General features: G+C 38.0%; 6 protein-coding genes and 1 long non-coding RNA gene across 14 annotated transcripts in view; 5 read left to right on the top strand and 2 right to left on the bottom strand.

The window, feature by feature from the left end:
• Positions 1–37,015: 37,015 nt before the first annotated feature.
• LOC122974719 (arg8-vasotocin receptor-like) lies at positions 37,016–43,509 on the top strand. Its single transcript, XM_044342606.1, has 2 exons — positions 37,016–38,236; positions 41,013–43,509. Exons 1-2 carry the CDS (start codon positions 37,264–37,266, stop codon positions 41,294–41,296), a joined length of 1,257 nt encoding a protein of 418 aa, XP_044198541.1. The 5' UTR covers positions 37,016–37,263; the 3' UTR covers positions 41,297–43,509.
• Positions 43,510–46,417: 2,908 nt separating this feature from the next.
• On the bottom strand, positions 46,418–67,427 carry LOC122975041. Of its 3 annotated transcripts, XR_006400551.1 has the most exons (4): positions 67,356–67,427; positions 64,033–64,107; positions 63,235–63,306; positions 46,418–46,692 (listed from the first exon to the last, which is right to left on the bottom strand). It is a non-coding gene; the product is annotated as an uncharacterized LOC122975041 (long non-coding RNA). The 3 variants fall into 3 exon arrangements; XR_006400549.1 differs by lacking the exon at positions 46,418–46,692 and having other exon boundaries at positions 59,085–63,306; XR_006400550.1 differs by lacking the exons at positions 46,418–46,692; positions 67,356–67,427 and adding an exon at positions 67,095–67,181 and having other exon boundaries at positions 59,085–63,306.
• Positions 66,934–76,556, top strand: LOC122975037 (peroxisomal succinyl-coenzyme A thioesterase-like). Of its 5 annotated transcripts, none has more exons than XM_044343193.1 (12): positions 66,959–67,048; positions 67,169–67,220; positions 68,149–68,354; positions 68,493–68,592; positions 69,634–69,824; positions 69,973–70,136; positions 71,354–71,473; positions 71,654–71,736; positions 72,951–73,044; positions 74,184–74,264; positions 75,135–75,276; positions 76,202–76,556. In XM_044343193.1, exons 3-12 carry the CDS (start codon positions 68,162–68,164, stop codon positions 76,324–76,326), a joined length of 1,293 nt encoding a protein of 430 aa, XP_044199128.1. In that variant the 5' UTR covers positions 66,959–67,048; positions 67,169–67,220; positions 68,149–68,161; the 3' UTR covers positions 76,327–76,556. The 5 variants fall into 5 exon arrangements, with proteins under 5 accessions (XP_044199131.1, XP_044199128.1, XP_044199127.1 ...); XM_044343192.1 differs by having other exon boundaries at positions 66,987–67,022; XM_044343197.1 differs by lacking the exon at positions 76,202–76,556 and adding an exon at positions 75,380–76,193 and having other exon boundaries at positions 66,987–67,022.
• LOC122975040 (peroxisomal succinyl-coenzyme A thioesterase-like) lies at positions 66,993–105,585 on the top strand. Its single transcript, XM_044343201.1, has 12 exons — positions 66,993–67,022; positions 67,169–67,220; positions 97,016–97,221; positions 97,363–97,462; positions 98,854–99,044; positions 99,193–99,356; positions 100,422–100,541; positions 101,275–101,357; positions 101,450–101,543; positions 101,878–101,958; positions 103,601–103,742; positions 104,635–105,585. The coding sequence occupies exons 3-12, from the start codon at positions 97,029–97,031 to the stop codon at positions 104,736–104,738; spliced, it is 1,272 nt and encodes a 423-aa protein (XP_044199136.1). The 5' UTR covers positions 66,993–67,022; positions 67,169–67,220; positions 97,016–97,028; the 3' UTR covers positions 104,739–105,585.
• Positions 85,574–92,761, top strand: LOC122975038 (bile acid-CoA:amino acid N-acyltransferase-like). Its single transcript, XM_044343198.1, has 11 exons — positions 85,574–85,937; positions 87,108–87,313; positions 87,454–87,553; positions 88,039–88,229; positions 88,377–88,540; positions 89,099–89,218; positions 89,399–89,481; positions 89,556–89,649; positions 90,489–90,569; positions 91,450–91,591; positions 92,376–92,761. The coding sequence occupies exons 2-11, from the start codon at positions 87,121–87,123 to the stop codon at positions 92,498–92,500; spliced, it is 1,293 nt and encodes a 430-aa protein (XP_044199133.1). The 5' UTR covers positions 85,574–85,937; positions 87,108–87,120; the 3' UTR covers positions 92,501–92,761.
• A 219-nt stretch (positions 105,586–105,804) lies between the features above and the next one.
• LOC122975039 (peroxisomal succinyl-coenzyme A thioesterase-like) lies at positions 105,805–117,772 on the top strand. 2 transcript variants are annotated; one of them, XM_044343199.1, is made up of 11 exons: positions 105,805–106,090; positions 109,720–109,925; positions 110,059–110,158; positions 111,786–111,976; positions 112,131–112,294; positions 112,627–112,746; positions 112,924–113,006; positions 113,099–113,192; positions 114,719–114,799; positions 116,508–116,649; positions 117,524–117,772. In XM_044343199.1, exons 2-11 carry the CDS (start codon positions 109,733–109,735, stop codon positions 117,646–117,648), a joined length of 1,293 nt encoding a protein of 430 aa, XP_044199134.1. In that variant the 5' UTR covers positions 105,805–106,090; positions 109,720–109,732; the 3' UTR covers positions 117,649–117,772. The 2 variants fall into 2 exon arrangements, with proteins under 2 accessions (XP_044199134.1, XP_044199135.1); XM_044343200.1 differs by lacking the exon at positions 117,524–117,772 and adding an exon at positions 116,761–117,075.
• Positions 117,773–127,970: 10,198 nt separating this feature from the next.
• The window catches only part of c23h12orf56 (chromosome 23 C12orf56 homolog), a 21,686-nt gene continuing 13,173 nt past the window's right edge, over positions 127,971–136,483 (bottom strand). The window contains exons 8-14 of the mRNA XM_044344122.1: positions 135,123–135,217; positions 133,866–133,955; positions 133,668–133,755; positions 133,261–133,335; positions 130,116–130,193; positions 129,002–129,183; positions 127,971–128,849 (exon numbers count right to left, since the gene is read on the bottom strand). Of these exons, the coding sequence (XP_044200057.1) occupies positions 128,738–128,849; positions 129,002–129,183; positions 130,116–130,193; positions 133,261–133,335; positions 133,668–133,755; positions 133,866–133,955; positions 135,123–135,217 (720 nt within the window). The 3' untranslated portion in view covers positions 127,971–128,737. The remainder of the gene's footprint in view (positions 128,850–129,001; positions 129,184–130,115; positions 130,194–133,260; positions 133,336–133,667; positions 133,756–133,865; positions 133,956–135,122; positions 135,218–136,483) is intronic.

Raw genomic sequence — 136,483 nt, forward strand, 5'->3', positions numbered from 1 at the left:
ATGCAATAATACACACATCAGGCAATAATGGAGGCATGTAACAGATCATTATGTTTATGGATGAACATGTTATGTAAATGCGAACGGAATCACGCTGACACTGATCGTATAAGATGGAGATGACTGATGGAAGGAGAGGAAAGAGAAAGAAAGAAGGAACAGAGAAATACACTGTAATGAACATGTTACTTGATTATAAGCACATTGTGACATGCATGGTAATTATTATAATGAGAAAGTTACATAACAGACACAATAAATGGACAACAGTAAGTATAGAAACAAGACACCCCTCATGTATGTTAATGAGGTGGACAAAATATTAGGAACACTTCTCAATATAATGCACTGCAGTACTACAATAATAAACATAAAGTAGAATTATCATCTTTCTGACAATGTCAACAAAAACTCAAAATGTACAAGCTTCATAAATGTAGAATTTATGGCAGAGCTGTTGTATTGAATTGCATTAAATTGCTAATAAAGTGCTCTGTGAGTGTATATCTCCAGGATATCTCCATATGAGAGAAATTGTACCTGCCTTGACTCATAAATGTTGACGAGTGTTTAGCCAGTAAAGCACTGACTGTGAAGTCATTTAGAAAAATAAGGAAATTCAGAAAAATACTACAAAAGCTAAAATACAGCTGAATGCTTTGGGAAATGGCTGGCAGACAATAAATAACAGTTATTTGACTTGAAAAAACATGTTTTTGAGTAGTAAACTTCTATATCTTAGATAGAATAACACAATACTTCTCATTTTGTGACCAGTTACAGTAAGCACATTTGTGGAGGCATAATTATTTACCTAAAAAAAAATCAACCTAAATGTGCCACTCAAACTATGAAACGAGCAGTAAATGCTTGTGTAATACAGATTGTGGTAAGATACATTAAAAAAGCTCATTACAGAAGCAGTGATAAAGGTACGACCGATGACTTTGCAAGATCATGATCGTCTCTCAATTTTACATTTTTAGACTTTTTTTTATTTTAAATTTTTCTTAAAGATAATTTCATATTATAATAACATCCTTTTCTCGTTATTAATAGATGCTAAATTATTCCATTTTAACAAGAAACCTTTCTTGTAATAACAACATATCACTTTATCTTGTTGTATCGCAAAACTTTGTTTCTTTCTTGTTTTCTTGTTCTAAACAACTTCCATTTGTCGTTAAAACAAGATCCACTCAATTCCTAAAGAGATGATATTGTATCCTATATCGGCTAGAAAAAGTGAAAATTACTTAATGAGATACGTTCATTTGTGAAATAATGTTTTCTACTCGCTTTTTGCAGTTGGATACGGGCTTGAAGATGTATGAATGTATTTTTGAAGTTTCCATTTCAAGTAAAGAAAAGAGAAATATAAGTGAAATCCTTCTATTACTGTTTGTTGTCCTGAAGCTGACCAATCAGAACAGAGTGGGCTCATCAGGAGGCGGGCCTTAAAGAGACAGGAGCTAAAACAGCCTGTTTCAGACAGAGGCTGAACTGAGGGGCTGCATAAAGGCTTACATGATTTATAGTTTTCTGAACTATAAATCATGTAAAGATGTTCCAGTAGAGCCCCTGGAGATGTGCATGATACATCCCCCTTAAGTGCTACAACTCTATAGTTACTGACATTCAGTTAAATGCGTTGCTGACTTTGCTTTATTAAGTTTTATCTCTTCTCCTCATGCAGGTAAAGTGCTGCCTGAGTATCTCAGGCTTTACTGTCTCCAGGAAGTGCCTTGTTGGCGTGCAGTACAGATAGATTACAATATCTCCCAGAGGTGCTGCTGTCGGCGCGCTGACAGTAAGCGATTGTAATAAAACAGGGATCACACACGGATCATGTCAGATCAGGGAATCTGGGAGCGCGAGTGAAGGGGTTATGAGAATTTGTGCTGATCTACCACAGAAATCCTGCAGTTCCTCCAAAGTTGACATTAAACACTTAATCACTATCATAGGCTTTGGACAGTAACCAAGACCAGGCAGCACTGTCTGTGTGTGTGTGTGTGTGTGTGTGTGTGTGTGCATATTTAGCCACTTTAGCTGCAAAAGTAAGGCTCTGTGTACAGAGACAATAGCCGCAAAGACACACAGAAAGTTCAAAGCGAGATGTAAGGAAGAAGAATAAAAGTCCTCTGATATAGTATGCAATGGAAGAAGAACTGAAAGTTGCTTTTTCATACATTGAAAAGACTGGGTAACAGTTTATTTTACAGGTTATAATCTATATCTATATCTATAATAATCTCCAGGAAATGACCATGTAATGTGATGCTAACTACAGGCTAAGTGGAGACAGTGTTCCAATAATGTCTAACAACCTGGAGAGTATTTTCATCTGACAAAAGCTAATTGTTTGATCATTTTTTAAGGAATTACTTTTATCATTTTGGAAAGACATTTCTTGGAGTCTTGTCGTCACCTTGTGGTTGCCAGGCAATCAGCAGAAACAACAGGAAGTTACCACTCCTAGCCAAGAAATATTCCGGTATATGATCCATCTGTAAAACCACAATGTGTCATTTTTACGTTTTTGGTTTTGTGTGGATGAAAGAAACGAGCTATGACGTGTGAGCTTTAAAGGTTTTGGAAAGCAGAGTTTGTTAACTTTAGACAGAGTCAGGCTAGCAGTTTCCACTTGTTTCCAAGCTTTATGCTAAGCTAAGCTAACATATCGAACAGGATCAGTGGTTTTGATTTTCTCATCTAACTCAAGGCAACAATGTGAATAAGTGTATTTCCCAAAAGGTCAAACTATTCCTGTCTCCTAGAAGTGACGTTAATATATACGACTAAATTGTTTTTCCAATTATGTTGCGTTAGCAAACATAATCACTGCCTGGATTATGTTCACAGGTCACGTTTTTCTGAATGAATGAAGCACTAAATTTAAATATTGCAGTATTAGGCAACAAAAGCCCTTCGGTTAAGGTTAGTTTTGTTTAAATGTTAATAAAAATGTTGTGCTTCAACTCACTGCAGACTTTTTTCTGTATTAAATCAAGACTATGATCTTTCCCTGCCAGTGTCTAAACATAACCATAAAAAGTTTAATATTACTGTAGCGTCTACTAGCTGATATTGTACTGCAAGATCGGATATTTTGGTGGAAAAAGACAACTAGGTATGTTGTTACTGAGCATTTCACTACTATGTTCAGTATTTACATTTTTGCAACTTGCCAAATACATTAATCAACAAATATTAAATGTTGTGGGGTAAAAAGTGCAGTATTTCTCTCTGACATGTAGTGCTCGTAGAAGATACAATATATTGGCAACTTTTCCTGTTGTAAGAGAAGTTCACATTTTATACTCTGTGCATCAGTGTATCTGAGTGCAGAGCAATCTGTTTATTATTACTCATCATGTTCAGTGTAAAAACAAACCTGGACTGTAAGAGATTATTGCAGCTCTGCTCAAACAAACACAATAGGCTGAATTGGCCCTGCAGCGAGAGCATCCTGAAACAAACATAAACGCATAAACACTGGCAGCTCAAAGGTTCAAGGCCAGCAGTGAGTGTTTTTTTGTGCGTGTGTGTGTGGGTGGTATATTGTCTTATTTGTCTGGAACCAATTTGCCGCAGGCTTGATATCTAAATGCTCAATTAGAGTCATTTATCATCAGTGCACGACCTCAAAGACGCACAACGTATAGTTTGTGTGTTCATAGCTTTTAAAAATAAGCTGCTGAAAAGCCAAAGGGTTCCCCACTTATCTGGGAAAGAACCCCATCCAACCCTCTTCAGCCGAACGACTCGATTAATACAGACTGAGTCAGGCTTTAAATCTCTGCCTGCTTTATCACTCTCTTTAGCGCTGTTAGCCTCTAAAAACACATTAAAAACACTAAAAGCAGTGGAGCAACTGCATTCTGTAAAACCATTTGAGGCCAAGTTGTCACATGTAGTTTAAGACTTAACCTTGAAATTAGACCATTTTGTTCTGTTGGTAGAAAGGTGATCAGAGATACGGGGGCTCTGACATGCAAAACAAAATGACACTAAAGAAAAATAATTAACAAGAGCAAAATAGAAAACAAACAATTCACAAAACCAATTAACAACAGTAATGAAAAAGCAAAACAGAAACACATTCCACGAACAAATTGTTAAAGGAGAAAACACTTGTTTTACAACACTTTTGAAATAAATAAGTCTAATAGAAGAAAACTAATTCACAAAACAAATTAAAAAGAAGCAAATGCAGTAATGAAAAAGCAAAACAGAAACACATTTCACGAACAAATTATTAGAGGAGAAAACACTTGTTTTACAACATTCTATGAAATAAATAAGTGCAATAGAAAACAAACAATTCACAAAACAAATTAAAGCCCTATTATGAGATAAACATCACAGAGGGAGGTGGGTGTTTAAATATCCACCTCTGTAATTTAACTTCATTGCTTGGGGAAATAACAGGACATGGTCTGTAATATACATGCCCATTCAGTAGGACAAAGCCAAAAGCCTCCCCAGGGGGGCGCTGGAGAGTTGAAGGTGAAGCAAAGATATAACATGAGGTGAAGAAAAGTCAATAATCGTCCTCCTTCTGGGCCTCATAACTCAGTCAAATCTGAGCACAAAGACATAAAACATTTTGACATAATTCAGTGTGACTTAGCTACATTTCCCAAGGATATCATTGTCTCTGATGTCTGTCGCCGATAAACCTTCATAAATCAAACGACCAGTGTTTACGATTTAGTGGCATCTAGCAGTGAGGTTGCAGATTTCATACCCCTCCCCTTCTGAGCATGTAGGAGAAACTAACATAAAACTTGCAAAAAACACGAAAAGGCCCTCTCTAGAGCCAGTGTTTGGTTTGTCTGTTCTGGGCTACTGTAGCAACATGGCGGACCCGCTTCCTATATAGATATAAAGGGCTCATTCTAAGCTAACGAAAATACAATGATTCTTATTTTCATGGGATTATAATCTAATTAAAACATACTTATGAATATCATATTCCATTTCCACTAGATGCCACTAAATCTTACACACTGGTCCTTTAACTCAGAAATCAGAGAAAAAAGATGCTTCAGAACTTGCCTGAGAATCATCACAAGTTTTCTTTAGTGTTAAAGTAATCCAGTGATAGCTGTCTGTATATCCATGGCTACACTACAAATAGGAACTGCTAATAGCTAATTTAGCATACTCTTACAGGTGTTAATTTGCCAAAATGTAAACAAATATCAGCTAAAAATGGGGCTCAAATGAGAATACGTAGCCTGTAGTCTTGCTCTCCTGATGGTTTTATTTTTTCTGTCGTCATATTGGTTCCCAAATAGGTTGATATGTTGGTGTTAGCATGTTTCCATCTATCAGAATCCTCTTTCACACATAGTACCTTACTGGGATAACCTTTCATCATCACCACTTGTGATTTTCACTATTCACACATGCAGCTACATTCAGGAACATTTCTGTCTTGTGCCTTTTCACACATGCCATGGCGATGTTGGAATAGATGCGGCAAAGGACAGTCCAGCAGATGGCGGTAATGCAACACTTACTGATGCCAACTGCCATAAAATTCAACAGAAGAAGAAGGCGAAACTCACAAAACTATAAATAAATATATAATATAAATATGAATCAAAATTCTGTTACCGCATTACCTATTTCTCACTTCAAATATTTTCAGAAACATATTTTAGTTTACTGTTTAGCCATAATATAAGAAAGTTTGTGACGCAAAACAGACGAACCAAAACCAAGCGGCGCCCAACTCGCAGTACGTCACCCACACGTCAAGTCTTGTGATTGGTTCGCTCGTTACCCTTTACTGTACGTGCTTGTTCCTGCAATGTTACTGCTTCCATTCACAACACAGCCGTACCAGCATTTTCCCTGAAATGTTACAAGGTCTTGAGGTGGGAAATTGGCGGTACAGATTTCCCTGAATATCCCTCCCATGCAGGAAATGCTCCTGAACATTTCAGGGATAGACTGCATGTGTGAGAGGGGCTAGATTAACAAAAATATTTTGTAGTGGAAGGATCCACTTAAAATACAAGGGAGTTGTTCCAGACTGGATTTTAATTAAAGGAGGAGCAGCGAGTTCACTGAAAAACAGAAGGTCATTGCAGCTGTAATTATTATTGGGGTGAGGGTGAAAAAATTATTCACATATGCGACCTGGACTGGATTAAAATCACTGACCCAGGGAAGGTGATATTACAATCGACCCACCTTCAGTAAAGAATTAAATCCTGTCAGAATGAGGCTTAATACGACCAAAATTACAACCAGTCAGACAACAAAACACCTCACAAAATAATTTTCAAACACAACAAGTGAGAAAAACACAAAGCTGGAAAGACATATTTGTTTTTTTTAATTATGGTATTTTTTGTTTTGTCATGTTTTTTAAGTGTCATTTATTTAATGCAATATTATCACATTTTTGCCTGTTGTGAAATGTCGTGTTTTGCACCGCGGGGCCACCAGATGGGCTCCTGTCTCTGAAGAATGATGAGACACTCAGCGTCAGGAGCCCAGGAGGTGGAAGACATGATAGATTAAAATGTCAGAACACACACAACCGAGAGGCGACTGATGACTTTCCCTTTTCAGAAGAATCTGCTTTTACACTGTTAGACGACAAGAAACACTTTCAGAGTTTTTCCATCCACTCAGGACGGAATATACAAGTGTCAGTGTGTGTTTCACTTCCAGGTGAGAAGTTCTTTGCTGGTAAGAGTCTGACTGTTTATCATCACCACATCTTTATTACAAAAGATTCCCATGAGACTCTTATTTCCTGAGGGCTTTACTGTCCTAAAGTGTTTTCACAGGAGGGAGAAAACATGTCTGAGAGAAAGACCCAGCAGCTGCTACACATTGCAAAGGCCTTGACGCACCAAGTCGAGATCAAAGAACTTGTGCAGGCAAAAAAACTGATGGATGTGTCGCCTCTCGTTTTCTGTTGCACTTTAACACGCAGCAGAATACAGAAACAGATGACCACTAAAATGCACATTTTACGCCTGTCAGAGAGGAAATAACTTGTCAATAGTATGCAGTCTTAGTACAAACAAGATGACAGGAAGACAAACAAGTTAATAGCAAACCTTATGTGGAATATGAACTCAGGATACGTCTGATAATAAAGTTGAAACAAGTGTTAATACTTTTTTGTACTTTTTTTTTCTACTGTAAAGAATGTCTAAAACTTGTTTATATAATCATCATATTTTCTCTTTATATTCCCCTCGTGGTTTTGTTATAATCCGCAAATCTGGACTATAAATTTCAAAAATATGTTAAAGCACTCAAACCGTGTTTGTAACAATCTTCCCTCAAATTACATTTCTGATATAAACCCCAAATTTGATGAAGAACCCTCATATATATACATTTTTGTTTTAATCTCAGAAAGCCATTGGGAAAAGGCCTCTGATGTGATAGCAGTCAGAAAAAAAAGGATAGAGCCGTCAGATGGAAAACATGAGAGAATTTAATATCCTCAACATGTTGACAAATACAGGCACTAAATACAATCTGTCACTTGTTTGCATCCAACAGCTCCTTCAGTTGTATTAATCTCAAAATATTCCTCAATGTTCCAACATAGCGAGGTGTGACATCACCTGTTGGGTTTCATTGGAGCCAGTTTGAAGTCCAGAGTTGCAGCTTATAGTCGGCAGCATCTTTTCTGTTTGGAGTCAGGATCCTCCAGATAAAGAGTGCGGGCTGTTCGGGCTTTTCACGCTCTGGAAACACGCCCCGCTACGTCAGACCCAAGCTAACGCTAGCTTACTGGGAAGCGCTGCACACTTGGGCTAACGTTAGCTACTTTAGCTAAATTGTGCTAACAGGGCAGGCATCATAATCAAGTAACATTGAACTTAGTGAAATATTGCGACAGTAGTTTGACTCAGTGTGAGTCTCGGAGCCAGGGAGAGCAGCAGGTGAGCCAACTGTCATCACAGCTGTCAATCAACACCCACACGGCAGACATCAAAGCTACTATAAGTTTTCAAATCTTAGTAACGGAGTAATCATTTCCAAAATGACCACCAGCACACTTATTAGAGGGCCTGAATTTAGAGATTGAGACCATAATGACTCGCTGAAAACAATGATTGACTTAGTATTTCTAGAGAGAAGTTGATGCTTTTTGATTGGGAGTCAGTTGTAGCATCTAGCAGCCATCGGTGGCACATTAAGATACTTAAGCCTCAAGCTGTGGTGGATGTTTCTTGGTCCGACAACATGTTCGTCCTTTTCTGAAGAATGCAAAATGATGTACAATAAGTTTATATTTCCTTACACAAAAAGTGTGGAATTGCAAGTTCAGTTCGACTTTAAACAAAAACATAACCAGTATTCCTTGGCTTTATAGGAGAAGTGAGACACAGTGTCAGTTCCCAGTGATGAACATTTCTCATGAACCAAAAAGAACATAAATGCTCTCCCATGTGCCCTCTGGGATCGACACACATCAATAAATCTTTGAACCAAACGAGGACAGGAAACACATCCAGCATCACCCCTGTGTCATCTGTCTTTAAACTATATTCACTCGGTGTGTTCTGAAGTGAGAACCGATCGTGTGGTCTGACAGGCTTTCATGTGCAGGTGAGGGTGGTGAAAAAAAATGGGGTTAAACTCATCCGAATGGGACAGCGTTACACTGAGAGGGTGGGAGAATACTTTGACATATGAGGAACAGGATGTGACCAAATGACCTCTGACCCCCTTTCATACCCCTGATGTTTAAGATGTAAACATTCCATACCACAGTTTTGCTCCACTGAGCTGGGTTTTATATCATAAACACACAACAAAAATAGATCATGAGCACGCATGCAGAGAGAGAGAAAACACGTATGACATGGGACAGAATCTAGATCAGGCTGGGAAAATGTTTGTTTATTGACAGCGAAAGATTTATACCAATGCTGTGATGCTGAGCAGCACTTTAAAGGTATTTAAATGATTGGTGATTAATGATTAGTGTTCAAATTTCCTCAAACGCAAGATCTTGGGGGTCCCTGATCCTGAGTTAAAATTAGATACCAATTAAACTAATTAATACCGAGTGTGAGCGTTAATTAAAATAGAGTGATAACCTAATTTCATTTTTAAAATTAGTTTTGTTTTTGTTCTTTTGACAGTCCCTGAGTGTAACAGTCACAGTTGAGGTAAGATCTTGATTATGGCAAATAAACTGTGCTTTAAGCTGCATTAATCAATACTGTATATTAATAATGGATCAAATGAATTATGTGTAATCTGAGAGGAGTCACTCACAGTGATGAACCCACTGAGAATCAACTGCAGTTGTCTCAGCAGCTTCGGGGAGAGTTTTAACATCTTTCAGTTCATTGTTTGGGTTTTAGTTCAGTTTTCTTGTCATCTGTAGAGCAAGGCACTCTCAATTCATAACGCAAAAATCTAAAATCATAAAAATATACAATACAATATAAAAAATTTATAAAAGTTTTAAATTATTAAAATTCTTTTGTTAAAAAGTTTGTTTTGGTTCTTTTCCCAGAAGCAGCAGGTGACCCACTGTACACTTCCTGTTTACACATTCTGCTGCCCCAAAGTGCCCCAAAAAATCATATATTGTTTCACAACACTGTTTAAAAGAGTTCATATATATTCAGCATTGCACTCCTACAACTCATGATGGACAGTTTGCCAAAAAAAAAAAGAAGTCTGGTAATCTCACTTCTTTCTAACTTTTCAGGAAAATGTAAACTCAGGTTGTTTTAGGTGATTTTCTGCAGAACTTTATAATACAGCCTTCAATATACAGTATAATTTTACTGCATTAATCAGGTACCAACAAAAATGTAAATCGCAGGATTTATTATAAAGTGTTACCTGACTATCTGCTAAAACATACAGAGGTCATACAGGGGTCATATGGTAGAGATAAAATATTGAGTGGAAATCAGTGCACACAGATTTCCATTCAATGTTTTGTTTGTGATTACATAAAGAGTTAGAGGCAACAAATGGTTTTCACCAGAGCTTCAGCAATTAGTCGATTAATCAATTAGTCAATTGACAGAAAATTAATCGCCAATTGTTTTCATTTCATTTCATTTTTTTAAGAAAAGAATGCTTAGATTCTCTGATTTGAGCTTCTTAAATGTGAATATTTTCTGGTTTCTTCAGTCCTCTATGACAGTAAACTGAATATCTTTGGGTTGTTGACTGTTGGTCAGAACTAAACAAGACATTTCAGGTTGCATCTTGGGCATTTTTCAGCATTTTCTGACCAAACAACTGATTGAGTATTCAAGAAAATAATCAACGGATTAATCGATAATAATCATTAGTTGCAGCCCTAGTTGTCATATTCAAGTACAGCTACAACATCTGTTGCCACATCAGCATAAATGAACTGCAATTGTGTATTTATGCTTCTTGCTGTGTTGCCTTCTGGTCACAGATTGTTTGTGTGGCTGAACTATAATTGTATCACTTAATTTCAAAGTCAGTACAGGTGATATCACAGCACAGCTGCTGTCAGTAACCTGGATTTTCTTTATTTTATCTGACAACGTCCTGATCGCAAAATAATAATTATATAATATAATATAATATAATAATCAGCAGCAGCTTGGTAATGACTGTTGATCAACATATCCTACAGTATAAAACAGAAACATATACAAATATGTTGCACATATATGCAAATCAGAACAACTATATCATGAGTTTGGCTTCATTAAAACACAGTATAGGTGATCACAGAGAGCAGAACGGGCCAGAATGGAGGTCTAACGGGTGTCGTGCCCTCGGTTTGCCAATCTGTGCACACAACTTTCAACTCAATATTTTATTTCAAACAAAAGAAACAAAAACAAAGACACAGAACTGGTGGTCCTAAAAACTGCAAATTACAATCACTGTTGTAGAGGTGAAAATGAGGCAAAAGTGGCTCAACAGTGAGAGTAGCTGACCTGTTTCTCTTTGTATTAACTAGGTGCTTTTCTACCGTGATTATAGATGTTCTCTACAACTCTGCAACTCTACATTTAAACCACAGATACCATTTAAACCACAGATACCATTTAAACCACAGATACCATTTAAACTACAGATACCATTACCACAGACAAGTCTTCTGATGTGTAGCAACATGTTTGTTGAGGGGAGGTGACATAACAAGTGGTGGTGCAGGACAAGAGCATTTAAATGGTTATGATGAGTGGTAAACATACATCCATCTATTTTCTATTCCCACTTATCCTGTGCAGGGTTGTGTGGAGGTCTGGGACCTTGCATCTAGTGTTAAATGTTGTTTTTTTTGTCACTGTGTTAAAGTAGAATTAGTTCAGGATAAGTGATCAAATCTCCTCTTTAACTCCTCCTCAGCTCTCGTTGACACACTTCTTGAAAATAAACACCCCTTCTCCCACATTCCTGTATTCCCACCGCAGGGATTACATGGGGGCAGTGTGGGCACGTCAGTGTGAAATTTACTGAACCAAGCCACAGTCTCACAATCTCACGGGTTTTCAGGTCAGAAAGAAGAGGGTTTTGTAAAAATTAGGTCACACTGGGAACAAAATAAACACAGGGCCTACACATCTAACAGAGTGATTATAATTCCTGGACAGAATGTGATTTCCAGAGTGTCCGTCAGGAAAATGGACACATTCCTGTTATACTTGTTTTTATTTGAAATACAAAGAGACTTTGAATCGCTTATTACCTCCACCAAGAGCCCTCTGTTTTCAGTCTGTGCGGTACTTATCAGGATAGCTCAATCACAACTTGACAGGTTTATATGAAAGTTGATAGAAATTTCAGCCATGGACAAAAGAACTGTTTATTTTTTGGAGTGTGTTGTGCCATTATGTGGCCACTTTATATAATTTTAGCCACACTGGCAACTTGAGTTTTGGCAATGTTGATTGGTCAGTCCATCTCTTTGTTCCAGACTGACATATCACAGCTACTGTTGGGTGGATTGCCATGAAATTCTGACTTTTCCTCTAGCGCCATCCTGAAGTTCACATTTGTAGTTTTGAGTAAAATGTCTCAACAACTATCGGATGGATTGACACACATTCATGTCTCCCTCAGGCTGAATTGTCACTTTGGTGCCATCATCATGTCAATATTTTAATTTGTCCAATACTTTGGTTTATATTATATTATATGTATATTATATTAACATTTTGCCCAGAGCACCATTCTGCGTAAGAGCAGCCTAACAGAGCTGTGGGCAAGGCTTTTAAGACCATGACGCCACCAATTGGTTTGTGAACTTCCATTGTGAAGCCTCGAATTCAACATTTTGACTGTCGCCATCTTGGATTTTTGGAGCCAGAAGTGACCATATTTGGACGAGAGGGTGGAGCTGACCCTAATGCTAGCTGCTAGCTTGGTTAGCACAGTGCATTTACAGTCTATGGTTAACTGTGATAATGCTAATGCTAATATTTTGGCTAGCAAAAAACAGGCTTCAAACAAAATGTACTTACCAGAAAAACTCAACAGCTGACTCCTTAGAGGGTCCTGTAGTACAACCGAACGCTGAACAAGACTTTTTTACGCAACCAAAATGTTACAATTTACTTTAACGAACTGAAAATGCACTGAAATAGCTACGGCTAAGGCTATACTCCTATTCCAATCTGGGGTTACAATACATAACATACGTAACCGATGTTGTCGCCGTGGTAGCGGCTTGTCAATCACAATGTAGCCACGGCCTAAAGTATGCACTGCTTTATCCTCTATTTTACCCTAAATGGGACCATAATTTACAAAATGAACATCATGCTGTATTGAAGAAGACGTGAAACTAGTGATTGAGACCATAAACTCATTAGGAAATTGTTTACTGAGGTAATAAATCAAGAGAGAAGTAGGGTCATTTTCTCATAGACTTCTATACAATCGGACTTCTTTTTGCAGCCAGTGGAGTCGCCCCCTGCTGGCCATTAGAAAGAATGCAGGTTTAAGTCACTTCCGCATCGGCTTCACTTTTCAGACCCGAAACTTCCCACTTGGTTAAAACAATGTAAGAGGCTGCGTTGGTGGGAGCATGTTGTTTAAGGTACCAGTGAGACAATGAAACACAATCCAAGAGGTCCAGGTGGGGCTACAGATTAATGCGTTTATTAAAGGTTTATCAGACACTAAAACACCACACAGCGGTTTGTAATACTCATACTATAAAAGATTAAGTATAAACAAACTTCTCCCAGTTTATGGCCTTTTTAAAAAAACAGTGTCTCCTTGCAAACCTCTTCAGTTTGTGCAAGTGTAAAAATCATGAGCAGATTAACCAAAATGTGATTTTCTTTTCTCGTATTGTCACATTTCAGAAGCCTGAAGAGATAAAACTAATCAGTATTTCACAAGAACAATGCAAAGATCAGAAAAAATAAATGGAAATTTGTGTAACAGAAATGTGTTTTCTTTTTTCTTCTTCTTTAATTCATTTTCTGATTACTCTTTATGATAACTAGCTGTTTATTAACTCTCCCCCCTAGTGACACTACTCACATGTCTGAATTATTGTGAGCACGCAGTGAGGTAACGTTGTCTATCAGTCAGTATTCACCATGGAAACCATTCTCAGTCTGAGCAGGCAGAGTCACCGACAAAACCTGCAGCTCTTCTACATTTTCTGAAATATATAATCAATTTTGCTATTGTGAAAGTTATCTGACTGTAACATCAAATCACATTCTGTCTCTATCTTCAGTTCAGCTTCACAAGCACGCCTGAGTTTGTCGCTGACATTTAGACTAGATCGCCTTCTTCTCATTTCACTCAATCGCCAAATCAGCAGTGCTGCAGAAAAACCCAGTGAGCTGCAATTTTAAAGGAACTGAAACATTTTCCTCTCTCTCTGTCTCTCTCTCTCTCTCAGTATTCTCTCTCCTCATCTTCGGCCTCCTCTCTGGTCCTTTAAATCAAATTGTCATGGTGGTAATTAGGCTCATTATCAGCCCTCCACACATGGATTGATTGATTTTCCGAGCCTAAATGAATGAGAGCTGGGTAGGAAATAACAGGACAGGTGGACAAACCAGTATAGACCATGCACAAACACACACACACACACACAAACAACCCCCCATCTGCACGGTCGCTGCAGAGTATTTATTGTTCAGATTTACTACTATGTCCAGTTTAGACCCTTTTTCAGTGTTATTGAGCAACTTACTGAGTTACTGTCCAAGATGACTTTTTTCAGTACTGAGTAGTGTAAAGATTTACATTTTTAGATTAAAATAAACTGCTACCTCATTGGTAGAAAATATGTGAGGAAACACAAAGATTGGCTGATACGTACATATTTTACACCTTTCGAGGAAACCTTAATCAGACGGTGACATTGTGTCTCCAGTCCCAATCGGACAGCAAAAACCACAACATGCACATAAAACTGAAACCTTTCTTTTATTTAAAAACCATTTCTTTAAAGTGAACGCACCATTAAGAGCTTTAAAAAGGGGAAAATTTCAAGTGCTGGGTCATTTTAATTGTCAGCATTGTGAGACCTCAAAGACTTAATCTTGACTTGTGACTTGGACTTGCCCCAGAAGACACTACAAGATATTTTTCCTGACATGTAAGCTCGCATTTATTTAATTGGGCAAATCATTTTTTTATTTGACGTTGGACTGCGCTGTGGCAGAACCTGAGCCAGTTTCAAACTTTCCGTCTGTCTTTCTCCTCATGAAGTGAACCCATGAAGTGGATTAGCGTTTGGCAGAGATCAGAGCAGATCAGTCTGGACAGATTTCACTGTTTAACAGCAGATCAGACTAACCTCTTATCATCCTCTCAGCACAGCCAACTGCACACACAATCGAATGTCCTTTCATGTCTGGCACTAAAACACACCACAGACTCAGTCCAGACACACAAACAGAGCTCAAACTGTACATGAACACACACACACGGAGTTTAAAGGACTGAGTGTTCACCTCGACTGTCAATTTAACAGCTCCTATAGATAGTGATGTAAATATATCCCTCCGTGCCTCTGTGAAATAACACACATGCCAGCTATGATTGACTCATTAGCCTCATTCGCTGTTTGTAGAAAAGAACATCCAAAAATATACAGATGTAAAATGAATGGAAACATAATATGAGTCGAGTAATATAAAGAAAAACAATATAGAAACACAGTAAAGCCTTTCGGTCGCAGCCACACACTAATAATACACATTGCCCTGCTGTTTCTGAGCTCCCAGACTCCCCAGCACAGCTATGTGCTCTATACCAGTGATTCCCAACCAGGGGTATTTGTACCCCAGGGGGTAGTTTCCAGGGGGTTCGTGGAAAGATTGTGGAGTAGGTCAACTGATCTGGGTCAGATGTAACACCAAAACACTGCATGTTTCCGTTGAGTGTGTGAGAACTACTTAGCAGTATGATGAAAAAGCTAAAAGTAGTGGATAGCTAGCTAAAAGTAATGAGTAAACAATTCAAATGACACATAAATGATGAAAAAGCTAAAAGTAATGCATGAATGTTAAAATGGTAAACAAATAAATCATAAATAGTTAGCTAAAAGTATTGGATACATGGTTAACATAGCTAAATGTAGTGGATAAACAGTTGAAATAGCTGAAATATTGGATAAATGGCTAAAAGCAGTGGATAAACAGTTGAAATTGTTATCTAAAAGTATTGAATAAATAATTATGATGAAAATAAAATAGTTTTGTCTGATTTATGCACAAGACAAAGAAGGCTAGGAATTGCTGGTTTACACAGGATAAATTAAATACCCAGTAATTTTCACTAAGTCTGCAGATCTGAGCTTTTTTAACCTCTTTTAGCTCAATGTTTTGGTTTTTCAGTTAATTTATTGTATGGTATAGTTATCAACTGTATATATAGTTTATGGGTTTACTGACACCGCTCTCATCAACCTCATTTTGAGCAGCAAACAGATGTTTTCAGTAAACAAGCTCTGATAAACCCACTGTACACTTCCTGTCCACCACTTTGGTCCAGACTCAAATATCTCAGCAACTGTTGGATGGATCGCCATTAAGTTTTGAACAGACATTCATGGTGACCAGTTGATGTATAATGACTTTGGTGACCCCTCATTTTTCCTTTAGTGCCATCATGAGTTTGACATTTGTGGTTTTGAGTTAAAATGTTCAACAACTGTTGGATGGATTGCCACATTATTGTTGCAATTGTTGCACACATTCATGTCGCCCTCAGGATGTTTTGTGATAACTTTGGTGATCCTCTGACTTTTTCTCTAGTGCCATCATCAGGTTAAATATTCCAAATTGTCCGATACTTTACGACCAAAGATCCGTTACAAGTTGCAGTTGCAAGTTTGTGTAATATCCTGCTGTCAAATACATGTGAAATGTGGCAAATAGTTCAGATCCAGGATTTTTTCAAAGCATCTCTTAGGGCATCTTGGAGGATGAAATTGAACCTAGTTGAATCTTTAAAAAAACCCAAATGTATCCCATGATTGTCACATTATCACTACATGTATTTTGATGCAAATCAAGATCCACATTAAAAAATGTTTACATATTTTCAGCTATTAAAATAACACATTTGGAGTGTTTTCTACTAGTATTTTGTTTAATTTTTAGTGTGACTTATACTGTAACAAAAGACTACCTTATTAGTATCCTTATATCTGCAAATATACTTTCTAATATCTCCCCAGAACTCAAGTAAACAACGTACATAAACTCACTCACATGATGACAAGACACTGAAAACTGAAAACAGCTCATTTTAAACATGTGTCAGAGTGTTGGTTGACAAAATAAGGCCTTTTCATGCTTGGACCATCAGCTGTGGACACTTATGCAGGGTCAGAGTGTTCTTGAGTATATTGACTGTTTCATAACTTTAATTAAAAGCTGTCTAAGGTTCAGCTAAAGGTGCTACTAATCAAACCAGCCTCCAGCTTCACAGCAATTAAATCCATTAACAATTTTCTCTGACAGGACATGTGTTTGTAGTAATGTGTGTGTGTGCGTCAGGGACATGTCTCGGCCGTCATATATAAGCCTGGGTGACGTGCTTGTATGTTTTTTTGAGTTTCTGTATTTGTGAGGACCCAAAACCTTGAAAGTAAAGACACATTTGGAAAGTGGAGACATTTTGTCTGGTCCTCACTTCTTCAAAGGGCCTTTTCTTAGGGTTTAGACCATAGACTGTCAAAAATATGGAGGTAGTCACCATGACGTCACCCGTTGGTTTGCAAACTGCTGTTTTGAAGCCTCGAGTGTAGCAATTTGACCATCGCCATCTTGGATTTGGCCGTCGCCGTGTTTGATTTTTGGAGCCAGAAGTGACCATATTGGGACGAGAGGGTGGAGCTGACCATAGCGCTAGCTGCTAGCTTGGTTAGCATGGTGCATTTACAATCCATGGTTAACAGTGATAATGCTAATGCTAATGCTAATTTTCGCTAGCAAAAAACAGGCAAAACCATTAGAACAAAATGTACTCACCGGAAAAACTGATCATATGATGGGTCTTTTATTACAACCAAACACTGAACAAGACTTACAATATTACAATTAACTTTAGTGAACTGAAAACACACTGTGAAATAGCAGCAGCTACACCTATACGCCATGGTTACATTATGTAAGCAACGTTGTCGCCGTGGTAGCGACTTGTCAATCACAACGTAGCCACGCCCTAAAGCATACACTGCTTTATCATCTATTTTACTCTAAATAGGGCCATAATTTACAAAATGAACATCATGTTGTATTGAGGACTTGAAACTAGCAATTGAGACCATAAACTCATTAGGAAACAGTTTTCTGAGGTAATTAATCAAGAGACAAGTACCGTCATTTTCTCATAGACTTCCATACAATTGGACTTCCTTTTGCAGCCAGTGGAGTCGTCCCCTGCTGGCCATTCGATAGAATGCAGGTTTAAGGCACTTCCACATTGGCTTCATTTTTCAGCACTGGAGGTTGCCGCTTGGTTTGGTCTAAAGTTTGCACTTTACGTTAAGGTAGGATGACCAGACGTCCCAAAAAATTTGGTACAAGCAGTTGTCCCAAATCCTGAATCCAGTCCCATTTGTCCTGAAAATTAAAGTAAACCTGAGTTTTGATCAGTGATAATAAAAGATCATCATCACTGATCATTGTTAAATATTCTTGTGGTGTTGTCCACAGTGTTATGTCCATAGCCTACATGAATTATGGCTGTTGTAGTTTTTTTTTTAGCCATTTACAGTAGTGCCGTGATTTGATAAACAACTATGCATAGCAGCAATGCACAGCTATGACGCTGTTGAATTAAAACATTTATGGAGGGAAATTAAACCACCCTGATGAAATTAATAAAATAAAATGAATTTTATGTAACGGATAATGATTTACACACTGTTACATACAACACAGCCATTGCTTCATGAACAAAAATAATCAATTTTAGCATTGAGTTTTTATTTTCACGTTTTACTGTTTGTTAACACTGAATGTGATGTACTGGAGGCCACGCCCACCGCCAACACCCTCGTCCTGAATTTCACCCATTCTCATCTGGTCACCATAGGTTAAGGTAAAGGTTCGTTTAGGGTTTAGATATGTTGTTGGGATGGTTGACTGGAGCTGAGGAACACAATATGTCCCCACAAGTCCTCACACAAACGTAAGTGTGTGTGTGTGTGTGTGTGCACTGTTTCAAACTTAACCAAAGCTGAAGTCTGCTGTTTCCAAAATATCATGAGACAAGAAACGGTAACTGTCTGAGAGTTTTTACAGTGTTGCATCAACACGCAGAACTGAACAGAATCTGTCGGTAACACTAATATTATCTTAAAAGACAACTTCGCAATTTTTCAAGTCTGTCTTAAAACAACAGTCAGGTGTCCAAATGAACTATGAAACACGTTTTTCTTGCTGTAATCATTCCTCCTGTTCATACTGACCGTTAGAAGATCCCTTCATAATGCACTTACAATGTAAGTGATGGAGGACAATATCCACAGTTCTTGTTTGGTGCAAAATGTATTTTTAAAAGTTTATTCCCAACTCCCAAAGTGCATATTGGCAAAAAAAACAGCCAATCACAGAGCTTAAAGTTCATTTACATTCACCTCTATCGGTGGGCTGAAGGTAAACATTGCGGTGTTGAGAAAACAGATTTTATAAACTGCAGCGTCAGAGTCAGTTCGGTTTTAATTTTAATTACTTCTGAGAGAATTCTGCAACTATGGCGCTGCACTTTGTTTACAGCTTCAATAACAAAGCATTTTTAATTAATTACCGCTCTGATTCACACCTCTGACAGGCTTCTTCTCCATAGCAATGGTGACAGAGTCTCATCGGTAAAATGTTATTTCTCAGAAGCAAAGTTGAAATAATTGAAACTGGCTGTCATAATATAAACATATAGGATATTATCCAGGAGAGTCAGTAAATAACCTTGAGAATATCATTTAAGGAAAGAGTTGAAATGGGAATACAGGATGGGGAAAAACTATTCCGAAATGAAATTATTAATTTGAGATTTTTTTTTTAGATTAAGATATAATTTTAGAGAGAAACCTGACAACAAGAAACATTCATAATCAGACAACCACACAACCAGCAAACAGAGGTGACGCAACTGAAGCCAGACAATTACAATCAACAAAGAATTAATAACATTGGTTAAAATAGAATAAAAAGAAGTATAAAAAATAAGTATTGTCAGCTGGTTTCTAAAGGTGCAGCCAGGATTGCTTGTTGAAATCTAAAGACAAGAGAAACAATCAGCCTGCCAGCCCACTTCCTGAATAGTGAGGAAAAAGTGTAAACCAGACTGAGCAGAGCAGGAAGTGTTGTCACATGTGCAACACATACAAAGGTAAGAGATCAGAGGGGTAAGAGGAGGAGATGTTGAGTTAATTATATAACATGGAAAACGAGCATCAAGTTCACCTTAACAGCTCCTCTGAGAACCATACATACTGTGCAGCAAGGGCACCGGACGTAGGGGGTTCGAGGGGCCACTGCCACGCACTTTACCCACTGTAACCCTGCAAATGCCCCTATATTACAATACTTACGGTAAAAAGATGTTTCAATCATTCTCATCTACTCTAAGGTAAAATTAAGCAGGCAAACATAAAACAGGAAGAATATTTTCCAAGTGAAAAGAGTTTCTTAAGTGTTTCTTAACTGGACTTTAACACCTATAGGCGAAACCTATTCAGCACACGCAGAGAACCAGCCAGTCAACACACATTTTGAAAGTTCACATGAATTCATGATATCGCTTTAAAATTACAGGTCCAGAGCGTTTCCTTTTTGAGTAAAGACAATCAAGGTGCTCCCAAAGTTGGTAGTATTAGTATTTAGGCTACTGTAGGCTGTGAATGACATTTTTACAACAGCATTGCCTGTTGATAATTTAATTTGTGAAGGTGAAGCAGTAGGAAAGTAAAGTTTTTTTCTGATTTATCGTTAAATATGGATTTGGGGCACAGCTGCTTACAACACAAGGACAACGTTAACATTCTTGTTGCCTGTTACTCAGTGGCAGAAGTGTTGTCCTGTTAACTCGTAGTTTTGGGTAATTGAACAAAAAAATCTTGTATCTAATCCCACAAGTACTAGTTAGCTGCTTTGTGTTTGGAAATATATCGCCACCCTGCGGTGCCAGCAAGCTAATAGTTGCGCTGCATAAGTTTAGTGAGAGTCTCCAGTCTATCTACTGCTACACACACTAACACACACACACACTTTTTGGCCCCTGCACTTCTGAAATGAACTCGGTGCCCTGGTTGTGCAGAAAATGTTGAGGCATGCAGATGTGGACGTAGACAAAGCTATTCACATAATCATTCATTTACAGATGAAGAGATGTACAAAGAGTGCAGACTGTTTGTCAAGGCAGCAACCCAACAAACCAGCTGAGCTTGTTCTTCTTCTTTCTTTTTTTTTTTTTACCATGATTTGTGTTTTCTTCTGATTTTCTCTTTCTGTTTACCCAGCGTCTCTTCCTCCACCGTCTCACCTCTGACCCCTGACACACACACACAGTGATTGCGGGTTTTTCTTCTATATGTTCTACATAATATGCTCTCATATTCTCTCGCAAATAATGATCCTGCCTCTGAAGAAGGTTCAACTGGCAGCCCGTGAGTCCCTCCTTTTTTATTCTCTCTCCATTTGTTAAGTTGTTTTTGCACTGCTCTTCTCAGGGATCTTGATTGATTAAATTTGAGTTTTTGCAGGTGCAAAATTACCTCAAAATCAAAGGGAAGACTCTCAAAATGTCCTTGTTTTATAGGTATACTTAATCATATTTTAGTAAGAGGCCACTTTCCACCTTGTAGTGGAAAGTGGAAATATCTATAGTTAACCTCACAGCGTTAACTATAGATCCTCAGATAGAATCAAAGGTCAAGAGTTCAACTATCCTAGTAGTATTTCTTCACGACCATATAAACCAGAATGACAATGACACTACTGTCACACTCAGTCGAAAACAAACAACACTGTCATCTAAAGGCTTATCAGACTGACACATAGAAATCTGCATGACTATGATTTGTTTTACCTCTGGCTCAGACAAAAGCACAACAAAAGAAGAGCAAGGCGCTAAGTTTAGAATAGACACAGCATGAAGGCATTTGGAACAGGTGTGGAACAGCAAACTAACACTAAACAGTTTAAGAACGCCATTTGTAACATGTATGATATATACAAGAAATACATCAAATGATAACCAATATTTGAAGTTCTTTCACAACTTTTAATTAGCCATTAATGACGTGTGATGATATAACAGCATGTATTAACATCTCCATTTCATTTCTTGATACCACAGACCGGAGTTTGGCTGTTTCTCAGGTGAAAGAAACATGATTTAGTTAACATGTGCTTCAAAACTCATGGATTGGTCAAAAAAATTTTTGTGATCAAATTTTTATTTTATTACACAATAAAGTACAGAAAGGCATATGCACATCACAGAATAGTCAAAAAAATATATACATCATATACCTATACATATGGCAATATTCAAATACACATGAATAATCAACTAAAATAAAGTAAAAATAGATAAATAAATAAATGAATTAAATAAATAAATAAATGAATAAATTTAAAAAAAAATATGACCCACCCACTCCCTGGACCCAGGACTCCATCCCCCAATCACATATTACCCCTGAAATCCACGGAGGGTAGTTAGAAGTGTATACCAAGTGTTAATGGCCGACTCTTTAGCACCATGGACTCTAGCTGTCGGCAACTCTAGATAAACAATGTCCAGAAACATCAAAACCCATGCCTGGAAAGAAAGTGAGTGTGGAGGTTTCCAGCATGTGGCCACTAGTTTTTTCCTGGCGGTGAGTCCAGCCAACAGTGCTCTTTTCTTGTCCAGAAACAAACCTAGATCTGACAGATCATTCAAAATAAATGGAGTGGTCAAAAATTATACCAAGATTGCGCAGGCAAGACTGGGAAGATGAAGATAAGGCACCAAGGTTCTGCCTGATTGCTGACTGATCAGGACTTCGGTTTTGTCTGCATTTAACTGCAGAAAATTGTTTGCCATCCAATTCCTAATTGAGTTTAAACAGTTGTTAAGTACAGAGAGTTTGTGAAGCTCATTAGGTTTAAATGAAAGGTACAACTGGATGTCATCAGCGTACATATGGTAGGAGATGTTCTTGAAACTGCTGATGATCTGTCCCAGTGGCGGCATGTTTATGGAGAAAAGAATGGGTCCCAAGACTGATCCCTGGGGGACACCACATGACAAAGCTGCAGTGTCCGACTCAAATTCACCTACAGAGACTGACAAAGATCTATCTGTGAGATATGAGGAGAACCACTCCAGTGCAGTCCCAGATGCCTTTAGACAGTGCAACAACAGGATTGTGTAATTTTATTGCATGTCACATTGTGTGAGATGCCTATGATAAAATCTTTGTTACAATCTGTGTCAGACTGTACAATATTAATACGAAGCTGTCAGATGGTGCGCTGGATTTGTGGCGATTCGTAGCACTACAAAAAAACTTAATGAAAGCAGAGGAATGTCCTCAGTCATCCATCTGCAGCTCTGATGTTTGAAAATGCAGCAAAGTCACATCAAGTTCTTCATCATCATTAACCATCATTTTGGTTGTTGTGTGCCATGGACGTATTAAGGAGAACGAGTGTGTTTTCTGCTTCTACTTTATTCAAAAAACTGCACTTACAAAATATCACGCTGGCCGGTTTATTCTGTGTCATTACATGTCGTATTGTTATTGGTTCGTTTGTAGACGTGGGTCGTAGCAGCAGTCACGTTATGAGAATTTAGTCTTGAATTTCAGAATTTTGCTGCAGGTTGTCTTCAGTTGCTAAAGCTCCACATCGCTCATCAGTGGACGTGTATCACAGTGAGATCAAGGACACTGTTTTGGATTGACGACCAAAGATTTCACCGCGTGTCTCTCATGATTGTCAACTTTCGCACCAAACAGCCCAAATCACATCGTTTAAAGGGGCCTTAAAGCATTTAATGTGAACTATTTCTGTTGGAAGTGTTTCATTTACAGTCGCTTAACAGTTATCAAAAGAACGGCAAAGTAGATGTAAATACAATTTATTGTTCGTGCTGAGGAAAAGTACATTATGCTGAAATTACCATGTGAACTATTACTGTACAGGTAAGTCCACAGTCTGTTTATAGTTTCAAAAATGTTCTTAAAGGGGAACTCCACACATTTCACAGATCAAAGTGTGTTTCCAGGTGTTGGGGATACAACTGCATATATGTAAAAAATAGCATAAAGACTTTTGTGGTTCCTGAAGGAGCTGTGTGGAATCAGTAATTGTATTAAAAATGAAAATGTTAAATTAAACTCATACAGTAGTTAAAGAAATCACCACACACATAAAGGTTGTGAGAGCTTCCTTGTTATTGTTAAAGTGTCTATTTATGTCACGACGCCTTTTAAATAAAATTATTTCTAGTTTCAAATAGGATATTTAATCCATGGGCAGATGTCAGATTTGTAAATAGCTCTTTCCATAGTTTCAGCTCCCGTACACACACACACACAGTTGCACACAGAAAGAAAACAATACCTTCCACAGCAGCAGATCACTAACACTAAATATAGGCTGTTTTCCATTGGGGAATTTTCTGTTGCTGAACTCACTCAAACACAGAGCCGCTAATTCCTTTGACACAGTCGACTTTTCTCGCCGGCGAACTGAGTCACCGCCATCAGATTATGGACGTGGCAACAAGCCCCGCAGCTAAGACAATACACACTTAATGAATGAAACCATTTCCACATAGCATTAGGCAGAGTTGGGATATACAGTTTTGAGGTACTGATATGTTACTTCCATTTTTAAAGACTTTTTCTTCACTTTTTTATGGATTTCAGAGGGAAATGCTGAGTTACTTTTCCTTGAACATGGGAAAAACTTATGAAGTGTTATGGTTGTTGGGTAAAAATGGTGTATCTAAATGTATGTTTTCATAAAAAAACCCATGTTTCAGCTCAGTGACAATAATGTATTTTTGATGTTATCCAAAGAGAAGACAAAGTAATCTTGCTATGATCTGAAAGACACATTTTGGAGACTGTCCAAGGATGAAAATATGGACTAGTTTACGCAATATTTTTATCTTTAGAGGTGGTCACTAGGTTTTTATCCATATGTAGCATGAATTTTACATAAGGAAAAATCTGGAGTGCATGTTTTCTTAGTGACCAAAGATGTAAAAGTGTTTTGTTGTTTTTTAAATCGCACTCAATTGACAAAGGTGCTCTTTGGAGTCAAGGGCAACAATGACTGATGAGAGGAAAAAATCCAAGACACTCACACACTGGTGTCAGCCATGTAGTATTAAAGACTTTTTTATTCTTTTTCCTCTTGTTTATATCATTCATTCATCAACCAGAAAAAGAAAATGCAAATGAATGAATGCACACTTCCATCTGCTGCCGTTATGGCATGTAGAGTATATGGAGTTGGTTCGGAAATATTAACAGTTGGTGGCTTTTCCTGTGTTTCTCCAGTTTCATGTCCCTGGTTTCTCTCTCTCTGTGTTTTTGTGTGTGTGTGTGTGTGTGTGTGTGTGTGTGTGTGTGTGTGTGTGTTCCTGCAGCTGACCTGGTCTCTACACACCTACCTGCAATCAGCGTATCACCTCTTCAGCCAACACACCTGTCACGCATCAGCTAATCATCTCTCCAGGATATCGACCCCGGCGTTCTCCCACTCATCGCCAGATTGTTGTTTCTGCCAGTGTGTTAGCTTCACACAGCAACACTGTATTCTATTTCTTTACAATGCGCTACTGGGCAAACTTCCTACATATAACTCATGTCTTCTCAATTATAAATCACTTTCACACTACACTAGATCCCAGGATTATTTGGTTCTTGATCCTCAAGTTAGTACTGCAAAACTCAAGTCTGTCATATCATATAACCGGAACTCGAAATGATCATTCACACTTTCATATCATCCCAGCTGAACTATTGTAATTCCATCTTCACTTGTCTCAGCAAATCATCTCTGAAACGTCTACAAATGGTCCAAAACGCTGCTGCAAGGCTGTGAACCAGGTCCAGCAGGATGACTCACATTACACCTATTTTAAGGTTCTTGTTATTACACATAGAGCCCTGCATGGACAGACACCTGAGTACATCATTGATCTTTTCCATCCCTATATCGCCAGTAGGTCACTAAGGTCTTCTGACCAGGACCTACTGGCTGTCCCTCGCTCGTGTGTGATGTGTAATGATCAATCGTTCATTCGTTTGTTTCTTCTTGAGGTACCCTGCTGCCTGTGTTTTGTTTTTATGCTAACTTTAACTTGTGGCATCTGTTTTTATTGTATGTATGTATCTATGGTCTTAATTTTAACTTTTCACTTCCTGTGAAAGGTGCTATACTAAATAAAATTATTATTAATATCTTAATAATAATCTTTTAGCAGATTTAGTACAGTGTCAATGTTTGTATGTTTGCTGTAAATCTTGTTGTTTGTGACTTTGAATTTGTACACTGTAAATTTTGTATTTGTTTTCTGTATGTTCTGTATTCACGGCGGCCTCGGAGAAGAGAATATGCTCTCAACGGCCCCTTCTCTGCAGAAATAAAGGTTAATAATGGTCCAGCTATCTTTGCTTATTATTTTCTAAGTTAAGTTCCTCGTGTTTTTGCAACTGGATTAATGCCTGTTTGTCTTCTGGATCCCCGCCAGTCTGCCTGCCTGTCTGCTCACTTTTCTGCTTGTTCGTTCTCCCTCGTTACCTCCGTCAGCCTTGCTATCTCCATTCCTCCTGACTCCCAGTACTCTCATCATCTTTTTGAAGTACAATAAATCTGTGAAACAACATCTGCCTCTGAGTCTGTATTCTGCACTTGGGTCCACTAGTAAACTAATCTGGCCAACACTGACTCAGCAATAACTTCCGCCAGGCTCTTGCTAACCAAGGTGTCCTCATTGGACAGCATGCTCAAGCTCCTCAGGACATCATGGCTTGTTTTCTACAGGATAATATGACACAGATTGACTCTCAGGTAGACCGCATCTCCAAGCACAGCCAAGCCCTCCTGCTCCCTCTCCTTCCCCAGACCAGCTTACACCCTGACCTAGAGAGCACCATGTTCAGGACCCAAAACGCTACCCTGGTGATTCAGGGACTTGCAGGTCATTTTTAATTCAGTGCTTTAGCATGGATGTCAGCTGTATGGGAGAGTCCAGCTTCTGCTAACTGTACATACTGTATGATAGCTTTGTCTCCAATATGAAGAGAGCTTTTGATCATCCAGTTAGGAGTAGAGATGCAGCTCAACGCCTCTTATGTCTCCGTCAGGGCTCCCGCAGCGTAGCTGAATTTTCAGTGGAGTTCAGGATAGCAGCAGCTGAGTCGGGGTGGAATGATGAGTCTCTTTGGGGGGCGTTCATTAGTGGGCTTAGTGACACTATTAGGGATGAGCTGGCTGTTTAGAGATGAAACGGAGATTAGAGGAGTTAATTTCCCATTAGGTTAGATAACAGGCTCCGTAGGGAAGGAGCAAGCCGTCCTCTTCGTCTTTCTCACATTCATCTCCCCCACAATCTTCAAGACCAGCTCCTTGTCCTGGCCCCTTGTAGCCTTCCTATTCAACTGGACTAGACCTGTCTTTCCCTGGTGGAACGCCACCGTAGGATGACCTCTGGAGCCTGCCTCTACTGTGGCCAGGCGAGTCATTACACTACTATCTGTCCTCTTCTGCCAAAAGAAGAGGTCCACCAGTGACGGTGTGGGTCCTGGTGAACCAAGACCTTTCATCCCCTCTTCCTCAGTTCCATACACAGCTTGATGCCACCTTTGTTTTGGACAAAATGTCCATTCCTGTCTCGTGGACTCTGGTGCAGATGAAAACATTTTGGCTATGCCCAGGCTGACATAGCAGTGGAAACACTCACCACTCCCCTTGACGCCAACGCTCTGGATGGCAGACTGCTCGCCATATTACCCACAGCACCAAAACCCTGACTCTGGTCCTATCTGGTAATCTGGGTGCTCCGCAGCTTCATCCTGGATCCATCCCTCATCAAGAACTTCCACTGGTAGAATCCAGACAAACCTGGTGGCTCACCAGAAGGCTCCTGTTCAGGGGGGGCGTACTGTCATGGCCGTGCCCCCGTCTCTCCTTCCTGTGTTCCCCCATGCCACCTGTTTCATGTCCCCAGTTTGTCTCTCTCTGTGTTTTGTGTGTGTGTGTTCCTGCTGCTGATCTGGTTTCCGCCTGCCTGCCTGCAATCAGCGTATCACCTCCTCAGCCAACACACTTGTCATGTATCAGCTAATCATCTCTCCAGGATATCTACCCCGGCGTTCTCCCACTCATCACCTGATTGTTGTTTCTGCCAGTGTGTTAGCTATATTCTGGCTCTCTTTGCATGTTTATTTTCTGAGTTAAGTTCCTCGTGTTTTTGCAACTGGATTAAAGCCTGTTTGTCTTCTGCTCTTCAGGATCCCTGCCAGTCTGCTCACCTGCCAGCATGTTCATTCTCCCTCGTTACCTCCGTCTGCCACGCCGTCTTGCCGTCTCCATTCCTCCTGCCTTTGTCAGCCATCCCCAGTCGTCTCATCATCTTTTGAAGTCTGTGTTCTGCACTTGGGTCCACTGGTATTCTAAATATTCTTGACATGTGGCATTAAACTACTGCAGAAGAAGAGGACACAACAAGATGATGTCATTAAAAGATTGGCAAAGCTCAAATGAACGTGATTAAAGTTTGAGTATGTTATCATTTATTCACTGAGTCTGTTTTCATTGCGCTTCATCACATTTTGCTTTTACACCAACTTTTTCACCTCAGTAGAGTGTAAAAACTTTTTGTGATATTTTGAGATTTGGGGATCTGCAGAATTTCCTCCTTTTTTATTTTTTATTTTATTTTTTTAAATGTGCATATTGAAAATGTGAATAAAAAGAGGTGGATGGAAACCTTCCTTGTGTCAGATTAGGTGGTTGAGGTGGATGAATGGGTCAAAGTGTGTGACCTTCACACACTGTTTACTGTTTCCTACCAACACACAAACTGGCTTCTTATAACTATGATCATAAGGTTTCCCAAACTACACATTTAAGCTAAGCCTTAACCATAGAAGTGGCTGTTTATAACAAACAAAACTGACCAGCAAGCAACACCAGACTCACTACATGCTACAACAACAGCACCCCAGCTTATAAACAGTCATATAAAGCATTTATGTAATATTTATATGCATTTGTGTCCTGCAAATGGGGCAGCAGGTCAGATTAAAACTTTTAGGAAACTTTTTTGAACATTCATCAAAATATTAATATTTCATGAGCTATTTTGGACTCATAATGCCATAATCATTATTCCTTTTTATCTCCAGATTTTTGATTTTTCATTCTCATAACATGGACAAGGATGACTCTTAAATATCAGTACTTTTACATTTGATACTTTGGTAGAATTTACTGCTAATATTTGTGTACTTTTACTGAAATTTTAAATGCAGGGCTTTGATAAAGGTCTATTTTCCCGCTGTAGTTTTCTTCCTCTGGCAGATGTAAGTTCATATCTGTTCTCACTCTCACTGTTGTATTTCCTCTCTGGCTCCTCAGAGCCTCTTTCTGTTACAATTTAGCCTCAAGGACCATTGTTGATCCAGTATTGAGTTACTGCGGTATTGAACTGTCCAAAGTGGACCTGGGGAGATATAAGACTCTGACTGGGGTAATGTATAGTTAATTAAAGTACAGTAAGAGCTACACTCAAAGGGGCAATAAATGGGATTTATTTACAGTCTCATTGCAGGAAATGGCCACATCTGTGAATCCTGATAGGCCAGTAGATCAATACCAATGATTCACCTGGAACAGATGCGGAGATTTCTGGCTCAGAAAAACCCAAATAATCTATTTTGGAAACAAAAACTCCCCACTTAATGATGTGTAAACGCACTTATCACCCTGGAGAGATTGATAAACATGCATACATGATTCTGCGTATTCATCAGCAAAAAAAGTTCTGGCCTGTAAAATGATTTGTTTAGTAGAAAAGTACAAAAGTTTATGCTTAAACTTGCATTAACTGATGTTTTTGGCTACTTGGAGGCAGCGGAAACAAATAGTGAACACAACACTGACATATCATCGGCTTTTAAGTTGATATATTGAACTTCCAGCAACATTATCATTCGTTTGGAGTCGTGTTTCTGTCCACCTGATGAATGTAAGTCCAATATTTACTCTCTTTTAGCTCTGTTTTTGCTCTCTACCAACTCCTGAGGGAAATATCTGGCTCTGGTTCACCAGCTAGTCGCTAGCTGTAGGTGTATTTCCATCCACCCGTTTTTATTTGCATTTTCCATTTGTAATTAGCAAAAAAAAAGCCCTGAGTAATTGATGAAATTGCAAAAGAATCCTGAAATATCACCAAAAAAAATGTTTTTATGCTCAGCTGAAGTGAAAAATTGGAAAATCAGCACCACCACTGTTTATTTTGAAAGTCTGACTCCAAATATTAATTCATTCTGATTATCTTTTGTATTTTTCTGGAAACTTAGTCAAAAAACTACACTAGAATTGAATGGAAACCTAGCTTTTGTCTGTTTGCCGTTTGGTGCTGAGAAGGTTGCTCGGTTCATCATTACACGCTGACAGATCATACATATTTATTTATTTTTTTTTTTTTTTAAAAAGTCCATTATAGCCACTTTAACTCTGACTAAAAGTTTACCAGATGATGTGAGAAGTTCAAAAGCTATTACAGTTCTTAAAAACAGGTGTAAAAAATAGATGAAGGTATTTTTTTTCATTAAAATGTACAATTTGCATAAAGACAGATACTGTATCTACTATAATTAAGTCTATAATACAGCAGAGGCACAGCAGTCTGTTGTTGTCATGATTTTGCTCTGTCTCTGTCTCTAGTGCATTTTGTTTTTTGTGATGTTGCTGTTTATAGTTTGTTTCATTTTGTCTCTTGTCGTTATGCATGTTCATGTCTATTTTTTTTTTTTTTTGAGTGTGTGTATGACAGAATCAAACCAAACTAAGAGGAAGAGTATGCATTTATGTAATTTTGGTGACATAACCCTTTCAAAAACAGAAAATGAACATGTGTTTGTGGTCACATGCCTCTGTTAACATGTGCCCTTACTCATATGTGCCAGTATCTGAGCTCTTATCAGTGCCTACACCAGCCTGGGTTATGTATCATTATTATGCCAGTCCGACAGGTTTCATAATCACAGCGAAATGAATCAATAATTCCTGACAGCCCCAACCATTACCCACCATTGTTTAACCACAGCACATTATGTAATGGTCTGCATCAGCAGCTGGCTCTGCGTCTGCCCAGCTACTTGACATGAAAAACACAGTCGGCCTCTGTGACTTCTAAATCTCTCTCTCTCCACTCACGCTGCTTGCATATAGATTGAACATTAAGATACTAACTTGTGGCCTTGTAAGGCAGCGAGTGCAAGAAATTATGGTGTGCTTTACTCTGCTGTCAGAGGACGGTGGGAAGACGAGATTCAGCCACAGAGGAGGAGGATACAAGGTTGATGATTACTGTTGTTCCCACCTAACAAAAGACGTTTAAAAACAAATACTTTTTTTTTTACTGCATACTTATTGTCATAATACACTGTTTTTGTGAGATTGTCCTCCCAAGAAGAAATGTAACAGTAGGTTGTAAATACCAAGGCCTCAAAATGTGACAGATGCCACAAATAAAACAGCAGACTTTGCCGTTTCCAACAGCAAGTCAAGACTGGACATATCACGCTTTTTTCATGTGTTATTTCTATACTGTTAGGATGTCAGATGTTAAACATGGTCAAAGTTCCAAAACTTGAAGTCAACGTATGTACAAATGCTCCCTGCAAGTCAAAATCCAGGGCTTCAGCCTGCTTTGAACACTTTGTTCGCAAAGTTACCTCTACTTCCTCCTCGTGATGACGTCAGATCATTTGCACACGCCCGCAAATGGCCGTCCGTTTCTGTAGTTTTTGTTGCTAAGTTCGTTGCTAAGGTTTTTCCATAGGTTGTTTATGTTGTCCACTCTCATATTTCAGATCTGATTCAGGCTTCAACATGTATGGATGAATTTGAGAAGTTAACAACTGGAGTAAAGAAGGAGAAAAAGAAGTAAAATTCTGCTACTATAGTTTGTTTACGTAGCCTCTGAAGCTGACCAATCAGAACAGAGTGGGCTCATCAGGAGGCGGGCCTTAAAGAGACAGGAGCTAAAACGGCCTGTTTCAGACAGAGGCTGAACTGAGGGGCTGCATAAAGGGCTAGTATAAGATCAATAAGGAGATTTTAACTGTAAATCAATCAAAGATATTCCATTTGAGCTCCCAGAATATAAACATAGACCAGGAAATGTGCAGAATACGTCCCCTTTAAACAGGTTTTGTAACATAGGTCGCCTAGCCTTCAGGAAGTAGTAACCCACAGCACAATGATTCCTGAATCATCAACCACACCTTAACCATTGTTGTCACATCATAACACCAAGCGGCACAACGTGAGGCTGAAGAACCTTCATGTGATGCAGACGGCCGCTAGACGCTCTAACTGACTCTCATTCAAAAAGCCTCAACTTCTCTCTAGAAATACTAAGTCAATCATTTATTTCAACAAGTCATTATGGTCTCAATCTCTAAATTCAAGCCCTCTAATAAGTGTGCTGGTGGTCATTTTGGAAATTATTGCTCAGTTAATAAGATTCGAAGACTTATAGTAGCTTTGATGTCTGTCTAGTTGCCTGAATTAATGGTAATTTTATAGCACTTTCATACAAAAGCACTTGCACAATGCTACCATTAAAATTCACTGGTCTGGCCATCAGGAGCTTTTAGGTTTCATTGTCTTGATCAAATGCACTTTGGCAAACCACCACCTCTGTGATTAATGGATGACCTGCTTTCCCCCTCAAACATATGACATTGAGAAACAGCTTTGGTTTCCTATGACGCAATAATTGGAGGGAAACCTTAAGAGTCATATTCACAGTTATAATGTTTTCTTTAAAACCAGTTTTAATGACTCACTTTATTCAAGTTTGGCTTTTTCTGCTGGAATCAGATCAGTAAAATCCATCAAAACGTCTTCAAATGAACCCAAAAACCTGTTTTTTTTTTACTTGTTTGCTGTTCTCTGTTTTTACATGTTTTTAATGCTCTTTGTAGTTTTAACCAATTTGTTATTCCTGCTTCTACCAGGGACATTCTTTTTTATACCCTTTATTTGTATTATTCATGTCAACAGTTCAAAAGGAACTCCATAAATTGACTTTTTTTTTTTCCAGTTAGTGAAGGGCGCTCCACCTATTGTGTAGGAAAAAGAGAAAGTAATAATAAAAGAGATTTAATACATAAATAAACACATTATAAGCAAAGAAAGATTGGTTTACTTCAGACAAAAGGGGATAGTTCATCTTTACGTGTTTCTATTTCCATACAAAGAACTTTTTCTTTGTGATTTCTTTGTCATTTCTATCTATTTTGACAATTGTGGGCATGTTTTTGTAGCCACTTCTTACTAATTAATTTCAAAGCAATATTCTTACCAGATGCTCACCTCTTTTGTCAACCGTTTCTTTAAGCTTTTCTTCCCTAGAAGGGCAAAATTATGGTTAACACAAAGCAAAATATTGAATGATGTGCTCCATTTCTTCTATTTTTTTTAACTCTGGTTGTGTTTTCAGTCCAGTTTGGTTGACAGTAATCCGGATATGTCAAAGTCTTGTTTTAGTCTTGAAGTTTGGTGCAGTTCCAGGATTCGTCTCTTTATATTGTAAGACAGAGCTTTTTAGAAGTAATATCTCTCGTTGGTTGTTGTTCTGCTGTTTCAAACACGAACCAAATGCAGATTTAAACATTAATAAAGTGACACATTTACAGCATTATACAACATGTACCTCACTTACAGTACAGTATTGTCATCACCTTTTCAACTGCTCTTCCTCACCTTTTGTCCTGTTTCCTGCACTTCCTGAAGTATAAACAGTAACACGTAACACCTTTTTCCTTTAACATGTTTTGAAAAAAAAAAATTGTCTACTTAAAGTCCCCCTATTTAGCATGTATAAGCATTTACAAGTGTTAATAAATGGTTCATGACATACTTATGTATTTATAAGCAGATATGTGTTTATTAATGTATTTATCAACAACTATAACTACTCCTGTGGGCACCCATAGGTGGAGGCTGCTGTATAAACAGATAATGAATGACAATATAGTAAAACACGGTTGTAATAATATAAAATATGTCTTCATAGAAGGACTTAAAATGTCCTTATATCTGCCTTATAGTGTATTAAAAACCATTTCTTAAATGTTTATATACTGCTAATGAATTCTGAATAGGAAGATTTAATGTGTTACTGTTTGTTGTGATGGAAAACTGACATTATATTTTTCTTCATAGAGACTTTTAAGGTCTCCAAGAACAAACAGAAGCAACCAGTTGCGCAAAACCGTCCAAGTTTTTCCAACTTAAAGGGGCACTCCACCAATTTTGCGTGTCAAAGTTGGTTTGCTAGTCACAGGGCAACGCTGTCGGCTAAAAACATTACATTTATATACTACTTTGTGCTGGGAAATGTAATCGCTGTGTGGATGATGTTCATAGGAAGTGAAGGAAGCTCTAGAGGTGGATGGTTGGCGGGAAAGTTCAGGAGTTTGACTCAAGAGACTGGAGTCTGGTTTAAGCAACAAAAGCACTTTTTGTGGTTTTCTGTCATTTATATAATGTTATAATGTTGTCAGACGAATATCTTGCTGCATGATTTAAAGTTTAAAAAGACTCCTTTTATGGCCTTCCTCCCAATGCGCCCACTCTGTTCTGATTGGTCAGCATCAGGAAGCTTCCTCCTGCTCCAGAGGCTACGTAAACAAACTATAGTAGCAGGATTTCTTTTTCTCATTCTTTACTTGAACTTCTCAAATACATTCATACATGTTGGAGCCTGAATCTGATCTGAAATATATGAGAGTGAACATGAACATCATCATGAGGGGGAGGAGGAGGTAACTTTGCAGACAGAGCGTTCAGAGCAGGTTGAAGCTTTAGACTTTCAGGGAGCATTTTAACATTTTACCTGAAGTTTTGAAACTCGTAACAGTATAAAACAGAAAATCACAAAAAGCAGGTTATGTTCCCTTTTAAACATAAACCTTTCAAAGTAAAAAAAAAAAAAAAAAAAAAATGCCGATTTAAATTAACTTGGCCTTTTAAAATAAGATTTCGTTTTACTCGAAGTAAAAGAGAAATCAATAAAAAACAAATGTTCCTGATAGAAGATCAAAATTACTCCTGAGGGCATCTTGCCCCAGACAGTGGGACTCCATCAAACACATTACCTCCCAAACTGTGTTTTGTTTTATGCACATTTAAACATCTTGTGTCTTTTCAGTAAATAGACAATGTTCTGAAAGGGGGCATCTTCCCATATCTTAACATACTGCATCACAGGAGTACTCTCAAAAATAAATCTTAGTGTTAAAATTTGAGGACACTGTGTGCAGACTTGTTGGGAGAAACTACAACTGTTCTCTTAGCAGTACTCACTCTGTTCTACACTGAAGGTGACAAAACTGCAAACAGTTTGTGTGAATCTTCATGCGAGTTGATAATAACATAATATGATAATAGCTTTAATTTGGACTCAATTCACACAAAGACAAAGGCAGCTGTCTAATTAAAGTGGTTGTTTGCTGTTATTCATGTATCATGTGTTCATTGGTTTGCTGTGAGGCTTGTTTCTGTAGCAGAATACCTTTAATTGAAAAAGCAGATATATTTAAGGAAGTGTCATAAAGAGATTTCATTGTTAGGAAAACTTGTGTGGATTTTTGAAGGGAAGCTGTAACTTTGATACGTCACGTCTCTGTCTGCCTGCAGGAGTTTTCCACTGTCAGCGAAGCAGCAGTTTGTTTTCTCGCTCAATGCTGAGAAAACAAGCGCTGTGTCTGAGGTTATCAGGTTATCGCCACATAAACACATTAATGCTGCACAGACTCACTCAGACTCCTCCTCCACACACACACACACATTTACACACACTCACACACACACACACATTTACACACACTCACACACACACACACGCACGTCATGGTCAGAATAACTGGAAGGCTAAATCAATATTCAGGTGAGCAGGTTCATTCAGCATTAACATTCAGCATTAATTAGATGTTAATCAGACGTATTCAAGGCAAGACTGGATTACCAACTGGGCAAAATGGGCAACTCCAGACACCCAGGGGCCCCAAAAGTCTCACATTTACTCCACATCATGTAGTTTGATCATTCGCACCACTGAAGTAAAATATCAACTATAACAGCACTGTAAGGCTGCAACTATTATTTTTTTTTATCAATAAGTCTGACAATTATTTTCTTTAATGACTGATTGATTGTTCAGTGTATAAAAAGTCAGAAAATAAAGAGAAAATGCTGATCTTTATTCCCTGAAGTGAACATGACTTGTTTTGTCTGAGCAACAGTTAATAACACAAAGACGTTGAGTTTCCTATCATTGAAAACTGGGAAAACTAGCAAATATTCACATCTGAGAAGCTAAGATCAGCATTTTTGCTTAAAAAATGATTAATCAGTTATCAAAATTGTTGCCAATTAATTGTCTGACAATTGACTAATCAATTAACCAATCATTTAGGCTCTAGAGTACTATCATGTGTAGTGACAACAATAAAGAGGTTAATCCTGGTTCCAGGAATGCTCTTTGGTTCCAGTTAGTGCTGATATTATTAGTTAATTTATCAATCAGCTGACAATATGAAATAAATCAATGATTTGATGATACCTGTACTAACATTAAGTGCAGTAAGTTGTATATCAGCTAAATTTTGGAGGGAATGTGCTGAAAAAACAACTGGAGCTGCAACAACGATTAGTCAATCAATTGATTTTTATAGATAGAAGATAATTGTTGTAGTGATTTATTAAGCAAAAATACCAAAAATTACCTGGCTGCAGCATCTCAAACATGAGGATTTTACACTTTTTTGTGTCGTACATGATATTAAACTAAATATCTTTGAGTTCTGGACTGTTGATCAGACAAAACAAGACAAAAAAAGTTAAGTTAAAGTTTTGAATATGTCATCTTAGGGAAATATTGGAAATATAATTGGTATTGTGCACTCTTCTCTGATATTTTAGGGTAAATGATGACTTGATTAATTGAGAATATAACCAGAATACTAAAAGATGACAATAACCACTAGTTGCAGCTTAAAAAGAGAATTTCTTCTTCATGTGATTTTGAATAGGACTTCCAGACAGATTTCTGGCAGTCGTCGCTTCATCTTTCACGGTCATTATTTTGGTTTATTTGGACTTTTATCTGTCCAAACACTCAGGAGATTCAGCAGATATTCTTCCCTTTATCTGGTGTTGCTTCTGTGGTTTGCAAGGTTGTTTTGTGGTGGGAGGGGAGAGGAAGAGTGTGTGTTGGGTTGCGGTGTATATAAAGTGTGTGTTGGTACAGGGGGGATGGTCTCCGGTCTCAGGGGCAGGACCCTATAAAAGAATTTCAATCTGCAGCTCTGTAGCTCGGATTCATATCAGGAGTCGCTGTGCGCCACGGATGGATTTTTTTTAACTGGTTCATTCTCCTTATATCCACGTGCAACCCGGTGAGCGTCCCGTCCATGTTGGAGTAAGCGAGGATTAATTTGACAGCCACATCTCCGGTGGTGACGGTTACGCACAGACCGGCAGCCACCTCCGTGCGCACGGAGGAGAACCGGCCATGATGTTCTTCCCCTCGGAGACCTCCTGCAACATCACGGGCAGAAACTGTACGGAGGGATTCAACTTAACGCAGCAGCCTGAGACCGGCACCGCTACGGCTGTTGGGAACGCCAGCGGGGAGAGAAACGACAGCGATCCGTTCGGACGGAACGAGGAGGTGGCCAAGATCGAAATCACCGTCCTGAGCCTCGCGTTCCTCGCGGCCGTGGTGGGAAACGTGAGCGTACTGCTGGCCATGTACAAAACCCGGCGGAAACCGTCGCGCATGCACCTGTTCATGAAGCACCTGAGCCTGGCGGACCTGGTGGTGGCCTTCTTCCAGGTGCTGCCGCAGCTCTGCTGGGAGATCACCTTCCGCTTCTACGGGCCAGACTTTCTGTGCCGCATCGTGAAGCACCTGCAGGTGTTGGGCATGTTCGCCTCCACCTACATGATGGTGATGATGACCCTGGACCGATACATCGCCATCTGTCACCCGCTGCAGACGCTCCAGCAGCCCACGCAGCGCGCGTACATGATGATCGGCTCCACCTGGGCGTGCAGCCTGGTCCTCAGCATCCCGCAGTACTTCATCTTCTCCCTGAGCGAGGTGCGCCCCGGCTCGGCCGTCTACGACTGCTGGGGACACTTCATGGAGCCGTGGGGACTGCGCGCGTACATCACCTGGATCACCGCCGGGATCTTCGTCGTGCCAGTGGCCGTGCTCGTGTTCTGCTATGGTTTCATCTGCCGCACAATCTGGATGAACCTCAAATATAAGACGCGGAGGAAGAGCGTCGGCGCGGTGGCGGAGGCCACCAAGAGCGGGATCCTGGGCAGGAGCTCGGTCAGCAGCGTGAGCACCATCTCCCGTGCCAAATTACGCACGGTGAAGATGACTTTCGTGATCGTGTTGGCGTACGTGGTGTGCTGGGCGCCTTTCTTCACCGTGCAGATGTGGTCAGTGTGGGACAAGACCTTCTCCTGGGACGGTGAGTCATCTGCTGTGAAGATGCCACCTCTCCACTAACGTTTAGACAAAGTTAGACCTGCAAGTAGTTAAGTAAAATGAAGAATTTATGTCCATTTAGACCTTTTATAGAACCAATTAACGCAGGAAGTTCCTAAGTTTTCTAGCTTGTGACCCCATTTTTCTCAAATGGCTTTACAAATAGACCCTCGATTAAAAAAAAAAACATTTTTATGGGGAAAAAAGAAACGTCAGGAGGAGCAAAAGAGGAGGAATATTGAAAATCAAGATAACAATATCTTATTATACAATGCAACTTATGTATTTCAACTTTAAATGTATTGTACCCAAGGGGCAATTTGTGTTGCAGAAGTGTCAAACACAGAACACACACATACAGAGACTTGACCATAAAACATTTTAAAATGTATATAAAATATTGCAAAAATATGTAAAACCAACGAGCTGTCAGCATTTTTGCTTCTCAGATCGTTTCATCGGAGTAATTAATAAAGGCATGAAGAGACATAATTATCCATTATTACACAAGAAAAGAGCAAAATGTTGCCAGATCTGGTTGCAAAGACCTAATGGTGATCAATTTCACAGGCAAAACATTTTTAATTCAACATAAAAGGTCAAAGTTAATGTCTACTCTTTGTGATGACCTTTTCATTTATTCATAAATGAACTAAAATAAACTGGTGCTCCAGGTGTATAAGCGTGGTGGGTCACGTTGAAAAAGTGGAAATATTTGAGTTAAAACTCAGACATGTACAGTCAGTGTTGTGTGATTTTCATATGATGGAGGTGACGAAATGAATTTTGTTTTGCAGCCTCAAAGTCTGTAAAGACCTGCCTTACTTCGGGCTGACGGAGGTGATCACCCCAAAGAATTTCATTAAGGCTTTCAAGGAAAGTTTTACTGACTCACAATGGTCTCTGTGCTGCTTTCAAGGGCTTTTTTAAACTAACAGGAACACATTTTCAGAGGAACATTGAGTTCTTGACCCTTTTTGGCATTAAAAAAAGTCAAAACTTAGAGATGTTGAATAGCAACTGCAGCATTGAAACGTCACAAAAACACTGACTGAAGATTTGATGAGTTTCTCAGGGTGAATCCCAGATCCTTGATCCAAACTACTTTGACAATGAAAGTAGATCCAACAAAGGCTGCAGATAAAAGAGAGGCAGGTTTTCAGACAAACTGACAAAAATTGTTCGGTTTATGTAATACCAAGTTAATGTCTTCCATCCACCCTTATTTTGGAGAAAACACTAAAGTGACGAATTAAAATTGCTGCAGTTCCTGAACCACATATATATATATATATATATATATATATATATAAATAAGGTATTGCCAGGTCAGAAACACTGGAAGCAATACAGAAACAGAGGAGGAGGTACCTGAAATCAGAACAGAAATGTAAAAATTTTGTCCACCGGAAAGTCTAATTAACTGCCTGTTGCTTTGTGTGTAAAGGTCGAAGGCGGTATGGGGCTGCAAACTAAATACCAGCAAATACCAGCCTTGAATCTGAAGAAGACAGCACACAGATTCCTGAGAGGACATTTGGAGATATTTTTGTAAACACGAGGTCTTCCTGATTACAGTAAAACCACAAGGGGGTGTGACGTATCGAGACAACAAAGGGAGAGGGGGAGGAGAAGTTTAGACATGAAGCTAGAAGTGGAAAGGATAAGAATTTGTAACCTGGTTCGAGACGTGTGAATCGCTGTCCACGTCTCAGATTTTTTTCTGTGATTTAAATGATGTTGTGCTCGTTGACAGCTGTCTCCACGGGTTGGAAAATTAACTGTGTCAATCAGAGTTTTGTAGGAAGGTTTAATGATAGAGTTGTCATCTTCCTGTGTCACAGACGTGTCATGCACATTTCCAGCTCTATATTTATATTCTGGGGCTCTACTGGAATATCTTTGCATTTTAACAGTTAAAATATCCTTATTTATCTTCTGCTGGTCCTTTATGAAGCCCCTCAGTTCAGCCTTTGTCTGAAACAGGCCGTTTTAGCTCCTGTCTCTTTAAGACCCCCCTCCTGATGAGCCCGCTCTGTTCTGATTGGTCAGCTTCAGGAAGCTTCCTCTAGCTCTGGAGGCTACATAAACAAACTATAGTAGCAGGATTTCACTTCTTTTTCTCCTTGTTTACTCGAAATGTCAACTTCTCATATACATCTGTACATGTTGGAGCCAAAATCTGATCCAAAATATGTGAGCGGACAACATGAACACCCATAGCAACAACCATAGCAACAACAACAGCAACAAAGGCTACTGAACGGATGGCTGTCTGATGTTATCACGAGGAGGAAGTAGAGGTAACATTGCAAATGAAGCGTTCAGAGCAGGTTGAAGCCCTGGAGTTTGACTTTCTGGGAGCATTTTTACATGTGTTCACCTCATGTTTTGGACCTTTGACATCATTGGACCATTAACATCCAACATTATAACAGTATATAAATGACAGAAAATGACACAAAAAGCATGATATGTCCCCTTTAATGATTATTGTTATGTATTCTGAAACACATTTGTTGATGAAAACAGCAGCTTATCAGTGTCCCTGGATAAAATCCGCAATGCAAAAGTCCCTAATGTAAATCTAATGATAACATGAGAGGCTCAAACTGGGGTTCGGGGAGAGAATAAACATTTAGCAGGCAGGTCAGTGACTCAGAGCCACAGTACGACTCCCCCGAGAGAAAGTGTAAACACCTCAGATTAGTTGTTGACATCTCAGAGCGTGCCTCATAAATCTTTCCATTTCCCTGTAGACTCCGAGAACGCCGCCGTGACGCTCTCCGCCCTGCTGGCCAGCCTCAACAGCTGCTGCAACCCCTGGATCTACATGATCTTCAGCGGCCACTTGCTCTCGGACTTTGCCGGCAGCCTGCCGTGTTGCAGCAGGCTGAGGAACAAGTTCAGCCACCAGGATTCGGACAGCAGCATCCGCCGGACCACGCTGCTGTCTCGCCTCCAGGGTCCACGCCTTTCGGAGCCGTTCAGAGACTTCAACCCCACCTCCAAAAACTGTCTGCCGGTCCCATCTGCATCCTGACCACCAGATACACTATCTGTGTTTGTGTCTGTTTAGCTAAAACCATACAGCAAACATGGATTGGTCTTAATCTGCTGGTTTGTAGCAGTGAAGGAAAGCATGATCTCATCTGAGGGTGCGGTCACACCTACTGTTTGTTTTCTTTGGTCCGAACCAGAGTGGAAAAGTTTACTCTATGGCAGTTTTCGGTGTTGGTTTGTTTGGGTTCACATGGCTGTTAGAAAAAGCGTATTAATAACTCCTTTTAGCCCGGCAGGTTGGAGAATTCAGGGGGTTAGATGGAGTCAAAACAGTCACTGAAACTTTAGCTGATGTTCTTGTCTGCGCTCGTTGCTGTGATTTAAATTCTTTAGTGTCAAACATGTGAAATAATGGCTGAATATGAGCATTCATCCACACTGAGATTAATTTTGTGAAGTATGAGGACGCATGTTAACAAAATATATCTTTATACTCATAAACCCTCACATTAAGGGGATGTTTCCTGTAGATTTTCAGATTATGGTCTAAGCTCTCCTGGAAGAGAAAACAGACGGACAGCTGTTCAAATGGAAGTGGCTCTCCAAACCTGGACTACAGGAGTAAACAAACACTCTGCAGCGAGAATGAACTCTTCCATATTTGGGTTGAATGTACCACATGTGATGTTGAATTTAAGCTAGGAGTACAGTGGGTATGAATGGTTGCTTTCACAGGACTAACTGTGGACAAACATGGTTTACATTTGATGTATATTTGCTTGGAGAGCTGCTGTGATTTTTTTTTGATGTTTGAGGCAAGTTTACAAGCTTGATTTCCAAAAGATTTAAAGGATAAGACTGGTGTTTTTTCTGTATCCTCTTATTAATCAACAAATCCTGTGAAATGATCAAAACCAACAATGTGTTTATCTCATCTCTTAATACTTTCTGATTTCCCATTGATTCCTCCAGAAGACATTCATGTTTAAAAACAAACATATGGTCTTTTTTTTAAAAGAGGCTCAGTAATTTCCTAAAACAGAAAATTGTTCATTGGTTGGGGACTATTTTCAGCAGCGGATGTAGCCACAATAGATTTTGAACAATGGAGATCTACAGCACAGAGAAATAAGATATATCAGGCTTTGGATACACACATGATACATGTTCATGGATCAATTCATTGTTGGTTATTGTCTTTTGATGGGAACTGCTGTCAATTAGAAAAATGCAGAATATCACCAGATTTATCCTTTAAAACCTAAATTAATTTTATTAAAAGAATCATTTGTATTTTTTGACATAAAGCAATGGCTTATTTATTGTTCACTCAATAGATATAAGTTGAGAGTATGAAAAAAATTTGGCCACTTAAGATTTATTTCAGCAGTATTTTGCAGGTGAACCACACATTTCAAGTGCTGCTGTTCGTTAAAACCTTATTACTTCCACACTGATGCTATTTCAATCTGTCTAAAGATACTATACAAATATCAAAAGAAACAGAAAAACAGGTTAAGAAACTCTACAGCCACTGAGACCCTTAAGGTTACCTTGTTATGGAATTAAATACAACTTTTCACATCATTTGTTTTAATGGTTAAAGGTGCACTAGTCAATATTTTTATGTTAACAATGAATCGAATGACTACATGTAACATGACAATTATCTTATATTGATAAACCCACAGCTGATTATTAACAGCTCTGCAGCTCTGTGGGGCTTTTAAGCCTCTTTTAGCTTTTGATTTTGGCTTTTTGTGTGATTCTGCTGCCCCCCAGTGGTTAAAAAAACAAAACAAAACATAAAAAACAACCCAAACAATTATTGCAACTTTAACATTTGATTTAGCTTGACTCTGATTACTGCTGTTTATTTTTGTTTTGGTAAACCAAAAACAGCTCTCAGCTGAAATCTGTGTACCATCGCCACCAATTTATGTCAAACTATACAAAGTGTTACTGTAAACTGCAGCATTACAGGCACATGTACATAGTGTATTACAGCACACTTTTGAAAGGTACTTGGGCTGCAACTAATGACTGTTTTCATTATCAGCTAATCTGCCTATTATATTCTTGTTTCTTGATAAAATGTCAGAAAAAAGTAAAAAAAAAAAAAAAAAAGTCCCATAAAACCAAGTTTCTATGTTCAAACAGTTTTTCCATGCAAAAACCAGCCCAGAACCTAAACCTTTCAATTTACTATCAAGTCCGGTTTCCATCCAAATATATCGCAAATTTTAACAGAATTTTCAGTTTCAGGAGTTGGTTCATCAAGATAAACATCAGGTGGCGCTACTTCTCCAGTCGTAGCCATAAAACCGTCGCAGAAGAAGAGGACACAACGAGATGACGTCATTAAAAGAGCGACAATCAAAGCTCAAACGATGGAAAACTATGTGGAAAATGTGACGAAAATATGACATTTCTGTTTGTTTCATGTATTAATTGAGGAATGTTACCGTCTTTACATCTGAAAAACAAAATCAGATCTGATGTTCTCGTCTCTTCAGTGGAAGCTTGAGTGATGTTTAAGCTTCATTTACGTCAGTTATTCACTACGTCCATCCTTATTGCACTTTGTCGCATCTTGCTTTTAAAGTTTTTTGAGATTTTTTTGAATTTTCAATTTTTCACTCAGGTTTTTTAATGCACAAACCACCCCCACTCCACCACCACCACCACCTATAAAAGGAAACAAAAACCATCAAATACTTACATATGAGGAACTGGAAATAAGACAATACTTAATTTTCTGTAAATCAACTTATTGATTAATTAACAAATTGTTTCCACTCTAAAAGGTGCGATCCTTTATGTAAGCCAGTCCCTTCTACATCAACAGTACCATCTATATTTAAGTTGTCCTGACATGTTTAAATGTCCTGAACTGTAATAATTTTTATTGTCTTACTAAAGTCATGTTAAAGCTAACAAAACAGTGAGCTTATTCAAATGCACATCATCATCTGTTACTTTGGCTATTAAATGGAGTGATAAAAGATTACAAATGTAACGTTTAATATATGTTAATGGTAATTAAAGTTGCACTTTGTTCAATATATATATATATATATACATAACCCTGTGAATATGCATTTTCTGCAATATAGTTGATGTTCTCTATGATGTCAAGTTGCGCACACACACTGACACACTGTCACTCATATTATTGGACTCGTGTGCTGCTTCGCATTGAGTCTGTAACGGTGTCTTTAATAGCTTTGGCTTGTTAAAGCTTCTTTAGGGACTCATTCCCAGACACGTGTTGCTGTTGTAAAGATGTTTTATCAATGTAATGTATATATGGTCATTTGAAATGTTCAAGTCATCTATATATTGTTCTAATATGTATTGCACATGTTGTAAAGAAAGATAAATGGAATTTCTTGTATCCTCCTAAGATGTGTGTGATGTTTTGATTTCCACAACGATTTGTACTGTTCTGTATGTGCAGAAACACGTCTTACTGTATATCAACCCCGTTTCTTAGAAATTACGTGTTTATGATGCTAATTTGTTTTGTCACAGGCAACAAATTTTTGAGAGAAGGAAGTGCAACAGTTTTGTACCAAACAGAAGTTGTAGTAATGAAGTCGGGATGGATGGTGGACGAATGAAAAAAGAGTGTGACTTTGACAGTCGAGATAGTTGTTGTCATGAGGTGTGACGTCACCTGTTGGTTTGCATTGGAGCTGGTTTGAAGCCCAGAGTTGCATTTTATGGGTGGCGCCATCTTTTCCGTTTGTAGCTAGGACCTTCCAAACAAGGAGTGCAGGGGTTGCTTTTCATGCTCTGGAAACACCCCACTACGCTACTTTGGACTGAAGCTAACGCTAGCTTATTGGGATCTGGCAACCTTGGGCCAATGCTGTTCAAACAGGGCAGGTATTATAATCAAGTAACATTAAACTGAGTGAAATATTGTGACAATAGCCTGACTCAGTGCGAGTCCTAGAGCCGGGGAGAGCAGCAGGTGAGCAAACTGTCAATCAACGCTCATACAACCGTCATCAAAGCTACTATAAGTCTTCAAATCTTATTAATGGAGAAATGATTTCCAAAATGACCACCAGCACACTTATTAGAGGGCCTGAATTTAGAGACTGAGACCATAATGACTTGTTGAAAAACATGATTGACTTAGTATTTCTAGAGAGAAGTTGAGGCTTTTTGAATGAGAGTCAATTGGAGCATCTAGTGGCTGTTGGTGATATTGCACTTTAAGGTGCTTCTACATTGGCCTCAGCTTCAAGTCGTAGTAGTTGCGTCTTGGTCCCATATTTGGTTAGGTTTAGCCAACAGAAGCACTTTGGTTAAATAAAGTAAGTTAAGTGGAATGACCAAGGTTTTGGTGAAATGTTAATATAGTAAACACAATTTCTATGCACATTTTCTTGTGTTTAAAGACTTTTTCTGTATAAAACAAAAATATTTCCTAAACTCCAGTTGCTCCCAGCTTATAAAAAGGTAAGCTCATGTAACATTATCAAGTGCTGTGGAGTTGGATGTCAGATATGTTTCCTCTTGCTATGGGAAATAATAATTATTATTATAATTAATAATAAAGGACAGGTTCACAGTTTTTCCAAGTCTGTCTTAAGACAATAGTCAGGTGCTAAAATGAACATTGAAAGTTTTGCTCACTGTAATCATTCCTCTTGTTTATATTGACCATTAGAAGATCCCTTCATAATGCACTTACAATGCGAGTGATAGGGGACAAAATCCATAGTCCTCCTTCTGTGCACATTTATAGTCTTTTTAGCATCAAATTCCCTCTTTGTGTTTCCCTGTTGAGCTGCGGTGGAAGTATAGTAACAAAAAGAGGGACTTTGGCACTAAAAAGACTGTAACGTTGAAAGATATCTACTTGATTTGACTCATTTGGATGCTGAAGCTTCATATTAGCTTCAGATAATCTTTTAAATACATTTTTGCACAGACGGAGGACTGTGGATTTTGTCCCCCATCATTTACATTGTAAGTGGGTTATGAAGGGATCTTCTAATGGTCAGTATGATCAGGAGGAATGATTACAGCGAGAAAAACCTGTTTAAATGTTCATTTGGGCTCCTGACTGTTGATTTAAGACAGACATGAAAAATTGCAAACCCTTCCTTTAATGTCAGCAGTCTGCCATCTAAATCTTCCTCTAGATAAAGAAATATCGCTGGATGATCCAGCGTAAGAATGGATCCTCTAGGGACTCTGAAAATCTGTAGTAAATTTTATGGCGATTAAAACAGTTGTCGAAATAATTCACGGCTAAAAAACACGTCCACTGTATTATTTTTTCTTTTTACTTACACTGGAAAAAAACAAGAGTCATCTGCCTCCCATCTGAATGCAGAATAGCAGTGTGGGATGTAAGATAGGATTCCTCTGTCTCATCTCCAGCTGAGGAGCTGATGGTTTCTTCGACTGCCTGACCTTGATTTGTCCACGATAAAAAGGGAAATAAAAAGCTGTCAATGATGCAATCACAAGCTAATGTGAGGGACAGAGCGGAGAGGTTGTTGGCTGCTGGAATCTCAATATTGTTGATGTGAAGGCCATGGAAACAATCAGACGGGGAAAACACTGGACGGCAGGGCCCATTATGCAACACATTTCATCTCGGGATTTTTGATTGAGTTCTTTGCAGGAAAACTCAGATCCTGAGGGCTGAATTGAACTTCATGCTGAACCTGAGAGGTGGTGATGAAAGGAGCTATAATTTCCTGTTTGAGCTCACTTGATAGTTTGAAAGCACCTCCCCAGCAGTGGAAGAAGTATTCAGATCCTTTACTTAAGTAAAAGTACCAAAATACTCCATTACAAGTAAAAGTCCTGCATGAAAAATCAGTAAAATACACAAGTATTATGAGCTTGGTGTAGTTAAAGTATTGCAGTAAAAGTAGTGGTTTGGTCCCTCTGACTGATATATTATTATATATGACATCATTAGATTATTAATAGTGAAGCATCAGTGTTAGAGCAGCATGTTACTGTTGTAGCTGCTGGAGGTGGAGCTAGTTTACACTACTTTATATACAGTTAGCTAGTTTAGTCCAGTGGTTCCCAACCTAGGGGTCGGGCCCCTCCAAAGGGTCAGCAGATAAATCTGAGGGGTGGTGAGATGATTAATGGGAGAGGAAAGAAGGAAAAACAAAGTTCTGATACACAAATCTGTTTTCAGTTTTTGGACTTTTTCTCTAATCTTTGATTTTTGCTGAAATATTGGATCCTTTGAACTATTATTGAAATGAAAGCATGTGAGAAGTTTAAAGGGAAAAATCACTATTTGATGGAGCTGTTAACAATTCAGACATCTGAAATGTGACCCCGACTACACACTGCTTTTTGTAAGACATCAAAAGCATCAAATAGAAATACTCAAGTAAAGTACAAGTACCTTAAAACTGTACTTAAATACAGTACTTGAGCAAATGTGCTTAGTTTCTGTCCACCACTGCCAGCCACTAACGAAGTTCAACAAGTTCTCTGTGGCCTTGTTTACCCCTCTTGCACCATGACCACATCACAGTCCCCCTGACATGTGTTTTGTCTGATTTCTTTGGTGTGAATGCAAACAGAAAAACACATGGCTCACATTGACACGCAGCAGATCGTGCTGGATGTGGACCTCCGGGGAATTCCAGGCTGACTCAGGTAACCCAGGATTTGACGTGAAACAGGTGATGGGACAGAAAAACACAAAAATGGTCGTCTTGACACACCACTAATATAATTCAAACCAGAGACCCCCACTGAACTTGACCCCCAGTTGTGACCCAGCTTGTGAGGTGGAGCCCTCCAGAGTTACCAGATTTCATAAGAGTGATGTCTGTGTAATTACATTTCCCGTTTCAAAAGTGAGAATAATCACAGATGGCAATGCTGAAAATGGGAAATTAAATACACTGTGTGGGCAGTTTTCATCTTTCAACTGCAGTTTTTCATGTTTAAACCCATGAGCTACAAATTAATACACTTTCATTACTGCTGACTAAATGACAGATTGTTTTCTGACCATTTAACAGCCATTGGTTTCCATTCATTTTATTATGGTATGAAAAATCAACTTGCAGATGCTCAAAATCCATCACATCCAACATTTCAACCACAATTTTTTTTGGTCAGCATTACATTTATCTTGTGTGTAGCCACAAGCTTTGACTGTTTTGAAAGGTTTGTTCCACATTCAAGGTCTCTTCCAAACAGCAATCTTTGTATTGCAAGAACCCTTTTTCTTTTTACAGCGTCGATGTTTGTTAACTGGTTGTTCTCTTGGTTTTATAGCTCTTGAAGCTGCACTAATCTATGACTTTATTTTAACAATGCAATGTGTTTAGAATTTTGTGGCATCTAGTGGAACTCACTTGGCAGAAATGGAATATAATTCATAAGTATGTTTTAATTTGTGTATAATCACCTGAAAATAAGAATCGTAGTGTTTTTGTTACCTTAGAATGAGCCCTTTATATCTACATAGTGAGCGGGTCCTCTTCCACAGAGCCAGCCATGTTTCTACAGTAGCCCAGAACGGACAAACCAAATACTGGCTCTAGAGAGGGCCTTTTTGCATTTTTTGTGAGTTTTGGATGCAACGTAGGTTCTCCTATATGCTTTGAGGGGGAGAGTGAGGGGTATTCAGCTGGTTGCAATCAGCAACCTCACCGCTAGATGCCACTAAATCCTACACATTGCACCTTTTAAACCTTTAACCTTAAACCTGCGTTAGGTCTAACAGGCCACATTTGGCCATTTAGGGGCAGTGGAAACCCTTAGTGAACACAGCAGTGATATATCATTACCTTTAAAGTTCATATGTTGAACTTGTTAGCAAACAGTTGCTTATTTCCAGCAGTTACGGAGCAACATTATCATTCATTTGGAGTCGTGTTTCTGTCCACCTGGTGAATGTAAGTCCAATATTTACTCTCCTTTATCTCTGTTTTTGCTCTCTACCAACTCCTGAGGGAAATATCTGACTCTTGAGCTGCTAAATGCTCCGCTAGTCTACAGCTAACCGTGTCTGTTTGCTGTTTGTTGCTGAGCAGCTAATGTACAGTGGCTTTTTACAGCTTTTCCTCTGAAAACAGCTGCCTGCTGCAGCCCAAAACGATGCTATGAGAGCGCTGAGAGTGAACCAAAACAGTAAAGTTGCAGCCAGACAGCTAAACAATGAGCTGAAACTTGCTATAAAGCTGAGGGGAGCTGCAGAGTCGCTGATAATTCTCTATAGATTCATCACTTTGAACCATGACCAACATATTAGACATTGACAGATCATACACTGTTATTATGAAAAATATCAATTATAGCAGCTTTAAGGAAGTAGTCATTTTAACCCCCAAACCTTTTTTTTTTACCACAAACAAACTGTAGTCACTGCATCACAAAACTTCCAGCACCACTAGTTTCTCAGGGACACAAAAATGAATTAAGTTGTCCAACTTTGTGGCGTGATCAGGTTCTAAAAACTGATAAAAATCAATGAATGTGTTGAAATGTTCACTGTGATGGAGTGAAATGATCTGAAACGCGTGTTTTCCTGAAGAATAGGAAATCAATCAAAGGACTGATGGTATGCAGCGAAGCAATTCATACACAATTTGTAGTAAATAGGCTGAGACCTGAAAACCCACCAGTGAAGTACTTTAAATCATAACAACTGCGATTGAATAAAACCTTTTCCCACACGGTTACAATAGTTTCCTTTTTTTACCCGAGAGTGTCGACAGACTTAAACAAATGCCAGCCTCCTATCTGTGTTGAAGGAATTTCAATTAAGAATCAATCACACTGTCCACAGGGACACATTTTTATCAAAGAGCTGAATGCGTCGCCATGAGAGGACATTTAGTAGAAGGAAGTGCATTGTTAAAGACAGGAAGTTCAGATGAATGTGGCAAAAGTGAGACCAGCGTCTTTAAAATAGAGCAGCTTTCATCATTAATGACCTTGGGTGGACTCCCATCCTGTGCCAGGGATTTAAGTGGCCTCTATCTTTCTATAAATCATTCCAACTCCTTTTTCCTACATTTGCGTTCAGTCTGTCTGTCTATTTCCTTAAATCCCAAACGACTTCCTTGCTCTCCGTCTCAGGCTTTTTTTAAAAAAAAGAACCTAAACATTTCTCCTTCTTCCTTTAATTCACTAGCTGTTTGTCTTTGGCATCTGTTCTCACCTGTTAACACATGTGTATCAACACTTTGGCGTCATCAATCAAACGCTCGCACTGAAAAAATATAAATGTATATTTATCCGCAGCTGAAAATCGTCCCCAACAAATACAGTATTCACTCCTGTTTGAGTAACATTTGTAACTATAGAGACCAGCTGTTTTAGGGAAAATACTGAGCTTTTTTTTAAAACAATGAAATTATATTTTTCTAAGCCGTTTTTAAAGATTTACGCCTTCAGAAGGAGCCAATGGACAGAGACAAATTATTGGATTTTTGGCAATAAGAACACTTTGCTGTATTTTTTGGATTCTGTTTGAAGTGAACACTTGCAGACAAAAATTAGATGGACTCATATGACCAGATGTTGAGCTGCAACTATAGATTCATTTTACTATTAATTGATTATTTATTTCCAATTATTGAATTAATTATGCAGTCCAGTGGTTCCCAAGGTTTTTGTGTGATTTACCCCTCTCATCAACACCAACCGTCATGATACTAATGAGTTCATATGAAGTGGATATTGATGCAATAATTATTTTCATACAAGACAAATAAGTCTTAGTGATACTGATCCAAGGGGCCCGTTTCACCAAATTTGCTAAATACAAGCTGCAACTTGCAAACTCCTCGTGTTTCTTTTACCAAATTATAATTTCTACTGCATAGTATTTCCATGACAGATGCAGAAGTATCTCCTGTAAATACAGAAGTACTCCTGGCTGTGAATCACTTTAGAGGGTGAGAGAATAAGGACAAAATGTCTGTTGCAAGTTCTCCGAGAACAAGCTGTCGACCTCCAATCGATCATTTTGTCAAATAAAACCTAAAGGGACTTGGTTTGTAATGGTGAGAGAGACTGGAACAACTCAAACCAACATGTGTTTGCCATTTATTGTTTGATACATTTCCTAAAAGATGAAGCGGTTATTTAAACCACTTTCAATCAACCGAGCGATTAATCAACCAATGTTTTCAGCACTGGACCAGTCATCTCACCAGGGCAAGTCTGGCAGATTCTGTCCTTCTTTTTTACCCTTAAATTGTGTTTTTGATGGATTACATTTTCTTGGAAGTGGACAGACTGAGAAAAAACAGACACCTGAAAACAATCAAGAGAAGGAATAATGCTTTTTTCCAATATTTCCCCCAATATAACAACTCATCAGCTAAACATAATCCAAGCAACCAGCTTCTAAATTTGTCATTAGTAGCAAATGTTTTTATATTAAATTTTAATTTGCATTTGGATCTGCATGAAAATACACTAAGTGATAGATAACTGTAGGATTCATGTGCCAGAAAACAGTGAAAATGTTCCTGGATCTGCATCAAGAACGAAAGACTTCTTCCTTGGCTCATGGTCTTCATCTTTCCACCAAATGTCACCCAAATATTAATGTTATTAAGATATGGTGCTCTCAAATAGACAGACAATCAAACAGATGGAACAGAAAACAAAACCTCCTCGGCTCCACCAGCCCTGCGGGTAGATTTTATTTTCAAGGCACACAACTATGAGACAAACACTCTCCAAATGTCACGTATGTACAAATCAAGCACTTCCACTGTTTATGTGCCATGTGTTTGTGCATTCAGGAAGTAGTTTCCCTATCTCAGACCTCAGGCTCCAGGGACAAACAGATGTTTAAAGCTCAGGAAGTCAGACAACAGACGTTTTTATCCCACGTTCAATGTAAATCTGTAAATCTACAACAGCCGACAGATAAATACAAACAGTATAGTACTTTTTATCTGAAATGTGCCAAAGGAAAAGTAGAAATCTGGGGTGGAAAGATAAAAGTACTTTTCCTTGGGTGAAAATTGTGAGGTTTTCTTGCATACCATGATTTCATGCTATTCTTTATTCTTATAATCGACTACATTTCAGGTGAAAATATGGAAGATTTTGCTCTATTACATGTATGTGGCATCTAGAATTTCTTTGCAACTTAAAGTTTTAGCGACAAAAATATACAATAAACTTATAAAATATGATGCATTTTATAAATTACAACCCAACAGTGTATAAAATTGTTAAAATGAGCTCAGCTTTGACCAGCTACAACATTAAAATGCTGCTTACATGTTAATGCATCACAAAGAATCCAAAAATATAATAAAATATCACTGAAAGGGCCAACTCTCCAGATAGATTAGTTTCACTTCTGATGCTTGAATACATTTTACTGATAAAATGTCTCTTCTTTTACTTTTTTTTTTTAAAAAAAATTGAATGTAGGTAATTAACATCAAATTGAGTATTTTCAGATCGTTGAATTGCTATGATTAGGAAATACTCTCCAATAAGTGAAACTTTATAAAGTGTGGCATTAATTGTTAATAAACAATTTACTAAAGCTTTAAAGATTTGTTAAAAGACATTAATTGACAATTTTTAGGTTTGCAAATTGTGAAAAATCTGGTGGTGTTTATCCTCCTCTAGCGTGACATGTTTAGCTCTTTAGTTCGTGAGGAAGACCTTTCAGCCACTTTACCTTCTGACAGAAGTCTATTTAACAACTTACTTACATTTACAACTGCAGACTTCGTGGATTATTGTAATAACCTTTTATTAATGACTGTTTTTTAGTTGATAGCGACAGACTAACTTTGCATCCATGGAGCCAACAAGACATGAAGCACCTGTTTGACAAATCTGTGTGACAAATACTGGACCTGCAAGTCTTTTTTCCAAACTTGATGACTGATTATTAGAAAGCCAGACACTTTATGATGTATTTAAGATATTATTACTTTTTGATGTTGATTAATGATTCTCTTAGAATTAATAAAGCCATTAGCCACAACTTATGGGTTCTCAATTTTTCATGTGTGTCTTAAAACAGTCAGGCGCCCAAATGAACATTGAAACATGTTTTTCTTGCTGTAATCATTCCTCCTGTTCATACTGACCATTAGAAGATCCCTTCATAAAACACTTACAATGGAAGTGATGGGGGACAAAATCCACAGTCTTCCTTAAATAAAATATATTTAAAAGTTTATCTGTAGCTGATATGAAGCTTCAGTCGTCCAAATGAGTCAAATCAAGTAGATATCTTTCAACATTACAGTCTTTTTAGTGCCAAAGTCCCTCTTTTTGTTACTATACTTCCACCTGCAGCTCAACAGGGAAACACAAAGAGGGAATTTGATGCTAAATGTAAATGTAAATGTGTCAGATATCCACTTGATATGACTAACTCAGACTGCTGTAGCCTCATATAAGCTTCACATCAACTTTTAAATGCATTTTTACACTAAATGACTGTATGGACACACTGTGGATTTTGGCCTCCATCACTTACATTGAAAGCACATTTGAAGGGGATCTTTTAATATCCAGTATGAACAGGAGGAATGATTACAGCGAGGAAAACCTCTTTCACACCTGACTGTTGTTTTAAGACACACTGGAAAAATTGTGAACCCGTCCTTTGAGGTTGCCTAATAAGAGTGGTAAGTAAGAAAGTCTTACTAAATTTAGATACTCCAGTAAAGTACTTGCACCTCAAAACTGTGATTACATACTGTACAGTACTATAGTAGATGTACTTAGTTATTTTCCATCTCTGCCACATAGCAAACTATCTAAATCATTACCTCTGACTGTGTCTTAATAACTCAAAAAAGTAATTTTGTGCACATCAGTCATCATTATGAGTCAACATCAAGTCAAAACACGCCTTGGGGACGTGCACAGTTACATAAAGATATATGAGAGGTGCTCCTTTAATGTTATGCACTTAACTTGATATATTGAGGAAATTAAAATGCCAAGAAGAATTAAAGAAAGTGCAGATAACAGGGAGATTGTTTCTCTGTTTGGTTCAGCAAATGCAACACTGAGCTGAGATTGAGTAAGACTCTCACATCTGGGAGGCATCCTGATGAGTGTGTTTTTGAGGTGGCGGTGGTGGTGGCGGTGGCGGAGGTGGTGCGTTTTTGTGTCACTGTGAGTTTACATGACATGGTTCTTGTAAAACATGACTGGCAGGGGGATAATCAGAACCAGCATCATGAGGACAGGAGTCATATTATATCACAGAGTAGCCACACAGTGAACTCTCTTTTGCAAAACATGAAAGATTTACCACCAATTAAAGGTCTCCACAAGTGTTTTCTGACAGATTGCAGAAGGTTTGGGGTTTGACTGAAAAAGCTGATAAGATGCCGTCACCGGATACTTTTGCGCCTCTGTTTTCTGAAACATTCCAGGATATTAAAAGTGTTTCCATTAAAGTGTTTTCGTATCAGGGTGGTAAAGCCGCTGAAATAGCTTGCAGCTTAGCACGGGACATGCTGAACGCTGTAACCCAGGACACAGAAATAATACAAACATAAACACGCACACTGATGTTGAATCTGAGCTCAGTTATCGACTCGTCGAGCCTATAAATAAATCTGCTTCTACTCTCATTTTTTAATAGTTTTTCATGTATTTCGCTAACTACAGAGAGGTGGAAAGTATCTAAGTATATTTACTCAAGTGCTTTATTTAAGGGGGTTTTCAGGTTCTGATATTTTACCTCAATGTTTGCAAGTATTTGGGAGAATTTCTACTTTTCCTTTACTACATTCCAGAGGCAAATGTTGTAATTTTGACTCCACTGAATTTATCTGATAGCTGGAGTAAAAAATTACGATGCAGATTAAAACTGTAAATTGTAAAAAAAAATCTCCTGATTGTCTCCTACTCAGAAATTAAAAGTAAAATTTTGTGTTCAAGTTAAAGATAAAAGTAAAAAATCCTTTATTTTTACTTCTACTCACAAACTTAAAAAGCTGTTTATCAAAATACTGTTAAATGTCAGAGAGCTGCCGACGTATGTTCAGTCAGTTCAAAGTCCTAAACGACTGCAGGACTCTTTTTTTCTATCTGATTGCATTAGATATCATTGGTCATGATCAATAGTATGTGACTAGAGCAGTATCATTAAGAATACAATGATTTTAGCCCCATTAATCAGAAGTGCAAACAAACAAGAAGAATAAGTCCAGCATTGATTTAGTTTTCAATCACTTTCTAAGCATCTTCACTGTCTGCACTTCTCAGTGTGGCACTAACTTCTCCTTATGATATGATTTCTCTGATGATGATTTCTCTGACGTACCTCATCAACCAACAGCAGCAGAATTTGGTTTCCATTTCAGCCAATTTCGTCCAGATAGCAAAATTGATGTTGCCCAGATCCAGCTCACACCCAACACTTTCATCTGGCCCACATTTTGCATGGAATGATGGCACTTGGATCAGATCTGGACCACAAGCAAGCCATAGCTGTCACTCCTCTGTGCCTCAGCTGGCTTCTTCTTGCTACTCTTATTGAAGAAGGATGCTATATCTGCTGTATTTTTGTCATTGTTATTTCTGACATATTACACCTCTGCAAAAAAATATATCAACCTTACCATCATTATTACAAGTCCTAGCAAAGTTAACTAAATAAACATATGAAATAGCCTGCTCAACTTATCAAGCCATGACAGATGTCTCTGTAGTAAAAACAAGCTAATTATGATTTATTTCAAATGTAGCTAAACTAATCAAGTTCCTGTAGCAATAGGTTCAATCTTGCAGCAAATGAATGTATCTTTTAGCAGTGTGCATGTAAGTGTCTACAGAAATGGTTCTGCCTCTAAGAAAAACACCACAAAAAGGCAATTATGACTAAGGTGGCAAATAGGCTACAGTCCATGGTGGCAATGGCCACCCCACCCCCGGCCATCAGATTAACTGGGTTTCTTTTAGCTAACAGACCATTACCTAACGATATATTCTTTAACACAACACACTTCTGAGCAGCCAGAGATTGATGTCAATAATGTAACTATAAAAACTGTGTTTCTCCTGGTAACCCCGCCTGTGAGTTCCCGCTGCGCCCATAGACTTTACATTGTGATGATGTCACAGATTTTTAAATCGCTTTTCTCAGCTCAAGGAAAGTTTTACAAATATAAAACCTCCATGGATCAAAAATTCATAATAGAAAGAGTCCTTGAAAGACTTTGCAATGTCAGTGTCTGTGTCCTGTCAACAGTTTTACAGATGTCTCTTACAGTGGTGGTCTACGGGGAAAATGCTTTTTGGGCAGCAGAGGGATTTTTTTTGCTGCATTGTATGAATATTGTATGAATATTCTCCTTAATTTCAGAGTAACTTTGTCTGCAGTCACATGTTAACTAAAAAATAAAGATAATGTAATCCAAAAAGCTGTTAAATCCCAAACCAACTGCAGTGAAGTATGTTACTTTGGCAACTAGACTGACTCAGTTACACTGTTCAAATTTGAGATCACGTGATGCATTTCTTTGGCTCAACCAATCAGCTCATGACTTCATAGACAGCCTGTCATGACCTAATAAATATGAGACAAATTTAAAAACTGAAAAGTAACAGCCTGCAGATGAATGAAGAAACACGGCCATCTTATTTGAATTCATAAAATAATTATGTCAAACCAATGTTTAAATTATTTAATTTGCATCATGAATTTGAGGGTTTTATTTGAAAGTATTACAAAATAATCTTCAAATTAGTGATTTTCTCTACAAAACGGAAAACACATCAGCTACCTTAACTACAGCACTATAATGGTTACTGTGATTTTCTACAGTAACATAATAGTTTCTGCAGTAGTGGGATTATTACTGTGATTTCTACAGTATCATATACACAGTACTGTACTGTAAAAATTCACAGTAATTAACTGTGCAGAAACACAAATTACTGTGGATTTCACAGTCATTCTTTTACAGTGTAGGACAGCGACCCCTGGACTTGCCAACAACATGGAACAATAAGTTCACTAGAGGAGGCCAGGACACACTGTGTGGGCTTTGCTGTAGAAAAATAAACTTTTGGGAGCAATTGGTCAGATGGCCAGAGTGAATCTTATCTTTCCAATTGTAAACTTTATCAGTGTGTATACATCTACACTGAGCTTCACCTCTAAAATTGTATGATTAACATGAAATCATATCTCAGGGAAAAACAGCCTGTACTTGCACAGGACTACAATGCCAGGGCTGGGTCAGACCACAACTCATGACCAACCTTCCTCGGTCATTTTAGCATTAGGAAAAAAAAAAGAACATGTACACTTTAACTTTGCACATACATATCTAATGAATCTATGCATCACAAAGTCCTTTTTCCAAAGCAAGACAACAGCACAAAGCATTGGGAACACATGCATTATCAGTTGGACCTGACAGTCACATGTTCTGATTTGAACAGTATCCTTTTAACCTGCAGTATTCCCTGCAAGCTCAAGTCCAAAAAGACAGACCATTCAAAACAAATACGTTGCTCTATTAGTTTATAAGAATTACAATACATACAGGGTATAAGGCCTATAAACACCCTGGCAGATCAATGTCTAAAGCAGGCTCCCCTGCATGGATCTGCAATAGCAATGGCACAAGAGATACAATCTAGATACAATCCTTCTCCAGTTAATCCCTTTAAGTACTTTGCCATGGCTAACTTGAGCAAATCTTTGTTAGATTATTAGTTTTTAGGCATTTCTGCTTTATTTGATAGTGACAGTATAGAGAGACAGAAAAGGCAGGGGAGAGAGAGGGGATGACAAACAGCAAAAGAGCCCGGGCCGGATTCGAGAAAAAGAAAAAAACCCTTGAAATGTGCCAGTGCTGCACTGATGCTGTGGAACATCTTGTCAGAGAAAGAATCAATAAAGAACCGTCTATTGAGGAGCTCAGCAAGGCAATTAACAGTCTAGCATTTTACAAATAAGTACCTGAAGGAGATAGAATCCCAAAGCAATCAAAGGTTGGAAACTGATGAGCTTCACTGCCAGTGCCGGAGAGAAGGGTCTGCACCATAAGATATAAGAGATGCTAGCGTCATATTGTATAAAAGCAAGGGTAAAACATGATTGTAGGGGCTCCCCAGTGGCTCATCATGAAGAGCATGAAGAGCACCATACACTACATGAGACTAACTTAGCCACAGTGGCTTGAGTTTGAATCCGGCCCAGACTTTTTCCTGCAAAAACAATATTGAAACAAGAATTTTCCTGAATAGACTTCTGATCCCTACAAACCATAAATAAACCCTGTCCCGAATCGTATGTCAGGCCAATCCACAATTGATTAGCCAGCGCCAAAAGTGATGCATCCTTGCCAAAAGTGGCCTGATACTCTTCAAGGATATTTGAGCCATGTTCAGGCTCACATCCAGATTAGCCAGTGCTGACATTGCCATATATTTACCAAACATGGCCCAAGTCTGATGTAAGATATTTGAGCCATACCATATGTGGGCTACTTTAGGCTCACACCCAGATTAGCCAGTAGTGATTGTGCTGCATCCTTACCAAACTCTTTGCAAGAATTGGCCTACATTTTTATGATATGTGTTGCCATGTATAATGTGGGCCACCTTAGGTTCACACCCAGATTAGCCAGTGCTGACTGTGCTGTATCTTTGCCAAAACTGGTCCAGATATGTTTCAAGATAACTGGGCCAAATTTACTTCATCACGTGTGGGCCACTTCAGGCTCAAATGCAGATAAGCCAGTACCAATAGTGATGCATCCTTACCTAAAGTGGCTGTCACCATTTGGTTTCAGGCCAAATACTTGTAAATGAATGACATTTCCACAGCCTCGGCAGTACTTTGTGTTTAGTTTTAATTAGCAAATGTAAGCATATTAACATGCTATATTAAGACGGAGAACATGGTAAACATATAACTTGCTTAAATAACCTTTATTTACTCAATGCTCTCATTTACAATGGTGTCCTGCAAATACACAACCAAAACAAGTCGTATAACAAAAGTGTAAAAAGTGTAAAAAAAACAACAATCTTATAACAAACATAAATACAATACAAACACATGGCAAATGACAAAAAGAACACAAAGAAAAATGCAATAATATAAGTACAACTATACAGGGATAGAATAACAGGAGTATTCATTATATAAAACGTCGTCCAACAGAATCTTAACATTCTTATCTTAATCTTAAAATGTACTAGGGTTAAAAAAATTATCTAGTTTAAGGGAGTCCTGAAGCTTATTCAACCTGTGAGGATCATAGTAGGTGAATGCAGTTTTTCCCAATCCTGTATTCATATGGCAGATAACCAAGGTAATGCATTCTTGTGAACGGGTAAGGTATCCCATACTGCTAAGTCCTGATGATAAATAAAATGGTAGCTTATTTCGCATGGCTTTATAAATAAAAAACAGACAGTGTTGTTCCCTACAAGTGGTAAATGATGGCCACCCTACCTTCTCATAAAGGATACAATGATAGGCTGTAAAACTGTCACGTGTAATAAATCTAAGAGGACTGTGATACAAAGCATCAAGGGGTTTGAGGGTATGGGCAGTAGTATGCATATAAATTACATCTGCATAGTCAAGTACTGAAAAAATGTTGCCTGTACAATCTGCAACCTACTGCTAAAACAGAGGCAGTGTTTATTTAAAAAAAAAAGAAACCCAGTTTAAATTTAAGCTTCTTTGTCAGTTCCTCAACATGAGTTTTAAAAGATGATTTTTCATCTAACCGGATATTCAGGTACTTATAACATGGGACTTTTCTTAAATTTGAGCCCCAGATATTGTACTGATTTAATTTTATATTTGTTACTTTTAGTAATGTACATTTTTTAAATGCAGCATCTGTATCATATTGTAAGAAAAGGGTGTGAGTCTTTTCCCACCAGTTCTAAAATTGACTTGGAGCATGGGTGTAATTAATCATATTAATTATGACTCTGCCCCATCAATTACACCTCTGTGTTTTTCTTCCTTTGACATGTCGAAATTTCTGGTGTAAAAAAGCTCTGTAAAAATAATCAAAGCTGTAAAACACAGACAGAACTCAGTGCAATTTTTAATGAAAGATCAAATGTCAGCCTTGTGTATCAGTCTATGTATCAGGCACTGGAAAATCCAATCCAGACAAGCCAATAAATATCAATCAGATTCTCATTTAAAACAACCTGAACCTTATCTGACAGTAACTCTAAACCGTTCACTGGAAAGATGCCCACATAATCTGATCAGACCAAAGTGATCTGCATCCTGCAAGTGTGGGCGCTAAAAGGGCAATTCTGCGGCTTCATTTGGGATTTCCATCATCAGCTACAGTATATTCATTCAGGTTTAAGCTTAAAGATGACATAAACATCATCAAAGGGACAAAAAAATAAATTGGAGTTTTTTGATGTTTTTTTCCAGAAAAATGCTTCCAGAGATTTTTTACTCTCAGATAATGCCATGAACACCACACAGATGTTCAAAAACTCAAATATTTAGCTTTATTTTAAGTGTCCTCATACATTCCCTGCCAAATTTATGTATTCATTTGATGAAAAATGACCCGTTTAAGACAACATGCCCCCTTCATAAAATCTGAGTGGTATTGGATAGACTGTATGTAATGTTTTTTTAGAGTTAGCGGTTAAATAGCAACACAAAAATGTGCAGGCGGATGATTGTGGCTCATTGGAACAATACTTAATCATTATAATGGGTTTTCCATCAGAGATATCATATCAGTGTTTGGCCTAAGACTCTTGCTAGAAAGAAAAGTGACACAAGCTGCTTTTCTCTCACTGCTAAACACAAAATCACAGATAGACATTAGTGTTTTTAGACATGCGCCTGCTCCAGTCATCAGTAAGACACCTGATGACTAATTCAGACTTATATCTCAACATCTACTGGATGGATGGATGGTCAAGATGGTGATCATCTGACTTTTCCTATAGCACCACCAGCAGGTCAAGTTTTTTCTTATCCAGTAAAATATTATAACATCTACTGAGTGGATTGGCACAAACAATGTCCATTTATGGTCTCGAGAGGATGAGGCCTACTGATTTTGGTGATCCTTTGGCCCCATTTCCACCTGGTATTAACATGTGATCTGTATCTGGATACATTATCTGGATAATGACATCTGATTCATGGGTCTTTGCATTTACACCTCGTATTAAAATGCATTCTTGTTTTCTCAATTGTGCCCACATTGTAATCAGATCTCAATATACTGGGCAGAGCTGACCTGGTCGTGTCCCAGGTCAAAGAAACTGCTGCTACGAATGGACATCCTTCATTTCTAAATCACTTTTTGCAAGGGAAGATCACATTTTAATGTCAGGTGATAATAGGGGTACTAGCACCACCTCGAGGTTCACATTTGTGGTTTTTAATGAAATATCTCAACATCTATTGGATATATGGCCATGAAATTTGGTTCAGACATTTGTTTTTTTTAAATCCCATATTTTAGAAAGCTATAAAAATGTAGAGAAATGTAGTGATGTGGAGAAAGTTCCATTAGGGATCAAACATATTAATTTTGAGTCCATCAGTCAGCTGAACGGATGGACTTTAATCAGTTATCTACAACTGCAAAATACACCTACAAGCCCTGTATAACAATATGTATGGGAGATGTATATGTGCAACAGGAATGGGATGCTCCGCTTTACTTACCTGCACAACTAACATTAAAAATGTGCCGTTAACTTGAGAGTGTGTTGAAAAGATTAATAACAACAATAACATTTATATTCATAAGCAAGGAATATGAATAAAATGCACTACAATTATGTCTTAAAGACTTTGTTTAGACTACAGGCACTGTGGTCCGCAGTCTGTAATATCTAAACTCTGAGCAGTACAGGAAGAAGGTTTGGCTTTAAGTCACTGAACTATACAACACAACACATTGATGTTAACAATTATCTGGACAACATCTCCCTCTAGTGACTAAATGATGCAACTGCAGCATTAAAAGGACTTCCTCCTACTTCCTGTGTGTTATATATATAACTTGACCTCTGGTATGTTGTTTGGTGACTTGATTCAAACATTAGGAAGAGGCAACATGTAAGTGGTGGAAAGTACTCAGGAACTGTACTTATGTACAATTTTGAGGTACTTTACTTGAGTATTTCCATTTTCTGCTACTTATATATTAACAATACAGTATGTATACTGGATATAAAGGAGGCAGCCTTTGTTAATTACACCCCAAAACTCTGAATCTGTTGATACTTTCAAATCAAATCTAAGACACATCTTTTCTGCTTTCCTTTTTCCTTGTTTTTACCTGACGCTTGTTTTATCTTGTCTTGTCGTTTTAATTTAATTTTATCTTTGTTCTTGTTTTTATTATCATAAATGCATGAGTATGCATTTATGTTAAACATCTTTTGCTGCATTTTGTACATGAATTGCTATATAGTGTGTGTGTGTGTGTGTGTGTGTATGTATACATACTGACATTGCTACTTTTACTTAAATAAAAGATCTCAGTACTTCTTCTTCCTAGTGATGGAAAGTACATTTACTCAAGTACTGCACTTGAGTACAGTACTACAGTACTACACAGCTAAAATTACTTTTCATATCTAGATTTTATCTGTAAAACAAATAATGTATTTTACATCTGTGATTCATTTAGGGTAAGTGACAATAAAAGGTCTTTTTCTGAGAGATTTAAGAGGCGTGAACACATTTTGTACATATAACATTTTGCATAATGAGTACTTACTTTCAGTAAATGTTGCCACAAATACTTTTTCCTAAATAAGTAAAATATATTCAGTATATTTTGAATGCAAGATGCTCATTTGTAAAGGAGTATTTTTATACTGTAATATTGCTGATATCGATCTCAGCATTAAGTAACTAAGTACATTTACTCATGTACTATACTTTTAGAGATATAATTAACTTGATCATTTCCCTTTCCTGCCACTTTACACTTCCACTCCATTACATTCCCATCTTACATCACTGACCTTCTTGTCCTTTACACCCCCGTTTGTTCTCTTAGACCTGCAGACCATCTGCTCTCAGTCCTCAGGGCAAAGCTTGAAACAGAAGGTAGAAGGTAATTTGCTGTCAGGGCTCCTGAACTGTAGAATAACCTTCCTCTGGAAATCAGACAAGCTACCTCAGTGTCCTCTTTTTTTTACTGTATTACACTTTTACTCACTTATTTTTTCTTTAGAGTTTTATTGTCTAGTACCTTTGTTTCCATTTCTCATTGCATTGTAACTTTTAATTTTTTTATGTTTATGGAACACTTTGTAAACTTGTTTTTGAAAGGTGCTATATAAATTAAGTTTATTATTATTATTATTACTACATTTCAGAGGGAAATTTTGTACCTTTTACTTCACTAGTTATTTCACAGCTGCAGTATAATTACTTTCAGATCTACTTTTTATCCAACAGATAATGTATTTTTATATTTGTAGTTCATTTAGATCACTTTGTAGAGATCGTTTGTTTGCTTTAAATCAGGTTTTTTACATTTTACATTTCATCTCATGTCATGTTACCTACAAGTTCTCTGACTGATTAACTTTTATATTTGATTTTAAAACTTTTTATTTTAATTTGCTGCCTTGTGTGAAGCACTTTAAACCTAAAGCACTACATAAATACAGATTTTATTATTATTTTATCCAGTGACTCTTAATCTATATTATTATTAATTACCTTTTTGAACTTGACTTTGATGACTGTTGGGATGTAGCTACTGATAACTGTTGCATGTGTGAAATTATCAGTGCTACAAAAACGTGACTTACTTGCATAAGAATGACCATTCTGAACTTGTTGGAGGACCTTGCCCTCCCACCTCTGGCCTAATTCCAGTTCCCATACTGAAAAAAAAAAAAAAACTTTATTAACAATACAGTACGTATACTGAACAACCAACATAACTGATTATATTAGGGATATAGCCAGTGTTTAAATAAAATATATTTTAAGATAATACACAAAATAGCAAAACACATTAAAATAATACACTATTTAAAACATTTAAAATTGTAAAATTGTAAATATTTAACTTCGTTTTCACATAATTATGGTGCTATACTATGTATATATATATGTAATTATGTATTGCTGTAAAGACTGTAAAGCCCCCTGAGGGCTACACAAATAAAATATATTCAGATAGTTCTTGACAAAAGTGTCAAGTTTAGTTTATAGTCAGTCCATTTCTTTAATATTTTCCTATTAATTAAACCAATTGCACAAAGAAAATATATTCTGTGTTCATCTAATTCCCTTCAAAACAAAGAGAATGTCTTTATCGTGTAGCTGTATCATTCACGCTTTTTCCTTCTTATAAAATGTTCATTGTCACCCTCAGCCTTGAACTCTGATAGACTTTAACCTGCAGATAAGTACAGGAGTGCAGGCTCAGTTTGCTGCAGGAGGAGTGTCTCTGGATAGTCTGTCAAGACTTGCTAACTTAAGGAAAGTGTAAGGAAAAGGTATAAAGTCCACCACAGATGTCTCTGAGTCCTCGCTGACTTGTCAGGAACGCACGTGAGTCCTTTGCCCAAATAGTTTTCTGATATTTTTTTCACTGACAGGTCTAAAGACAGATAAATATGCATGTAAAGAGTTTATTTAAAGTGTGTCTACGTCAGAGGGAAATATTGTACTTTCTACTCCACTACATTTATTTGACAACTTTAGTTACTTTTCAGATGAAGATTTGACACAATGGATAATATCACAAGCTTTTAAAATACAACACATTGTTAAAGATGAAACCAGTGGTTTCCAACCTTTTTGGCTTTTGACGTCTTACAAAAAGCAGTGTGTAGTCGGGGTCACATTTCACATGTCTATGAGTTGTTAACAGCTCCACCAAATAGTGATTTTTTCCCTCTAAACTTCTCACATGCTTTCATTTCAATAAATGTTCAAATGATCCAATATTTCAGCAAAAATCAAAGATTAGAGAAAAAGTCCAAAAACTGAAAACAGATTTGTGTATCAGAACTTTGTTTTTTCTTCTTTCCTCTCCCATTAATCATCTCACGACCCCTCAGATTCATCTGCTGACCCTTTGGAGGGGCCCCGACCCCTAGGTTGGGAACCACTGGGCTAAATTAGCTAACTGTATATAAAGTAGTGTAAACTAGCTCCACCTCCAGCAGCTACAACAGTAACATGCTGCTCTAACACTGATGCTTCACTATTAATAATCTAATGATGTCATATATAATAATATATCAGTCAGAGGGACCAAACCACTACTTTTACTGCAATACTTTAACTACATCAAGCTCATAATACTTATGTACTTTTACTGCAATACTTTAACTAGATCAAGCTCATAATACTTATGTAATTTTACTGCAATACTTTAACTACATCAAGCTCATAATACTTATGTACTTTTACTAAATTAGGATTTTTCATGCAGGACTTTTACTTGTAATGGAGTATTTTTACATTGCTATATTGGTACTTTTACTGTAGTAAAGGATCTGAGTACTTCTTCCACCACTGGTGGTTAGTAGGCTATTTATAGTTTAAACATTTAAAACATCATGGAATTAAAAAGTTCTTTGCTGAACTAAACTACATTATAGTAGTTGGTTGGAATAAGGATATATATTTAAATTCCAGGTGTTGTTTTGTGGAAATAAGACATCAGTTCATTTTAAAGAAGAACCAAAGGGTCAAGAACCGCTGATCTAAGATGAATATTCTGTAATTAATACAATATTTCATTAGTTGCAGAAAAATTGATTTGTAGCCAAAATCAACAAACTGATGTTTGAAGATGTTTTACAGCAGATAGTTGGTTTAAACAGAGTAGCACATTAACTACAGGTTTGTTTGTTTTTCCGTTAAAATTTATAGCGACAATGTATCAATGTGTCAGTTATTAAGTTATTAAATCAAGTATCATTGTAGACTGCAGGAAAATTACTGTGTCTCTGTTATTTAATAACCTTTGTCACCTAACTGGACAAGCTGATATTTCAGCTGTAACGACAGTGTATATGTGTGCATGACAAGGGACGGGTGAAGACGGACAGGTGAAGGACTCAGTGTTTTCTCGGGTGTTGTTTATATATTGTAACATGTTATTTTGATGACTGCTAGACGATGATCCTACATATGTTCTTTTTATGTTGTATTATGTTATTCTGATAATTGCTGGAGCATGTGATGCAAGACAAATTTTCGTGTGAATGGACAATAAATTTTCATCTTTAATGAAGAAGAAGTTTATGCAATTTTAAGGGTTTTAACAAGATAATTATACTTTTTTGATAAAAACACATCGGACACACATTATTGTTAATATAACTTAATACATGTCTGGAGGGGTCTTTAAGTAAAAGAAAAAAATACTTGAAAAGTATTGAAAAGTAAAAGAAAATGGATTGAAAAGTAAAGGAATACTTCCTCCACCTTTGTCAAACCACTGTTTATGTACTAATTAATAAAGTCTATAATCCCAGTCACGAGCAGCACGTCTCGTGAACGCGCTTATTTCATTCCTAGTGCGCACTCCCGACAAAACTGCTCTTGCCTGCGGGACAGAGACAAACCGGTGTGGGTTTCGGTGTCACTTCCATCTGCAGAAAGCGACCGTTAGCTTCTTTATTGAACTTGATTCGATGTTGAAAGTTTAATTTAAGAGGAAACCGTGTGTTGAGCGTTTCTTAACCGCATCCCCTGAAGGTTGAGAGAGGACAGATATTTTTCACGTGCAGGACGTGAACGCAATGCGAACTTAAAACTCCTCATCACTACTGCTGTAAGTTATATACTGTCTTGATTTTGGTGAGTTTATAATTATTAATCATGTTGTTGTTGTTTTTTTTTTTACTTGACTCGCAGTTAAGACTAGTGAGCTGCTCGGTCGCTTGGTTTACTGCTAACTTGACGTTACTTCATTTACAGGCTAACAAGCTAACGGTTAAGGTCTCCTCGCCAATATTTAAACAAATTTGAAGTAAGTATAAGTTTGACTTCAGTTGTTTCTTCACTTGTCAGAATAATGAGGTGTTTTAGCTTTACCAGAAGTACACTGAGGTTAGTGAACGTTACCACACGACAACTGTAAATATCTGTCCGACCATGACGTTACCTGCCTCAGGTTATTCAAGTATTATTACCAAACCTTGACACTACACGAGTTCATGGTGCATTCAAGTACACCTCGTAAACTCAGAGAGCTATACTCCAATGGCCACGAAGGCTCTTTAAAAGAGCAAAGTTTCTAAGTTTTTCTCATCCTCCTTTGTTGAAATACATACATCTGTCATTGCTTTGTTGTTCTTTCACAACAGTATTTGTTTTTAATGATCACATAGCAAAGCAAAAACCAATCGCCCATTTGGTGCTATACATTCCAAGCTTCTAAATGACATCAAATAATCAAATCAAAGTGTTATCAGCAGTTGTTATCAGGAAACCCACACCAGCATATTCATGTACAATGAGTCTCTAGGTATCTATCCAGTTCCAGCTTCTTAAATTTGAAGATTTGCTGCTTTTATGTGTCGTATATGTGTCGTATATGTTTATCTTTGGGTTTTTGATTGTTGTTCAGACCAAACAAGATGTGTGAAGACGTTAACTTTAGCTGCAGGAAATCAGAATGCACATTTTCTGACATGTCATAGACTAAACAATTAATTAATTATAAAAACAAGTGTCACACAGCTGCTAGCATGGCTTCAGATTGTTGTTCTTGTTAACATATTCAAAGAATGTTATCCTTGGATTCACTGTGGACAGTGCTCACCTGTTGAGCCAAGCAGATACATTAATTCAGTCACAAAATAACTTTTAAAATCCATAACTGAGGACATTCCTAGTCCTTGTTACTGGCTTTAACAACCTGTGACTCGTGCTCATGTGTTTGCATTTCTCCACAGACGATTATCGACCATGTCCCAGACTATCCCTCCGATCCTCTCCGTCCTCCCCACTCGGGCTCTGGTTGATGAGAAGTTCAAGGTGTTGGTGGAGAATCTGCCTGCAGGATCTCCAGTAACTCTTCACTCCCTCCACCATTCCGAGGACAAGGACTACTGGGAGGCGTATGCCCACTACATCAGTGACCACAGAGGAACAGTGTCTGGTGGGTTCTCCTCCTCTTTATAACAAACATATTTTAAACCAAAGTTTTGCTGTCTGTCCTTAACTTCACAGCTGGTTTGCTTGTTGGATATTTTGTATGTTTTGTTTTCTTGTTGTTGACAGTCGACTGCTTTTGTAGTTGCAGAGGATTTGAGTTTTGGCGGGACATACACAGGAATAGAGCCCATGGGTTTGTTGTGGAGTATGCGTCCTGTCCCAGGCAGCCGAACAGGTCTCAGGTAATACATGAAGTGCTGTCTCTGTGAAACTGCAGACTGTGTGATGTCATCTGAAATCAATATCATAATTAATTGTCTTATTTACCAATGTTATGTTTAAAGAAACAATTTCATATTAGATACACCTACCATATTAGATATTCAGTTACTAGCAACCCTTTTAGAAAGTCTCTGCAAAAATAGGCTCTTGTTCACATCTCTTTACTATCAAATATTCTGCATAGTTGCCTACTTAAAGTCAGCATGACAAATTGCTGGTAAGTCTTGACTTACATTGTTTTGATGTTGGACTGATAAGATCAACAGCTTTGCATTTAGTGTTAAGCTGTTTAAGCTAATGTTAGCTTCAGCTCTGAGTCCTGGAGGTCTTGATTCAGAGCTTTTAGGTTTATATGCTTAAAGTAACGATATGATGTATATGTGTAATTGAAGGTCGGGACAATGGTCATTTGTTCACAAATTTTCAAATTTATCCTAAAACAATACTCAGGTGAAACATGTTTTTCTTGCTGTAATCATTCTTCCTGTTCATACTGACCATTAGAAGATCCCTTCATAATATACTTACAATGGAAGTGATGGGGGACAAAATCCACAGTCCTCCTTCTGTGCAAAAATGTATTTAAAAGTTTATCTGAAGCTAATATGAAGCTTCAGTGTCCACATGAGTCAAATCAAGTAGATATCTTTCAATGTTACAGTCTTTTTAGTGCCAAAGTCCCTCTTTTTGTGACTATACTTCCACTGCAGCTCAACATTGAAACACTGTCCGAGGAAACCAAAGAGGGAATTTGATGCTAAAAAGACTGTAAATGTGGCGGATGTCCACTTCATATGACTAACTCAGACTGCTGAAGCCTCATATAAGCCTCAAATCAACTTTGAAATAAATATACAGGGAAACTTTTGATTATGTTACATTACACAAAATCAAAGACCAGTAAAATGCAGTAAAGTGCAAAGAAATGGAGGAAGCCCTTTTTGTCATTAGGTGAAGTTTGCACACTGTGAATGTTAAATGCCCTTTTCTTTACCTGTTAGGTTGAGAAAGATGGACGTCCGCAGCCCCATGCTGGTCAACATCTCGGTCTACAGCGGACACATAGCTGAGGGCTTCAGGGAGCAGCCTCCTCTGGCCTCGGTGCTCACTGAGAGATGGTACATGGCTCCAGGGGTCCGGAGGATCGATATCAAGGAGAAAGGAGTGCGAGGGACCCTGTTTATACCTCCAGGTACGTCTGCATTATCTGAAAAAACATCTCCAGTTTATTGATCTTCAAAAAGACCTTTTTTTGTTCAATTTAGGCATAATTAAGGATCGCTATCTTTTAAAATCATTTTCTTTAGACCAAGTTTGTAATCAGTTTCTCCATGCCTCAGGTCCAGGACCCTTCCCTGGGCTGATGGATATGTGGGGAGGCGGTGGAGGGCTGTTGGAGTATCGTTCGGCCTTGTTGGCGTCCCATGGTTATGTGTCTTTGGCGCTAGAGTATTTCTCCCCCGGTGAGCTGCAGTCAGCAGACCTAGAGTTCAAATATTTTGAGGTTTGTTATTTTATTAACTGTAGAGTTTCCACTGTTTGTTTGAAGGGTATCAGTTTCTTCATTGTTGTGATATATTTTTGTATTTTGTGATTATATTCTATATTTTCTCTAAACTCTGCTGCCCTACATCCCTTCAAAGTTTAAACAACTATAGAGCTGAAACAGAAAATCTATCAGCAACTATCATAATTAAAGCTGCAAGCAGTGTTGAACGGGCCTTCGCACCCTTGCGCACATTGGGGCGTGGTGCAGTCCAAAGGCTTCTGTCACGGGCATGTAGATGTCTCCAGACCTGGGCTGACAGGTCTGACTTTACAAACATGTAAAGTTTGGTGCAGACTGGAGCATGCACAATAAAGTTATAGCAATTTCCTCTGTCATGGTGAAACATCAAATCTCAACGGTGTGAGGATGACAATTTTCTGCAGGGTGAGACATGTCTGTCTTGCTCACCCCTGTGTCATCAAAATTATGCAAGTTAAAGTGAATGGGCCCAAAACTTGCATAATTTTGATGACACGAGGTGAGCAAGACAGACATGTCTCACCCTGCAGAAAATTCTCATCCTCCCACCATTGAGATTTGATGTTTCACCATGACAGAGGAAGTTGCTATGACTTTATTGGACATACTCCAGTCTGCACCAAACTTTACATGTTTGATAAGAGTCCCGGCCTGAACACATCCACATGACAATATTCCATCAGTGATGCAAACTGGCTGAATAGCGCCCCCTATGAAATTGCAGCAAAGCAGCCCCAGTAGCAGGCAAAATAGTGGACAAAGGAAGTGATGTTTATCTCCTTCTTGCACTGTATGAAAACAGCCAGGGTCTGAAGACATCTACATGCCCATGACAGAAGCCCTGCGACTGCGTCGTGGCCCGATGTGCACAGAGGCGCGAAGGCCCGTTCAACGCTGCTTGCAGCTTTAATTTTATGTGATAGTCAGCAGAATTTCTTTTGGTTTTGGGCTGTTTGTTGAACAAAACAAGACATTTGAAGACATTTTTCACTATTTACTGACCCATTGATTAACTGAGAAAGTCGTCAGATTAATAGGAAAAGAAAATAAATCAGTTCTTGCAGTCCAGAACAGTGAGAACTTGGCAAGGACTTTACACACAAACTTTGCAGGTACATATGGTAAAAGTTTGAAATTGGGATTCATCAAACATTCTTTCTTTCCTATATCTCCTGGTATCTCCTTCTGCACAGGCGGCGTTTAATATCGTCAAGGATCATCCTCAAGTGATCCCAGACAGAGTTGGACTTTTTGGTCTTTCCCTCGGGGCAGTCGTGACCATGTGTTTGGCAGCTGAGAGCACCATTACCAAGGTAACAGACACAAAATATCTTGGAGTTGCTTTTTCGTTAGCCTTGAATATGTGGTTGTTCACTGTGTGTCATGGAGGGCCGACCAACACATTTATCATCATACTAATTGGTGAAATCTATTGATGTAATCTTTTGATGGATTGAAAACTCAACAAACGTCATCACTGTGTTGTGTTTCAGCCTCGGTGTTGTGTTTGTGTCAGCGGCAGCCACATTTTTCCACGTGGGGAAACCCTCAGCGGAATCAATAAAATGATGGCCAGGTATGTGTCAGTAACATACCGTATTTTCTCTAATAGTGGCCGGGGCCTTTATTCACCTCAACTGCAGAGGGTACCAGGCCTTTATTGAAAGCAGGCTTATATCAGAGAGAGGCCTTTATTCCTAATTCCCTCTGTTTGAGTACATTTGCTCATATTTTCGTACGAAGCCTCCCTCTTTTCTGATCTGCCTCCATTTGCTCTCACATTACACAAACATTTCAATATAACTTGTGTGAAGTATGACTGGTCAAGTACAGGAGGGGAAATATGGCCAGTGTCAGTTAAAAACTAAAGGAATCTGAAGTAACGTTACGCTGCATATTAACATTAATAGCCAGTTAACAGCACAGTCAAATATCAAATATCAATCAGCTGTCTCTCTAGCTCCAAGCTAACTTTCTTCCTCCCACCTCCAGCTAGCCGTGCTCTCCTCTTGTCAGTTAACAGAGGCTCACGCTTCTGTTTTTTCCAGTATCTGATTCTTTTCGAGTCAGTGTCAAAATGTCTTGCAGCTCTCGCTCCTTAATTTTCCTCCGCATATTGCAAAACTCTCTCTTTGAATTTAACGTCAAATTTCCGTCTGGTGGGTACCATGTTCACTCTCTACAGAGAGAGGAAAATCTAGTCACTGACACTTGCACAAGTCCTATATGGTACTTCAATTATAGCTACCGCCATCTTGTGGCACTTGTACATTTCTACAAACCACAGTCACATTACAACAGGCACCAAGCAGAGGGGGACGGACATTTCTTTTCATTTGGAAACGTTAAAAGTAAAGTTAGGCTTTGCTGTCGGATTCTGAACTCATTTTAAAAAAAGACGAGAGAAGAAGAGGGAGAGGGGGCTATAGAGTGAATGAAGAGATGGAGCTGGTAAGAAAGCAGTGAATCAGATCAATAAAAAAAATATCTAATTGTTTCACAGCAGTTACTTTCTAGAGCACAAATAAACACACCCACACCCCTGCACACCACCATACAACCCTGCAGCGGTGCGCAGCAACACCTGATTTGGTCTGAATACGTCCTCAATCCATTCTTGTTTTTTCCTTCCCCGGCCTGTATTTGGGGCCGGCCTTTATTTGTTCATGTCAACCACACCCCCGGACATATTTGGAGACCCGGCTTTTATTAGAGAAAATACGGTAAATACAGCATACACAGTTTCACAGTTGGACTGATCTATGAATGAATTATTACTTGTGATGGCAGGAATTCTCACAAGGCACGTGTGGATGAGAACAACCATCACATATGGCGAGATTTAAATCTACCAATTACCAGTGACCTCTCTATGAAAGTGGACGTAAGTATGTTGCACTATATATTGTCTATATATAGTCTCCGACATATCTGCTACCCACCTCTGTTATTAGGAATATAATGCCCTTTATGTGATGTTTAGCAATTGTAATATTTACCATGTTCATTTAGTGTGTTAGTATGCTAACATTTATTACAGCTGAGGCTGATGGGAACGTCATTAGTTTTGCTGTCACTGAAAATGATAATATTAGAGATAACTGCACCAGCAACTCTTTAACATTATAGGGAATTATTTGATTCAAATGACTCATTGTTTGAGCAAAAAGGTTGCCAGTTTAACTTTACGGGTAGGATTCAGTCACAAGGAGTCACATTCACCTTCAAAAATGCATAAAAACATTTAATGTGGTTAAAGCACAGTTATTCAGTCTGCATTTATCTATAAATTAATACAGATGAATTGAACAGTGTCTGTTGTCAGCAGCTGCTTTATACTGTATGAGAAGCTTCTCCTTCAGTTCATTAAATCCCTACAGCATCTGAAGGCAGCAGGACAGTTGTGTTGACACATCTGTAGCCTCTGATCTGAGTCGACTGTATTTACCTTCATTAAATCACATGCAAATAACAGCAGGCTGCTACAAATATCCTCACACACCTCTACACACATTAGTGCTATAACTCTATATCCTGCCTGTCAGTTGTCAACTCATTAATCCCATGTGACTTCTTTCCAAGTTTCTTTTAAAGCACGTAAAGTGCCATATTTTATTCTTTAAATACATCGCTGTGCAAATGCTGCTGTCACATCAGTTATAGTTAAAACTGAAATAGTGTTGGATTGATGCAATCATATAAATGGCTTCACTAAACTATTTTTTTAATTATTTTTTTCAATCTTCATTTGTTCTATTATTAACTGTTAAAAAACTGTGTTGTTGTAGGCTGCAGATTTGAGATGTTGTGTGTTCACATCACATCACATGGCACCAGACAACAATTTGCTTTCTGTGTCTTCATTTGTTGAGTCATTGTTACCACCTGACTGCGAGACAAATGTCCCCTCAGGGACAGTAAAGTTAAAGTTCTGCGCCCAACACCTACCACTTTGTATGATAAAAAAAACAACTTATAATGGTTCATTCTAACTAACTCCAGTTTGTGTTGATGCTTTGTTAGGTGGGAAGAATAAACTGTCCAATGTTGCTGGTCAACGGTCATGACGATCAGAACACACCCGCAGTGGAGTCTGCTGAGGATGTGAGTACACACACACACACACACACACACACTAGACAGTGTTTACAGTTATGTCTGCACTTGATAATGATGATATTGTATGCATGCTTCTCCTGACCTTGACCTTTGGTTGTGTTTATTACGCTTAACTGATTTTGGTGTTTGGTGCTGTGACTTGCATTTACCAGAAGGGAGCAGCATTGTGACGTCTGGTCACATAAATACAGTATTTACAATGTCAGGTCACTGGACATTTATAAGCTTTACATCATGTTCACACTGAGCTTTGAAGAACTGGTTTCAATTACTTCATACAGATGGAATGAGCTGCAGAAAACTTTGAAACTAAACTCTCTTGTTTCACTTAGAGATTTTAAAAGGATAATAATACTCAAGTATTTGCAATCCCACTTGTTAACTGTTTTAATTAATGTGAAAATGTCAAATGTGTGTGTGTCCACTCTTACACTGTTGTTTAATGTTTATTCTTGTACACAGGTCTCTCTTGAAAAAGAAATCCTAATCTTAATCAGACCACCTGTTTAAATAAAGCATTAAATGAATAAATCATCATTTGTCAAACTAGGATGCTCATGCAAATTGAAGAAAAGGATCATGCTACCTCATCAGATTTTGTTATTTTTTCATTGCAACTAATTGTTCATGAAACAAAGAAAATTACGTCTTAAATCAGATAATGTCACCCTAGGGCTGCAGCTATCTTTTGCCACAACAACAAGTCCAAATATATTTAAATCCATCTTCACAGAGCTGAAAAAAAAAAGGCTCATATCACATCTAATAACTCAGTTATCTGTGTACAAAGAAATAGGGCCTCTGGTTAAATATGTCCACCTAGCACAATACATTTGTTTGATCTTTGACCCCCAGGTCGCCCAGATGATGCATACAGCAGGGAACGATCACCTGCTGACCAGACTACATTACCCTGACACTGGACATCTGATTGAGCCGCCCTACTCGCCTCACTTCAGAGCTACTAACTTCATAATGGCAAGCACAAAAGCCAAAGGTGAGTTCTACTTGCGCACAAGGAGGTGACTATACTAAACATTATACTAACAAAACATTCACATTTTATCAGAGAACCAAATGATGATTTCTTTCATTATCAGATGAAATGCATCAGAAACACGTGATACTGTTAAAGTGGAATTTCAGCAAGGAAACGTAGCTGCAAGCGTGCAAGAAATATCAGGGTGGCAGCTCACCATCGTCCCTGTGTAGGCAGATCAATCCGTCTTAAAGGGTCCTTGAATGATCATTTGTTGGCAAGTAGCTCAGAATGTGATCAGAAGATGATTTAATGAAGAAGTTGAATTTGCATGAAAGTTAAATTGATTTCATGGAGCAGAGGATTGCGGCTTTTCCAAAGTTGGAAAATGTCTGTCATCTGTAAAACTGGACAACATTAAAAAGTTTACGTTTTTTAGGTTATAATTGTTATTTTAATGGCATTTGATGACTGTATTTTCACTGTATAACTGATTCTACAGGATCTCCTTGACAAATTTCTTTACAAACGCTCTTAAAAAGTGAAATCCTTTACATATATTACAATGATAAACATGAGTTTCCAAGTGAGGTCCCACAAGGAAATAATTTCTGCAGCAATTTTCACACTTGCGCCACTTTAGGCAGTGAGTCTACAGTACAACTTTTACTACAGTAAGTTATTGCTGTTGTTTCAAATGTGTTTTGTGTCTTCAACTGAACTTAAACCTGTATTAACTGAAGCAGAATGTATCTGCTGGGGACTGGTGTGACAGAATGACACTCAGAATTACAGGACTTTGCAGCCCTGATGTCAATGTACTTTATTCTGCCTTATACATCCAATAGAATCCTCCAGCTGTGTTTATTTAAGGTTTTAATAATCTGTATTTTCAGACTGTTTTAGCAGAATCTTCTCTCAAATATAACATTGTGTGTTGCAGTGATTGTAATGTGGGGAGGACAAACCAAACCCCATTCAGACGCTCAGGAGGACTCCTGGAGGAAGATCTTGGCTTTTCTGCAGCAGCATCTTTACTCCACTTCGAGTCCCAAAGCCAAGATGTGAAGGATTACATAAGCTCAGATAGACCCCAAATAACTGCTGGAAAATTATATATACTACACCTGACTACATGGTACTGGGTACTCTCTGTATTGATCATGTGCCTTTTGATGTGATTAATTTAAGTGCACAAAATATGTACTCTTGAATTAGCAGAGAAGCTTGTTTTTTGGGGTCAAATTGTGCCTCTATTTTCATTATTTGTGTCCACAAAGCCATAATTCTGAACGAGACAGACTGAATGAGTATTATTACTAGGGCTGCAACTAATCTGTCAAGTATTTTCTCAGTTAATCAATTAGTCGTTGGGTTTAATGAATGTCTGAGGGGATAATAACAGATAAGGCAGCAGAGTTTGAGATTTGCACATTATTTATTACAGTGCTTCAAAACCTTGTTACTTGACACAGAAACATGGAGGAGACTTTAATTAACTCAGGGATTTTGATTTAAAATAATATAAAAAACTAGGGCTCGTACATTTTTGTTTTTATTCTTAAAGGTGCAGTGTTTAGAATTTAGTGGCATATAGCAGAGCAGACTTGGCAGAAATTGAATATAATAGTCATAAGTATGTTTTAATTAGTGTACAATCACCTGAAAATAAGTTTGTGTGGCAGCCATAGGTTCTCCTACACGCTTGGAAGGGGAGGGGAGGGGGTATTCTGTTGGTTGCAAACTGCATCCTCACCACTAGGTGCCACTAAATACTAAACACTGGTCCTTTAAAAATGGTCAGTAACAGAAAGCTAGTATAGTGGCTATTTACTAGTAGTATAGCTAGTGTATCATGGTCAGATTCTTTCATCAGATAGTTAATGATTTAAATCAAATTTTGGCTAATTTTTGGCAGTGTATTATATGTAGGCAAGATTATTGTACGACTGTGTTTAGACAACATTTAACATTTCATTAAGAAGTTTCTTTTGTTGCTTTGTAGAAAAAAACATTCATATTCCCTAAAGTATTATATAAATTATTGTTTTGGTATTGGTACCTAAATTCAGGTAAAATATCGAACTATACCTATTTACTCAAGAAGGAAGCAGTCAAGTACATTGACTGCTAACATTTGCAAGCTAACTATTTGGTAGCTAACTTTGTAGCCACCTTTATTCCAAAAAATGATCCGATCCATGACCCAAATCCGTGATACGATCCAAACTTTGAGTTTTGTGATCCGTTGCACCCCTACTGTTAACATGTCAACTTTGTAGACTATATTTTGTATGTCGTGCACATAGATGAGAGTGTGTAAGTCATGTATTTGATACATGCATTAATACTTTCTGATGTGAACCTACACTTTTAGATCTGTGAATGTTTTTAGTGTTCAGTCTTTCTAGTATTCAGCACTGATCTGTTCCTGTATCACATTATAAGCTTTGTGCTACTTTATATATTTCTGTATACTAAGAAAACATAGGAAACATGTGTAAATCATGTGATATCTTGTCTGCTTTTGATGAGAATATAAATCTGTTGTCACAATAGAACAATACCATAAATTTGAATTTCACTTTGTTGGTAAAATCACACATCTGAACCACGCCATGGCTAAAATGAGCTCTTCTTTTGCCCCCAACCCCTCAGATTTCATCAGGTGGGGGACAATGATATAGTTTGATGCGGTATGTTGGTTTTCCTCCTGTCCTCCCCAGTTTTTTGAGTCACCGGCCGCCACTGGTGTGGGGGCTGAATGCAGCTCATTTTTGTAGGATACAGCAGAAAGGTCTATATACATACACTACATTATACACAAACTTTGTATGGTGGTGTTATTATCATTTATTTTACAATAATTATAGGTCTTATATTTATAATTCAGTAGTGGGGATGATCTATGAGGGGAAGGGAAAAAATGGAGTGAGGGTGACAGTTTAGTGATAAAGTGCTGTAGAAAAATACCATCAAAACTAAAATTTGTAGCTCTGTACTGCAGTTTTTCCTTTATTAGGGCCCAAGCACCTAGCGGTTCACTCACACTCTCCATTCAAATATATGAGTATTTTTTCTGTGTCCAGCTGCAGCTACTTATTGCACACCTGACAGTACACATTTCAATCAAACTTTGACCAGGTCATGTGGGTCAAAAGTTTTTTTTAAAATAGACTTGATGAAAATTAGGAAATTAATTTGTTTTACACACAAACTCATCAAGAGTTTTCAATTTACTAATTGAAATTCAAGTGAATTGGCCCAAAACTTGCATCATTTTGATGACACAGTTGTGAGCAAGACAGACATGTCTCACCCTTCAGAAAATTCTCACACCGTTGAGATTTGATGTTTCACCATGACAGAGGAAGTTGTTATAACTTTATTGTAAATGCTCTAGTCTGCACCAAACTTCTCCCGGCCTGAACATGTCTACATGACAATATTCCATCAGTGATGCAAACTGGCTGAATAGCGCCCCCTACGAAATTTCAGTGAAGCAGCCCCAGCAGCAGGCAATAGTGGACAAAGAAAGTGATGTTTATCTCCTTCTTACATTGTCACTGAGTTCGATAGTTTGATGCCATGCTAGCAACTTAGAGTTGTGAGCAATTAGTAAACCAGATTTCATTGATTAGCTGAGATGTGGGCATTGATTCAGAGGTAGGATTCTGAAGGGAAGAAAGTATTGATAAACCTATAAAGAGCTGATAAGCTATACTGTTCTGTTGTCAGTCCAAAAGATTCATATCGCTTCAAACTGACAATGAATGTACTTAACATGTCATATCAAATGCTAGTCATATCAATCTAGTCTGATTGTTTTGGTGCAGTTGTCATTCCTTTTATAATTTATTCAGATGAATTAATGTGCCTCTAACAAGTGTATTGATTTTTGAAATAAAAATCATTTAAGTCAAAGATCTGTAATGAATGTAGTGGTTTCTCAGTATCAGTTCAAGAATTTTATTCAGAAAATTTGAGTTACTTTTCAGATGAAGATTTGACACAATGAATATAATGAGCTTTTACAATACGACACATTGTTGGAGATGAAACCAGTGGTTTCCAACCTTTATGGCTTTTGACATCTGAAGAAGCTATATTGTTTGTGGTGGTGTTGGCTCACAGAACATCTAATGTGGTGCCATTTAAACACAGAATCCAGGAAGTCGTTCCAACAATTACATAGGATAGGATACATAGGATTAAACTCAGGTATATGGGTTCTCTCTTTGTTCTGCCTGGAATACTTTGGAGGGAAAAGAGGGAGTTACAGGCCTGAAGGGCAGAGTTATATAATCTTGCAGGAGTGGACTAGTCAGGGGTTGCAGTCTATGTGATGATTCAGGTGGGGTGGAGACGTGTGATTTAACAGTCGCCCCTTCAATGGTACATTTGATAAATCACAGGTTAGTTCTTGGAGTCAGATTCAACTGGTGAAAGAATTACAAGTCGGGCTACTGTTCAAATAAACCTCTCCTTTTTAGATGTGACTTCCACAGTTGGGGTCCTTCCATCATGACTGGGTATGATGCGTGACACTTTCCTACAGGCCATAGTCCTCTAGGTAGTTGGGGGTCCATTAACAGTACTACTGTTCCTTCCTTCAAATTCTAAGTGTCATTTTGCCATTTATTCTGTACCTGTAGGTTGTGAACGAAGTTTTTGATGAAGCATTACCAAAACTGATCAGCTAGTGTTTGAACGTGTCTCCATCCAAGCAAGTTGGTATCTGCATCGACAGCCTGTGGAAGCCAAGCATCTCTCTGCCCCATGAGAAGGAGATTTGGGGTAATAGGGTCATATTGTGAAGCCAGCACTTTGTACAATTTCTCATGGTTAGAGTTTGGTAGGAAACAGGTCTGTCTATAGCCCAAGGTACCAGAGACACAATGCCAACTTAGGGTCCTAGTGCACCCTCTACAGGATCTGTCTGGTTCTGATTATGCCAGATTTCAGCAATATCTGATCTGGCCGGTCCTGCATTGAGTTTTACAACATAACCAGACTGATTTAGTTAGCTGATCTTGTTGTTATAGATGTCAGCCAATTCAGGGTTTTCTTCAAACACTCAGATTGGTGGAGAAGGGGCATTCGGTTCGGTTCTATAGGTGTGATGAGGAATGGATTGTCTGATCCAATGAGGATGTGTGGCTGAACTTTAGAGAAGGAGCTCTGTGAAAGACCATGTAAATGTGGGTAGCATTGCTTGAGTTTATCAGTAGGATAGCTCTGCTTAACAGCAGAAAGTGCTGTCAATGGAAAATTTTCTCTCAGGGAATGAGGCAGCAGATATTTGGAGGTTTACAGTTCTCCCTTCTAGTGTCTATGTCTGCTGTCTCACTGTGCACAGCTTAAGCTTTTCTGGCTCTCCCTCCAGAGCAAGATACTTAGCAGCACCTGGTAGCAACATTGTGCCCTCAGATCCATCAACTAAGATGGCATAGGTATCAAATGTCTTATTCTTGTTGCAAAGTCTTACTTTGACTACTACTGATGTCCTGATGCAGTGTGTCCATGTGACTTGAGACCATGACTTCTGGTCAGCCCTGTGGAGAATGGTAGCTGATGGAAACTTGGATCTTGGACTTCTGTCTTTCCTCTGAATTTGGGGTACACCAATTTGAAGATTGCTGATATGTGCTACAACTGCTTGACATTGCACCTCTCCTTCAAGCCATGCAGAAAAGTCCACTAGGTTACTGTGAGCATTAGGAGAGGCTGAGTGGGCATGTCTGGCAAAGTTAGAAACTAGCTCTACAGGGAGTTTACTGAACAATAGCTTAACATGTGAAGCACAGGCTGGTTGTGCGGCACCTTCTCCTGATCTGAGTGATTGTAGCATGCTCACTAATGACCTTGCTCTAACAGCAAAGTTTTGAAACCCCTCGGCATCTCCACAAGCCATTTTAGGGAGATTTAATATGGTCTGTATCTCCTTCAGGGCCAGTTGATGCGGTTGACCATACTGTCGCTCTAAGGCTGCCAGTGCCTTGGTGAAAGGTTGTGGGTCATGGGCATAGGAAAGTGCAATATGGCAAGCAGAGAGGAGACGTAGATGATCCAATAGGATATGATATGTGTACAGTACCGGGTCCTCTACTGGTAGAAGGTTAGTGAAAGCCATCCTTACTCCAGTTAGCTGTGGGCATATGAAACTGGAGCTGGCTGGGACACAAGGTACTGGGGTTGAGGCTGCTGCACAGGTTGCTTAGGCACATGCTGAAACTGGTATGAAGCTAATTTGCTTGGATGGTGAGCAGATTGTTCTGAACTGGTTGATGAAACTTGAGGTGTAGAGATAAGTGGAGGTTGTATTGCATATAATGGGAGTAAAGTCCCTTGAACTGGTGGTAACTGACTGTGAGGACCATAGACTGCTTGAGCTGTGCTAACCCCTCAGGATAACCCCTCCAGCAGCTACAACAGGAACATGCTGCTCTAACACTGATGCTTCAGTATTAAAAACCTAATGATGTCTTATATAATAATATATCAGTCAGAGGGACCAAACCACTACTTTTACTGCAATACTTTAACTACATCAAGCTTATACTTATGTACTTCTACTAAAGTAGGATTTTTCATGCAGGACTTGTAATGGAGTATTTTAACATTGCTATATTGGTACTTTTACTGTAGTAAAGGATCTGAGTACTTCTTCCACCACTGGTGGTTAGTAGGCTATTTATAGTTTAAACATTTCAAACATCATGGAATTAAAAAGTTCTTTACTGAACAAAACTACATTATAGTAGTTGGTTGAAATTAGGATACATATATTTAAATTTCAGGTATTGTTTTGTGGAAATAAGATATCATTTCCTTTTGAGGAAGAACCAAAGCGTCAATAACCACTGATCTAAGATTAATGTTCTGTAATTAATACAATATTTCATTGGTTGCAAGAAAACTTGATTTGTAGCCAAAATTAACAAACTGGAAGAACAGAGGTACAGTATCTTCAGGTGAGGTTTCAAGATGTTTTACAGCAGATAGTTGGTTTAAACAAGTGAGCACATTACCTACAGGTATAATATTATATATATATATATATATATATTCATTTTCTTGGAAAATTTATAGCGAAAATCTATCTAAATGTGTCAGTTTTAAATATTAATTTTAGTCTCAATTTAATAACAATAAAATTAAATGTAAAAACCTGTTTAATCAGAGCTAAAATTATGACACAAGTCCTGTTTTATAATGGATAAGTAACATACACTAAGAGTTGTGGTGAAGTGCTGATCACTGGAAGTAGACTTGAGAATAGGAAAAAAATGTTGCATACTCTGGCTCCATATTCATTTCTCTTTTATTCAGATAACGTTTTGGCCCTCAGGCCTTCTTCAAGATGATTGTTCATGATAGTGATTGTTTATCTTGAAGAAGGCCTGAGGGCCACTCATAAATGTGTTTTTCTTCTTGTTCCTACAGTTGAATGTTTGAGCTTCTCTGTGCAGAATGACGTATGTGCAGAGTTTGATACTAGAAGACTATTTTCACATTCATCTGCTGAAAGTGGAAAGGTCTTCTGTGGTCATTAAAAATCTAATTTTAAGGGTCTGGCTAATGCGCATGATTTGTGACATCACAACTAGTGTGGGGCCCATTGTGGTCCAATATTCAATTTATACAAGTGTGATGTGGAAACTTGAAGCCTCCAGTGCACAAACACTGAGAATGGGCTTTACAGGGAAGTAGGAGACATCATGTGTCCAGCAGGAAAACATCTGAAATGAAATATATTTGCAGATTCATAGATTTTGGAATTTTTAGATTTAATTTTTGGATGTGGGATATGTGTATATGCGTGCATGACAAGGGACAAGTGAAGACGGACAGGTGAAGGACTCAGTGTTGTTTATATATTGCATCATGTTATTTTGATGACTGCTAGATGGTCATACAGAGGTTCTTTTATGTTGTATTATGTTTTTCTGATAATTGTTGGAGCATTTGATGTAAGACAAATGGGAGAAGGAGTATACGACAGTGCTGGACAGAAACAAACCAGTGTGGCTTAAGGTGTCACTGCCATTTGAACGCGAGCATCTGAGCTTCTTTAATGACTCGATATTTAAAGTTTAACTTGAAAGAGGATTAATTGTGTGTTTAGTGTTTCTTACCCACATTCCTGAGGACTGAAAGAGGACAGCTATCTTTCATTTGCAGGACGTGAACGCAACGCGACCTTAATTCACCTGCACTCATCACTACTGCTGTATATTTTCGCTTAATATTGGTAAATGTGTAATTATTAAATATCAGCTCGGTGGACTGCTAACCTACAGGCTCGCAAACTAACGGTCAAAGTCTCCTCGCCAAGATCGCAACAAAGTAAAGTTTGACTTCAGTTGTTTCTTCACCTGCCAGGATGATTGGGTGTTTTAGCTTAAAGAGAGGTGCACTGAGGTCAGTGTACTTTACTACAAGACAAGTGTAAGTATTTGCCCGACCATACCTTCCTTAGATCATTCTATAGAATGTATAAACAAGGCTAGTTTGTTACAAGGACAGTCAGTAGTGTAGTGTCTATAATGTGAGTTCCTGGATATAAAGTGTCCATCTGCAATTTTCTGTAACGGTCCCAGTAATATTTTCTGGCAAAGGGTACTGAAGTAGTGTATCACATGTAATGGTTAAGCTACGTTTGAGTGAAAAAAAAAAAATGCAGTTGCAAGAAATATACTTTCAACTCATATATTGGGATGTTTGGTTTGAAAAGAATACTTATTTTAATTCTAAGTATTCTAATTATTATTAACTCCCACTGCTCTTTCATCTGTTCACTCTGTAGATTTCTCTCGTTTTTCACTACATTGAGTGTTTAGTCAGTGATGGTTATTTGAGGTGCTTTAACTGTACTTTAACTCCCTCATGCACCTTTTTTTCTGCTTCTTTCCCGGTCAATGATCATGGAGATTGCGGTGGAAATTATAAATAAGGTTTTGACGGCATTTCAGGTGCAAATTCAGGAGGCTTATCTCCGCCCGGTTAAAGCCGCCCCATACTAAACCGATATAACACCTACACGAATCTCATGTTTTACCTGCAAGACTCGTGTTTTAATGCTGTTGTTCATCATTTGTGATGTGAAAACATCAGAGAAATAAAAAAGTTTGTGTCCTGGGATTAGTTAAGTTATAAATGCAGGTGAAGGACTTTTACTTGTAATGGAGTATTTTTACATTGCTGTATTGGTACTTTTACTGTAGTAAAGGATCTGAGTACTTCTTCCACCACTGGTGGTTAGTAGGCTATTTATAGTTTAAACACTTCAAACATCATGGAATTAAAGAGTTCTTTACTGGACTAAACTACATTATAGTAGTTGGTTGAAATAATGATATATATTTAAATTCCAGGTGTTGTTTTGTGGATATAAGACATCAGTTCATTTTAAAGAAGAACCAAAGCGTCAATAACCGCTGATCTAAGATGAATATTCTGTAATTCATTAGTTGCAGAAAAATTGATGTGTAGCCAAAATCAACAACCTGAGGTTTGAGGTCTGAAGATGTCTTACAGCAGATAGTTGGTTTAAACAGAATAGCACATTACCAACTGGTTATTATATATTTATTTTCTTGTAACATTTATAGTGACAATGTATCAATGTGTCATTATTATTATTAATTATTAAGTTATTAAATCAAGTATTATTGTATTAATATTTTAATGATCATGAATCCGGTGTAGAAGTGTATCCAACTGATCAGTTTTGTGATGCACTATTGACCCCGTCTATTGACCTTTATATGTTGTAACCACATTGTTCTGTTTTTAGGTAAGATATCTCGCACCTCAGTTTGTGTAGGCAAATTAATGTGTTGTCTGTTAGGAAATAAGAAATAGAAAAGGTTATCTGAAGTGCATTATACACAGTGACCCTGATTATAAGAAGTGATAGGTGGAAAGTGGGACTAAATGCAAAACCTGGAAACTGAACAAGACAGACATGACACTATATATGGAACTGTTATTGATTATCTTACAGGAAACAGGTGTCTGCAGACTGAGAGGTGTGACTGCACACGAGGTGCTTGTGTTGACAGTTGTGTTGGATGAGATTGAGAGTATAAAGTGTATGTCTGAGTTGTTTAATTATTCTGATAATTGCTGGAGCATGTGATGCAAGACAAATTTTCGTGTGAATGGACAATACATTTTCATTTTTCATGAAGGAGAAGGAGTTTATGTAATTTTAAGGGTTTTAACAAGATAATTACCGTATACTTTTTTGATAAAAACTCATCAGACACACATTATTGTTAATATAACTTAATACATGTCTGGAGGGATCTTTAAGTAAAAGATCGGAATACTTCTTCCACCTTTGTCAAACACGCCATTGTTTATATATAAATTAATCATCAGTCAATAATCCCAGTCACGAGCGCTTATTTCACTCCTTGTGCGCATTCCAGAGAGAGACAGAGACAAACCAGTGTGGGATTCGGTGTCACTGCCATCTGCAGAAAGCGACCATTAGCTTCATTCTTAAACTTGACTCGATGTTGACAGTTTAATTTAAGAGGATTTACTGTGTGTTGAGCGTTTCTTACCCGCATTCCCTGAAGGCTGAGAGAGGACAGATATCTTTCGCATGCAGGACGTGAACGCAACACGAACTCATCACTACTACTGTATATATTTTCTTGATTTTGGTGAGTTTATAATTATTATTAACCAGGTTGGTGTTATTTTTTTTTTTATTTATTTTTTTTTTTACTTAACTCCTGGTTTAGACCAGTGAGCTGCTCGGACGTTTTGAGGACTGCTAACTTACTTAATTTACAGGCTAACTAGCTAACGGTTAAGGTCTCCTCGTCGAGATTTAAACAAACTTGAAGTAAAGTTTGACTTCAGTTGTTTCTTCACCTGTCAGAAGTGAGGTGTTTTAGCTTTACGAGAGGTAAACTGAGGTTAGTGAACGTTACCACACGACAACTGTGAATATCTGTCCGACCATGACGTTACCTGCCTCAGGTTATTCAAGTAACGTTAACAAACTATGACAGTAAACGAAGACTTCATGGTGCATTCAAGTACACCTCGTAAACTCAGAGATCTATACTCCAATGGCCACGAAGGCTCTTTAAAACAGCAAAGTTTCTATTTTTTCTTATTTTCCTTTGTTGAAATACATACATCTGTCATTACTTTGTTGTTCTTTCACTACAGTATTTGTTTTTAATTATCACATAGCAAAGCAAAAACCAATTGCCCATTCAGTGTTAGAGATTCCAATCTTCAAAATTACATCAAATAATCAAATCAAAGTGTTATCAGCAGTTATCATGAAACTCACACCAGCATATTCATGTACAATGAGTCTCTAGGTATCTTAAGTTGTTTTACTGCAGCATTTTTAATAATTAGATTAAAGATGAAAGAAGAAATGTAAAAAAATTATCCGGTTCCAGCTTCTCAAATTTGAATATTTGCTGCTTTTATGTGTCGCATATGTGTCGTATATGTTTATCTTTGGGTTTTGGATTGTTGTTCAGACCAAACAAGATATGTGAAGACGTCAGCTTTAGCTGCAGGAAATCAGAACACACATTTTCTGACATGTCATAGACTAAACAATTAATTAATTATAAAAACAAGTGTCACACAGCTGCTAGCATGGCTTCAGATAGTTGTTCTTGTTAACATATTTGAAGCATGTTATCTTTGGATTCACTGTGGACAGTGGTCACCTGTCAAGCCAAGCAGATATAGTAATTCAGTCACAAATGACTTTTAAAATCCATAACTGAGGACATTCCTAGTCCTTGTTACTGGCTTTAACAACCTGTGACTCGTGCTCATGTGTTTGCATTTCTCCACAGACGATTATCGACCATGTCCCAGACTAACCCTCCGATTCTCTCCGTCCTCCCCATTCGGGCTCTGGTCGATGAGAAGTTCGAGGTGTTGGTGGAGAATCTGCCTGCAGGATCTCCAGTAACTCTTCACGCCCTCCACCATTCCGAGGACAAGGACTACTGGGAGGCCTATGCCCACTACATCAGTGACCATAAAGGAACAGTGTCTGGTGGGTTCTCCTCCTCTTTATAACAAACATATTTTAAACCAAAAGTTTTGCTGTCTGTCCTTAACTTCACAGCTGGGTTGCTTGTTGGATATTTTGTATGTTTTCGTTTTCTTGTTGTTGACAGTCGATTGCTTTTGTAGTTGCAGAGGATTTGAGTTTTGGCGGGACATACACAGGAATAGAGCCCATGGGTTTGTTGTGGAGTATGCGTCCTGTCCCAGGCAGCCGAACAGGTCTCAGGTAATACATGAAGTGCTGTCTCTGTGAAACTGCAGACTGTGTGATGTCATCTGAAATCAATATCATAATTAATTGTCTTATTTACCATTGCTATGTTTAAAGAACAACTTCTTATTTGATACACCTGTGCACACCTGTGTTAAAGTCTTTTTAGTGCCAAAGTCCCTCTTTTTGTTAGTACACTTCCACCACAGCTCATTAGGGAAACACTGTCCGAGGAAACCAAAGAGGGAATTTGATGCTAAAAAGACTGTAAATGTGGCAGATGTCCACTTGATATGACTAACTCAGACTGCTGAAGCCTCATATAAGCTTCAAATCAACTTTGAAATAAATATACAGGGAAACTTTTGATTATGTTACATTACACAAAATCAAAGACCAGTAAAATACAGTAAAGTGCAAAGAAATGGAGGAAGCCCGGTTTGTCATTAGGTGAAGTTTGCACACTGTGAATGTTAAATGCCCTTTTCTTTACCTGGTAGGTTGAGAAAGATGGACGTTCGCAGCCCCATGCTGGTCAACATCTCGGTCTACAGCGGACACATAGCTGAGGGCTTCAGGGAGCAGCCTCCTCTGGCCTCGGTGCTCACTGAGAGATGGTACATGGCTCCAGGGGTCCAGAGGATCGATATCAAGGAGAAAGGAGTGCGAGGGACCCTGTTTATACCTCCAGGTACGTCTGCATCATCTGAAAAAACATCAGATGATACTGATCTTCAAAAAGACCTTTTTTTGTTCAATTTAGGCATAATTAAGGATCGCTGTCTTTTAAAATCGTTTTCCCTAGACCAAGTTTGTAATCTGTTTCTCCATGCCTCAGGTCCAGGACCCTTCCCTGGGCTGATGGATATGTGGGGAGGCGGTGGAGGGCTGTTGGAGTATCGTGCAGCCTTGCTGGCGTCCCATGGTTATGTGTCTATGGCGCTGGAGTATTTCTCCCCTGGTGAGCTGCAGTCAGCAGACCTAGAGTTCAAATATTTTGAGGTTTGTTATTTTATTAACTGTAGAGTTTCCACTGTTTGTTTGAAGGGTATCAGTTTCTTCATTGTTGTGATATATTTCTGTATTTTGTGATTATATTCTATATTTTCTCTCTGCTGCCCTACATCCCTTCAAAGTTTAAACTACTATAGAGCTGAAACAGAAACTCTATCAGCATCTACCGTAATAATTAATACTATTAATAGCTTAAGTAATATATGAAGCAAAAATCCCAACATTCTCTTTTTCCAGCGTCTCAATTGTGAGATTTATTTTATTTTATGTGATAGTCAGCAGAATTTCTTTTGGTTTTGGGCTGTTTGTTGAACAAAACAAGACATTTGAAGACATTTTTTCACTATTTACTGACCAATTGATTGACTGAGAAAGTCGTCAGATTAATAGGAAAAGAAAAGAAATCAGTTCTTGCAGTCCAGAACAGTGAGAACTTGGCAAGGACTTTACACACAAACTTTGCAGGTACATATGGTAAAAGTTTGAAATTTGGGTTCATCAAACATTCTTTCTTTTCTTTATCTCCCGGTATCTCCTTCTGCACAGGCGGCGTTTAATATCGTCAAGGATCATCCTCAAGTGATCCCAGACAGAGTTGGACTTTTTGGTCTTTGCCTTGGGGCAGTCGTGACCATGTATTTGGCAGCTGAAAGCACCATTACCAAGGTAACAGACGCAAAAAATCTTGGAGTTGCTTTTTCGTTAGCCTTAAATATGTGGTTGTTCACTGCATGTCATGGAGGGCCGACCAACACTTTTATCATCATACAAATCGGTGAAATCTATTGATGTAATCTTTTATTGGATTGAAAACTCAACAAACATCATCATTGTGTTGTGTTTCAGCCTCGGTGTTGTGTTTGTGTCAGCGGCAACCACTTTTATCCACGTGGGGAAACCCTCAGCGGAATGCATAAAGCAATGTCGAGGTATGTGTCAGTAATATAAATACAGCACAGACAGTTGGACTGATCTATGAATGAATTATTACTTGTGATGGCAGGAATTCTCACAAGGCACGTATGGATGAGAACGGCCATTATATAGTGCGAGATGTAACTCTACCAATTACCAGTGACGTCTCTATGAAAGTGGACGTAAGTATGTTGCTCTATTTATTGGTTTCATTGAAGTCTCCAACACATCTGCTACCCACCTCTGTTATTAGGAATATAATGCCCTTTATGTGATGTTTAGCAATTGTAATATTTACCATGTTCATTTAGTGTGTTAGTATGCTAACATTTATTACAGCTGAGGCTGATGGGAACATCATTAGTTTTGCTGTCACTGAAAATGATAATATTAGAGATAACTGCACCAGCAACTCTTTAACATTATAGGGAATTATTTGATTCAAATGACTCATTGTTTGAGCAAAAAGGTTGCCAGTTTAACTTTAAGGGTAGGAGTAAAGTAAAAGTTGTGCGCCCAACACCTACCACTTTGTACAATTTAAAAAAAACAAAAAACCCCCAAAAAACATCAACATATAATGGTTCATTCTAATTAACTCCAGTTGTTTGTTGTGGTTGATGCTTTGTTAGGTGAGAAAAATAAACTGTCCAATGTTGTTGGTCAATAGAAATAGTGTCGGATTGATGCAATCATATAAATGGCTTCACTAAACTATTTTTTTAATTATTTTTTTCAGTCTTCATTTGTTCTATTATTAACTGTTAAAAAACTGTGTTGTTGTAGGCTGCAGATTTGAGATGTTGTGTGTTCACATCACATCACATGGCACCAGACAACAATTTGCTTTCTGTGTCTTCATTTGTTGAGTCATTGTTACCACCTGACTGTGAGACAAATGTCCCCTCAGGGACAGTAAAGTTAAAGTTCTGCGCCCAACACCTATCACTTTGTATGATAAAAAAAACAACTTATAATGGTTCATTCTAACTAACTCCAGTTTGTGTTGATGCTTTGTTAGGTGAGAAAAATAAACTGTCCAATGTTGCTGGTCAACGGTCAGGACGATCAGAACACACCCGCAGTGGAGTCTGCTGAGGATGTGAGTACACACACACACACACACACACACACACACACACACACACACACACACACACACTAGACAGTGTTTACAGTTATGTCTGCACTTGATAATGATGATATTGTATGCATGTTTCTCCTGACCTTGACCTTTGGTTGTGTTTATTACGCTTAACTGATTTTGGTGCTTGGTGCTGTGACTTGCATTTACCAGAAGGGAGCAGCATTGTGACGTCTGGTCACATAAATACAGTATTTACAATGTCAGGTCACTGGACTTTCATAAGCTTTACATCATGTTCACACTGAGCTTTGAAGAACTGGTTTCAAATACTTCATACAGATGGAATGAGCTGCAGAAACTAAACTCTCATTTCACTTGAAGATTTTAAAAGGCTACTAATACTCATATATTTGCAATCCCACTTGTTAACTGTTTTAATTAATGTGAAAATGTCAAATGTTTGTGTGTCTTACCATGCTTAAAGTGTGTATGTTTATTCTTGTACACAGGTCTCTCTTGAAAAAGAAATCCTAATCTTAATCAGACCACCTGTTTAAATAAAGCATTAAATGAATAAATCATCATTTGTCCAATCAGGATGCTCGTGCAAATTGAAGAAGAGGACCATGTTACCTCATCAGATTTTGTTACTTTTTCATTGCAACTAATTGTTCATAAAACAAAGAAAATTACATCTTAAATCAGATAATGTCACCCTAGGGCTGCAGCTATCTTTTGCCACGACAACAAGTCCAAATAAATTTAAATCCATCTTCACAGAGCTGAAAAATAAAGGCTCATATCACATCTAATAACTCAGTTATCTGTGTATGAAGAAATAGTGCCTCTGGTTAAATATGTCCACCTAGCACAATACTTGATCTTTGACCCCCAGATTGCCCAGATGATGCATACAGCAGGGAAGGAGCACCTGCTGACCAGACTACATTACCCTGATACTGGACATCTGATTGAGCCGCCCTACTCGCCTCACTTCAGAGCTACTAACTTCATAACGGCAAGCACAAAAGCCAAAGGTGAGTTCTACTTGCACACAAGGAGGTGACTATACTAAACATTATACTAACAAAACATTCACATTTTATTAGAGAACCAAATGATGATTTCTTTCATTATCAGATGAGAGGTCCCTGGGTGATCATTTGTTGGCAAGCAGCTCAGAATTTAATCAGAACATAATTTAATGAAGATTTATGAAAGTTAAATTGATTTCATGGAGCAGAGGATTGCGGCTTTTCCAAAGTTGGAAAAATGTCTGTCATCTGTAAAACTGGACAACATTAAAAAGTTTACGTTTTTTAGGTTATAATTGTTATTTTAATGGCATTTGATGACTGTATTTTCGATGTATAACTGATTCTACAGGATCTCCTTGACAAATTTCTTTGAAAAAGCTGTGAAATCCTTTACATATATTACAATGATAAAAGTGAGTTTCCAAGTGAGGTCCCACAAGGAAAATAATTTCTGCAGCAATTTTCACACTTGCGCCACTTTAGGCAGTGAGTCTACAGCACAGTTTTTACTACAGTAAGTTATTGCTGTTGTTTCAAATGTGTTTTGCGTCTTCAACTGAACTTAAACCTGCATTAACTGAAGCAGAATGTATCTGCTGGGGACTGTGTGTGACAGAATGACACTCAGAATTACAGGACTTTGCAGCCCTGATGTCAATGTACTTTATTCTGCCTTATACATCCAATAGAATCCTCCAGCTGTGTTTATTTAAGGTTTTAATAATCTGTATTTTCAGACTGTTTTAGCAGAATCTTCTCTCAAATATAACATTGTGTGTTGCAGTGATTTTACTGTGGGGAGGACAAACCAAACCCCATTCAGATGCTCAGGAGGACTCCTGGAGGAAGATCTTGGCTTTTCTGCAGCAGCATCTTTACTCCACTTCAATTCCCAAAGCAAAGATGTGAAGGATTACATAAGCTCAGATAGACCCCAAATAACTGCTGGAAAATTATATATACTACACCTGACTACATGGTACTGGGTACTCTCTGTATTGATCATGTGCCTTTTGATGTGATTAATTGAAGTGCACAAAACATATACTCTTGAATTAGCAGAGAAGCTTGTTTTTTGGGTCAAATTGTGCCGCTATTTTCATTATTTGTGTCCACAAAGCCATAATTCTGAATGAGACAGTCTGAATGAGTATTATTACTAGGGCTGCGACTAATCTTGCTAGATGGTCATACAGAGGTTCTTTTATGCTGTATTATGTTATTCTGATAATTGTTGGAGCATTTGATGTAAGACAAATGTTCGTTTGAACGGACAATTAAGTTTTATCTTATCTTTAATGAGGGAGAAGGAGTATACGACAGTGCAGGACAGAAACAAACCAGTGTGGCTTAAGGTGTCACTGCCATAGAGGGCTAAAGAAACAAGAAAATATTCATATTTAAGAAGCTCGGACAAAAGAATTTTAACATTGTTTCTTAAAAAATGACTCAAAACAATTAAGCCTATTGTAAATATAGTTGGTCATTATTGTTCTGTCTATCAACTAATCGATTAATTGACTAATCATTGCAGCTCTAATTATTACAACTCAATTATTCAGTTTCACATAGTTCTTGTTAGATGTTTTTTAACCAATCACTAGTGATTAGTATTCGGCTGCTGTGATGTAATTTCCAGGTGTGTTAACAAACGTATTTTACAAATTGATTGTTAAAAGTCCCCCTCCACTCAAAAATGTGTTTTCCTTTTTGTTCCTTCAATTGTGGAAAGTTTTTCTGTGCTCATTAAAAATCTGATTTTAAGGGTCGGGCTAATGCGCATGATTTGTGACATCACAACTAGTGTGGGGCTCACTGTGGTCCAATTTTCAATTTATACATGTGTGATGTGGAAACTTGAAGCCTCCAGTGCACAAACACTGAGAATGGGCTTTACAGTGAAGTAGGAGACATCTTGTTTCCAGCAGGAAAACATCTGAAATGAAATATATTTGCAGATTCATAGATTTTGGAATTTTTAGATTTATTTTTTGGATGTATGTGTGTATGATATATGTGTATATGTGTGCATGACAAGGGACAGGTGAAGAAGGAGTATACGACAGTGCAGGACAGAAACAAACCAGTGTGGCTTAAGGTGTCACTGCCATTTGAACGCGAGCATCTGAGCTTCTTTAATGACTCGATGTTTAAAGTTTAACTTGAAAGAGGATTAATTGTGTGTTTAGTGTTTCTTACCCACATTCCTGAGGACTGAAAGAGGACAGCTATCTTTCATATGCAGGACGTGAACGCAACGCGACCTTAATTCACCTGCACTCATCGCTACTGCTGTATATTTTCGCTTAATATTGGTAAATGTGTAATTATTAAATATCAGCTCGGTGGACTGCTAACCTACAGGCTCGCAAACTAACGGTCAAAGTCTCCTCGCCAAGATCGCAACAAATTTGAAGTAAAGTTTGACTTCAGTTGTTTCTTCACCTGCCAGGATGATTGGGTGTTTTAGCTTAAAGAGAGGTGCACTGAGGTCAGTGTACTTTACTACAAGACAAGTGTAAGTATTTGCCCGACCATACCTTCCTTAGATCATTCTATAGAATGTATAAACAGGGCTAGTTTGTTACAAGGACAGTCAGTAGTGTAGTGTCTATAATGTGAGTTCCTGGATATAAAGTGTCCATCTGCAATTTTCTGTAACGGTCCCAGTAATATTTTCTGGCAAAGGGTACTGAAGTAGTGTATCACATGTAATGGTTAAGCTACGTTTGAGTGAAAAAAAAAAAAAGTTATAAATGCAGTTGCAAGAAATATACTTTCAACTCATATATTGGGATGTTTGGTTTGAAAAGAAAACTTATTTTAATTCTAAGTATTCTAATTATTATTAACTCCCACTGCTCTTTCATCTGTTCACTCTGTAGATTTCTCTCGTTTTTCACTACATTGAGTGTTTAGTCAGTGATGGTTATTTGAGGTGCTTTAACTGTACTTTAACTCCCTCATGCACCTTTTTTTCTGCTTCTTTCCCGGTCAATGATCATGGAGAATGCGGTGGAAATTATAAATAAGGTTTTGACGGCATTTCAGGTGAAAATTCAGGAGGCTTATCTCTGCCCGGTTAAAGCCGCCCCATACTAAACCGATATAACACCTACACGAATCTTATGTTTTACCTGCAAGACTCGTGTTTTAATGCTGTTGTTCATCATTTGTGATGTGAAAACATCAGAGAAATAAAAAAGTTTGTGTCCTGGGATTAGTTAAGTTACAAAATCCAAACACACAGAGACTCTGGTAAGTGTCTGTTTAAACAGGAGTTTAGCCGACTTCACTGCATTTAACACCAGAGCTGAGAGCATCAGAGCTCAGAGCAGAAGACACAGTCACTCTGCATTGCGGCTGACCTCCACTTCCATCATCTTGTACAGATTCATTTTGAAAGAGCAATGGCCGATGGGGAAACTTAAGCATGGCCGGCCACTGTGACGGACGTCACTCTTTGGTTTGTGGACTGCCGTTTTAAGTCTCGAGTTTGAGAAGGATCTAGCTGCAGTCTTGCAGAATCACCCTAACCCAGCACTACACACTCACTTTACTACGCACACACCCCGGTGTAAACGCAATGCGTCCTGGGCCACATTGAAGGTCAACTGACGTCCTCTATTTTCCGGCAGACTAGGCACAGGACCCTCCATCCAAAGCTGTTCAATTTGTCTGATAACAGGATAAACAAATTATTTTGTTTTTCATGTGAATTAAAAAGGTAATCCACCTCGTGCTTTCCCCCCTGTTTTTCCCGTTTCCCTAAAAGGTTTTCCTCCTCAAATCGACAATTAGAATAGAAATTAAACCATTAATTTTTCGCTTGTCTGTCTAAAAAAATATTTCAGAGTCTAAACGTAGCTGGATAGTTTCCTCTGTCCTGCCAAGTTGATAACTACAGTTTTTAGTTTTGCTGAGCTCAGGATCTATAAGGAGGACGGCTGCTTTACTCCAAACAGTATGAACCTGAGCGGGGAAGTGGGATCCGATCACAAGTGGTCACTCAGGACGCATGTTAATACCAGGTGTAAACAGACACACTTAAAGCTGTCCACTTGTGATCGGATCACCCGAGACGGATGTTAATACCAGGTGTAAACAGGGCCAAAGTCTAACCCTAACCATGCCTAAACCTAACTAAGTGGGTGTGTTATGTAGTAAAGTGGGTGTGTCGTGTTTGTGCTGGGCTGCAGCTTGATTTATTTGTGAGTTTAGCGATTTGACCGTCGCCATCTTGGATTTGACCATCACCATCTTTGATTTTTGGAGCCAGAAGTGACCATATTTGGACAAGAGGGTAGAGCTGACCCTAGCGCTAGCTGCTAGCTTGGTTAGCACGGTGCATTTACAGTCTATGGTTAACTTACCTGTGATAATGCTAATGCTAATTTTCGCCAGCAAAAATCAGACTTAAAACCATTAAAACAAAATATACTTACCAGAAAAACTGAACAGCTGACTCTAGAGGGTCTTTTAATACAACCAAACGCTGAACAAGTATAATCTTCAAAATTCCACAAAATATTCTCATACAATGTATCTGTAGGTTCTCTAGGCAGACTTTCAAAATTCTATTTAAAAAATTCCATTAAAAAATCTAATAAAATTTCCTTCAAACTCCACCATATTCTTATTCAAAATGTCCCCAACTACTTATGTGATGATTTTCATGTTGTTTTACTGCAGCATTTTTTAACCCCATAGTCATTGACTGTCCTTGATTGAATGCACCCAACCTTTCTCCCTCTCCCTCTTGCTCTAGCTCTCTTTTTCTTTCTGCAGAATTTGGTTTCATCTCACTATTTCGGCTTTTCACTCACTTGTTGTTGTTGTGTTTTCCTCTGTTCTGTGTGAACATGGCAAACAATACAGTAAACAACATACTGGAGCTGCAATGATTTAATCAATTGGTCGAACGACAGAAAATTAATCTGCTATTTTGAAAATGAAATCACTTTTTGTTTTAGACATTTTCATCTTTAGTCATGCAAAAAATGATCCGGTTCCAGCTTCTCAGATTTGAAGATTTGCTGCTTTTATGTGTCGTATATGACAATAAACCAAATATCTTTGGGTTTTGGACTGTTGGTCGGACCAAACAAGACATTTGAAGACATAGACTTGAACTGTGGGAAATCAGAATGCACATTTTATGAGAAGTGATAGACTAAACAATTAATCAGTTATGAAAATAAGCTACACACAGCTGCTAGCATGGCTTCAGATTGTTGTTCTTGTTAACATATTTGAAGCATGTTATCCTAGGATTCACTCTGGACAATGCTCATCTGTCAAGCCAAGTAGATACATTAATTCAGTCACAAAATAACTTAAAATCCAGAACAGAGGACATTCCTAGTCCTTATTACTGTCTTAACAACCTGTGACTCGTGCTCATGTGTTTGTATTTCTCCACAGACAATTATCGACCATGTCCCAGACAATCCCTCCGATTCTCTCCGTCCTCCCCACTCGGGCTCTGGTCGATGAGAAGTTCAAGGTGTTGGTGGAGAATCTGCCTGCAGGATCTCCAGTAACTCTTCACTCCCTCCACCACTCTGAGGACAAAGACTACTGGGAGGCGTACGCCCACTACATCAGTGACCACAAAGGAACAGTGTCTGGTGGGTTCTCCTCCTCTTTATAACAAACATATTTTAAACCAAAGTTTTGCTGTCTGTCCTTAACTTCACAGCTGGTTTGTTTGTTGGATATTTTGTATGTTTTGTTTTCTTGTTGTTGTTAATAGTCGACTGCTTTTGTAGTTGCAGAGGATTTGAGTTTTGGCGGGACATACGCAGGAATAGAGCCAATGGGTTTGTTGTGGAGTATGCGTCCTGTCCCAGGCAGCCAAAAAGGCCGCAGGTAATATGTGAAGCACTATCTCTCTGAAACTGCAGACCAGGACTGTGTGATGTCATCGGAAATTAGGGATTGGCATTTTAAATAATGTCAATATTCAAGTACTTGCACTAAGTTATTATAGAGTACTCGCGTACTCGCCAAAAATATCTAACATAAGAATAGGGACGAAGTTTAACATTAGATAGCTTGCACTGCACATTCATTTCATGTATTTTGTCGAAATACTTCACTCTTATGCCTGGTCGCCATTCTGCCTGTCACGTTAGATTGACTGATGTCTGACTGAAAATGTTGAACATTCTTTTTACTTAAAAAAATGTTACCAGTCCTGTCATTTTTGCTGAATCGATCTGTGCAGATATTCATAGATAGCAGTTACATCGCTGTATCCAGTTTAAAAAATATAAAGTTTTAGTACAAAACACAGTCAATTTATGTTTATATTTATTAGTACTCATGCTCATTCCCATCTGAAATCAATATCATTATTAATTGTCTTATTTACCACTGTTATTTTTAATTAAACAATTTCTTGTTACATACACCTGTGCACAAGATTCTCCAAATGAGTCAGATTAAGTAGATATCTTTCAATTTACAGTCTTTTCAGCGCTAAAGTCCCTCTTTTTGTTACTATATTTCCACTGCAGCTAAACAGGGAAACACTGTCTGAGGAAACACAAAAAGGGAATTTGATGCGAAAAAGACTGTAAATGTGGAAGACATCCACTTCATTTGACTAATTCAGACTGCTGAAGCCTCATATAAGCTTCACATCAACTTTTAAATGCATTTTTGCTCAACATGACTGTGTGGATACACTGGATTTTGGACATTTGAAGGGGATCTTAATCATGGTCAGTATGAACAAGAGGAATGATTACAGCAAGCAAAACCTATTTCAGTGTTCATGTGGACACCTGACTGTTGTTTTAAGACGAGTTTGAAAACTTGTGATCCTATCCTTTAATTAACTCACCAAAACAAGTTGGTGGAATGATGCCCACTGACAGTGATTTGTTGTTTGACTGTTAGGGTAGGGAGGGATTTGTTGTTGTACTGCATTAAAGGGTAAACAACAACACCTGAATGAATGCGTTTACTGAACATAGCAATGTGACTTATATTAAATTGGTTTTAGTAAATGATCTACTGCAAATATGCAGGAAAACTTCAGATTATGTTACATTACACAAATGTAAAACTACCAGATGTGTGCAGCTTCACAAAATCAAAGACCTTGGTTAGTTCTTTTCAGTTAGTTCTTAATTTCCAAGCTCTTGTTAATCGGTAAAATACAGTAAAGTGCACAGAAATGGAGGAAGCCCTGTTTGTCATTAGGTGAAGTTTACACATTGTGAATGTTAAATGCCCTTTTCTTTACCTGTCAGGTTGAGAAAGACGGACGTCCACAGCCCCATGCTGGTCAACATCTCGGTCTATAGTGGACACATAGCTGAGGGCTTCAGGGAGCAGCCTCCTCTGGCCTCAGCGCTGACTGAGAGGTGGTACATGGCTCCAGGGGTCCGGAGGATTGATATCAGGGAGAAAGGAGTGCGAGGGACCCTGTTTATACCTCCAGGTACGTCTGCATCATCTGAAAAAAACATCAGATGATACTGATCTTCAAAAAGACCCTTATTTGTTTGATTTAGGCACGATTAATGATCGCTATCTTTTAAAATCATTTTCTTTAGACCAAGTTTGTAATCTGTTTCTCCATACCTCAGGTCCAGGACCCTTCCCTGGGCTGATGGATATGTGGGGAATTGGTGGAGGGCTGATCGAGCGTCGTTCGGCCTTGTTGGCATCCCATGGTTATGTGTCTTTGGCGCTGGAGTATTTCTCTCCCGGTGAACTGAAGTCAGCAGAGCTAGAGTTCAAATATTTTGAGGTTTGTTATTTTATTTATTGTAGAGTTTCCACTGTCTGTTTGAAGGGTATCAGTTTCTTTATTGTTGTGATGTATTTTTGGTAGAGACTCTTTCCACACACAATTTACTTTTTATGCATCCTTTCAAAGTTTAAACTATTATAGATCAGCAACTATCGTAATAATTAATACTATTAATAGTATAAGTAATTTATGAAGTAAAAAACCCAACATTCTCTTTTTCCAGTGTCTCAGTTGTGAGATTTATTTTATTTTATGTGAACAGAGTCAACAGAATTTCTTTTGGTTTTGGAATGTTGTTGAACAAAAGACTTTTTACTGACCAATTGATTAACTTGAGAAAGTTGTCAGATTAAAGAAAAGGAAAATAAGTCAATTCTTGCAGTCCTAAGTTGATGAAAAAAAAACAACAGTTTTTTAGCTATAACTGTTATTACACAGTAGCTTTAAAGTGTGACATATCTCAGCATCAGCAGTGGTGCTATGTTTACATGATGCAGTCTAAAGTAAGTTACCAGCTCTGAATAAACTGATGCTACAAACTATTTTCAAAGTTCCTATTATATAATTTTAGCAGACATCTGCCAGCCAGTACGTCACAAATACCTCCTCTTATAAAGGATGCTCCTGTTAGTCCCTCAGATTCAAAATGGCCTATGAGAGACCAGACCTGAAACTCCCAGGTGGAAAGCTATCAGCTAACAGCACCTGGAGAGAGAACAGGGGCAAGACTGATAGAGATAAAACAACAACATAAAAACACTGACAAGCTTGTAACTCAGATACCAGTAAAAAAAATGGCTCCTGCATTGTTTTCATTGTGGTTTCTGTGGGTGTAATGGTCATACTGCAAAAGGCTGGAAAAAGTTCACCAACATCAACTCACTAAACAGCAGTGTATCTTCACAAGAGCTTGTTGGAAACTCACAAGTACTCAGTGAGAACTTGGCGAGGACTTTACACACAAATTTTGCAGGTACATATGGAAAAATTTTGAAATTTGGGTTTATCAAACATTCTTTCTTTTTTTCTTTTCTTTATCTCCTGGTATCTACTTCTGCACAGGCGGCATTTAATATTGTCAAGGATCATCCTCAAGTGATCCCAGACAGAGTTGGAATTTTTGGTATTTCCCTTGGCGCAACTTTTACGATGTATTTGGCAGCTGAGAGCACCATTATCAAGGTAAGTAATAGTCACAAAATATCTTGGAGTTGCTTTTTCTTTAGTCTTGAATATGTGGTTATTAACTGTGTGTCACTGACGACTGACCAACACTTGTCATCATCATCATACTAATACTAATGTGCAGAGAGCCCAGTATTTATATTTGTATCTATATTTCTTGAGGCAGAGAAATTATTTGTATTTGTATTTGTATTTGAATAAAAGTGGAAACACAGAGACAGCACAGCGTGTAAGCGGGAGGAACTTCAAATGCAATTATTGCTTTGCACTTTTCATTTATTGCCTATTTTTCACAACCTAACTTTATGGAAAGGAGAAGGGGAACAACAGGTTATGGAGAGTTGCTTGAGAGCACTTTGTGCGTCAGTAGCTCAGCTTTATCTCTGGCTGACATCCCCAACTCTAGGAGTGATGTCCAAAATAGGAAATACGCATCATGTAGCAGGTGGATGTGACTCCCCTCGTTGAGACCTGCTGATAGACTGAGACTGAGATAGCGATGTAACTGACCTGTGCACTGGTATTTGACATGCTTTTTTCCCCCCAGAAACTAATAATTTTTAAAATATTTGTACGAAATAAACGTTCTTAAAAAAACCCGCTATTTGCACTTTGCCCAATAACATATTTGGATTCGGCACAACCCCTAATACTAATTCATGAAATGTAATAATGTAATCTTTTGTTGGATTGAAAACTCAACAAACAGCATTCTTGTGTTGTGTTCCAGCCTTGGTGTTGTGTTTGTGTCAATGGCGGCCACTTTTATCCACGTGGGGAAACCCTCAGTGCATTCTATAAAATGATAATGAGGTAGGTATTCGGTTCTGTCAGTAACATAAATACAGCACACACAGTTTCACAGTTGGACTGATATATAAATTAATTATTACTTGTGATGGCAGGAATTCTCACAAGGTACGTGTGGATGAGAATGACCATCAGATATGGCGAGATGTAACTCTACCAATTACCAGTGACCTCTCAAGGAAAGTGGACGTAAGTATGTTGCACTATATATTGGTTTCATTAAGTCCCCAACACGTCTGCTACCCACCTCTGTTATTAGGAATATAATGCCCTTCATGTGATGTTCAGTAAGTATAATTTTTACCATGTTCACCATCTTAGTATGTTAGTATGCTAACGTTTACTACAGCTGAGGCTGATGGGAACAATCACATCAGTTACAGTTAAAACTGAAACAGCATCAGATTGATGCAATCATATAAATGGCTTCACTAAACTATTTTTTAAATTCCAAAAAAACCCCAACTTATAATGGTTCATTCTAACTAACTTCAGTTGTTCCTTATGGTTGATACTTTGTTAGGTGAGAAAAATAAACTGTCCAGTGTTGTTGGTCAGTGGTCATGATGATCAGAACATACCCGCAGTGGAGTCTGCTGAGGATGTGAGTACACACACACACACACACACACACACACTGGACAATGTTTACAGTTATGTCTGCACCTGATAATGATGATATTGTATGCATGCTTCTCCTTACCTTGCGAAGAAGTTAGATTCATGAGATCCCAACCTCACAAGATCATGCAAGAATCCATCTTGTCAGATTATACGCTTGTGTCCGAACCACTGGTGGTTCAGACCAATCAGCGTCCACTGAGGAGTCTCGTGTTGTTGGGCTGAGCATGTGACCACAACAAAGGGCAAGAGTTGTGTGTCCACACAGCAGCCCAGGCCTTCATGGGGCTCCCACTACCTAAGACCAGTGAGAAGAGCACCAACTTAGATGATGAGAGTCCAAAACGGACTCCAGCTCCCAGCAGGCTTTGCAAACTCTCACTTACATGTGACGTCCGACTTGCTCAAACTCTCGTTCCCCATTGGACAAGACCCGCTGGCAACGCACAGGAAGTTCCATGATGTCACCGAAGATATAAAGCTGAGAGCCGAGCAGAAATCAGTACTTTTCATTTAAGCAAAACACGTATGTACTGCTGCTCTACAGTCTCTCCTCGCTGGTTGAGCTTGAGATTTCTTTGTGTTCAGTCTGACCATAATCCCCGGATCTTAAGAAAGACCGTTGTTCAACCTCTTCCTGCAGAAGAAAGGCGAAGGATAACCTCTGTCCCCCCCTCGTCTTTAAGTGAGTCAACTTGCTGCTCTTTCTCCACACATCCACCCAGAGAAGCCCAGCCACCACAACCCGCCAACAATGCAAGGACACCGGCTTCTTTCAGCATCCAGCCGAAGAACTGAGTTTGGACCTAACTGACGGACTACACACTCACCTCCTCACTTCCCTAAACAGTCCAAATAAGAGGCTACGTCTGTGCTGCAGTAGATTATTGATAGTGTGTTATTTTGAGCTTGATTTCTAATTGTTGTTATACCACAGACTATTAATCTGATTGTGCAACTGTGAGTGCTTTTTAAGTATTATTGCTGCCGTTGTTACTTTTGGTGTGTTTATCACACTTAACTGATTTTGGTGCTTGTCCAACTGCCTGGACTGCTTTGTGATGGTTCGCCATCATGTGAAAGACTGTGGGTTGCATTTTATTTGTTGAAGTCAGACCACGGCCAGTGAATTAGGATATTTGCACACCACGTGTCTGTGGAGATAAAAGCAAGCGCCACCTCTCCTCATGATCTTTTGTTCAATGGTGCACTGTTTTACTTAATGTGAAAATAATGTGAAACGTGTGTGTCTGTGTCTGTCTGCGCTTAAACCGTGTATGTTTATTCTTGTCTCAGGTCTCTCTTAAAATAAATTAGAGGCATCATTTGTCCAGTCAGGATGCTTGTGCAAATTGAAGAAGAGGATCATGTTACCTCATCACATTTTGTTACTTTTTCATTGCATCTAATTGTTAATAAAACAAACAAAATTAAATGTCTTAAATCAGGTAATGTCACTGTAGGGCTGCAGCTATCTATTGCCATGACAACAAGTTCTTTACAGAACTGAAAAATAAAAGTTCTTGTTAAATCTAATAGCTCAGTTACCTGTGTACGAAGAAATAGGGCCTCTGGTTAAATATGTCCACCTAGCACCATACATTTGTTTGATCTTTGACCCCCAGGTCGCCCAGATGATGCATACAGCAGGGAAGGATCACCTGCTGACCAGACTACATTACCCTGACACTGGACATGTGATTGAGCCGCCCTACTCGCCTCACTTCAGAGCTACTAACTTCATAATAGAGAGCACAAAAGCCAAAGGTGAGTTCTACTTGCACACAAGGAGGTGACTATACTAATCATTACACTAACAAAACATTCACATTTTATCAAAGAAGCAAATGATAATTTCTTTCATTATCAGATGAAATGCATCAGAAACACATGATACTGTTAAAGTGGAATTTCAGCAAGGAAACATAGCTGCAAGCTTGCAAGAAATATCAGGGTGGCAGCTCACTGTCGTCCCTGGGTAGGATCACTCCATTTTTAGGGGTCCCTGAGTGATCATTTGTTGGCAAGCAGCTCAGAGTGTGATCAGAAAAATACTGTGGAGCAGTACTTTTGGAGCAGCTGTCAACAGGGCAGGGCAGAAAAGACATCTGCCATCTGTTAAAACTGAACAGCACTGAAAAGTTTGATTTTTAGATTATAATCTTTATTTTAATGGCATTTGATGACTATATTTTCACTGCATAACTGATTCTACAGGATCTCCTTGACAAATTTCTTTACAAACGCTCTTAAAAAGTGAAATCCTTTACATATATTACAATGATAAACATGAGTTTCCAAGTGAGGTGCCACAAGGAAAATAATTGTTGCAGCAATTTTAACACTTGCGCCACTTTAGGCAGTGAGTCTACAGTACAACTTTTACTACAGTAAGTTATTGCTGTTGTTTCAAATGTGTTTTGCGTCTTCAACTAAACTTAAACCTGCATTAACTGAAGCAGAATGTATCTGCTGGGGACTGGTGTGACAGAATGATGCTGAAAATTACAGGACTTTGCAGCTCTGGTGTCAATGTACTTTATTCTGCCTTATACTTCTAATAAAATCCTCCAGCTGTGTTTGTTTAAAGTTTTAATAATCTGTATTTTCAGACTGTTTCAGCAGAATCTTCTCTCAGATATAACATTGTGTGTTGCAGCGATTTTACTGATGGGAGGACAAACCAAACCTCATTCAGACGCTCAGGAGGACTCCTGGAGGAAGATCTTGGCTTTTCTGCAGCAGCATCTTTACTCCACTTGAAGTCCCAAAGCCAAGATGTGAATGATTACATAAGCTCAGATAGACCCCAAATAACTGCTGGAAAATTACACTGATATATAATATATATATCAGGTGTAGTGTGTGTGTATATATATATATACACACACACTACACCTGACTACATGGCATTGGGGTCAAATTGTGCCTCTATTTCATTATTTATGTGTCCACAAAGCCATAATACTGAATGAGACAGACTGAATGAGTATTATTACAAGGGCTGCAACTAATCTGTCAAGTATTTTCTCAGTTAATTTATTAGTTGTTGAGTTTACTGTCATAGAGGGCTAAAGAAACTAAAACATAATCATATGTAATGTCAATTATTCAATCCAATCACTAGTGATTAGTATTCAGCTGCTGTGATGTCATTTCCACGTGTGTTAACAAGCGTTTTTAATGAGGGGGAAGGAATAGATGCCATTTTAAAGATTTTAAAACACATTATTGTTCCAAGCAGAGTTTTTTTTTTTTCTTAATACATGTCTGAGGGATCTTTTAATATACACTAATGCACATCGTTATCATCTTATAACGCACAATAAAGTGTCTTGATACAAGAAAATAACAGATAAGGCAGCAGAGTTTGAGATTTCCACATTATTTATTACAGCGCTTCAAAACATTGTTACTTGACACAGAAACATGGATGAGACTTTAATTAACTCAGGGATTTTGATTGAAAATAATATAAAAAAAACTAGGGCTCGTACATTTTTGTTTTTATTCTTAAAGGTGCAGTGTGTAGAATTTAGTGGCATATAGCAGAGCAGACTTGGCAGTAATTGAATATAATATTCATAAGTATGTTTTAATTAGTGTACAATCACCTGAAAATAAGAAGAAGAATGTTTTCGTCACCTTAGAATGAGCCCTTTATATCTACATAGAGAGCGGGTCCTCCTCCATGGAGGCCGTCATGTTTCTACAGTAGCCCAGAACAGACAAACCAAACACTGGCTCTAGAAAGGGTCTTCCATGTTTTTTGCGAGTTTCACGGCCACCGTAGGTTCTCCTACAAGCTTCAAAGGGGAGAGGAGGGAGTATTCTGTTGGTTGCAATCTGCATCCTCACTGCTAGATGCCACTAAATACTAAACACTGGTCCTTTAAAAATGGTCAGTAACAGAAAGCTAGTATAGTGGCTATTTACTAGTAGTATAACTGTGAATTAATTATTAATCAGTTTTTTGTTTGTTTTGGGTTTGTTTGTTTTTTTTTTTTTTTACTTAAATCGCAGTTAAACCAGCTATTTGCTCAGTCGGTCGTTGGTCTGCTACCTTAACAAACTGACGATTAAAGTCTCCTTGTCGAGATTTAAACAACCTTGAAGTAAGTAAAAGTTTGACTTCAGTTGTTTCTTTACGAGAGGTGCACTGGGATCATTGTACTTTAGGACACGACAACTGTAAGTATCTGTTAAGAAGACTAGGTCAAAACCTAGTAACGTTATATGGCTGGCCCGTGTTTGGTCAACGTGTGAAACTGGCCATTTTGTTACATGGATAGTCAGTGATAGTGTCTATAATGTGAATTCCTGGCTATTAAATGTTAATTTGCAATTTCCTGTAGTGGTCCCAATAATATATGCTGGTAAATTGTACTGAAGTAGCATATCACATGACGTGGTTAAGAAACGTTTGAGTAAAATAAAAAAAGATTAGAAATGCAGTTACAAGAACAATACTTTCCACTCATATCTTGAGATGTTTGATTTGAAAGAAACTTATTTTAATTTTAATTATAAATATTCTAATTATCTGTTAACTCCGCTTGCTCTTTCATCTTTTCACTCTGCACATGTTTCTTTTTTTCAGTCTTTATTTAGTGTTTTGTCAGAGTGATGGTTATTTGGGGTGCTTTAACTGTGCATGCGCCTTTTTTCTGCCTCTTCATCTGCATCTCCAGAGCGGCCGCCTCACAACTGATAGAACAGCTACATGAGTCTCGTGTTTTACCTGCCAGACTCGTGTTTTAATGCTATTGTTCATCGTTTGTGATGTGGAAATGTCAGAGAAATAAAAAAAAAAAAGCTTGCGTCCTGGTATTAGTTCAGTTATAAAATCCAGACGCACCGCGGAGGGTCTCTCCTGCCGGCTGCTGACAGCGCTGTCAGCCGGAGAATCGATCACACTGGACGGTAGAGGAAGAGACGTTAGAGACGCTGGCATGTTCCTGTTTAAACAGGAGTTTAGCCGACTTCAGTACATTTAACACTGACTCTAAACTTCATCACTCACTCACTTATTACTCGTACAGCGTGGCTGTGGCTCAGTCAACAATAAATCGTCTTCTGATTAGAAATAAACTTGCATTCTGTGTGTGAACTGTCTATAGCTGAATATGGTGCTATCCTGCTTTGACATACATCGTGTTGGTGTTCGAGTTTGCTGTCTGTTGTGGTTTAAAATGTTCTAAAACGGGTGTAAAATATTGTTGGCAATTCAAATTAATACAAAAATCATGAATGTTGCGACATCATTATATAGACTTTGTCCTAGCAGCCCAAACTCTGACTGACTTCCAGCGTCCCTGGAATAATTACAAACCAAAAACTCAAACAACACAAGAACAAATCGATCAGGTTGTAAACAAACAATGTCATGTCACAAGTCCACAAGTCTTTTAGATTTGATTAGTGTTCCACATTTCTTCACTGCAGTTGAGAGAAAGTGGCAGACATTAACTCCTTTGATTATGACACAATGACATTTTACATTTGTCCTTACTAAATGCTTTTTGAACATACAAATATTTACTTTCTCTCATTGAAAACAACCCTTAGATGCTGTTAGGTAATTGTTGATTTTTTACTCTGTACATGATTTGGAGTTTTGAAGTCAACCAGATCTTTAAATTTTAGTGTTTTTAACTTAATAAAAAGTGAGTTTGTTGGTTCTCTAGAAATAGTTTTGTTTATGATTCATATGGCTCTTTTTTGAAGAAAAAGTTATATATGGGAGTATAAAGGAACAGTATAATGTGTATAATGAAGCTTGATTTAGAAAATCTTTGGCTTTATATAATATTGCAATTGATTTTGATGTTTCAACATTAATATAATTTGTATGTGGCCTCCAGCATAATTTATTATCTATTATCACTCCAAGAAATTTAATTTCAGTCACTCTTTGATTGCTACATTATTTATCACGAGTTTCTTATTTGAGTTATTTGAATGATTACTAAAGATTATATATTTCCTTTTACTTAAATTCAGTGTTAGTTTATTTGCATCAAACCAACTCTTTAGCTTTTTCAGTTCCTTTTCCACTCTATCCAGAAGTTGTTTCAAGTTGTCCCCACAATAAAGAAAACTTGAATCATCTGCAAATAGAATAGTTTTCAGTGTTTTGGACACTTCACATATATTATTGATGTATAAAAAAAACCCAAAACAACAATGGTCCCAACACTGAGCCCTGGGGAACCCCACAAGTAACCTTTAGTAATTGTGATTTGAAATTTTGTATTCAGAAATACCACTACTGCACATTCCTTATTTTTTATTGCCATTGTTATGTCTTCTACAGATTCTATAAGTGCAAATGAAATTGTCCTATTAGCTCTAAATCCATATTGCTGTCCATACAGTGCATTATGTTTTGTGATGAAGTCAGCAAGTCTTGTACAGAATATTTTATTCCAGTATTTTTGAGAACTGTGGAAACAAGGAAACAGGTCTTTAGTTTGAGAGTACCTGTCTGTCTCCAGCATTATATATTGGTATGACTTTAGCTGTTTTCATTGTCCTTGGAAATACACCAGTTTGTAGAGACTGGTTACAGATATGAGTCAAAGGTTTTGCTATACATTCAATAATATTTTTAACCGTGGACATGTCATTTCCATTCCAGTCTGTGGACTTCTTACTCTTGAGATTTTCAACAGTGTCAATCATTACTTTGTCATCTGTTCCTCTTATAAACATAGATTCTTTAACATATATATCTTTACTTTCCACATCATCTTTACTAGAGGATATTTTTTTTCATAGAGAGCAATTGTAATTGACAAAAATGATTCATGGGCTTCACCTACATCTTCCACATATACTTAATTCCAGTCTTGTTTCATTAGGTCTTCTCTAAAGGAATTAATAGCACCTTGTGTTTTGTGTCTAATTATTTTGAAGGTTTAACATCTTTCTTGGTCCTTGGTAAATAAATGAGAAACCTTTTCTAGTTTTGTAGGATAATGTTTTTGTCTGTCTAATGTCAAAAATGTCTTCTTGTTTTTTAGCCAACAATCTTAATGACTAAAGCAATTCTCTGAATTTTGCTGTAGTCCAACATGAGGTTCATATTCATGGTTTTGGCCAAAACGTCTCAACAACTGTTGAATGGATTGCCTGCAAAACTAATGACGTTTTCATCAGCCTCAGCTGCACTTTGTTTTTAGTGCTAATTAGCAAATGTTAACATAATAACATGAGCTGCAATGATGAATCGATTAGTTGATCAACAGAAAATTAATCTGCTATTTTGTTATCAAATATTTTTTTATTCATTTTTGGAATGAATATGCAAAAAATTATCCTGTTCCAGCTTCTCAGATTTGAAGATTTGCTGCTTTTATATGTTGTATAATAAACCAAATATCTTTGGATTGGACTGTTGGTCAGACCAAACAAGACGTTTTAAGACGTCAACTTGAGCTGCAGGAAAATATAACACATTTTTCCACTATTTTCTGACAACTAATAAACTAAACGATTAATCAGTTATGAAAATAAGCCTCACAGAGCTGCTTGCATGTCTTCAGATTGTTGTTCTTGTTAACATATTTGAAGCATGTTATCTTTGGATTCAGTGTGGACAATGGTCACCTGTCAAGCCGAGCAGATACAGTAATTCAGTCACAAAATAACTTTTAAAATCCATAACTGAGGGCATTCCTAGTCCTTGTTACTGGCTTTAACAACCTGTGACTCATGCTCATGTGTTTGTATTTCTCCATAGACGATTATCGACCATGTCCCAGACTATCCCTCCGATCCTCTCCGTCCTCCCCACTCGGGCTCTGGTCGATGAGAAGTTCAAGGTGTTGGTGGAGAATCTGCCTGCAGGATCTCCAGTAACTGTTCACGCCCTCCACCACTCTGAGGACAAGGACTACTGGGAGGCCTATGCCCACTACATCAGTGACCATAAAGGAACAGTGTCTGGTGGGTTCTCCTCCTCTTTATCACAAACATATTTTAAACTAAAGTTTTGCTGTCTGTCCTTAACTTTACAGCTGGTTTTCCTACTGTTTGTATGTTTTGTTTTGTTGTTGTTAATAGTCGATTGCTTTTGCAGTTGCAGAGGATTTGAGTTTTGGCGGGACATACACAGGAAAAGAGCCCATGGGTTTGTTGTGGAGTATGCGTCCTGTCCCAGGCAGTCAAAAAGGCCTCAGGTAATACATGAAGTGCTGTCTCTGTGAAACTGCAGTCCAGGACTTTGTGATGTCATCTAAAATCAATATCATAATTAATTGTCTTATTTACCAATGTTATGTTTAATGAAACAATTTCTTATTAGATACACTTGTGCACAATTCTCCATCCTCACTGTAGCTCTCTGATTTATTTTTTGTGCTGAACAACAAACAGAAAATCATAGATAACATTTTGGTAGCATATTCAGTTACTAGCAACCCTTTTAGAAAGTCTGCAAAAATAGGCTCTTGTTCACATCTCTTGACAATCAACATATGCTGCATTGTTGCCTACTTTAAGTCAGCATGACAAATTGCTGGTAAGTCTTGACTTACAATGTTTTGATGTTGGATTGCTAAGATCAACAGCTTTGTATTTAACATTAAGCTGCTTGAGCTAATGTTAGCTTCAGCTCTGAGTCCTGGAGGTCTTGATTCAGAGCTTTTAGGTTTATATGCTTAAAATGATGATATGATGTGTAAGTTTAAATAAAGGTTCGGACAATTTGACCATATGTTCACAAATTCTCAAGCGGAGTTCCGTCCAAGTCAGGAATTTCACCCAAACTATACTCCAGTCACTCTTTCCGTGTAGGAGCCACAACTGCTCCTAGACAAGGAATCCCAGACAACACGGTCAAAATCCTCGGCTGTTGGTCTTCCCAAGCTTACCATAGCTATATCCATCGGCACCTCATTGACATCCAAAGAGCCCATTCTCATCTAGTCCACTGAAGTTAACTTTGGGGGATGATGAAGCTGAAAGCTCATAGAGATGTGCCCCCACCCTGAGTCCCAACTACCAGGTTCCTAGATACTCCAGTCACATCACGACTCCAATTGGCCCCGTTCATCCCCATCCAATTGACCGACCCCCTTTTATCCCTCCCCTCGTCCCCTATCATCTCACTGTACACAACGTCAATCAACCTCCGGCTCCTGTTCATCTCCCCCGGCGATCGACCCTCTTTCGTCCCTCTCCTCTACCCTAATCATCCCAACGCAATTGACCCTCATCCAATTCTTCCCAAATCTTCTCACCAAACCCAATCTTTTAAATACAACACGAATGGTATGGTCTTTGTTAGGGAAAATCACTAAAATACAGTAGACAGCTACAGCAGAGTGCACAGAAATGGTGGAAACCCTGTTTGTCATTAGGTGAAGTTTGAACACTGTTAATGTTAAAGCTGAAGTGCCAGACTTTTGTCTGTAAAGGGGGGCGCTCAGCTGTGATTGTCTGAGTACAAAGATGTTACTAGCACGAGGGGAGGACATTTCTCTTCGTTTGATAACATTAAAAGTAAAGTTAGAATTTCTGTCAGCTTCCCGACTTTTTAAAAGAGAATTTGATCCCTTTGGGCCGATAACATTTAGAAAGTCTGGAAGGGTTGCACAATTAACAGCCAAACAGTCGGGAATGTTGCCCCCAACATGAGATTTTAAAACTCTGTATACTGGGAAATACAAAGAGATTTATCTGCTGGTGATAGGCTTAATTAGCCTTGTGTGAACTCGTTTGGCAAGGGCTTGGATGTAACAGACATTCATTTATATGTAAAAGTTCTGCACTGCAGGTTTAAATGCCCTTTTCTTTACCTGTCAGGTTGAGAAAGATGGACGTCCACAGCCCCATGCTGGTCAACATCTCGGTCTACAGTGGACACATAGCTGAGGGCTTCAGGGAGCAGCCTCCTCTGGCCTCAGCGCTCACTGAGAGATGGTACATGGCTCCAGGGGTCCGGAGGATTGATATCAGGGAGAAAGGAGTGCGAGGGACTCTCTTTATACCTCCAGGTATAACCTGCATAACCTCCAAAAACATCTCCAGTTTACTGAACTTCAAAAAACACCCATTTTTTTTCTTTGATTTGGGCACGATTAAGGATCGCTTTCTTTAAAAAATCATTTTCTTTAGACCGAGTTTGTAATCTGTTTCTCCATGCCTCAGGTCCAGGACCCTTCCCTGGGCTGATGGATATGTGGGGAGGAAGTGGAGGGCTGATGGAGTATCGTTCGGCCTTGCTGGCGTCCCATGGTTATGTATCTTTGGCGCTGCAGTATTTCTCCCCCGGTGAGCTGAAGTCAGCAGAGCTAGAGTTCAAATATTTTGAGGTTTGTTATTTTATTAACTGTACAAAACAACAACATAAAAACATTGACTAACTCGTAACTCAGATACCAGTAAAATTGGCTCCTGCATCATTGTCATTGGGGCTTCTCTGGGTGTCATGGTCATACTGCAAATTGCTGGAAAAAGTTCAACCAACATCAACTTGCTAAACAACTGTGCGTCTTCACAAGAGTGTGTTTAAAACTTACCAGTACTCACTGAGAACTTGGCGAGGACTTTACTCACAAACTTTGCTGGTACATATGTAGCATGAAATTTGAGTTTATCGAACATTCTTTCTTTTCTTTATCTCCTGGTACCTCCTTCTACACAGGCGGCATTTAATATTGTCAAGGATCATCCTCAAGTGATCCCAGACAGAGTTGGAATTTTTGGTCTTTCCATTGGCGCGATTGTGACCATGTATTTGGCAGCTGAGAGCACCATTATCAAGGTAACAGACCCAAAAAATCTTGGAGTTGCTTTTTCTTTAGCCTTGAATATGTGGTTGTTAACTGTGTGTCATGGAGGGCTGACCAACACTTTTATCATCATACTAATCGGTGAAATCTATTGATGTAATTTTTTGTTGGATTGAAAACTCAATAAATATCATCATGTTGTGTTCCAGCCTCGATGTTGTGTTTGTGTCAGTGGCAGCCACTGTTTTCCACGTGGGGAAAACCTCACCATATTTGATCAAACTATTATCAGGTAGGTATTTGGTTCTGTCAGTAACATAAATACAGCACACACAGTTTCACAGTTGGACTGATCAATGAATTAATTATTACTTGTGATGGCAGGAATTTTCACAAGGTACGTGTGGATGAGAACGACTATCAGATATGGCGAGATTTAATTCTACCAATTACCAGTGACCTCTCTCTGAAAGTGGACGTAAGTATGTTGCTCTATATATTGGTTTCATTAAAGTCTGCAACTCATCTGCTACCCTTTATGCCCTTTATGTGATGTTTGTTTGTTTGTGATGTAATGTACATTTTATATAATTGCACTATGCACTGCAACTCTAACTGTAATATGCACTTTATTTCGCACTTGCACTTTTCTGCATTCTGTAGATACCTATGTTTATGGTCAGGCTGCTATGCACTATGCACTTTATATTTGCACCACACAGCTGTCTGTTTTAATCTATGTCTGTATTTAGGTTGCCATGTAGTGACTGAGGTCAGGACGGGAGTGGGAATATTTTACTCTTTTTTTCCTTTTACCTTTTATTTGTGTACTTTTTTATCATTCTTGGGTATGGAAGAAGTAATATGTGTATGCATGAACTGCACTGTATTTTGAGCTGCACTGCATAAAATTCCAATCAACCTGTTGAAATGGCAAGAAAGTATTGAATTGAATTGAATTGAATTGAATTGAATTGAATTGAATTGAATTGAATTGAATTGAATGAATGTTTAGCAAGTATAATGTTTACTGTGTTCACCATCTTAGTGTGTTAGTATGCTAACATTAACTATAGCTGAAGTGGATGGGAACATCATTAGTTTTGCTGTTACTGAAAATTACTAGCAACTTTAGAAATAACTGTACCAGCAACTCTTTAACATTACAGGGAATTATTTGATTCACTGTGAATATAAAATGACTCATTGTTGGAGCATAAAACATTGTAAATATAATTGTTTAAAACAAAGTAAAAAGGTTACCAGTTTAACATTGAGGGGAGGATTCAGTCACAAGGAGACACATTCACCTTCAAAAATGCATAAAAACAGATTAATCCTACGGTGTCTGTTGTCCATAGCTGCTTTATACTGTATGAGAAGCTTCTCCTTCAGTTCATTAAATCCCTACAGCATCTGAAGGCAGCAGGACAGATGTGTTGACACATCTGCAGCCTCTGATTTGATTCGACTGTATTTACCTTCATTAAATCACATGCAATAGCAGGCTGCTACAAATAACCCCACACACCTCTACACACATGAGTGTTATAACTCTGTATCCTGCCTGTCAGATGTCAGCTCATTAATCCTGTGTGACTTCTTTCCAAGTTTCTTTTTTAAGCACATGTGATGTTTCATGTTTTATTCCTTAAATACATTGCTGTGCAAAAGCTGGTGTCACATCAATTAAAGTTAAAACTGCAATAGCGTTGGATTGATGCAATCATAAACAGCTTCACCAAACTATTTTTTAAATGATGTATTTCAATCTTCATTGTCCTATAATTAACTGTTCAAAAAAACACACTGCTTTTGTAGGCTGCAGATTTGTGGTGCTGTGTGTTCACATCACACCACTTGGCACCAGACAACAATTTGCTTTCTGTGTCTTCATTTGTTGAGTCATTGTTACCACCTCCTGGACAGTAAAGTTAAAAAAACAACTTATAATGGTTCATTCTAACTAACTTCAGTTGTTCCTTGTGGTTGATGCTTTGTTAGATGGGAAAAATAACCTGTCCAATGTTGTTGGTCAATGGTCATGATGATCAGAGCGTAGCTACATTGGAGTGTGCTGAGGATGTGAGTACACACACACACACATACACACACACACACACACACACACACACTGGACAGTGTTTACAGTTATGTCTGCACTTGATTACGGTGATAATGTATGCATGCTTTTCCCTCTTGATTCTGTGTATCTTATATGAAAAGGTGGGATGGTCCATATTAATCAACAGAAGGGAGCAGCATTGTAATTTATGTATTAACCTCTGTTCTCTGGTCACATATAAATAATGTACTTACAAATACTTTCAAATACTCTGGAATGAGCTGCAAAAAACTTTGAAACTAAACTCTCTTGTTTCACCTGAAGATTTTAAAATGATACTAATACTCGCAATCCCACTTGTAACTGTTTTACTTAATGTGAAAATGTCAAACGTGTGTGTGTGTGTGTCTTTCCATGCTTAAACTGTGTATGTTTATTATTGTACACAGGTCTCTCTTGAAAAAGAAACCCTAATCTTAATCAGACCACTTGTTTGAATGAAGCATTAAATGAATAAATTTGAGCATTCGGCATCATTTCAATCAGACTGCTTGTGCAAATTGAAGAGGATCATGTTATGTCATCACATTTTGTTACTTTTTCATTGCGTCTAATTGTTAATACAGTGGGAACTGCTTATAGTGATCATTTCTGTCCGGGTCAAATTGATCGCTGTAAGCAGATGATCATTATAACCGATTTTTTTTCTTTTTGTTAATTTCTCACCATCTAATTGACATTTGTATATTTATTACATGAATATAAAGTAATGAAATGGGCAGTTTCACTATTTACTGAATTTTATTTGAAACAGCTGTTTCAAAGGTTTGTTGTTTCACTGCTGCATCTCATTGGCTCGTCTTTGGCAGTTTGTCATAAGCTTCAAGGAGACTACGATTTTCATTGAGAGAAAATTTTTCCTTCTTTTTCTCCCATCATGATTTCAATGTGCGCGCAGTACCTGCCTCAGGTCACCAGCAGGCAGCAGACGGATTGTGCGTTTAGGCTGCGGGGGTGGGGGCCACAGGGGTACCGCAACGAGAAAGTTGAACCAGAATTGAAGTAAAGTTAGGCTTTTGCTGACAGTTTCTCAACTCATTTTAAAAAAGACGAGAGAGAGAGAAGCAGTGAATGAGAAAGTGAATGAGGAGAGCAAGCAGTGGTAGTGAGAAAGCCGGTGAATGAGAGGAAGAAAACGTTATTTTCTGATTGTTTCAAATGGAGGTGGAGGTGTCCACACAACCCTGCAGAGGTGCACTGCAACGCCTGATAACTATGGGAGTAAGGTAAAAAGGAAATAGAATTACCATAGTTTAAAATGTTTTTTTCCGTATGTTTTCATGTATGAAAAAACCCAAAATGAACACTGTAAGCAGACTTCTTGATTACTATAAGCAAATTATTTAAACAGCACTTGTATAGGACTGGTTCTGTCCGAGCTTTTTGATCCATATAAGCGGTTGATCACTGTAACCGTGATCACTATGAGCGGTTTCCACTGTAAAACAAACAAAATTACATGTCTTAAATCAGATAATGTCACCCTAGGGCTGCAGCTATCTATTGTCATGACAACAGGTCCAAATAAATTTAAATCCATCTTTACAGAACTGAAAAATAAAGGCTCATATCACATCTAATAACTCAGTTACCTGTGTACAAAAAATACAGCCTCTGGTTAAATATGTCCACCAAGCACCACACATTTGTTTGATCTTTGACCCCCAGATCACCCAGATGATGCATGCAGCAGGGAACGATCACCTGCTGACCAGAGTGCATTACCCTGACACTGGACATCTGATTGAGCCGCCCTACTCGCCTCACTTCAGAGCTACTAAGTATTTAGTGGACACCACAAAAGCCAAAGGTGAGTTCTACTTGTTACAGGGTCAGACAGGGAGGTGACTATAATACTATACTAACAAAACATTCACCTTTTATCAGAGAACCAAATGATGATTTCTTTTATTGTTATCAGATGAAATGCATCAGAAACACGCGATACTGTAAAAGTGGAATTTCAGCCAGGAAATGTAGCTGCAAGCATGCAAGAAATATCAGGGTGGCGGCTCACCATCGTCCCTGTGTAGGCAGATCACTCCATCTTTAGGGGTCCCTGAGTGATCATTTGTTGGCAAGTAGCTCAGAATGTGATCAGAACGTGAGTCAATGAAGATTTATGAAAGTGAAATTCATGGAGCAGAGGATTGTAGCCTTTCCAAAATTAGAGCTGTACTGTTGGAGCAGCTGTTAACAGCACAGAGCAGAAAGGACGTCATGTCATCTGGTGAAACTGGACAACATTAAAAAATTTATGTTTTTTATGTCATAATTATTATTTTAATGGCATTTGATGACTATATTTTCACTGTATAACTGATTCTACAGGATCTCCTTGACAAATTTCTTTACAAACGCTCTTAAAAAGTGAAATCCTTTACATATATTACAATGATAAACATGAGTTTCCAAGTGAGGTCCCACAAGGAAATAATTTCTGCAGCAATTTTCAAACTTGCGCCACTTTAGGCAGTGAGCCAACAGTACAACTTTTACTACAGTAAGTTATTGCTGTTGTTTCAAATGTGTTTTGCGTCTTCAACTGAACTTAAACCTGCATTAACTGAAGCGGAATGTATTTGCTGGGGACTGGTGTGACAGAATGATGCTCAAAATTACAGGACTTTGCAGCCCTGGCGTCAATGTGACATGACAATATGACATGACATTGTGTTCTGCAGTGACTTTACTGTGGGGAGGACAAACCAAACCCCATTCAGATGCTCAGGAGGACTCCTGGAGGAAGATCTTGGCTTTTCTACAGCAGCATCTTTACTCCACTTCAAGTCCCAAAGCCAAGATGTGAATGATTACATAAACTCAGATAGACCCCAAATCACAGCTGGAAAAATGTACCATTAATATATACAGACGGGTGACAATTTAAAGGAAAAACCAGGCTTGGATGCTTGACCCCTACAGTGAGGAGATCCAGTGGCTCTGTTATGCTCTGGGGGGCATTTTGCTGGCATGGTTTGGGTCCACTTGACCCCTTAGAGGGAAGGGTCACTGCAAATCAATACAAAGTTGTTTTGAGTCATCACCTTTATCCTATGATGTAACATTTCTGTCCTGACGGGAGTGGTCTCTTCCAGGATGACAATGCCCCAATTCACAAAGCACAAGGGGTCACTGAATGGTTTGACGAGTATGAAAATGATGTGAATCATATACTATGACCATCGCAGTCACCAGATCTCAACCCAATTAAACACCTATGGGAGATTTTGGACTGATGTGTTAGACAGTGTTCTCCACCACCATCATTAAAACACCAAATAAGGGAATATCTTTTGGAAGAATGGTGTTCATCCCTCTAGAAGAGATCCAGAGACTTGTAGAATCAGTGCCAAGGCGGATTTACAGTGACCCTTCCCTCTAAGCTGACAAGTAGATCCAAACCATGCCAGCAAAATGCCCCCACAGCATAACAGAGATAACAGAGCCACCGGATCCCCTCACTGTAGGGGTCAAGCATTCAGACCTGGACCAGTTTTTCCTTTAATTCATCACCTGTCTGTGTATACTCTATATATACTACACCTTACTAATTGGTATTGGGTACTCACTTTATTGATCATGTGCCTTTTGATGTGATTAATTGAAGTGCACAAAATATGTTCTTGATTTAGCGGACCATCTTGTTTTTTGGGGTCAAATTGTGCCTCTATTTTCATTATTTGTGTCCACAAAGCCATAATTCTGAACGAGACAGACTGAATGAGTATTATTACTAAGGCTGCAAGTAATCTGTCCAGTATTTTCTCAGTTAATCGATTAGTCCTTGGGTATATAAAATCTCACAAAATGGTGAAAAATGTCAATCACCATTTCCCAAAGCCCCATATGCAACCTGACATGTCTTGTTTTGTCCCGACCAACAGTCCACAAACCAAAGATATTCAGTTTACTGTCATAGAGGACTAAAGAAATCAGAAAATATTCATATTTAAGAAGCTGGGACAAGAATATTTTAATATTGTTTCTTTAAAAAATGATTCAAAACGATTACGCCTACTATTAAAATAGCTGGTGATAATTTTCTGCCAATCAATTAATCAATTAATTTATCATTGGAGTTCTAATTATTACGACTCAATTATTTAGTCTGACATAGCTTCTTATTAGGTGTTTTTTGAGGGAAGATTATCCTAACCAGTCAGAAGTGATTAATATTCAGCTGCTGTGATGCAGGTGTGTTAACCAGTGTGTTGTACAAATTGATTGTTAAAAGTCACTGTCCACTTAAAATGTATTTTTCTTATTGTTCCTTCAATTTTTAATGAGGGGGAAGGAGTAGATGCCATTTTAAGAATTTACTGTAGTAATTTGAAATTTGTATGTGGGAAAAACATGTCAGACACACATTATTGTTCCAAGCAAAGTATTTTTTTAATGTCTTAATACATGTCTGGAGGGGATCTTTAAATATACAAAATTACACAATGTTATCATATAATAACGCACAATCAAGTGTCCTGATACAAAAAAATAACAGAGAGCGTGAGATTTCCATATTATTTTTCTTTATTACGAGGCTTCAAAACATGGTCACTTGCCAAACAAACATGGAGGAGACTGTGTTTAATCAACTCAGGGATTTTGATTTAAAATAATACAAGAGACTAGGGCTCGTACATTTTTGGTAGATTGTTATCTGTCGGTATTAGTATAAAGGGGCAGTGTATAGGATTTAGCGTCATCTAGTGGAATGGACTTGGCAGAAATGAAATATGTGTTTTCGGGAGCGGGTCCTCTTCCAGTGGGTCCACCATGTTGCATCACAATCTTTCTACAGTAGTCTAGAATAGACAAACCAAACACTGGCTCCAGAGAGGGCCTTTCACATGTAAAATAAAAAATGCTTACAAATCTGTGATGGATGTAGTGGTTTCTCACTATCAGTTTGAGAATTTTATTCATGCTCCCTTCAAACAATCATTGATGGAAAGTAACTAAATACATTTGCTCAAGTACTGTACGTAAGTATAATTTTGAGGTGCTTGTACTTTACTTGAGTATTTCCATGTGATGCTACTTTATACTTCCACTCCACTACATTTCAGATGGAAATATTGTACTTTCTACTCCACTTCATTTATTTGACCGCTTCAGTTACTTTTCAGATGAAGATTTGACACAATGGATAATGGTTTCTTCACCAAAAATCAAGTCCAAAAACTGAAAACAGATTTGTGTATCAGAACTTTGTTTTTTTCTTCTTTCCTCTCCCATTAATCATCTCACGACCCCTCAGATTTATCTGGTGTCCCTTTGGAGGGTATTCAGTTACTCTCCACCACTGATCAGCAGTGGGTTACCAGCAGGTTTTTAAGGTCTGATCAGGGTTGGTTGGTTGCTCTTTGCTCCAGACTCTAAACTAAAGGAGACTGAGCCTTTGACTGCACCTTTAAAAAGCAGCTCAAGATCCACCTGTTCAGACTTACCTTTGAATAGAAGTGTTCTATTTATCTATTTCTATTTTATTTACTATTCTTACATTGCGTTTCTATTTTCTTTTTGTCTTCATTTTTTATTGTGCAGCACTTTTTGACGTCTGTCCTAGGAAGGCGCTTTTTAAATGAACTTTACTCACTCACTTAAATTATTAAATGACGTGAAACAATAAAATATAAAAGACTGCTTTTTTGCTGTCTTGTCAAACATTTAGGCAGGTGGATGCTCTGTATTTCTAAGCTACGGCCCTAAATCCAGTTAAGAAATCTAAGTCAAATATCTTAATATTCATTCACGTACATTTAATATGTAATATTAAATTTACTGCTCGCACTTTAGGCTGTAAGTGATTCTAGAAAGCTCAGAGCAACTTAAATGGTGACTAGCAAAACATTTATCTCTGTTTGGAGCGGCTGACACACACACAAACACACACACACACACACACACACAGCCACACCCAAGGTGACTTCCCATTAAGAAGGAAGGAGGAGCGAACAAGTAGGGAGTGAAGGTGAAAGTATTCACTCTGTACAGACTCAATTTTCAAGTCAACAGAGCAGAACTAGGAAAACGTCTAAGGCAAGGTGAGTGTTAATATAAGGGCTGCAAATAATGATTACTGTCATAATCTGCTAATTACTTTTTGGATCAATTGTTAAATTGATTAAACTGTGTCAGAAAAATATGATATCACAGTGTTGACATCTCCAAACGTTATTTCTTTTTATCTTTTCCCAGTTTCTGCGTCCTCACAGTGATGTAACGTGGCACACTGGTGCGGTCAAAATAGAGAGAAGTCACAGTTAAGAATGACTCAGATGTTTATCTGAAGTCTGTTTGTTGGATTTAAACCAGAGTCAGAGTCAAACCTACATCATTGTAGTAAAGTAATGTAAACTAATAAGAAGCAACTAAATTGAGAGATAGAACTGGGTTTATTATACTGTGTATGTCTGTGTGTCTCCAGTGTTACTGGTTTGTCTCTCAGACTCCTCCTACTGATAATATTACTGTGACTGCTAATGTTAATGTTACAGCTAATATTTCTATTGTTGCTTTTGTTAATTTTAGTGTTACTTACCTCTACAGTTAATATTACTATTGTAGCTGTTAATATCCTTTTTGCTGCTGTTGCTAATATTAATTCCATCATCACTCTCATTCGTCACTACCATCTTTACTGTATCATACTGCTCATGATACAGCTACCACTACTGCTACTGTTAGTATTACTTTTTTGCAACAGTCTAAATTACTAATACTGCTAATGCTGGTATTACTGCTTCTGTTAATGTTAATACAGCTAATATTACTATTACGGGCTCTGTTACTTAAAACTACAGTTAATCTTGCCACTACTGCATCTGCTACTTAGAGATATGCAAGGCTGATCCATATGCATATAAATGATCAGTATCAGCTAAAATAAAGCTGATCAAATGCAGATCTTTTCATTACTTTACTGCTGTGTTTAGTCCACTTCAGCCTTTAAAATATCTAAATGAAAAAAAATCAAAGAATTAAATATGATGAAATACAGTATACTCTGTTATATGTAGTCCCTAAAAATGTATTTACTGTGTCATAATGAAAAGTAAATCAATGTTAAAATGACAATTATTCAGACCTTTCTGTTTAATTTCTTTCAAATCAAATCACCATTTTCATTTCAAAAAAGCTGCCCTTCACCTCCTCATGAAAACTAATGACTGTGCTGTATTTAGTGTTGGCAGGTCTATGCCTTAAAACTTTTCACTTTGTTTTCTATGTTGTGGTTTGATTTTAATGTGGCATGGAAATTCATGTCCTAATGAAAAATAATTAATTCAGTTTAATTAAACTCAAAAAGCTCAATAATTGTCATTTAATATTCATAATTGTATTCAGTTATGGCCATTATTACAGACAATGATTAACACTGTAAATGTCTACCTAAAAAGGAAATACACATTACTATGTTTACTATATTTTACTTTATTTTTTTGATTTCTTTTATTTAGTCATTTTAAATCTTCCACAGTACTGCAGTACAGGAGATGTAGAGGGGAGGAGCAGCTCTGAAGGGAGGAAACAATGAAAGTGAGATTATGCGATCATTCAGTGTAAAACAGGACCTATAAGGCAAGGTGAGTGTTAATACCACATTACTGTTTATGTTCAAAGTCTGGAGATATTTTTGTGTTTGATCTGAAGTACATTTTCACAATTTGCCACGCTATGACAGAATGTAAAAGTTTCTTTTGACTCATGAATTAATTAGAAATTCTATTTTGTGCTTCATGTTTGAGTCGAGATGCGGAGTTGTGCCAAGGCGGCAGAGTTTAAAAGATATTTAAAGCCAAAGAGAACTTCCTGTTCTCTCACTACTGAGTGTGACACTTGTACCGACTTGTTTGTCTTGAATCTTGTGTTCTGAGTTCACAGTCAGGGTTTCTGGTTTACTTGTGCTGTTAGTATTACTGTTACTATTATATCACTGTTAGTGCTACTAGTATTAATGCTATTGTTAGTGGTACTAGTATCACTGCAACTGTTGCTATTACTGCCAGTATTATCCTTACTGCCACTGTATAATATTACTACCCAACAATTCAAAACAGTACCACAGTACACTGTAATACTATAGCATAGACTGTAGTACAACAGTTGCACTGAGCAACATGTAAACCAGATATTTTGTAATGCAGTTCATCTTTTGTACTGATGAGTTTCATTTCCGTAGAAGTGCTCAAACTATGAGTCACGGAACATTGCCTATGGGAAAAATGAATGGGATTTTTATTCCAGGAACCAGGGGCACCCAAAGTAGCTCTTCTCACTTCCTCCAACTCTATTAGCTGGATAATTCACACTGCTTTTAAAGAAAGCAAGCAGATCCTAATTTAGCAGGTGAAGTTGTTACTCATGAAAATGTCTGTAAATGATACAGTCAAACTACAAGCATACATCTGACTCTCCAAACTGTCACGAACTGGCTTAGAGTCAGTGACAAGGAAGGGAATCACACATGAATAAAGCTTCTAAAAATGATTGCTAGCTGGAGGCTAGCAGCTACAGGCTACATTATTCTCTAATAGCATAACACACTCAAAGCTGTACAGTGGAGTGAACTGAGTTGTGTTGCACTGTAGGTAATGTAGGCACCAGGTTTTGACAGGAAAGAAGAAAGTATGAAATAAAAAATATGACATCTGTGGTTCTGCTGCATTGATCTTAATCTGTTTTTTAAACTATCCATCGTCAATGTTATAGGAAAGCAATGCTGAATCGGCAGAGTCCTCTTTTAGTTATGCATTCATGACACAAGCTATATTACAGATTCATAGTAATGTTGAGCTGTGCATTTAAAACCTTCATATAACAAGAAACTCTTAAACACTGTTTTTGTCTTTTATATTTTATATATATATATATATGTATATATATGTATGTATATATGTGAATGTATGTGCATATATGTGTGTGTGTGTGTGTGTGTGTATGTATATGCATATATACATATATGTATATATATGCATTTTACATCATACATATTCTTATTTGGATGATCAATTATTGATTCTCGAAATCCAGAGATCAATCTTTGCATTTGCACTTTTACTCAGTAAACGTGTACATGTGCACTGTGTTGTGTGTGTGCAGTGGTTACTTGTTGTACATGGTTCATTTGGAGCAGCATCATGTGTAAAATGTCTACTTTGTGGAAATTTACAATGTGCACAAAAATCTTATTATTATTATTATATTATATTATTATCTTATATTAAGTTTAAAAGTAACATAGAAGCTAGCTGCTATATTAGCTGCCTTAAGTCACAACAGTCCCATAATCTGTGATGTGAACAGTTTCGGTCTGTGGGCCCGCCACAATTTACGGGACTGTTGTGACACAGGATAGTCAGCTGACTCTGGCTGTCTTGTAGGGATCTAGAGATCACATCTACTAAGGAACAGACTGAGAGAAGCCTTCACACAATGATCTGAGCTCTCAGTTAGTGTTTGTTAACAAGATATTATCTCTGACTACAAGATGTGAAACAGTGGAAGTGGACTGAACAGAGTGTAGATTCTACTGTATTCAGTCTGTCTCTACCTGCTGGGGAGCTAACACCAGCCAGCAGCTTTCTGCAAGTATCAGACTGATGTCAACGCAAATACAAACAGTGCAGATTAACTAATAACAGCAGACTTTTAGTTTCTGCTGTCTGTGCTCAAAGTGATAAAGCTGAAACAGCAGGTACTGAGAAGTCCATGTGTTGCTTTATGGGATAGCATTTATGTTTTTTAAATGTGCATAATGATAAATTCCTTGTAAGTGATGCAGATATTTTATTATTTTTTAGTCTTTTTGCACTTTTATGTGTTTGGCTGCACAACCTGAGTTTGTATAGATAGAGTCACTGGTGGAGCTGCAGAATTTAAGAGGTGAAGTCACTACATCTTTATTGAAGTAGCAGCATATTGTCATCACTATTAATGAGAGCTATTTTTCTCTGTTTGTATTTGACAGTTTTTAACCTGCATCCTGTTGGGTTCAAGTGTTTGGAGTTTCCATTTTCTAAACTTTTACATTCGAAACCTTCTTCAGCTCTGAACGGATTATGAAACATTGAATGATTTCAAGCATTAACTTTGTCTTCTAAAGTGTCATTGTTTCTTCTTTATTCAGATTGAGTAACTGCAGTTTGTCAGAGATCAGCTGTGCTTCTCTGGCCTCAGCTCTGATGTCCAACCCCTCCCATCTGAGAGAGCTGAACTGAACTACAACAACCTGCGGGATTCAGACATGAAGCTGCTGTCTGATCTTAAGGAGAGTCCAGACTTTAGACTGGAGACCCTGAGGTCAGTAGAGAGTTGGAGTCAGTCCATGCTGGTTTCAGCAGTATTGTATTAAACACAGTTAGTATCAAAGCAAAGATCCAGTATTTCCTGGTGAACCTCCAACCTTCTCAGTGGCTGTTTTCCTAACTGAAGCTGTGAGAGGAGAATGGTGACAGGCTTCAGGATTGGACAGAAAGACAGAGAGTGAGAGAATAGTCAGCCAGTCAGATCAGCCAGAAGCTTGTTGTGACCATGTGTTTGAGTTGATGTGAAGATGACTGTTGTTGTTGTGTTCATGTCTGCAGTAAATAAAGCGTGATTACAGCTGACAGCCTTACAAGATGTATAGAGACATACCATCAAATCTGATCTGAAAGTGTTTGTTCTCTCATTTCAACACTAAAGAATTTATCAGTTCATCTTTGTCAGAGCTCTAAGATCAGTCTGACTGAAGCCTGCAAGTCACTGGCTCTGATTTCACAGACCCATCATTACATTTAGTAACCATGTGGTCTTTATACAGACCAGATCCTCTGCTGAAGTCCAGAAATCACAGCAGGTGTTTAGCTTAGAGTTCTGACTGATTGTCACGTGATGATTTAACAGTAGGAGAGATTTTCAAATCCCACAGAAACTCTGTAGCTTTTAAACTTTTATAACAGTTCACATGTATCAACAGTAAATCCATCAGTAAACTGATGACTGAATGTCTCTGTTTCTGCAATAATTATGTATTCATGACTCTCAGCAGTTTATTTCCTCTGTGTACTTCAGTGAAATCTGCAGAGTAAACAGACTTGATATCAAAAGTCTCTGCAGGTCTGTGAGTTTGGAGCTCAGTGTGTTCACTCCAACACATTAAGAGAGAGAAAGGAGGCTGGCCAAGCTGTACAGCTGTTCCACTTGGGATCTGAACAGGACTTAAGTCCTTGCTAGTCTTTATACCGGATGTGCTGCATCACTGACTGACAGTTGATGAAATGAGTCTCTCTAAACACTGATTTATGACCTCTGTTGTTTCTTCTTCTCTTATCAGCTGGTGATGATCTCTGTAAGAGTGTGAGTAAGCATCCAGGAGTGTGTGTTGAGAGAGGATCAGCTATTTCCTGATGATCCATTTTGACCAGAGTCTGGATCTGAATTTTGTCATCTTCACTTACAGGAATAGAAAAAATGTCACCTTGCTGTTTTGAATACAAAATAGGTCATTTGTGTGATTTCTCATAAATGTAGAAGTCCCGCACTCCAGCCTTAAGTGATCATAAAGTAATTTTTTGCACTCATAAGATATTAAATCACAGATAAATAGAGTAACAGATTTATAATGAAATCTGCAATGACATTGTTACTTTAGCGTTATTTTTTCTTAAAATTGTGGTGATGTGTTTTTAGAGTTCAGGATTGTGTCGTTTAGTTTTTGTTTGTTTTGTGCCTCTTTGTGTTTTCTTTGTCTTTCAACAACTCGGAATCATGTTAGAAATAAGTGTTTTCACGTTATCCTTCGGATTTTGTTTTTTTTATTCTGTGTCTGCTAATCCATAAATAAAATCAATCTATCAATTAACCTGATAAGGTTGAGTTGTTTTGATTTAGCAAATGCTCAATTTGGATGTAACTTTAGGTGTTAATACAAGCCTGCCAACAATCATGAAGAGGCTTTTTCGGGGGGTGGGGGGAGGTTAGTCCACTCGTTACTGTAAGTGCAACAAAACCTTTGCAAGTAGAAAAGCAGTATTTTAAACTGCTTTGCCTGCGGTGTCCCATCCACCACCAGTATATTTTACACAACCATCACAACAAAATCTGTCTGTATGTAGCCTAACTGTTAACCTGAGTTTGCCAAGTATCTTAAAATTTGGCACATTTGGCCATTACTGGCTGAGACAAACCAGCCCCTCCTCTCTCTATACCAGTGGTACCCTCAGGCAGTGAATCACATCAGCAGCAGAGGACAGGATAAAAGACTGCCTGCATATTTACCGGGAACACAAGGGGAGAAAGGGTTAAAAATAGGGAGATTCCTGCATAAACGGGAGTGTTGGCAGGAATGCTAATATTTACTAGTGTACTTGTGATTCCAAATTCCGCTTATATAATGTTACTGACATTCGCTCTGGGACTACTTGTTTAAAGTAACTAATGTTACCATTTTGCCAACAATTACATTAGTTGAGGTCCTCGGCTAAAGTGCGAACTTAACAATAACCATAATGATGTTTGATGAAGAGCTGCAGATGACCAGCACACCTCCAACAGGTAAACTACTTATTTTACTTTGCTGTGCTGTGTGATGGAGTAATGGCTCTGTGTGACTTCCCCCAAAACAATGGAAAAATGCCATAATCTTGGCAGAGCGGAGCAGTGAACTCGCACTGCGCGTGGAGCAGGTGACTTTATACAGGAATCCATCATGAGCTGACATCAGCTCAGGCTGAAAGTAGAAAAAAAAAAAACATTGAAAGCCGAGCATTCAGAGCAGTCTGAAGCCAGTGCTTTTTGCTCACAGGAATTACCTCTACATATGTTTACCTGATTATTTGACACGTCACTTCATTAAAAGCATGAAATGTATCTTCTCCACTGTCCAACTCATCTCTAGCTGAACCTCCTGTTGACATATGTGTCTGTCTATATATATATATATATATATATATATATATATATATATAAAGCCACAATTGCAGCTTTTTTTTTTCTATAACTTCGCACTGAGTGGTGGGAAATGAATTTGGGAAATAAGGTCAGATTATTTCTGGCCCTCAAAATTCATCCATCTCAATGTCAAAATCTTTGCATGTTTAATCCTCAAAAATTGGTGTCATTGTTTAGTCTGATCTCAGCTGCAAATAATATAAAAAGTGTTTATTCTCACAACTGTATAGCTGCAATTTATCCCAAATTGCTCTTGGTTAAAACAACCATGCATTTACTCCAAATTGTGTCTTTCAATGTTTAGACAAGTAAAAATTCACCTTCACTTTATCTAGAGTGCACAGGACTCTCAGCAGGTTAATATATAAACATCAGACACACAACTACATGTAAACAACAAAATACACACAAACAGAATATGAACAACACGGTTCATATTACAGGAATAAGGGTTCAGACATTAACAATGTTAAAGAGGGACCATACCACACAAAAGATGGATTTAAAGCTACATTTAAAGAAACCTTTGAAGGAAACTACTGAAAATATTCATACCTGCCATATTTGTGGTATATTGTGCTTTTGTTAATTATAGGTTTAACTTGAACAAATCTACAGTAATCAGAATATTAACTGTACAAATCTGTCGGCATATTAGCAATAGCTGGTTATTAGGTTGAACAACTGTAGTGTTTTCTAATTTCAAGAATGACACCTGACAGACTTCCAACATAGTCACAAGTTCCCCAATTTTAACTGTTTTACATTATATGGATAAGCATTACCTGATCATAGACTGTCAGTAAATGATAATATAGAAACATTCTCAGCTCACAGAATGCTGAGTAAAGAACAAGGCCACACAAAATCACTCAGACCCTTGTAAAGGCACACTGTCACAGTCCTTCTTTCAGTATGGATAAAAATATCCAAGATATAAGTGCACATATGTTTGCGTGCAATCATCTGTGCAGGATAAGATTCAGGATCTGTTCCACTCGTCGTAGAGTTGGTTGGCTGATTGGGTAGTGAGCCGGCAGCTTCTCCTCAGCACACGACAGCTTCACAAAGTACCTGGAGGGAACAAACGTTGATCCTTCAGCCCAAACACACAATTAATCTTCAAGTTTATGGTTTATGGACTTTGTTTTTATTCTCAATTCAGTGATTTACTGACTAACAAACCGTCATTATCACCACCCTGAATCTTAAGCAGCAGCTCAAACCTGAACTCCTCTCTGAAGTGGGCTCGGAGGTGCTGTCCCAGCTGGCTGTTGTACTGCAGGCAGGCCAGCAGGAGGCGACAGCGCTGGAACAGCAGAACAGACTGAACGGGACTCAGAACTGACTCCTGTGGGTCTGACAAAACCTGCACCACCTGCTGGGCCTGGTAACCAATGAGGGACAACTGCAGAGAGAAAAGGAGACCAGTTACAGTTCCTACCAACTCTAAAGTATTGCATTTCACAGTTAACATACTGCTCTTTTATTATAAGTTCACTTCAGTACAATTGTACTGTCACTTCAGTACAATTCATCTCTATGGTGAAGTGAAACAGAAAGGATGTCAAATCTCAAATTTTTTTCTGCCCTGATCTGAGTTTAATATTTAATATTTGATATCTGCCAAGTCTGATATGATTCTTATATTATTTTTGTAATTGCATTTTTTTTTTATCAACTTTTACAATATATTCAAAACATAATGGCACAAGACCACATGTTTTACAGTAAAAATGATTAAAAAATAAAATAAATAAATAAAAAAATAGAACAAAACAAAACTTAGAAAATTAGACCAAACTTCATAGAACTTCCCTTGGTAAATATTAGTCCAATATTAGAAATTGCAAAGAGGCAAAGTCTCTCATCAATTTTAACCATTCAGCAAAATCAAGCTCTGTTGATTCTTATATATTCTTTCTTTTTCTCAGTCAAAAGTGTTTGTGCAGCAAAAACCATAAGACCAAAAGTCGCCAAAATTGGCAGGTGGGTTTCAAATTACACCCACTAGTCAGGCACTTAAAATGACACTAATTGACCTCAAGGTGGTAACAATCAAGTTTACTCGAAAACGGCTTGGCCTGTAGAAAAAATTCTATCATCATTTTAATCTCTCAAGTCATCTGCATCTGGTCTTCTGCTCTAAAAATGTAAAATTTTGATTTCTTGCAATCTGCTTGGACCCTGATCATTAATGCTTGTGGCTATATTTCTTTATGGAAAAAAAAAAATGAAAAAAGAAAAAGCCCCCGATCCATTGAAATATGTCTGGATCGACTGTTATACCGACTCTCGGGATATCTCCACTAATCAGAGTGGCAGTGATGAAAAGTTTACCAGGTGAGGGTGAGGCTGCAGGACTCTGAGGATCCAGCCAACAGACAGGAAGTTGTCAGCAGAGGAGCACCTGCTGGCCTGAAACACACAACAGTTTCAATTAATCAAATATCTTGATTCCCCCGCTGTTGCAAACAGACTTAACAAGCGTGTTCACAGGAAGTAACAAAGCCTTCCTGAGATCAAAGTAAAGTGAAAGTTTTAATGTACACATCAACCATTATCTACATACGTGCCAACTGTCTTAATAACCACTCATGCTGTGTCTGAAATCGCATACTTCTGCACTTACACTTAACATTTTGAGTGCATAAGTGTGTTCACACTAAGTATGTAAAAATGCAGTGCACTGTGAGTACCCAGATGGTGCACTCAAAACGGTCAAAAAGTTGAGTGTGGAACTATGGACACTTCTCGCCCTCAATGGTCGCCATCTTGGCTACATAACGGAAGGGGAAGGACCACTTTTCAAACTAGAAATGGCGGCCGAGTACACGTAACTACGGTGAGCATCGCCACATTATACAAATGTAAATTATACATGTGTTTTAGCACTAAGCACCACTATACTGTTGTCGGATATAAGCCATCAGTATGTTTTTAGGTTTTTGGGGTTAATTTAGCAGTCTGTAATGATTTGGTAGCGCAAACAATAATGCGAATGCTAACACTAGCTAATGCTAATTTGTGATCGTCATTTCCGGTAAGTGCACAACGACTATGTTTGATTTGAGACAACACTACCCTGTCAAAAGTTGCGCACTAGCCAGTAATATATAGTGTACACCAGTGGCGGCTGGTGACTCAAATAATTGAGGACAGGAGGAAAACCAACATGGAATCTTACAACAAACTGCATCAAACTATATCATTATCCCACCTGATGAAATCGGAGAAGTGGGGGGCAATTTTATATGCCAATAAAACAATTTGCTTGAGTGGTGAAAAGGTTGCTTCTTTAAAGACATTTAGCATATACATAATGTCTCTAAACTAAGAAGTGCTCATTTTAGCCATGGTGTGGATCAAATGTGTCATTTTACCAACAAAGTGAAATTCAAATTTATAGTACTGTTCTATTGTGACAACAACTGTATGTTCTCATCAAAAACAGACAACATATCACATGATTTACACGTGTTTCCTATATATTTTCTTAGTATACAGAAATATATAAACTAGCACAAAGCTTATAATGTGATACAGGTTCAGGTTCGTATCATATCACGGATTTGAGTCACGGATCAGATCATTATTAGGATCAGCGAAAAAAAAGGGGGGCGACAAACAAAACTTTGTTTTCTATTTATCTGTAACACACTTACAGCCAGAAACAGCAAGGAACTTTTTCCCATGGTCTTAAATGAAAACAACATTTAAGATGTTCAATGTTTAAATAAAATAAAATAAATAAAATATTCAATGCTCAGTTATTGCAATATGAGGCATGAAACCTTCCTCTTTTTAACAGTGAATGAAACAGCCTCACAAACATTCACCGCTAACACGAGTTAGCAGCTAGATGCTAATTAGCTGCTCAGCTGTAGCACATTAAACAGCAGGTAAACATGACTCAAATGTCACATCGGACCCGTTAGATGCTGGTTTGATCGTTGCTCTTCAAAATCCCTGTTAGCGACACGCTGTCTGTCCATGACTTGTACTTACAGCAGTTTGTTTACTTTGTCTTAAATGAGACATTAAATTTTGCAATTAATCCACAGTTCATATACCTGCCAAACCGTGGAGGGCGATCCATACGGATCACGGATCAACTACAATCTGTTACACCACTAGTTAACACTAGTTATTCTAGTTACTTTAAGCTTATTACTCAATATACGGCTCAGCTTAAAAACAAACTAAAGAAACTGTCAGAAGCAAGCAGCCAGACCTCCTGCACTCATTCACTAATCACACAACATCAACAGGTGACTGAACAACCACTCAATTAAAAACGAATGAATGAGTGAGTCCAGACAGCTCACTGTAACTTCAACAAGCAAACTAACCTTACCCACAGCACATTATATGATCTCTGCTGCATTCTTGTTAAGGAGATAAAAAACACAAAAAAGCCACACAGAGACATTTAACCATCAGAGATGAAATTAGCAACCAAAGAGACACCGAGAGAGAAGCTGTATCTGACTCACGTTATCTGACATCTTCTTCTTTCTTTCATGGAGATGAAGTATTCATGTCATAACGTCTATTTGTGACTGTTGGTCATCTTGTATGTTAGTTAACAGAGCTTTGTGGCTGCTGGTTAACCAGTCTGATATCATTAGCAACAATGTCAAACAAGCTAACTCTCCTGGTTGTTTCACTGGTTGCTTCTCTCTCCAGCCTCCACTGCAGCATCCTGCTGCTGCTGCACTGCACAATCCAGATAATTTCTCCCATTACCTTAACAACAGTCCTTAACAGTCCTTCCATGGATTTATAAAGAGTCCTTCAGGCTGCTACAACAAGCCAGCTGTTGCACTGGCTAACGCAAGGAGCTATCCACTGCTGCTACTCTGCCTTACTGTGGAGAAAATTGAAGATGAAATCTGGAAACTATCATTGGACCAACTCGAAGTCAATATTGCATTCTGGTTGTTGATTGGTAAGGGAGGACAGCCTCCCTTGGAGCGTCATTTAACGTGTCATGGCCAATCACAGATTAGCACGAAAAAAAATGAAATACATTGAGTCCAATGTAAGAGATCCCGCCCTGCGGAGGACAGCAGGCACCCGTCCTCCTCTGTCCCCCACTCCACCTCCACCAATTGCACCCCCCCGCCTCTATGGACCAGCCTCCACTGGTGTACACTGTGTACTACATGATGAAAGTGTACTAATAGAAGTATGTGATTTGAGACACAGCTTCAGAAACAGGGTGAGGAACCTGCATTTATAGGTAACCATAACAACGACCAAGGTCTTTATCCCCTTGCAACTGAATGCGATGATTGTGAACACGTGTAGGTACGTATGACCGAAGTCTGTGAGGACACAGTCTGAAGGGTGACCATGTGGATTCAGTCACAAATTCTCAGAAGAGTTAGGCTGGTGATTAACCCAATAACATGTTTATTAAGACTCACATGGCTTTAGATTTTTACTATTTTTGTTTTTTTTCCCCCTCATCATGACTCACCTCGTAGCCTAAAAGCAGCAGCTCAAAGAGCAGAGAGCAGGCGGCATCCAGATACTCAGATAGTAAGGCCTGAAGCTGACAGAAAAAATAATGGAAAAAACAGATTAATGTGAGTAGAGAATAGAGCTGCAACAATTAGTTGATCAAAAGAAAATCAAATAATTGTTTAAGTCATTTTTCAAGCACAAATGCCAAATATTTGATGGTTCCAGGTTCCTAAATATGATAATTTGCTTTTCTTGGTTTTACATGATAGTAAATTGAATATTTTGGGGTTTGGGGCTCTTTATCAACAAATTCAATGATGTCACCTTATGCTCTACAATATGGTGATGGACGTTTTTTACATTGTTCTTATATTTTATAGACGAAGCAAAAAAAATAACCAGCAGAGTAATCGATATTACCTCACAGTCAATCGGAGATCCTTGGTTCTGTGTCTGAATCTCTGGATTACATATCAAGGCAAGCAGCATACTGGAGGCCAGGGCACCTCTGCAGGGAGAGAAAAAAAACCATTAACTTTTAAAAGGTTGTTTACAACTGGAACAAGATTTATCGATTCAAGTTACAAAGGATAAAATGTTCAGGAGGGGATGTTTTACTTTTTGGCAGAGAGCAGGTTGAGTCTGGCTGGCTCGACCTCCGTCTCTCTGAACATGACGGCGAGCGTCTGGACGATCAGCGTGCTCAGTCTGAACAGAAACAACAGATTGGTGTTTAAGGGGAAAGAGCCTTTATCCAGAACTTTCTTTAACTCTCTCTCTCATTGATCACTCATTTTAAATATCGATATAGCTGTTGACATACCACAGATGTTGTCATTAACCTTTGAGCACTTTCAGCTTTAATTTTCAGGGAGGTGCTATAGACAAGGCTTTCTTCCCAAAACAGGTAGGATACTGAATGCATACCTACCTTAGTTTTAAAATCTCTAAAAAAAAAAAAAAATTTTTAAAAAAGACTATTTCAGACTTGCTTTTTTATTGATCTCACTATTAGTTTTATTATCTTTCGTTGTATTTGATCATTTTAATCATTATATTTTATCCATTGTTCGCTTTCTACTGTCTTTTTAAATTTTATGTAAAGCACTTTGTAACTTGTTCTGAATAGTTCTATACAAATAAATGGTATTATTATTATTATTATTATTAATATTATTATTATTATTATTATTACCCTAAAATTTCACAAAAAACCTAGCCCTCATTATACTGAATTTATGTATTTAAATGATGTTTGTTGATGTGATGTCCCTGTCAAGTATCCTGTTTTGTATTGTTTTTTAACGCTATGTGATGAAACAAAAGAAAATGTTCCCCAATGTGGACAATAAACTTCCTCACTAACATTTATTTATTTAATTTTGGTTTCATAATTTTGTTTGTTCCACTCCTTACCAGATGTTGGCTGCTGCGCAGTTTTGTTGTTTGACAAATAAAAAAAATTTTAAAAAAAGAGGGCAAAGGAGGAGAAATTTTGTTGTGTTATGTTGTCCAAGTGTTTCACTGTGGGCAGAGGTCTCTGGTCACCTAAATGAACCTGAGAACGCAGTGTGGTCGTTTTCACCCAAGAACAGTGTTTCAGAAACACACGCTCCTTTAGTTCTGTTGACAGCATGATGGAGGATTGACAGACCGATAAAACATGATCACACTCCTAAAACCGTCCTTCTTACACAGTGATAAGTGTGTTGTGTAAAAACTAAGCAGCTTACAACTTTAATGAGTGATTTCCTGGATTGTATAAAAGGACACTTTCTCTCTCTCACCCTTACTCTCTCACACACACACACACACACACACACACACACACGCAAACACACACACACACACACACACACACACTCTGAAGCTTACAGTAGTTGATCAGCTGTGTAGACTCCACTGAGGCTCTGACAGCCGTGCAGAGATTCCTCCAGAGTCTGAACCAGGAAGACACAAACCTCACTGGACTGAAACACACAAAACAACAGAGCAAATCTTCACCCGGCTGCAACCATATAAAACATTTCTCAAGTCTATTCTGGCATGTGAGCGTGTCTTTGTGAAGACCAGGGCAGAGATATTTTGTTTTGTTCTCACTTTTTTTTTTTTTAAAAAAAACGGACTGATTGACGGTTACGGTTTGATTTAAAAGGTTAAGCTTTAGATCCACCTTGTAATAACAAAAGTACATTTAGTCAAGTACGACAATGACATGCGACAAGAAGGTCTTCTTCTTCTACTCTCCTACAACATTTATGTGACAGATAGAAGACATTTAAACAGGGTTTAAAAGAGTAAAAATAAAATAGAAGATAAAAAATAAGTAATTGTGTTTATAAAATGTCAGAAAATTACAGAAGATGAGAACGGCCATGCTTGCAGTTATTTTCCAAGATCACAAGTTAATTATTTCCTAATCTCAAGATAACAAAGCTTGTTTTCTCGTGATAACGGGTTAATTTATCTCGTTATCTTGAGAAAACAAACACTACAACAGATTCAGCTTCATGGGGTTAAAGTACCGTAAAAGTACACAAGTATCATCCTCTACGGCTGTTTGTTCTCTTGAGATAACGAGATAAATTAACCCGTTATCACGAGAAAACAAGCTTTGTTATCTTGAGATAACAGCATTAAAAAAAAAGGAAAATTGCAAGCACGGCTGTTCTCTGCTTCCGTAGAAAATAGTGAAAAATTGCCATTAAAATTTACCAGCATCAAATGTGATGTCTTCAAATGTTATGTTTCACAAAGAAAAGTATCAAATCATCACATTTTAAAGGGGCTGAAACCTGCAAATGTTTGGTATTTTTGCTTTAAAAAAAGAAAATGACAAAAACAATGAATCGATTATCAAAACAGTTGCAGATTCATTTTCCGTCAATCCACTAATCAATTAATCAACTAATTGTTGCAGCTCTAATTCAGATAAGAAAAACAGGTCAAGGTGATCAAGCACAAATATGAAGAAGTGCAGAGAATCATTATTTTCCTTATCAATTAATCTGACTGTTATTTTCTTGATTAATCGATTAGTTTATAAAATTAGTCTATAAAATGTCAAGAAATGGTGAAAAATGTTTCCAAAAGCCCAAAATGACATCTTCAAATGTCCTGTTTTCTCTGACCAACAGTCCAAAACCCAAAAATATTCAGTCTACATCACAAAAGACTAATAAAAACAGGAAATATTCACATTTGAGAAGCTGAAACGAGAGAATTTTGTCTTTTTT

This window comes from Thunnus albacares, chromosome 23, assembly GCF_914725855.1.
Source record: "Thunnus albacares chromosome 23, fThuAlb1.1, whole genome shotgun sequence".
In the NCBI taxonomy this organism is placed as follows: Eukaryota; Metazoa; Chordata; class Actinopteri; order Scombriformes; family Scombridae; genus Thunnus; species Thunnus albacares.

Coding starts and splice junctions, on each gene's coding strand:
- LOC122974719 (XM_044342606.1), top strand. CDS start 37,264: ATGATGTTCTTCCCCTCGGAGACCTCCTGCAACATCACGGGCAGAAAC. Junction 38,237..41,012: donor CAAGACCTTCTCCTGGGACG/GTGAGTCATCTG, acceptor ATTTCCCTGTAG/ACTCCGAGAACGCCGCCGTG.
- LOC122975037 (XM_044343196.1), top strand. CDS start 68,162: ATGTCCCAGACTATCCCTCCGATCCTCTCCGTCCTCCCCACTCGGGCT. Junction 69,825..69,972: donor GACCCTGTTTATACCTCCAG/GTACGTCTGCAT, acceptor TCCATGCCTCAG/GTCCAGGACCCTTCCCTGGG. Junction 71,474..71,653: donor CTGAGAGCACCATTACCAAG/GTAACAGACACA, acceptor GTTGTGTTTCAG/CCTCGGTGTTGTGTTTGTGT.
- LOC122975038 (XM_044343198.1), top strand. CDS start 87,121: ATGTCCCAGACTAACCCTCCGATTCTCTCCGTCCTCCCCATTCGGGCT. Junction 88,230..88,376: donor GACCCTGTTTATACCTCCAG/GTACGTCTGCAT, acceptor TCCATGCCTCAG/GTCCAGGACCCTTCCCTGGG. Junction 89,650..90,488: donor ACGTCTCTATGAAAGTGGAC/GTAAGTATGTTG, acceptor ATGCTTTGTTAG/GTGAGAAAAATAAACTGTCC.
- LOC122975040 (XM_044343201.1), top strand. CDS start 97,029: ATGTCCCAGACAATCCCTCCGATTCTCTCCGTCCTCCCCACTCGGGCT. Junction 97,463..98,853: donor GGCAGCCAAAAAGGCCGCAG/GTAATATGTGAA, acceptor TTTACCTGTCAG/GTTGAGAAAGACGGACGTCC. Junction 101,959..103,600: donor CAGTGGAGTCTGCTGAGGAT/GTGAGTACACAC, acceptor TTTGACCCCCAG/GTCGCCCAGATGATGCATAC.
- LOC122975039 (XM_044343199.1), top strand. CDS start 109,733: ATGTCCCAGACTATCCCTCCGATCCTCTCCGTCCTCCCCACTCGGGCT. Junction 113,007..113,098: donor TTTGATCAAACTATTATCAG/GTAGGTATTTGG, acceptor TTGTGATGGCAG/GAATTTTCACAAGGTACGTG. Junction 113,193..114,718: donor ACCTCTCTCTGAAAGTGGAC/GTAAGTATGTTG, acceptor ATGCTTTGTTAG/ATGGGAAAAATAACCTGTCC.